Source organism: Phocoena phocoena, chromosome 6 (assembly GCF_963924675.1).
Source record: "Phocoena phocoena chromosome 6, mPhoPho1.1, whole genome shotgun sequence".
Lineage (NCBI taxonomy): Eukaryota > Metazoa > Chordata > Mammalia > Artiodactyla > Phocoenidae > Phocoena > Phocoena phocoena.
The window spans coordinates 15,499,559-15,609,719 of NC_089224.1; the positions used below are offsets into that span (position 1 = coordinate 15,499,559).

General features: G+C 44.3%; 3 protein-coding genes across 3 annotated transcripts in view; 1 reads left to right on the forward strand and 2 right to left on the reverse strand.

Moving 5' to 3' along the window:
* Window positions 1-12,505: 12,505 nt before the first annotated feature.
* Window positions 12,506-55,114, reverse strand: LOC136124995 (putative serine protease 47). Its single transcript, XM_065879855.1, is given in 5 exon segments — window positions 12,506-12,660; window positions 12,663-12,796; window positions 14,436-14,619; window positions 15,616-15,912; window positions 55,030-55,114. Coding segments are annotated over 5 exon segments (855 nt in total).
* Window positions 55,115-72,799: 17,685 nt separating this feature from the next.
* On the forward strand, window positions 72,800-82,668 carry LOC136124996 (NUT family member 2G-like). Its single transcript, XM_065879856.1, has 8 exons — window positions 72,800-72,950; window positions 77,082-77,790; window positions 78,750-78,878; window positions 79,922-80,094; window positions 80,546-80,841; window positions 81,240-81,356; window positions 81,877-82,023; window positions 82,180-82,668. The coding sequence occupies exons 1-8, from the start codon at window positions 72,800-72,802 to the stop codon at window positions 82,666-82,668; spliced, it is 2,211 nt and encodes a 736-aa protein (XP_065735928.1).
* Window positions 82,669-98,034: 15,366 nt separating this feature from the next.
* RHOBTB2 (Rho related BTB domain containing 2) overlaps window positions 98,035-110,161 on the reverse strand; it is a 12,776-nt gene continuing 649 nt past the window's right edge. Inside the window, exons 2-9 of the mRNA XM_065878782.1 lie at window positions 109,868-109,971; window positions 109,155-109,340; window positions 107,474-108,492; window positions 107,065-107,183; window positions 104,514-104,664; window positions 100,819-100,907; window positions 100,382-100,487; window positions 98,035-99,170 (exon numbers count right to left, since the gene is read on the reverse strand). Coding sequence (XP_065734854.1) covers window positions 98,953-99,170; window positions 100,382-100,487; window positions 100,819-100,907; window positions 104,514-104,664; window positions 107,065-107,183; window positions 107,474-108,492; window positions 109,155-109,340; window positions 109,868-109,971 — 1,992 coding nt within the window. The 3' untranslated portion in view covers window positions 98,035-98,952. The remainder of the gene's footprint in view (window positions 99,171-100,381; window positions 100,488-100,818; window positions 100,908-104,513; window positions 104,665-107,064; window positions 107,184-107,473; window positions 108,493-109,154; window positions 109,341-109,867; window positions 109,972-110,161) is intronic.

The window sequence follows — 110,161 nt, forward strand, 5'->3', positions numbered from 1 at the left end:
TTTATATTGTGAGATCCACCCATGTTATGTGTGTACTTAATTATGTCTAATGATGACTTAATATTTTATGATAAGCATCTTTCCATTTTAATATTTTTGTATAGATTTATATGAACATGGGAAACCTTTTGGAAAGGTTACTTACTAGGTTGACTACGTGGGTTCCCTGGCTGGGAGCAGGCAACCATAAAATCAGTAAAAATACAGAGCAGGGAGGACGAAGCCCACTGCAGTGGGAGGCACTGGTGGGATCAATTCTCCCTCATATGGGAGTTTGACTTTGTCTAGGATTAGATGACGAGCAACTTTTAAAGTGTACATCATTTCCAACTGACAATTTTATAGGTGTGGGATTATTTATATTATTTATTGGTAGATGTTTACAAATGAGGAGAGAGTGAGGAGAAGTAGCACCCACGTGCAGCCCTGTGTCTGGTATCCATGAACTGGGCTGTCATGCGTGGGCCTCCTCCTGTTCATCTATGGACCTGAGTGGGAAGGGTGGGACATGGGTGGGACACGTGAGTGTCAAATAGCTTCTATGTCATGTGCCACGTCTGGTTTTGTTAGTGAACCTTCAGTTCTATCTGGGCTCCAGGGAGAGAGGACAGGGATCTGCTCCTAATGTCTGCCATGGTCTCTGGGAGGAAGAGTGGACGGTGCTCATGGATTGTGTTCAATGTTGGCTGACTCAGCACTAGATGAGCCCTCTCACTTACGGTGGTCTGAGTCCCAGAACAGCCTTTTTAGGGTACAGATTCCAAATATGAGGAGCTTAGTGCCTCTGAAAGCATCCCACTTCTGCATGAAAGGGAACACATAAACACAAATTCTTATTTTCTTTTTACCATTAGAATGTATACTTTATTTTTTTTTAATTTTCCATTTTTAAAAATTGAACTATAGTTGGTTTACAACTAAGCCTTCACGCCACAACTAATAAGCTCGTGTGCCTCAACAAGAGAGCCCACGTGCCACAACTACAGAGCCCACACACTCCGGATCCCCGCATGCCGCAACTAGAGAGAGAAAACCCGCACGCGACCACTAGAGAGAAGCCTGAGATCCACAACTAGAGAGAAACTGGAGCAGACTACACACCATAACGAAAGATCCCGCATGCCTCAACAAAGGTCCCTTGTGGTGCAACTAAGACACGACACAGCCAAAAAAAATAAAGAAAATACATAAAGAAAATACATAAATATTAGACTCTCATCCACTGCTGGAATGAGTGGAAAGTGTGCAACCTCTTTGGAGATGCCTGGAAATACCTGCCAAAGCTGAATATACACATACCTTTTAATCCAACAATTCTACTCAAGGGCTTCTGTGAAATACAAGAGAAGACATTTGGAAGTGAAATGAAATGAAAAACTGGGAAACCTCTAAAATACCCATCAAGAGTAGAACTGATCATAGAATTCAATTCACACAATAGAGTCCTCTAGAGCAAGCAGACTGAACAAACTATAACTACATGTAACAGTATTGATGAATCTCACAAATACAATGTTAAGACATGAAAGATTGACAACTGGAAATGAATTCTACTTACGGAACATGCAGAATCTAAGGTGTCAAAAGTGAAGGTGGTGGTTTCTGTTGGGTGCTGATGATAGGAAGGTGTGAGTGGGGCCTCTGGGGTATTGGTCACGTGTTGCGTCACTATGTGAAAATTCATCCAACTTATGAAAAGAGCACGAATATATTCTTTTGTATGTATGTTATACTTCAATAAAAACTTTAAAGTGTGCCTCATAAAAAGATGCTGTTTGAGGGTGCTGCCAGGAGATGCCCTTATGTGCAAGGGGCTTAGGAAGGGGCTATCCTGGGGGACTCTGCCAAGGAATGGAGGCCAGGAAGACATGTAGAGGGAGGAAATGGGAAGTCCCAGGGGTCTCCACAAAGACAGTAGAGGCAACACAGCCCCTCCCCCAGAGAAACTGAAGCCCTGACAACAGGCATGGGAAGAATGGAAATGGCCTTACTCACTTGGCAGATGGCCTTCCCTCTCGAGAAGTCCCCAGCACACAGCATGTCCTCGTGCACAGAGAAGTTCTTGCCTTTTCTAGGTCCATATAATATATTACAGAAGTTGTAATTCATCTACTCACCCCTCCATCCATTTGCCCATGCACCCATCTTTTGATCCGTCTCCACTCACTCCATCTATCTCTGTCTACCATCTTTGCATCCACCCACCCATCTTCCCTTCCAGCCACTCATCCTCCCACCTACCCTTTGCCCATCCATCCTCTCATCTAACCACACGTTTATTCCTCTGTCCTTGTGTTCAGTATCTTTTAGACACTAATGATACACGAGAACATTTTTACTTGGGGGAGCCAGTGACACCGAGCAGGGCCCTGTGGGGCTCCGGGGCACAAAGCCTTTCTGTGTCCCCCATTTCTTTGATCACAGGAAATAGACTTCATTCAGCCTCCATGACCTTCTCTGAGTTCCACCCGGCAGATTCAAGCAGTTGTTAATTAGGGAAGGGAGGGGATGCCAGACCAGTGAGAAACAGTCAAGAGAAACAACAGTGCAGCCTTGGGGCAAGGTCCTGGCTCCCCATCAACGGATACACAAAACAATATCTTTGAGCTGTTTTCTGATACTGAAACCCCCTCCAGGTGGGAGAAGTTAATGACTAACAATGGTATGCTGCCCACAAGCATGTAGACCTCAGACCAGTTGAAACCTGAAGGACGATGATGCTGACTCCTACTTACTTCACAACCACCTCATCAGAAGAATGTCTAAGAGCTGATCATGCCCTCTTTGAACCATTACTTTAAAACTTCTCACTATCCTCTCCAAGGAGACACACAGTTTTTTGAGGCAGGAGCCTGCTGTGTCCCCCTTTGCCTGGCAAAGTAAGAAAGCTATCCTTTTCTACTTCACCCAAAACTCTGTCTCCGAGATTTGATTTAGCACCGGTGTACAGAGAAGCTGAGCTTTTGGCATCAACAGGGTAAATGAAGTAAATAAGACAAATTGTTTTAGATCTAAGAAGTGGTGTAAAGGAAGTAAAACAGGGAGATGTGCTATTACGGGTTGCCTGTTGTAGCTCATATGATCAAGTAAAACTCCTCAGAGGAGCAGCTGAGTTGTACATGTAAAGAAATGAGTCATGCCAAGGTTAGCAGGGAGAGCAAGCGAGGCCACAGAGGCAGCCAAGGTGAAGGCCCTGAGGTGGCGATGGCCTTGGCATATTCAAGCAGGAAGGAGGCCTGCTGGCTGGGATGGTGTGGGTGAGGGATGTAGCAGGAGATGAGCAGAGAGGAATGGGGGCCAACATTATGCGTGGCCTGAGAGCCAAGGTAAGGAGTTTCGACTTTTCTCTAGGCATAAATGAGAAGGCACTGAGGGTAATGAGCGGGGAACTGGCATGAATCCTGCTTTAAAGCAAACACTCAGACAGCTACGTGGAGACTAAAGTATAGCACACAGGGTGGGATCTCGGAGACCAGTCTGGTGGTCCAGGCAAGAAATGAGGGTCTATAGGACCAGGGTGGCAGCACCTGGGGTACCTCCTAGGTGCCAGGCCCTGCCTGGGGCAGAAGCTGGGATATTAAAACAAGAAATACAGGGCTCCTGTCCTCAGGGAGGAACAGTCTGTGTGTGTGCACGCGCACGTATGTGTGGTATGTATGTGTTGTGTGTGTGGTGTGAGAATGCTGGGAACGTGGTTGTTTGTCCTATGATTAGGGAGTGTTCATGACATACTAGTAGTCAAGGGCCAGGGATGCTGGCACATCCCACCCAAAGAGGACAGGGTCTGTTCCAAATGCCTGTAACACCTCTGTTGAGAAAAACGGTACCAAATTATGACCCTACAAATAATTAACATATATATTCTTTTTCCTCCTAATATGGAACCATACGCATATCCTCAAACCATAAACACTCCTTTCCTTAATAAAGACTCTGGCTCATAAGTCTTTGCCTACGTTTCTCCTCTTTCAATCTTAAAAACCATATTTTTTTTCCTGTGTTACTCAGTGCACCTAACAAGCTTACAAAGTAGATAGCTGAGCTGGGTTGGGAGAAGGTAAAGTGAGGTTCAGAGAGTGAAACACTCTTAAATCATAATCATTCTAACTTCATCAGGCAGGCTCAGAGGGGAGAAGTCATACATGTGTTTTCCTTCCACTTTTCCCAAGCTCCTCTTATAGCAATGGGAAATCAGCGTATTTGTCAGTGGCCTGCAATGGGCCAGAGCCCAAGCATGACCTTTGAGTTGAAGCAAGTCCTCTCAGATCCATGGTTGATTAAAACCTTGGAATCCAGAAACAGAAAGACTTCAAGAACCCAGTCTTGATTCAAAAAGTCAAAGATTCCCACACTTTCAGTGCAAAGATTTGCACTAGGGAACACTGAAGCTTTATTTATTTATTTTTATCTTATATTTTTGTAACATCTTTATTGGAGTATAATTGCCTTACCATGGTGTGTTAGTTTCTGCTTTATAACAAAGTGAATCAGCTATACATACACATACATCCCCATATCTCTTTCCTCTGGCACCTCCCTCCCTCCCACACTCCCTATCCCACCCCTCTAGGTAGTCACAAAGCACCGAGCTGATCTCCCTGTGCTATGCGGCTGCTTCCCACCAGCTATCAGCTTTATATTTGGCAGTGTATATATGTACATGCCACTCTCTCACTTTGTCCCAGCTTACCCTTCCCCCTCCCCGTGTCCTAAAGTCCATTCTCTAGTAGGTCTGCGTCTTTATTCCAATCCTGCCCTTAGGTTCTTCATGATCGTTTTTTGTTTTAGATTCCATACATATGTGTTAGCAAACAGTATTTGTTTTTCTCTTTTGGACTTACATCACTCTGTATGACAGAGTCTAGGTCCATCCACCTCACTACAAATAACTCAGTTTCGTTTCCTTATATGGCTGAGTAATATTCCATTGTACATATGTGCCATATCTTCTTTTTTTATATCTTTATTGGAGTATAATTGGTTTACAATGGTGTGTTAGTTTCTGCTTTATAACAAAGTGAATCAGTTATACATAAACATATGTTCCCATATCTCTTCCCTCTTGCGACTCCCTTCCTCTCACCCTCCCTAGCCCACCCCTCTAAGTGGTCACAAAGCACCGAGCTGATCTCCCTGTGCTATGCGGCTGCTTCCCACTAGCTATCTATTTTACGTTTGGTAGTATATATATGTCCATGCCACTCTCTCACTTTGTCACAGCTTACCGTTCCCCCTCCCCATATCCTCAAGTCCATTCTCTAGTAGGTCTGTGTCTTTATTCCCATCTTACTCCTAGGTTCTTCATGACATTTTTTTTCTTAGATTCCATATATATGTGTTAGCATATGGTATTTGTTATTCTCTTTCTGACTTACTTCACTCTGTATGACAGGCTCTAGGTCTATCCACCTCACTACAAATAACTCAATTTTGTTTCTCTTTACGGCTGAGTAATATTCCATTGTATATATGTGCCACATCTTCTTTATCCATTCGTCCGATGATGGACACTTAGGTTGCTTCCATCTCCTGGCTATTGTAAATAGAGCTGCAATGAACATTTTGGTACATGACTCTTTATGAATTATGGTTTTCTCAGGGTATATGCCCAGTAGTGGGATTGCTGGGTCATATGGTAGTTCTATTTTTAGTTTTTTAAGGAACCTCCATTCTGTTCTCCATAGTGGCTGTATCAATTTACATTTCCACCAACAGTGCAAGAGAGTTCCCTTTTCTCCACACCCTCTCCAGCATATATTGTTTGTACATGTTTTGATGATGGCCATTCTGACTGGTGTGAGATGATATCTCATTGTACTTTTGATTTGCATTTTCTAATGATTAATGATGTTGAGCATTGTTTCATGTGTTTGTTGGCAATCTGTATATCTTCTTTGGAGAAATGTCTCTCTTTTTTTTTTTTTTTTTTGCGGCATGCGGGCCTCTCACTGTTGTGGCCTCTCCCGTTGCAGAGCACAGGCTCAGTGGCCATGGCTCACGGGCCCAGCCGCTCTGCGGCATGTGGGATCTTCCCAGACCGGGGCATGAACCGGTGTCCCCTGCATCAGCAGGCGGACTCTCAACCACTGTGCCACCACGGAAGCCCTGGAGAAATGTCTCTTTAGGTCTTCTGCCTATTTTTGGATTCGGTTGTTTGTCTTTTTGATGTTGAGCTGCATGAGATGACTGTGAATTTTGGAGATTAATCCTTTGTCAGTTGCTTCTTTTGCAAATATTTTCTCCCATTCTGAGGGGTGTCTTTTCATCTTGTTGATGGTTTCCTTTGCTGTGCAAAAGCTTTTAAGTTTCATTAGGTCCCATTTGTTTATTTTTGTTTTTATTTCCATTTCTCTAGGAGGTGGGTCAAAAAGGATCTTGCTGTGATTTATGCCATAGAGTGTTCTGCGTATGTTTTCCTCTAAGAGTTTTATAATGTCTGGCCTTATGTTTAGGGCTTTAATCCATTTTGAGTTTATTATTGTGTATGGTGTTAGGGAGTGTTCTAATTCCATTCTTTTACACATAGCTGTCCAGTTTTCCCACCACCACTTATCGAAGAGGCTGTCTTTTCTCCACTGTATAATCTTGCCTCGTTTATCAAAACTAAGGTGACCATATATGCGTGGGCTTATCTCTGGGCTTTCTATCCTGTTCCATTGATCTATATTTCTGTTTTTGTGCCAGAACCATACTGTCATGATTACTGTAGCTTTGTAGTATAGTCTGAAGCCAGGAAGCCTGATTCCGCCAGCTCCGTTTTCCTTTCTCAAGATTGCTTTGGCTATTCAGGGTCTTTTGTGTTTCCACAGAAATTGTGAAATATTTTGTTCTAGTTCTGCGAAAAATGCCAGTGCTAGTTTGATAGGGATTGCAGTGAATCTGTAGATTGCTTTGGGTAGTATTGTTGTTTTCATAATGTTGATTCTTCCAATCCAAGAACATGGTATATCTCTCCACCTATTTGTATCATCTTTAATTTCTTTCATCAGTGTCTTATAGTTTTCTGCATACAGGTCTTTTGTCTCCTTAGGTAGGTTTATTCCTAGGTATTTTATTCTTTTCTTTTCAATGGTAATGGGGAGTGTTTCCTTAATTTCACTTTCAGATTCTTCATCATTAGTGTTTAGGAATGCAAGAGATTTCTGTACATTAATTTTGTATACTGCTACTTTACCCAATTCATTGATTAGGTCTAGTAGTTTTCTGGTAGCATCTTTAGGAGTCTCTATGTATAGTATCATGTCATCTGCAAACAGTGATAGCTTTACTTCTTTTCTGATTTGGATGCCTCTTATTTCTTTTCCTTCTCTGATTGCTGTAGCTAAAACTTCCAAAACTGTGTTGAATAATAATGGTGAGAGTGGGCAACCTTGTCTTTTTCCTGATCTTAGTGGAAATGGTTTCAATTTTTCACCATTGACGACGATGTTGACTGTGGGTTTGTCATATATGGCCTTTATTACATTGAGGTAAGTTCCCTTTATGCCTACTTTCTGGAGGGTTTTTATCATAGTGTTGAATTTTGTTCAAAAGCTTTTTCTGCATCTATTTAGATGATCATATGCGTTTTATTCTTCAGTTTGTTAATATGGGGTATCACATTGATTGACTTCCATATATTGAAGAATCCTTGCATTCCTGGGATAAACCCCACTTGATCATGGTGTGTGATCCTTTAAATGTGCTGTTGGATTCTGTTTGCTAGTATTTTGTTAAGGATTTTTGCATCTATGTTCATCAGTGATATTGGCCTGTAGGTTTCTTTGTGACATCTTTGTCTGGTTTTGGTAACAGGGTGATGGTGGCCTCGTAGAATGAGTTTCAGAGTGTTCCTCCCTCTGCTATATGTTGCAAAAGTTTGAGAAGGATAGGTGTTAGCTCTTCTCTAAATGTTTGATAGAATTCACCTGTGAAGCCATCTGGTCCTGGGCTTTTGTTTGTTGGAAGGTGTTTAATCACAGTTTCAGTTTCAGTGCTTGTGATTCGTCTGTTTATATTTTCTATTTCTTCCTGGTTCAGTCTCAGAAGGTTGTGCTTTTCTAAGGATTTGTCCATTTATCCAGGTTGTCCATTTTATTGGCATATACTTGCTTGTAGCAATCTCTCATGATCCTTTGTATTTCTGCAATGTCAGTTGTTACTTCTCCTTTTTCATTTCTAATTCTATTGATTTGAGTCTTCTCCATTTTTTTCTTGATGAGTCTGGCTAATGGTTTATCAATTTTATCTTCTCAGAGAACCAGCTTTTACTTTTATTGATCTTTGCTATTGTTTCCTTCATTTCTTTTTCATTTGTTTCTGATCTGATCATTATGATTTCTTTCCTTCTGCAAACTTTGGGTTTTTCTTATTCTTCTTTCTCTAATTGCTTTAGGTGTAAGGTTAGGTTGTTTTGAGATGTTTCTTGCTTCTTAAGGTAGGATTGTATTGCTATAAACTTCCCTCTTAGAACTGCTTTTGCTGAATCCCATAGGTTTTGGGTCATCGTGTTTTCATTGTCATTCGTTTCTAGGTATTTTATGATTTCCTCTTTCAGTTCCTCAGTGATCTCTTGGTTATTAAGTAGTGTACTGTGTAGCCTCCATGTGTTTGTATTTTTTATAATTTTTTCCCCGTAATTGATATCTAGTCTTATAGCGCTGTGGTTGAAAAGATACTTGATACGATTTCCATTTCCTTAAATTTACCAAGGCTTGATTTGTGACCCAAGATATGATCTATCCTGGACAATGTTCCATGAACACTTGAGAACAAAGTGTATTCTCTTGTTTTTGGATGGAATGTCCTATAAATATCGACTAAGTCCATCTTGTTTAATGTAGCATTTAAAGCTTGTGTTTCCTTAATTATTTTCATTTTGGATGATCTGTCCATTGGTGAAAGTGGGGTGTTAAAGTCCCCTTCTATGATTGTGTTACTGTTGATTTCCCCTTTTATGGCAGTTAGCATTTGCCTTATGTATTGAAGTGCTCCTATGTTCGGTGCATAGATACTTACAATGGTTATATCTTCTTCTTGGATTGATCCCTTGATCATTACGTAGTATCCTTCTTTGTCTCTTGTAATAGTCTTCATTTTAAAGTCTGTTTTGTCTGATATGAGAATTGCTACTCCAGCTTTCTTTTGATTTCCATTTGCATGGAATATCTTTTTCCATGTCCTCACTTTCAGACTGTATGTGTCCCTAGGTCTGAAGTGGGTCTCTTGTAGACAGCATATATATGGGTCTTGTTTTTGTATCCATTCAGCCAGTCTATGTCTTTTGCTTGGAGCATTTAATCTGTTCACATTTAAGGTAATTATCAATATGTATGTTTCTATTACCATTTTCTTAATTCTTTGGGGTTTGTTATTGTAGGTCTTTTCCTACTCTTGCGTTTCCTGCCTAGAGACTTTACTTTAACATCTGTAAAGCTGGTTTGGTAGTGCTGAATTCTCTTAGCTTTTGCTTGTATGTAAAGGTTTTAATTACCCTGTCGAATCTGAATGAGATCCTTGCTGGGTAGAGTAGTCTTGTTTGTAGGTTTTTCCCTTTCATCACTTTAAATATGTCCTGCCACTCCCTTCTGGCTTGCAGAGATTCTGCTGAATGATCAGCTGTTAACCTTATGGGGGTTCCCTTGTATGGCACTTGTTGGTTTTTCCTTGCTGCTTGTTTTTCTTTGTATTTAATTTTTGATAGTTTGATTAATATGTGTCTTGCCCTGTTTCTCCTTGGATTTATCTTATATGGGACTCTCTGTGCTTCCTGGACTTCATGAACTCTTTCCTTTCCCATATTAGGGAAGTTTTCAACTATTATCTCTTCATATATTTTCTCAGTGCCTTTCTTTTTCTCTTCTTCTGGGACCCCTATAATTCGAATGTTGGTGCATTTAATGTTGTCCCAGAGGTCTCTGAGTCTGTCCTCAATTCTTTTCATTCTTTTTTCTTTATTCTCCTCTGCAGTAGTTATTTCCACTATTTTATCTTCCAGGTCAGTTATCTGTTCTTCTGCTTCTGTTATTCTGCTGTTGATTCCTTCTATAGAATTTTAAATTTCATTTATTGTGTTGTTCATGATTGTTTGCTCTTCACTTCTTCTAGGTCCTTGTTAAATGTTTCTTGTGTTTTCTCCATTCTATTTCCAAGATTTTGGATCATCTTTACTATCATTATTCTGAATGCTTTTTCTGGTAGACTGCCTATTTCCTCTTCATTTCTTTGGTCTGCTGGGTTTTTACCTTGCTCCTTCATCTGCTGTGTGTTTCTCTGTCTTCTCTCTTTACTTAACTTACTGTTTGGGGTCTCTTTTTGCAGGCTGCTGGTTCGTAATACCCGTTGTATTTGGTGTCTGCCCCCAGTGGCTAATGTTGGTTAAGTGGGTTGTGTAGGCTTCCCGGTGGAGGGGACTGTGCCTGTGTTCTGGTGGATGAGGCTGGATCTTGTCTTTCTGGTGGGCAGGTCTGCATCTGGTGGTGTGTTTAGGGGTGTCTGTGACCTTATTATGATTTTACGAAGCCTCTGTGCTAATGGGTGGTTTTATGCTCCTGTCCTGCTAGTTGTTTGGCATAGGGTGTCCAGCACTGTAGCTTGCTGGTTGTTGAGTGGAGCTGGGTCTTGGCGTTGAGATGGAGGTCTCTGGGAGATTTTGGCAGTTGATATTACATGAAGCTGGGAGGTCTCTGGTCGACCAGTGTCCTGAACTCCGCTCTCCCACCTCAGAGGCACAGGCCTGACACCCGGCTGGAGCACCAAGACCCTGTCATCAACACGGCTCACAATAGAAGGGAGAAAAACAGAACAAAAGAAAGAAACAAATAAATTAAAATAAAATAAAGTTATTAAAATAAAAAGATAATTATTAAAAATCTAAAAAATGTTTTAAAATAGTTTAAAAAAAGGAAAGAAAGAAAGAAGAGAGCAACCAGACCAGAAAACAAATCCACCAATGATAACAAGTGGTAAAAACTGTACTAAAAACAAACAAACAAAAAAAACGGACAGAGAGAACCCTAGGACAAATGGTAAAAGCAAATCTATACAGACAAAATCACATAGAAGCATACACATAGACACAAAAAGAGAAAAAGGGGAAAAAAAAATCATTGCACCCCATGTCCACCGCCTGAATTTGGGATGATTCGTTGTCTATTCAGGTATTCCACAGATGCAGGGTACATCAGGTTGACTGTGGAGATTTAATCCACCACTCCTGAGACTACTGGGAGAGATTTCCCTTTCTCTTCTTTGTTCTCACAGCTTCTGTGGTTCAGCTTTGGATTTGGGCCCGCCTCTGTGTTTAGGTTGCCTGAGGGCATCTGTTCTTCACTCAGACAGGACGGGGTTAAAGGAGCAGCTGATTAGGGAGCTCTTGTTCACTCAGGCCCAGGGGAGTGAGAGGTATAGAATGTGGGGTGAGCCTGTGGCGGCAGAAGCTAACATGACGTCGCATCAGCCTGAGGTGCGCCATGTGTTCTTCTGGGAAAACTGTCCCTGGATCATGGTACCCTGGCAGTGGTGGGTTGCACAGGCTCCTGGGGCGGGAGGTGTGGATAGTGACCTGAGCTTGCACATAGGCTTCTTTGTGGCTGCAGCAGCAGACTTAGCATTTCATGCCCGTCTCTGGGGATCACGCTGATAGCCGCAGCTTGTGCCCATCTCTGGAGCTCATTTAGGCAGCACTCTTAATCCTCTCTCCTCGCGCACCACGAAACAAAGTGGCAAGAAAAAGTGTCTTGCCTCTTTGGCAGCTCCAAACCTTTTCCCAGACTCCCTCCTGGCTAGCTGTGGCGCACTAGCCCCATTCAGGCTGTGTCCACGCAGTCAACCCCAGTCCTATAGGTGGGTCTGACCGAAGCTGGAGCCTCAGCTGCCAGCTCCCACCCACCCCAGTGGGTAATCAGACATGCCTCTCAGGCTGGTGAGTGCTGGGTGGCACCGATGCTCCATGCAGGAATCTCTGTTCTTTGCTCTCCACACCCCTGTTGCTGCGCTCTCCTCCGCGGCTCTGAAGCTTCCCCCCTCCGCCACCCACAGTGCCCCATGAAGGGCCTTCCCAGTGTGTGGAACTCCTTCTTCCTTCACAGCTCCCTCCCACTGGTGCAGGTCCCATCCCTATTCTTTTGTCTCTGTTTTCTTCTTTTTTCTTTTGCCCTACACCCAGGTACGTGGGGAGTTTCTTGCCTTTTGGGAGGTCTGAGTTCTTCTGCCAGCATTCAGTAGGTATTCTGTAGGGGTTGTTCCACATGTAGATGTATTTCTGATGTATTTGTGAGGAGGAAGGTGATCTCCATGTCTTACTCTTCCGCCACCTTGAAGCTCCTGGGGAACACTGAAGCTTTAGAATCACACACTTTCAGAACTAGAACTAGAATGGTCCAGTCCTCTAGAAATGAGGCATAGTGGGCCAAGGTCCAGTGTCTCATTGCTTGGGGACCCCTCAGGTGGAGCCACACCTCCTTTCTTCCCTCCTCTGTCCTCCCCTTCCTCCTCCCCATCCTCATCTGCCCCCAACCCAACTCTCCTACACCCCCTCACTTTCCTTGTTGAGCATCCCCCAGTCAGTTATCCAGCAGGACGAGATACTGCATAGCTGCATGCCTGGGACTGGGAGGCAGGCGAGGATGATGTAGGAAGTGAAATTCACAGGAAAGAGGAGCTGCAATGTGGCTATGTCACTCCAGAGGGATGTAACTTCTCAAAGTCTGGGTGCATGATAATCTGGCTCAGGGTTATCTCTTGGGTGTGCTGGGTGTGCAGGGGCACCTGGGTGCTTCCTAAAAGAACCTCGTAGTTCTCTGGGGCATGCAATTTTCTTTAGGAAGAAGGGAATATTGTCACCCTCATCTCTGCGTGTGGACTAGCTCTTTCCCTGCATCCTCATCTAACTGCCCACAGGCCTCTACCCCACATGATGCTAGACAGCTTTTATCTCCCCATTTCGAGTGTTCAGGAGTCCTTCCTTCTTGAGGCTAATTGCTATTCTACTTAAAACCTCAGACACACGGCTTCTCCATCACACACTAGAATCAGAGGAGCATTGAATCCTTGTGCTGGAAAGATCCTTGGTGGCATACCAAATGAAGGTCTTTTGATTGTACACAGGAGGAGTTCTGGTTCAATCTCAGCTCTAACTTTACCCTTCCCAAGACTTCCTACAATCCACCTTCTGGCCCCACACTCTTCCTGACCCCTCCTTTCTTTTTTTTTTTTTTTTTGTGTGGTACGCAGGCCTCTCACTGTTGTGGCCTCTCCCGTTGCAGAGCACAGGCTCCGGACGCACAGGCTCAGTGGCCATGGCTCATGGGCCTGCCGCTCTGTGGCATGTGGGATCTTCCCGGACCGGGGCAAGAATCCGTGTCCCCTGCATCAGCAGGTGGACTCTCAACCACTGAGCCACCAGGGAAGCCCACCCCTCCTTTCTTTAAACACCTTCCTGCCCAAGGGCTGCTTCTCCACTTAGTTATAAGGACTCACAAAAGATTTGTTAAATAACTGAGCAAATGAGTGCAGGAAACACACTGAACACAGGTGCTGAAACTTCCCACCTCCCTGACTGTTTGCAAGGCTCATCCACATGGAGACCCTCTCGTGCTCCCCTTTCCCAAACCCTTCCCCTCCAGGAAACCCCTCCCTCTCCATAGCTCTTCTCTGGAACCCCCAGTCCATGCGTCTGCCCTTCTCACCCATGTTGGGCCTTCTCTTGTGACAGGATGGAGACAGGGTGAGGTGGGGACTTGCCACACCTGATGTCACAAAGGGGCTTGCATGGATCATGGTATAGACTAGGCACCAATAGGACTCTAAGCTCTGAAAGCTCCAGCTCCCAGACCTGGGCTGTGATGCCCCAACTCCCTGGGGACCCCTCCTCATCTGTTCAGACCTAGGCACTGAGCCAGGCCCAGGACGGCCAGGGGAGTTAGACTCCTGAGCAGCCATGTCACTCTCCCAGAGAGCCCCAATTCCCACCTATGCAGCCTGGCACCATGGCTACGCACACCAGAGGCCATGACTACTCCTGGGCATACAGTTGTGTAGGAGTAATAAGAATTGCCCAGATGCTGGCCATACATGCGGTCCCAGGTCCCTGCCTAGAGTCTGACACCTGGAAATGTGGAGACATTAAGAAGAAGCTGTGATCAGAGATTGTTCCACACTGCTTGGCAGTTAGGAAGGACACTGCCATTCTCCTGAGGCACATCTGTGTTGAAGGATAGACACAGGGGCTGAAGGCAGAGCATGAGGTGCATCTGAGCAGGTGAGCAGGGAGGACAGTCCAGGTGGAAGGTACACAGGCCAAAGGTATGAATGACATGCATCTGAAGGCCACAGACTGCCCCAGAGAAAAGCCCAGAGGAGCTGACATGGGATGCCCATCACCCCTTTTCTCCTCTTCCTCAGCATACCCCTCCCCTGCCAGTGCCTGTGCTGGCAACCTAGGAAGGAGGACTTACTTGAGAAAGCAGTGGGCAGTGGAAAGGACCCAGTGGGAGTTAATGAGGACAGCTCCACAGATACGTGAGCCCTGGTACTGCAGGCTGGCCTCTCATGGCCACTGGCCAGCCACCATGTCCTGGCCACTGTAGATCTTCCCCATCACCTTGGGTTGCCCGCATACTGTGGAGACTCTCCTGCCACCTACGATAGAGGCACTAGTAGTACCCCAAATGCCACTACCAGGAAGGCCTTCTCCACTTCATAGGTGGGAAAACCAAGGCCAAGTGTCCAGTGGCCTACCTCAAATGACAGTGCTACCAGGACTCTGCCTTCACTGGCTGCCCCTGAGAATTGGACAGAGCAAGCCCTGTGAGGATGAGGACCCAGAGGTCTGGTGGGATGGGGCAAGAGGGGACCAAAGGTAGCCACAGCAGCTCACAGCAGCATCTCCAGGGAGAAGGACATCCCTGAGTGAGGCTGCCAAGGGATGGGCACGTCACAGACCTTATTTCCCTCAACTAGCACACCTCAGTGCCTACTCTTATAGATCAAAGAACTAAAGGTCTCAGAAGTTGCCAACATTACTTGCTCAACATCATGGCTTCTAAGGGCCTGTGCCTCCTCCACGTCACCCCGGTGTCTTAGGGAGGGAGATTTGCAGGCAGAAGCCTGTGGTGCTGTGTCAGCCGGGCAAAGTCATTCCCCCTCTCTGACTCAGGATTCTACATTTCTGAAAGAAGAGGGAGTGGGCTAATGAAGACAGCCCTGGCTCTAGGACTCACACCTCGGAGGGCAGGGGGTGTGCCCAGGCCCCCTGAGAGTGGGTATCTTGGTCTAGGGCCTGCGCTGCCAGGGCCTCACGGAGGAGAATGAGACCCGCGGCCCTGGACTCAGGGCCACTCATTCATCAGTCCTGGTGCTTTCCTCCACCCAGCCACCCAGCCTCAGGGTCAGACCCTGCTCTGTCCCCACTTCCACAGTCCCACAGAGGTCCTGGGGCGCTTCCCACCCAGAGGCCACACAGTGGGGAGTCGATGCCCCACCTGTGTCGAGGGGGTCTCTGGGCTGCCTGGCTGTTGGCCAGGGCAGAGAAAAGATGAAATTCAGTGACTCAGGGCACCCGGGCCCTGGTCATAGCCAGCCCCTCAGGCCCTGCGGGTTAGGCCGTCTCAGTCTTCAACAGAGGCCCCAACGCACCCGTAGCTCCCGGGGCCAACTGCTGTGTTTCTGGAGTCGGAGCGCTGCCCTCCAGCACTTCCCCCGCACCTGGAGCCCAGCCGGGGGCGGCCGTGGCCATGTCCGGGGACCCTCACAGCTCCAGGGTGGCCACGGGCGGCAGCAGCAGCCAGAGAAGGGCCACAGGCTGGCTTCGGCCTTGGGCGATCCACACCTCCACGCCCATTGCCAGGGTTGCTGACTCCGGCCGGACCCTACCCTGGCCCTGCCTGACCGTGCCCTGACCCCGCCGCAGCCCAGCCCTGATACCACCCTGACCTTCTTAATAACCTTTGAAACAACTCTACTAACATATAATTTATATACCATGAAGTTCACTTACTATTATACAAGGGACAATTCAATGATTTTCTGTACATTATTAAAAATTTATGTATTTTTTTATATTTAAATAAACTTTTTTAGAGTTATGAAAAAGTTGCAAAGTCAGTACAGAGTTCCAATATCCCCTTCACCCACTCTCCACTAATGTTAGGATCTTATATTACTATGGCATATTTATCACAACTAGTGAGCCAATATTGAGACATTAATATTAACTGAAGTCCATTCTTTCTTGTTTTAAATTTTTTTAAGCTTAAGGTGTAGAGCATAATGATTTGACTTCCATGCATCATGAAAGGGTCATCAGAATAAATTTAGTGAACATCCATCATCCCACATAGATACAAAATGAAAGAAATAGGAAAAAAATGTTTTCCTGTGAGGAGAACTCTTGGGCTTTACTCTATCGACTGTCATGTATAACATACAGCAGTGTTAATTATATTTATCATGTTGTCCATTACACCCCTAGTAATTATTTATCTTATCACTGGGAATTTGTACCTTTGACTGCAGCTAACCAATTCCCCCTCCCCCGATCTCCCGCCTCTGGTAACCACAAATCTGATCTCTTCTCCCATGAATTTGTTTGTTTGTATTTATTTGAAATATAATTGACCTACAATGCTATGTTAGTTCCTGTTATATAACATAGTGATCGGTTATTTCTATACATTTCAAAATGATAAATACAGTTATGATATGTCACCATACAAAGATATTACAGAATTATTGACTGTTTTCCCCACACTGTACATTTCATACTCATTTATTTTGCAACTGAAACTTTGTACCTCTTAATCTACCTCACCTGTTGCTTTCTTCCCCCCAACACTCTCCCTCTGGCAAGCACCTGTTTGTTCTCTGTATCTATAACTCTGTCTCTGTTTTGTTGTTTGTCCATTTGTTTTCTTTTTTAGATTGCACATACAAGTGTAATCATACAGTACTTGCCTTTGTCTGACCTACTTCACTGAACATAATACCCTCTAGGTCCATCCATGTCGTCGCAAAGGGCAAGATTTCCTTCTTTATCAGATATGTGATTTGCAAGACTTTCTCCAAGTCTGTAGCTTCTTTCTGTTTATGTACATCTTTAATTTCTCTCAGCAATACTGTGCAGTTTTCAGTGGACAGATCTTGCACCACTTTATTAAATTTATTTCTAAGTAGTTTATTCTTTTCCATGCTACTGTGAATGAAATTTTGTTAATTTCCGTTTTGTATTTTTATACCTAGAAATGCAATTTATTTATATAAGAAATGTTGCTTCCTCTGACCTTCCTAAACTTCTTTATTCATTCTAGTCTGTTTTATTTTGTTTTGGTGATTTCATTGGGGTTTTCCAACACATAGCGTCATGTCCTCTGCAATAAAAGTTCTAATTCTACCATTTAAAGTTGGATGCCTTTAATTTCTTCTCTCCTACCTTCTTTCTTTTTCCCTTCCTTTCTTCCTTCTTTCCTTCCTCCCTTCCTTCCTTCCATCTTCCCTTCCTTCCTTGCTTCCTTCCTTTCTTTCCTCCACTTCTTAGAGACTACATTTATAAGGACCGTGCTTTTTAAATATGGTCTATCAATCTTTGTCTTTAACGTTGTTTCATCTATTCACATTTAATGTGATTATTGATATGGCTGGAACTACATTTGCCACTTTGCTATTTGTTTTCTGTATGTCTCTTATCTTTCCCCACACTTTTGAGAGAGGCTGGGACCTGGGACCCTTTGCTGCAGTGCTACAGCAGATTTCTGTAAACTGGTGTATGCATGGGTGACAGTCCCACCTGTGGGTTAGATTTCTACAGATGACATACAACTGTCTGGTTTCCAGGCTTGATCACCCCGGTGGGCAGTTTACAGGGTGCAACCTCCTTCAGTGGCCCTTTCTGAAAGCTTGCAGGTTGGTGCCTGAAGAGACAACTGCAGGGGGCAGGTTGAAACAGCAATCTCTCTCTTTCTCTTTTTCAGTCTTTTCTGTCCCTCCTCCCTTTACCTCTCCCTTGGTCCTTATACCTGCACTCCCATCCCCTTTATCCTGAAAACTTCTTGTCTTTGTCTAAGTTTTTGTCATTGGTATCTTTGTTTTATGAGTTTTGTCTGTCCAACCGCTCCTACAAGTCTCTGCCAACATTGTGGGCATGGTGGAGCACTTAAGCCTTGAAATACAAATGCATCCCACATTGTCTGAGACTCGACTCCAGCCTTGGGTTACTTAGTGGGATTTTAAAGAACAAAAAAAGAAGAGAGGGGCTTGCACCTCTCTCCTCTGCCTTTGCAATGTAACTATTCTGCCTGGACTCTCAGGGACTCCCTGATCCATCTGTAGTCCCCCAGACTGAGGGAAAAAAAGAGCCCTTTTTAAATTCAAGCAGGAAAACTGAGATCTCTGATTTTGTAAAAATTACCTTGTCTGGCTTAAGCTCGTGGGTTTAATTAATACAGACCTCTGCGTATTATCAACATTAAGTATAATACTTCTATTGTACCTAGGCTTACTGGAAGTCAATAAGTGCGTATTGTTTCTGTGATAAAATCTACTATCAAGGAAAATAACCTGATAGGATTCAACTTTTAAGTAAATATAACTGGATAAGAGCTTTTTAGTAAACTCTATGGGAATAATCATGTTTTCAAAATGCCCATTTAGAATAGTCCCGCCAGATTTTGGTAACTTGAAACTAAATTAAGTTAAATGATAGGAATCCATCGAGTATCCACGCCATTTCAAATAAGATGAAATATTGGAACCGTATTTGCTAAACAGGCCTAAATTTACCTACTTTTGTCTCCTTGTGAGAGGGAAACTAAGGATGTTTGGATTTATTAGACACATATCTTGCATCACATTAAGGAAAGAAATTGTGCTTTGGGAAGATACACGGGATCTTCCCATGGGATCTTCCCAACAGGTTATGGGATATTCCAATCAGGGAATGCTAATGTCAAAGACAGTTCATGGTGGCTTAAGGAAAGTAGGATGTGTGCTTTCAGAAAAGAAGGTATGAGGAATGGAAATGTATTTTGTTAGAAGGAAAAATGTGATTTTGTCCTACAGCTGGTTATTTCTGAACGGAAAAAAGAAGGGACAAAATATGGCTACAGAAAGTTGCAGAAGATTTGTGGAAACGGAATGTTGAGAAAAGAATTTTGTGTGTGGTCGGGATTTTCTAAGGTTGGATTAACTTTAATTAGGTAACTGGACCTTATCAAGAGTAGGCTGATATAAGACTGGATTTGGTTTCTTTCTCTCATAAGAAAACAACATTTTCTGGGAATGCTCCTTTTGATAACAGATTGTGTGAGTTTCTGTGCCTTTAAGTGAGCTGTATTTACTTTTGAAATGTTTTTTTTTTTCCACCTTTGCTCAAGGAATAACTGTATCACAGCAGCCTATGATTCTATTTGACTGGGTGTTTTAAAAGTTCTGGAAATGTTTGACAGATTTCCCAAATATCAAATTCTAATTGAAATTCTTTTGACTTCAGTTAATTTTGGGATGCTTCATGGGGCCTCTGGAGCCTCCAAACAGAGTTCCTGAACTAACTGTGTTCACTTGGTATGTTAAATTACATGGGAAACATTGTCCAAACTCATTGTTGCCTGTGTCAGATGGAATCATCAGGCTCTCCCCAGTTTTCTCACAGCTGCCAAACAGATAGGGGAAAAGGTTTGGCATTGTTCTGCTGTCTAGTCTCTCACCTTATTCTATGTCCAAAAAAAAAATCCCCTGTGGGAATACTCCCAATGTAGGCCCATAGGTCCTGACCTCTGTAGCATTTCCCATTGCACCCAACTCCAATTCCTCCAGGACTTCCTGTTTTGCACCTCTAGGACCCCTTTCACTCAAGGCCTTGGCAGCCCATACCATTTGTTACAGACTACCTATTGGACGGCCACTTCCAAGCAGCCCACATCCTAGGCTTTAGAGATGCTCAAACTCCAGGAATACCCCCAGCATAGGAAAATAATATAGGACAAAAGCCTCCTGGTAGATGTCTCTGGGACACTGGACTTCATTTCTAGGAGCGCTTTTTCACGGTTTCATGTTATTCAACATGGGATGATCCTCGTCTAAGCCAGAAGAAACACCTCTGGAGCGTATTCTTAGAAATTGGAAATTTTCAAAACAGACGGTCTGAAAAGGGAAAAACTTAAACTCTATTGTAACATTGCCTGGCCATTGCATAAGTTGGGGAATGGGGAAAAATGGCCTGAAAATGGGTCTCTGTAATATTGTCTTGCAATTGGATCTCTACTGTTGCCCGACAGGGAAATGGACTGAAGCTCCCGATATTCTAGCCTTCATGGTCCTGGGAATTCCCTGGCGGTCCAGGGGTTCGGACTCTGAGCTGTCACTGCTGAGGGCCTGCCTTTGATCCCGGGTCAGGGAACTAAAATCCCACAAATCATGTGGGGCTGCCCAGAAAAAAAAAACAACCTTTCACATGGCAAAAAAATACCATAAGTAACATCAAAAGACAAATGATTGGAAGAAAAGTATATCACCATATAAATCAATATCTTTCACAGTTGAAGGGTTAATATCCCCACTTTATAACAACTTTTAAAAATCAAGAAGAAAATACCAGATGTCCTATAGAAAAATGGACACAAGACATGATCAGACAGTTTACCAAAAGAGGTATTAAGAAATGAAAAGATGTTCAACTTCACTCATGATAAGAGAAATGCAAATTATAACTACACTGAGATACCATTTCTCACTCATCAGCTTGACAAAAATTCAAAAGCTTGACAGTACTCTGTATTAGTGACACTGTTAGGAAATAGACATTTTAATATATTGTTGGTGGGAATGCAGAATGGTAGAAGCCTTTTAGAGGGGAACTGGCCAGTATTTAAACTGTATATACATACATACCTATTGACACAGCAGGCACACTTCTAAGAATCTAAAGAGTCACTTGCAATTTTATGAATAGACACATGCACATGGTTCTTTTTCACAGCATTATTTACAGTTGCAAAATATTGAAAATGGCTTGAATGTTTAAGTATAGGAGGCTCTATCAACTGCAGCATATACACAATGGAGTAAAACGCATGTGAGAAAAAGTCTGAGAAAGAAGATATTAATGAAATATTATGGAGGAAATGTTATTAAGTGAAAAGAGCAAAGGGAAAAAAGCATATATAGTTTGTTACCTCTTGTGTCAGAAAGAAGGAAAAATAATGAACATAGTATTTGACTATATATCCTCAGTCTTGGGCAGTTTATCTTTATATGTGTGTTAGAATTACAAAGAAATCTTAAACTCTATAGTAGGTTTGGTTCTTATAGCAGTACGGTGAAGCAGTTTTGAAACTACTTTGGATGCATTATAGGATTCAGCAAATGAGTACATATGTCTATGTTGTTGGGAGCCAGGGTTCTCACTGTGGAAGAGAAGTCATACAAATATGGAATGGGACAAAGCAGGGAAGAATCCCATGAGGATGAGCGGGAGTTGGAAGTACTGGTGTGAACTTAAGATTTGGTAAGATCTGTATACGTGTGTCTGTACATGCTTACGTGCCCATGCATATTTGTATGCGTATATATTTGTATATGTGTGTATACACCCATGTATTTTCTATGTCTGTCCACTGAAAAGGCCAAGAAGAATGCTCCAGTAGCAGTGAGCACATCTAGCATCCAGATCTTAGTCTCTTTCCAGATCACATCTTTGCTTTGCTTTTTCCCCCTGCCCTATCCTGTCTTCCCCACTCCCCTGTTGATGAGACAATTCTCTCAATCATTGTCCCATGTGTCCCCGTTGAAGTTTTGCTTCTGGTGAGCCTGATCCAATGCAGTTGGTACTGGCAGTAGTCCTAAGAAGCAGATGAGAGTGTAGAGATGAATCACCTTTTAGCTAGAGGCAAGGATGACCCCACGTGTAGTGTTAGATGGAGTATTCCTAATCCCTGGTATGCTTCAGCAGTGACTGCTGATGAGGAAGTGGAGGCACTGGACAGTGCAACCTCTAGCATTGCACAAGTCCTGAAAAAATAGTAACCAAGAACAATGGCATTAGCGCCACTGCTGCTGTAGAGGAGATGATGAACCCCAATCTCCCTTACAGGAGAATTCAGAGTGTGTGGTCTCTGTAGGGGCATGGGGTAAACTTTTCTCCCTCCCAAGGCTCTCAGCATCCTCACATCAAGCCAGATGTGACCTGAGTTAAACTCATGTTGCAGATCCCGGTTGTATTTCTGGTGCATCCCACATGGAACAGTCATCAACTGTTTTTTTCGTAACATTTTTAAGCCTGTTAAGATTTTGCATTTATCAGCTGGCCTCTATGATTTATCCCCTCTTCCCTTAACTGAATTGCCTTGAGGTAATTATGAACAGTCCCACGTGTTCACTTAAGAATGGCTGGGCATTCTCTTCTTATACCCTGTAAATACGGGTAGTAGCCACTGTTATATTTTCAGTTTGCCGAAGAGAAGTGCTATAGTGTAGGTTTAGAGATCATGGAATTTGCAGCCAAATAACCAGAGTTCAAGTCATAGTTTATATGTGTGACCTTAGGGGCAAGTTAGTTAACCTCTCTGGGCCTCCATTTAGAAATCTGTCAATACGGGAAGGATGTTGCAGATAATGGCACCCATCACAGGCCTGTTGTGAGGATTAAATATGTTAATAAATGTAAAGTGCTTACAACAGTGTTTAGCATGTAGGGAGTATCATATAAATGTTAGCTGTTATTATTTCAACTCACAGAAATCCAAATCATGACTCTTTGACTCAATATACATTACAGCCTGCAGTTAGAGAATGTTCCCTTAGCAAAGCTATATTTCATTCTTCCATGTTTTGAGCAGAATGGTTGGCTGAAGTCTGAAATCATCCCTGCCTTTGAGAACTGAACAGAAAGTAGCAAAATATAACACACCCAAGTTAAATTCTTGATTTTTTTTCTTTTATCATTTCTCCTTACCCTATATTTTGTGTCCCAGGATAAGAACGTACCTGTTTGAGCACACATTTTCATCACCATGTAATAAAGATGTCTAATTTTCTTGCCTGGAATAAAAGAATATTCTCTTCTACCCCCATTCAGCCAATTTTAAATATTGAGGTCTGCACCTCGAAATGCCATTTCCAGGTGGGTCATTCTTTACCAAGAATACAGGAAATTATATGGCAGTGGCTTAAATATATTGCGGTTTATCCTTCTCACCTAATAAGAAATCCAGGGCTGGAGAGATAGCTCAATGATGTGATGAAGGACCCAGGTAAGTTTTATCACCCTGCCACAGCATCTTTGGAAAGTGTTATTTTGCTTTCAAGTGTGCATGATTGACCTATAAAGGACAACAGAAGTTGGAAGGAGCCATGCTGGATCAGGAAAACAAGTAAGTTCTCAGAATCTCTCAGGTGGTATTTCATTGGCAAGTATTGTGTCAAACTGTAACTATTTTGTGACCAGTGTTCAGAACAGAAACAAAGCGGGGGGGCGGTGTCACACTCTAAGTAATTAAAGGGAAACACCTGTTCTTCTTCTGTTTCTTTGCATTGTAGCTTAAAGAGAAAGAAGAGACAAGTGCACCCCAATGTTCACAGCAGCCCTATTCACAATAGCCAGGACACAGAAACAACCTAAATGTCCATCAGCAGAGGAATGGATAAAGAAGATATGGTACATATATACAGTGGAATATTACCCATAAAAAGCAACAAAACTGGGTCATTTGTAGGCATGTGGATGGACCTAGAGACTGTCATACATAGTGAAGTAAGTCAGAAAGAGAAAAACGAATATCGTATATTAATGCATATATTTAGAATCTGAAAAAATTGGTATAGACGATCTTATTTACAAAGCAGAAATATAGGCACAGATGTAGAGAAAAAAAGCATGGATACCAAGGGGGAAAGCGGGTGTGGGATGAATTGGGAGACTGGGATTGGCATATATACACTATTGATACTATATATAAAATAGATAACTAATGAGAGCCTACTGTATAGCACAGGGAACTCTACTCGGGGCTCTGTGGTGACCTAAATGGGAAGGAAATCCAATAAAGGGGGGATATATGTATATGTTTAGCTGATTCACTTTGCTGTACAACAGAAACTAACACAACACTGTAAAGCAAATATACTCCGATTAAAAAAAAAAAAAAAAGACTCCACATTACCAATTCAGGGGGACTGGATTTGAACCCTGATCAGGGAACTAGATCCCACATGCGGCAACGAAGATCCCGCATGCCACAGCTGAGACTTGGAGCAGCCAAATAAATAAATATTAAAAAAAAATAGAACAGAAACAAAAGCAGGGACTGTCATTCTGTTTCTTTGCATTGTAGCTTAAAGAAAAAGAATGCCTGCAGGAAATACTATTTTTAGCTTCACTGTGGGCCAGCATGGAGTCAATGAGAAATCCCTGATACGAATTTTTGAAGTGTCACAGGACATTTTCAATAATGGATAGAACATACAGACCTAAAGTCAATAAAGGAACAGTTAACTTTCAACAACATTATAAACCAAATGGACCTAAGAGCCATATATAGAAAATTCGAACCAACAGTTAGATATTATTCTCAACTCTACATGGAAGTTTCTCCTAGATCACATATTAGGTCACAAAACAAGTCTTAATAAAATTAGCAAGACTGAATTATACTAACTATTTTTTCTGTCCACCATGGAATGTAAATAAAAAGCAACATAAAAAAAGCTGGAAAATTCACAATGTGTGGAAATTAAATAATATAATCTTGAGAAAGATTATTTTGTTTTCAAAAATGAAAACAAAAGAGAAATTAGAAAATATCTTGAAAAAAATTAAAATGAAAACAGTATACCAAAACATATGGGATACATCAAAAGCAGTTCTACAAGGTAAGTTTATAGTCATAAATCCCTAGATTAAGATGAAAGAAAAATCTCAAATAAACAACTTAACATCATCCCTGAAGAAACAAAAAAAACAAAGTAAGCCCAAATTTAGCAGAGGGGAGGAAATAAAGAGCAGAGCAGAAATAAATGAAATACAGACTAGAGAAACAATAGAAAAGATTAATGAAACTAAGAGCCAAGTTTTTTAAAAAGAAAAACAAAAATTGACAAATCCTTAGCTAGTCTAACAAAGAGAGAGAGAGAGAGAGAAGATCCCAATAAAATCAAACAGGTATGAAAGGAAACATAAAATGGATTCCACAGAGATAGAAAGGATTATAAGGGACTGTTATGATTAATTGTATGCCATGAAATTGGATAACCTAGAAGAAATGGATAATTCCTAGAAATACACAACCTGCAAAGATTAAGTAAAAAAGAAATAGAAAACCAAAAGAGATCTAAAACTAGTAAGGAGATTGAATCAGTAATCAAAAATATCTCAGCAGAGAAAAGCCCAAGATCAGATGTCTTCACAGATGAACTCTGTCACCATTTGAAGAAGATTAATGCCAATCTTTCTGAAACTCTTGCTTACTCCATTTGGGATACTCTAACAAAATACCACTGACTGAGTAGCTTATAAATTATAGCTCACTATTCTGGAGGCCTGAAGTCTGACTTTATGGCATCATCACACTTGGATGAGACTATTCTTTCTGACTCATAGTTGGTACCTTCTCTCTGTGTTCTCACATCATGGAAGGGGCTAGAGGTATCTTTGGAGCCTTTTATTAAAAAAAAAAAAATAAGGGCACTAATCCCATTTATGAGTGCTCTGCCCTCATGACCTAAGCAACTCCCAAAGGCCCCACCTACTCTATCACATTAGGCATTAGGTTTTTAACATATGAAATTTGGAAGGACATATTCAAACCATAGCAAACTCTTGCTAAATACTGAAAAACTGTGAACTCTTCCAAACTAATTTTAAAAGGCCAGCATTACCCTGATATCAAAACCAGACAAAGACACTACAAGAAAAGATAAAATATCCCTGATGGCACACAGATGTTAAAAACCTCATCAAAATACTAACAAACCAAATTAATCAGCACATTAAATGGATTATACATATGACCAAGTGGATTATACATATGACGCTGGGATTCAAGGATGGTTCAACATCCATATATCAATCAATGTCATGATACATGACATTACCAGAATGAAAAAAAGAAAACAAAACAAACCCCCACCATGATCATCTCAACAGATACAGAAAAAGGATTTGGAAAAAACTCAACATTCTTTCAGATAAAAATCCTCCATAAACTAGGAATAGAAGGAAATGAACATAAAGAAGGTCAAATATGAAAAGGACACAGCTAATATCAAACTCAATAGTGAAAAAGTGACAGCTTTTCCTTTATCAACATGAAGGCAAGGATGTCCAATCTTGCCATTTTTATTCAGCATAGTTCTGGAAATCCTAGACAGATAAATTAAGTAAGGAGAAGAAATAAAAGACATTCACATCAGAAAGGAAGAAATAACATTATCTTTGTAGATGACACAATTTTTTTGGTAGCAAGTCTTACCAACTCCACAGAAAATGAATTCACTAAAGTGGAAATACATAAAAATCAACATACAGAAGTCAATTCCATTTCTACTCACTAACAGTGAAAAATCTGAAAAGTAAATTAAGAAAAGAATCCCATTATCAACTTCAACGCAAAGAATAAAATACTTAGAAATAAACATAACCAGAGGTGAAACACCTGTACACTCAAAAGTATAAAAAAAATGATGAGGAAAATTAAAGACACTGATAATACAGAAAGACCTCCCATGTTCATGATTACTATTTTCAGAATGTACATACTACCATAGTGGTCCACAGATTCAATGACGTCCCTATTAAAATCCCAATGGTGTTCAATACAGAAATAGAGAAAGCAATCCAAAAATTCATAGGGCACCACAAAACACCCCAAATAGCCAAAATAATCTTTTGAAGAATAAACCTCAAGGGATCACACTTCCTGCTTTCAAAACATATTACCGGGCTTCCCTGGTGGCGCAGTGGTTGAGAGTCCACCTGCCAATGCAGGGGACACGGTTTCGTGCCCCAGTCCGGGAAGATCCCACATGCCACAGAGCAGCTGGGCCTGAGAGCCATGGCTGCTGAGCCTGCGCGTCTGGAGCCTGTGCTCCACAGCGGGAGAGGCCACAACAGTGAGAGGCCTACGTACCACAAAAAAAAAAAATAAACAAAGAAACAGATTACCAAGCTACAGTAATGAAAACAGAATAGTACTGGGTTAAATACAAACATATAGACCAATGGAACAAACTAGAGAGCCCAGAAAGAGACCCATGTATATACAATAAACAAAATAAGACCACTGAATACTCTCAATCAAATACTTATGAAAAGTCCTAAATAAACTTTTGTCAAATGTTTGAATCTTAAACGTTAGTAGCATGGAACATAAAAATATATCCAATAAACCAACACCATTTTATATTAATTTAAAATAAAGTCACAAAAAATGGTATGGGCTTCTCATATCATAAAGCTTCCTTCCAACCTGTAACAACCATTACATCTTCCCAAATGCAAGCTGTATTTCAACAAACAGGAGCAACACCACCACCAACAACAACACCAGCAACAACAGCTGTAACAGAAAATCCTGATGGGAAGGGAGAATCTGATTTCCAGAATTTCTACTTTATATTATTTAACATATAAATTTTCAACAAAGAGTTATGAGGTATGAAAACAAACAACAAAGTATGATCCATGAATGAGGAAAAAAATGTGTATATATATATATATATATATATATATATACGTGCACGTGTGTGTATATATGTGTATATATATATATATATATATATATATAAATATATATATATACACACTGTCCACACAATGTGGACATACACATATACACATTGTCCAGGCATTAAAAAGACTTTAAATCATTCTCTTAAATATTCCCATAGAACTAAAGGAAATCAGGAAAATGGTGTCTCACCAAGTGATGAATACTAACAAAGAGAAAGAAATTACAAAAAGGAATCAAATATATATTCTAGAGTTGAAAAGTGCCACAACTGAAATAAGAAAGTCATTAGGGGGATTCATTAGCAGACTTAAGCAGGCAGAATAAAGAATTGGCACATTTGAAGAAGAACTGATTGAGACTATCCACTCTGAGGGGTGGAAAGAGGAAAGAGTGAAGAATAACGAGCAGAACGTAAAAGACCTACAAGACATCATCAAGTATGACAACATATCCATAATAGGAATCCTGCATGGAGAGAAAGGGATAGAAAGTCAGGGAAAATATTTGAAGAGATAATTGTTCCAAACTCCTCAAATATGATAAAATACATGAAAGTACATATCCAAGAAACTCAGTGAACTCCAACAGGAGATCTACACAAAAACACTATATTAAAATTGCAAAAACTAACAACAAAGAGAATTTTGAAAGCGTCAAGGGAGAAGGCTGGTGAATTTCATATTCACGTGTTGAAAGAAAAACACTGGTAACCAAGAATTCTATATCTGGTAAAACCATCTTCCAAAAATGAAGGACAGCAGTGATATAGGTAAGATGGCAGAATAGGAAGCTCCAGGTGTGTAACCCCATGAAAACACTGAACTAAACTATAGAATACAAATAGCTTTGTGGGAGCTCTAGAAACCAGTCAGTAATCTGAAGCAACAAAGTGAATGCCCAGTCAAGAAAGAGTCACTCTCAAAATGATAGCAAATTTCATGACATTTTTGCTCACTCTTATCCTAACCCATTCCTGACTCAATATGGTGCAGGAGAGTGAAAGCTGCCCAATTACTGGTCCTCCATTGGGAGAAAAGTAAAAGAGTGCAACTTGATTGCAATGTGTGGCATGCCAGGCAATGTCTGAGAGTCTGATTTCTGTCTCACATGACTCACAGCTGAGATAGGAATAGAGGAATATTTTTTATATCAGATTGGTAGCTGTGAAAGCAATGATGGATTCAATGACCCATGAAAACTTCATGGCAACTGTAGACCTGCACACACCTGGAGGGCAGAGATTACTGACAGAGGAATACAACAGAACATTTCAGGGCCAAGAAGACAGGGGTGAGGCTCTTGGGGAAATGAAATATTTAAAAGCAGCTCTGTGTGTGGCAGAATTAGGGGGCTGTGGCTGGACTTCAGACACAGGCCCAGTGAAGGCACATTCTCAGAAAAGATCTGAGAAGACCTTAAGTCATTACACCAGGCTGAGTAGTGAAGGCCTTCCTCTGCAAGTATCCAGTCTACAAGGCTCGGAGAGGTGGCTGTTTTTTTCAATATGCAATTTTTGACAAAAGCTCACAAAACACAGAAAAAAACAGGGAAATGTGGCCCATTCAAAGGAATATAATAAATCTCTAGAAAGTGACACTAAAGAAACACAGGCTTCACAGTTGCTAGATGAACTCTTGAAAGCAACTGCCTAGGAAATCAGGAAGATGATATATCAACAAAGTGAGAGTATCAACAAAGAGACAGAATTTATTTTAAAAAAGCAAATGTGGAGTTAAAAGTGTAACTAAATTGAAAATTTCACAAGAGGGGTTCAAAAGCAGACTGAAACAGGCAGAGGAAGGCATCAGCAAACTTGAAGACAAATCATTTGAAATTATTAGTTCTCAGAGCCAAAAGGAAAATCAATGAAGAAATGTGAACAGACCCTACTGGAATTATGGGAATCCAAAAAAGAAGACATTATGGGAATCCAGGAAGAAAAAAGAGTGAGAAAACAGCAGAAACCTCGTCTGAAGGAATAATGGACAAAAACTTCCCAAACTGTGAAATACTTGGATAAAAAAATACAAGTTAAATGGACTGTAGGGTAAAATCAAATAGACCCACACTAAACCACATTATAATCAAACTGACAAAAGTAAAAAACAAAGGATCTTGAAAGAATCAATAGACAACTGAGTCATCATGTATTAATGATGCCAAATAAAATTTTTAGCAGATTTTTCAGCAGAAACCTTGCAGTCCAGAAGGCACTGGGATGATGTATTTTAAGTACTGAAGGGAAAAAAAAAATTAAAATCCTATATCGGCAAAACTGTACTTCAAAATAAAGGAGAAATTAAGGCATTCCAAGATAAACAAAACTTGGAGGGAATTACTATCATTAGAACTTCCCTACCAGAAATACTAAAGGGAGTCCTTCAAGCTGAAATGATAAAATGCTAGACAAGTAGCTCAAAGCTAGAAGAAAATATATAGCTCTCTGGTTAAGGTAAATAAGTGGTGAAATATAAAAAACATGAGTATTACAACGTGGGTTGGTAATCACACTTTTAATATACTATAGGATTAAAAGTAAGAAAATTAAAAATTGACATAATTTCTACGTTAATGGATACACAATATATAAGGATGTATTTTTTAACATCAATAACAGACTGGAGGAGTGGTGCTGTGAAGGAGTAGAATTTTTGTATATTACTGAAGTTAAGTTGTTGACAGTTTAAAACAGATTGTTATGACTTTAGGATATTGTATATAATCCCTGTGATAACCAAAAAGAAAATATTTACAAAATATACAGAAAAGGAAGTGAGAAGGGAATCAAAATGTGTCACTCCAAAAACAATAAACACAAAAGAAGGCAATAAAGAAGGGACAAAAATTTAATGAAGCATACAGAAAACAAATGTCACAAATGGCAAAAAAAATTCCTTCTCTATCAGTAATTACTTTAAGTATAATGGATTAAACTCACCAGTTAAGATGCATAAGCTGGCAGAATGGATAAAAAACAGAATCCAACTATAAGCTGTCTATGCTGTCTAGAAGGGATTCAGTTTAAATTTATGGACATCTACAGGTTGAAAGTGAAGAATGGAAAACTATCCCATGCAAATAGTAAGCAAAAGGGAACAAGGTGCCTATACTAATATCAGACAAACTAGACTTTAAGTCAAACCTTTTACAAGGACCAAAAAAGGAATTTATCTAATGAGAAAAGGATCAATTCTCTAAGAAAAAATAAAAATTATAAACATTTGTACCAGAGCTCCTTAACAGATGAAGCAAACGTTGACAGTAGGGAGAAACAGTAAGAGTTGGAGACTTTGATAGCCTTCATTCAGAAATGGGAGAGAACAACCACACAGAAGATCAGTTAGGAAACAGAAGACTTAAACAACAGTATAAACCAAATGGACCTAACAGACACATATATACACAGCTCTCTACCCAAAGATAGTAAATTACAGATTTTTCTCAAGTGTACGTGAAACATTTCCCGAATAGGCCATATGTGAGGCCACAAAACAATTCTTAATAAAAATTAAAACTACTGAAATCACACAATGAACCTTTTTCCATCACAATGGGATAAAAGTGGAAATCAGTAACAGAAGGGAAACGAAAATTCACAAATATGTGGAAATTAAACAGCACGCTTTTAAACAACCAATGGGTCGAGGAAGAAATTATAAGAGAAACTACAAAATACCTTGAGACCAAAGAAAAAAAATACATAATAGCAAACCTTATGGGATGGAGCACAAGCAGTGATGAGAGGGAAATTTATAGCTGTAAAGGCTTACATTAAAAAAGAATAAAGATCTCATATCCACAATCTAACATTTTCCTTAAAGAAGTAGAAAACACTTAACCCAAGGCCAGCAGATAGGAAAAATAATAAATGTTACAGCATACATAAACAAAACAGAAAAACAATATAGAAAGTCAATGAAACCAGGAGTCGGTTATTAGAAAAGATCAACACGTACCTTAAGATGGACACAGAAGACTCCTGAATTTCCCTCCTTCCATGGATGCACTGAATATACAGCCACACAGAGATCAATTCCCTCTGAAAGATATCAAAAAACTAACTTTAGTGACTCCTACACATTGGGAAACTGAGAAAATACCCACTCAGAAATGTGTAGGAAAGGATGAGACACACTCTTACTATAAACCGCACCCAAGAACAGCGCCTTATAATCTTTCTGAAAACACCAACTCCTAGCCTCTTCCCAATTAGCGTGGTGTTTGCACCACATTTCTAATGTCCCAAATTTTAAGGCTGCCGCCTGAGGGATGGATCCCCAAATCATCTAGCTCTGAGAGCCAAAAGGGCTTCCCTTTCTTTAGAAGTCCCATGGTATTAGAGCAAACAAATAAGCAGTTTTTACAAGGTGCTTGAGCACTCCCTCTGGCTATCTCCACAAGCTCAGAGCAGAGGGAACACACACAAATGCTTATCTCCCAATTTCTTCCTGGAGGGTGTGGGACTACATACTTTCCCAGCTACTGTCTGAGGGTCCAGCTTCTAATCAGCTTGCATTTCAGCTGACTGGAATCCTGCCCAAAGCCCAAAAGAGCCAGTGGGTACTTAATCTGCCCTCTCCCCCCAGCTTCCTTCAACAATAAAACCAAATCTCCTGCATGTCCCTGGAGGGAGCTTGTCTACACATTTAGAACCCTGACTTTTAAAACTGCCACCTGAGGGATGGACCCCAAAATAACCTACCTCTGAAAGTCAATTGGGCTTGCATTCCTGAGCACCACAGTACTATGGCAAACAAAAAAGCAGTTTTTAAATGGATGCATAAGGATTCCCCGTAGCTATACACCCAGACCCAGCATGGAGGGAGACGACAAAAAAATGCCCATCTCCCAGCAAGAATGTTTCTCCCTGGAAGGAAGTTGTATATTTTCCTAGTTGCTGCCTGTGGTTCTGGCTTCCAGTTAGTCTGCATGTGGAAGCTCACGGGGATCTGTTTGGGAGCCTGGTAAAGCTGGTGGCCATGTCCCCTGCTATCTCCTCCAGCTCCAAGTAAGACCAAATTTTTATCTTCTCTCCTGGAAGGAGCTTGTCCACACACCAGTTTTCAACTGCCACCTAAGGGACTAGCCCCCAATTCACCTAGCTCTGGGAGCTGAAAGGGCTCAGCCTTCATGAGTCCCTGGGACCACTAAAAACAAAGGCTCTTTTACTTGGACACAGAAGCATTCAGAGCAATTATTTCCCTTGGCTCAGCACAGAGTGAGGAAGAAGAAACTCTTCCAGCTCTGGATTCTTCTTCATAGGGGCTAGACTAGTATTTTGACTTTTCCAGCTCCTGCCTGATAATTGGGCTTCCAATTAACCTGCATCAGGGAGTTAAAGCAGCAGGCAACTGGCAGTTGTCCAGAAGCCTAAATAGGCATATGAGCATTAACCACATCGTTGAGGACACTGATGGGTCTTGGAACACCCTCAACTGCTGGAAGTCACTAAGAACAAAGACAATGATTTCAACAGCCAGGCCAGGCTGATTAAGGCCAATCTGTCAAAACTGGGAAAAGGGGTTGTTTTATACAAAAACCGACAAAGAGAGTCAAGGAAAGTAAAGAAACAGGGATGTTTCAAACAAATAGAGAGATCTCTAGGCGCTGACCTTAATGAAGTGGATATAAGTAATTAGCCAACAGAGTTCAAAATAATGGTAATAAAGATGCTTACTGACATCAGGAGAATAAAGCATGAGCAAAGTGTGAGTTTCAACAAAGAGACGGAAAATTTTAAGAAGTACCAAACAGAAATCATAGATTTCAAGAATAAATGAACTGAAAAATTCAATACAGGGCTTCACAAGCAGATTAGACCAAATGGAAGAAAGAATCAGACAAGGCATGGAAGTCATCTAATCAGAAGAGCAAAAAGAAAGAAGAATAGAAAAAAGTGAAGATCACATAAGGGACACAAGTAAGTGGATCAATATATGCGTTACAGGTCTTCAAGAAAGAGAAGGAAAGAAAGGGCAGAGAGCATATTCAAAGAAATAATGCCTTAAAACTTCCCTAATGTGCGGAAAGAAAGAGATATCCAGATCAAGGAAGCCCAAAAACTTCCAAAGAAGATTAATCCAAAGAGATCTACACATAGACACACTATAATGAAATTATCAGAAATTAAAGACAGAATCGTAAAAGCAAGAAGAGAAAAGCCACTTCTTTATACATGGGAATCTCCATAAGATTAACAGACTTTTCAGCAAAAATATTGCGGCTCATAAAGGATAGGAACGATATATTCAAAGTGTGCAAAGAAAAAAAAAAACTGCCAAGAATGCTCTATCCAGCAAACTTGTCCTTTAGAACTGGAGAGACAGAGTTTTTAAACAAAGAAAAGCTGAAGGAGTCTATACAAAAGTTGTTAAAAGGAATTCTTCAATCTGAAATGAAAGCGTTAATTAATTAAGAACATGAAAACACATGAAAGTATAAAACTCATAGGCCAAAAGATAGTTCAGAATACTCTAATATTGTGATGATGATGGGTAAATCTCTTATAACTTTAGTATAAAAGTTAAAGACAAGAACAACTATAACTGCAATAATTTTTTAATGGATTCACAGTATAAAATGATATGAATTGTGACATCAAAGCATAAAATGAGAGTGTAAAATTGTAGTGCTTTTGTATGTATTCAAAATTAAGTTGTTATCACCTTAGAATAGTCTGTCATAACTCTAAGAGGTTGTATGAAAGGCTCACGATAACAAAGAATCAAAACCCTTAGTAGATAGCCAAAAAACAGAGACAAGGATCAATGCATACCACAACAAAATTATCAATTCACAAAGAATGACAGCAAGAAAAGAAGAAAGGAGTAAAAGAATGACAAAAAAGCCAGGAAACAATTAATATGATGGAATTAGTAAGTCCTTCCCTGTCAATGATTCCTCTATATGCAAATGAATTAAATTCTCCCATTAAAAGACACAGAGTGGTTTTATGAATTTAAAAAGAAGACCCAACTGTCTGCTGATAACAAGAGTCTCATTTCAGCTTTAATGACACACTTACACTGAATGTAAAGGGATAGAAAAAGATATTCTATTCAAATGGAAACCAAAAGAGAGCAGTGGTAGCTATACTTATATGAACCTGAAGTCAAATACTGTAACAAGAGACAAAGAAGGTTATTATATAAAGATAAGGAGTAAATTTACTTATAAGAGGACATACAATTATACATTTTTATTCCTGCACTATCAGAGCACCCTAAATATATAAAGCAAATAGTAACTAACCCGAAGGAGGAAATAGGCATCAAATCAGTATTTCGGGACTTCAATACCCCATTTTCATCAATGGATAGATCATCATCCATAAAGAAAATCAATAAGGAGACACTGGACTTAAACTACACATAATACCAGATGGACCTAACAGACATATGCAGAACAGAAGAATACACATTCATCCCAAGCATACATGGAATACTCTCCACGATAGATCACCTGTTAGGACATAATGTAACTGAAATCACTGTATCATTTCCGACTACAATGGTATGACACTAAAATACATTATAGGAGGAAAACCAGAATATCACAAATGTGTGGAGGTTAAACAACAGGCTCCTAAACAAAAGGGTTGAAGAAGAAATCAAAGGGCAATTGACAAGGTATTTTGAGAGAAATGAAAATGAAATACAATGTACTAAAACTTATGAGCTGCAGCAAAAGCAGTTCTAAGAGGGAAGTTTATAATGATAAAAGTCTACATTAAGAAAAAAGAAAGATCTAAAATAAACAATTAAAAAAACTCAAGGAACTAAACAACATACTAAGCCTAATGTTATCAGAAGTAAATAAAAGATAGGGCAGATATAAATGAAACAGGGACTAGAAATACAAGAGACAACCACTGAAACTAAGAGCTGGTTTTTTAAAGGTTGGAAAAAAAAAAGATGTGCAAGCCTTTAGCTAGACTAACTAGGCAAAAAAGAGAAGACTCAATATTATCAGAAGTGAAAGGGGATATATTACCACGCGTAACAACAAAGGTAAAGGATCAGAAGAAATTACTATGAGCAATTTTATGCCAACAAATTAGATAACCTAGAAAAATGGGTAAATTCCTAGAAACATTTAACCTATGAAGAATGAATCATAAGGAAATAGAAAATATGAACAAATTACAAGTAAGGAGATTGAATCAGTAAATAATAAACCTCTCAACCAAAAGTAGTTCCAAGACCAGATAGCTTCACTGGTAAATTCTATCAACACTTTAAAGAAATTAACCATTCTATCTCAAACTCTTCCAAAGAACTGAAGAGGAGGGAAAACTTCCAAACTCACTTTACAAGGCCAATATTACCCTGTTACCAAAGCCAAGGAAGCAAACTACAAGAAAATAAAATTAATGCTTAACATGAGTGATGAGCACAGATGCCAAAATCCTCAACAAAATATTACCAGACAAACTTCAACAGCACATTACAAGAATCATACACCATGACCAAGCAGGTTTATTCCTGGGATGCAAAGATGGTTCATCACATGTAAATGAATAAATGTGATATAGCACATTAATAAAATGAGGGATAAAATCATATGATGATCTCAATGGATGCAGCAAAAGCTTTTGACAAAAGTGAACATTATTTCATGATAAAAACGTGGCAAACTGAACGGATACAAAAACAAGACCCATATATATGCTGTCTACAAGAGACCCACTTCAGACCTAGGGACACATACAGACTGAAAGTGAGGGGATGGAAAAAGATATTCCATGCAAATGGAAATCAAAGGAAAGCTGGAGTAGCTATACTCATATCAGATAAAACAGACTTTAAAATACAGAATGTTACAAGAGACAAGGAAGGACACTACATAATGATCAAGGGATCAATCCAAGAAGAAAATATAACAATTGTAATATATATGCACCCAACATAGGAGCACCTCAATACATAAGGCAACTGCTAACAGCTCTAAAAGAGGAAATCGACCGTAACACAATAATAGTGGGGGACTTTAACACCTCACTTACACCAATGGACAGATAACCCAAACAGAAAATTAAGGAAACACAAGCTTTAAATGACACAATAGAGCAGATAGAGTTAATTGATATTTATATGGCATGCCATCAAAAACCGCAGATTCAACTTTCTTTTCAAGCGCATGGAACATTCCCCAGGATAGATCACATCTTGGGTCTCAAATCAAGCCTCAGTAAATTTAAGAAAATTGAAATCATATCAAGCATCTTTCCTGACCACAACGCTATAAGACAGGGAAAAAAACGTAAAAAGCACTAACACATGGAGGCTAAACAATACGTTACCAAATAGCCAAGAGATCACTGAAGAAATCAAAGAGGAAACCAAAAAATACCTAGAGACAAATGACAATGAAAACACGACGATCCAAAACCTATGGGATGCAGCAAAAGCAGTTCTAAGAGGGAAGTTTATAGCTATACAAGCCTACCTCAAGAAATAAGAAAAATCTGAAATAAACAATCCAACGTTACATCTAAAGGAACTAGAGAAAGAAGAGCAAACAAAACCGAAAGTTACCAGGAGGAAAGAAATCATAAAGAACAGAGCAGAAATAAATGAAATAGAAACAAAGAAAACAACAACAAAGATCAATAAAACTGAAAGCAGGTTCTTTAAGAAGCTAAACAAAATTAATGAACAATTAGCCAGACTCATCAAGAAAAAGAGGGAGAGGACTAAAATCAATAAAATTAGAAATGAAAAAGGAGAAGTTACAACAGACACTGCAGAAATACAGAGGATTATAAGAGATTACTACAAACAACTATATGCCAATGAAATAGACAACCTGGAAGAACCGGACAAATTGTTAGAAAGGTATAACCTTCCAAGAGTAAACCAGGAAGAAATAGGAAATATGAAGAGACCAATCACAAGTAATGAAATTGAAACTGTGATTAAAAATTTTGCAACAAACAAAAGTCCAGGACCAGATGGCTTCACAGGTGAATTCTATGATACATTTACACAAGAGCTAACAGCCATCCTTCTCAAACTCTTCCAAAAAATTGCAGAGGAAAAAAAACTCCCAAACTCATTCTATGAGGCCACCATCACCCTGATACCAAAACCAGACAAAGATACCACAAAAAAAGAAAATTACAGACCAATATCACTGATGAATATAGATGCAAAAATGCTCAGCAAAATACTAGCAAAGAGAATCGAACAATACACTAAAGGATCATACACCATGAGCAAGTGGGATTTATCCCAGGGATGCAAGAATTCTTCAATATATGCAAACCAATCAATGTGATACGCCATATTAACAAATTGAAGAGTAAAAACCATATGATCATCTCAATAGATGCAGAAAAAGCTTTTGACAAAATTCAACACCAATTTATGATAAAAACTCTCCAGAAAGTGGGTATAGAGGGAAACTACCTCAACATAATAAAGGCCATATAAGACAAACCAACAGCAAACATCCTTCTCAATGGTGAAAAACTGAAAGCATTTCCTCCAAGATCAGGAACGAGACAAGGATGTCCACACTCACCACTATTATTCAACATAGTTCTGGAAGTCCTAGCCATGGCAATCAGAGAAGAAAAGAAATAAAAGGAATACAAATTGGAAAAGAAGAAGTAAAACTGTCACTGTTTGCAGATCTCTATACACAGAGAATCCTAAAAATGCCACCAGAAAACTACTAGATCTAATCAATGAATTTGGTAAAGTTGCATGATACAAGATAAATGCACAGAAATCTCTTTCATTCCTATACACTCATGATGAAAAATCTGAAAGAGAAATTATGGCAACACTCCCATTTACCATTACAAGAAAAAGAATAAAATACCTAGGAATAAATCTACCTATGGAAACAAAAGACCTGTATGCAGAAAACTATAAGACACTGAAGAAAGTAATTAAAGATGATACCAAAAGATGGAGAGATATACCATGTTCTTGGATTGGAAGAAGCAATATTGTGAAAATGACTATACTACCCAAAGCAATCTACAGATTCAAGGCAATCCCCATCAAATTACCAATGGCATTTTTTACGGAACTAGAACAAATCATCTTAAAATGTGTATGGAGTCACAAAAGACCCCAAATAGCCAAAGCACTCTTGAGGGAAAAAAACGGAACTGGAGGAATGACACTCCCTGACTTCACACAAAGCTACAGTAATCAAGACAATATGGTACTGGCACAAAAAAGAAACATAGATCAATGGGACAAGATAGAAAGCCCAGAGATAAACCCACGCACCTATGGTCAACTAATCTATGAAAAAGGAGGCAAAGATATACAATGGAGAAAACACAGTCTCTTCAATAAGTTGTGCTGGGAACACTGGAGAGCTACATGTAAAAGAATGAAATTAGAACACTCCCTAACACCATACACAAAAAGAAACTCAAAATGGTTTCGAGACCTAAATGTAAGACCAGACACTATAAAACTGTTAGAAGAAAAGATAGGAAGAACACTCTTTGACATAAATCACAGCAAGATCTTTTTTGATCTACCTCCTAGAGTAATGGAAATAAAAACAAAAATAAACAAATGGGACCTAATGAAACTTCAAAGCTTTTGCACAGCAAAGGAAACCATAAAAAAGACAACCCTCAGAATGGGAGAAAATATTTTTAAACGAATCAATGGACAAAGGATTAATCTCCAAAATATATAAACAGCTCATGCAGCTCAATATTAAAAAAACAAACAACCCAGTCCAAAAATGGGCAGATGACTTAAATAGACATTTCTCCAAACAAGACATACAGATGGGCAAGAAGCACATGAAAAGCTGCACAACATCACTAATTATTAGAGAAATGCAAATCAACACTACAATGAGGTATCACCTCACACCAGTTAGAATGGGCATCATCAGCAAATCTACAAACAACAAATGCTGGAGAGGGTGAGGCGAAAAGGGAACCCTCTTGCACAGTTGGTGGGAATGTAAATTGATACAGCCACTATGGAGAACAGTATGGAGGTTCCTTACAAAACTAAAAATAGAATTACCATATGACCCAGCAATCCCACTACTGGGCATATACCCAGAGAAAACCATAAGTCAAAAAGACACATGCAGCCCAATGTTCGTTGCAGCACTGTTTACATTAGCCAGGTAATGGAAACAACCTAAATGCCCACCTACAGACAAATGGATAAAGAACATGTGGTACATATATACAATGGAATAGTACTCAGCCATAAAGAGGAATGATATTGGGTCATTTGTTGAGACATGGATGGATCTAGAGACTGTCATACAGGGTAAGTAAGTGAAAAAGAGAAAAATATCATATATTAATGCATATATGTGGAACCTAGAAAAATGGTACAGATGAACTGGTTTGCAGGGCAGAAATAGAGAAACAGATGTAGAGAAGAAATGTATGGACACCAAGGGGGGTAAACCGTGGTGGGCTGGTGATGGTAGGGTGCTGAATTGGGCGATTGGGATTGACATGTATACACTGATGTGTATAAAATTGATGACTAATAAGAACCTGCAGTATAAAAAAACAAACAAAAAAACAACTAATACTAAACTTTCTTTGGGTTATTTGTATGGAAATATGTTAATATAAATGTTTCAGACATTATATGAAGTTTCTAAAAATCTTATAGGTTCTGGTATAATGTCAGCAATAACTAAATTTCCTTTCAATTGCATTATTATGAACTTTCATCAAATCTTTAACCGTGGTCATTTTTAAGTCTTTTGTCATTTACAGACAGTTCTGGGTGTACTCTGATGCTTTCGCAAAAATGTTCCTATAAAAGGGTTTCATATTCAAGGCATTCATGGAAAAGACTCTGACAAGTACAGGTTTCTGGTAACTGACTATACTGCTGAACTGAATGAATAAGCATTTTCAGAACTCTAATGTAAAACTCATGAATTCATAAAAGATGAAACAAAATTAATTACATGGGACTGAGTGAACTGATGAGGATGATTATAATTTTTGTGACTTTCTGTTTGAATAAAAAAAATCCCACAAGGACTCAGAGGCAAGAAATATACAAATCAATTTTCACTGCAAAGTAAAGGAGCTGTTACAGTGGAGGTTTACTGGACTGCATGTCATTATTATGACATAGTATGAGTGTATTTCGTGTTTGGTAATTGCAATCATTGTTTATTTTGTTGTGGTCATCCATTTACAATGCTCAGTGTCAGTTTATCTCTTGTAAAAATAAAATACAGTGTGTGTGTGTGTGTGTGTGTGTGAGTGTGTGTGTGTGAAAAAACAACTCAGCAAATTATGTATAGATGTAATGTATGTTATCATAATAACGGCCATATATGATAAGACTACAGCTAACATCACATGCAATAGTGAGAAGCTGAAACAAGGAACAGCATCCTCTAAGATCAGGAACAAGACAAGGATGCAACTCTCAGCACCCTCATTCACCATATGACTGTAAGTCCTAGCCAGAGCAATTAAGCAAGAAAAACGAATAAAAGGCATCCACGTTGTAAAGTTATAAGTAAAATAAGTCTGTTTGCAGATGACATGATATTATATGTGGAAAACCCTAAACACACTGCAAAAAAAATAAAAACCTGTTAGAATAACTGAATTCTGTAAAGTTTCAGGATCAATATAAAAAATCAGCTGCATTTGTATATCAATGAATATCAACTAACAATGAATTATCAGAGGAAAAATTAAGAAAATAATCTCATTTACAATAGTATGAAAAAAAGTAAAATACTTAGGAACAAATTTATCTAACGGGGTGAAAGATCTACACACTAAAAACCATAAAACACTGATGTAAGAAATTGAAGAAGACACAAACAAATGGATAGATATTCTGTGTTCATGGATTGGAAGGGTTAATATTGTGAAAGTGCCCATACCATCCAAAGTGACCTACAAATTCAATGCAATCTCTATCAAAATTCCAAAGCATTTTGTAAAGAAATAGAAAAAAAAATCCTAAAACTCATATGAAACCACCAAAGACTCCAAAGAGCCAAAGCAATCTTGAGAAAGAACAAAAGTACAGACATCACACTTGCTGATTTCAAACTATAATACCAAGCTATAGTAATCAAATAAGTACTGTATTGGCATAAAACAGAAACACAGATCAACAAAAACGAATCGAGAGTTCAAAAGTAAAACCATGCATATATAGTCAATTAGTTTTCAGCAAGGAAGTCAAGAATAAACAATGGGAAAAGGAGAGTCTCTCCAATAAGCGGTTTTGGGGAAACTGCATTGCCACATGGAAAAGTCACATTACGCCAGATATAAAAATAAACTCAAAATTAATTAAAGACATGAACATAGGACCTGATCCTTAAAATTTTTAGTAGAAAATATAGGGGGTAAGCTCTTTGACATTAATCTCATCAATGTTCTTTTGGATTTGACACCAAAAGCAAAGGCAACAAAAGCAAAAATGTACAAGTGGGACTACATCAAATGAAAAAGGTTCCGAACGGCAAAGATAACCATTAACAAAATGAAAAAGCAACCTATGGAGTGTGAGAAAATATCTGCAAATCATGTATCTAAAAAGAAGTTAATATCCAAAGTATACAAGGAGCTCATACAACTCAGTAGCAAAAACACCATATAACACAATTTAAAAATTGGCAAAGGACCTAAAAAGACATTTTCCCAAAGATGACAAACATTTGGAGAACAGGTATATGAAAAGGTGATTCGCATCACCAATCATCAGGGAAATGAAAATCAAAACCACAATGAGATATCACCTCACACCTGTTAGTATGTATATTATGAAAAAGATGAGATAAATGTCGGTGAGGATGTGGATAAAAGGGAATCTGTGTGTACTGTTGTTGGGAATGTAAATTGGTTCAACCAGTACTGAAAACAGTATGGAGATTCCTCAAGAAAATAAAATTAGAATACCATGTGATCCAGCAATTTCACTTCTGGTCATATAGCAAGAGAAATAATATTTTTTAGGAATTCCCTGGCTGTCCAGTGGTTAGGACTTTGCGCTCTCACTGGTGAGAGGAGGGCCCGGGTTTAACCCATGGTTGGGGAGCTAAGATCCCACAAGCCACGTGGTACGGGAAAAAAATAAAAACAAAAAAAACTTTGAAACGTTATTCACAGTAATGGTATGGAAAGAACTTGCCTGTCTCTCATAGATGAATGGATAAACAAATTCAGATACACACACACACACACACACACACACAAATATACATACATAACATACACAATGGGATATTATTCAGCCTTAAAGTAAATCCTGACACTTGCAAGAACATGAATGAGCCTGGAGAACATTATGCTAAGTGAAATAAGCCTGCTAGAGAAAAGACAAATGCCACATGGTATCACTTATGTGTGGAATCTAAAAAAAAGTTGGAATCATAGAAACACAGAGCAGAAATTGTTGCCTGCGGTTGGGCATGGGGGGAAATGGGAACATGTTGGTAAATGGATGCAAATTTTCAGTTATAACATGAGGGATAAAATGAAGGAATAAGGTCTGAGGCGCTAATGTATAACATGGTGACTAACTGATGATGCTGTATTATGTAACTGAAAATTTCTGAGAGAGTAGAATTTGTGTCCTCACACACAAAAAGTAAATATATGACAGGTGATGGGTATGTTAATTAACTTGATTGTGAGAATCCTTTTACAATATATACGTATATCAAAGAATCATGTTATACATTTTAGATATATTACAGTCTTGTCAGTTATGCCTCAAAATAGCTGTAAAAAGAGGAAAACGATCAACAAAATTGACAAAACTAGTTAGACTGACTATTAAAAAAAGAGATAAGAACAAAATATGTAAAATCAGAAATGAAGAAAGGGACATTACTACCAATTTTGTAGAGATAAAAAGGCTTAAAATAGAGTACTATTAACAGTTGTATACCAACTAATTTGATAACTTAGATGAAATGAACACACTCCTAGAAACACACATCTTCCCAAAAAATACAAAATCTGAACAGATCTAGAAGTTAAGATATGGAATCACTTATCAAACATCTTCCAACAACTGAACGCCCAGCACCAGGTATCTTCATGGTGAATTCTACCAACTATTTAAAGAAGAATTAACACCAATCCTTCTCAAGCTCTTCCAAACAATTTAAGAGGAGAGAATGTATTTTCACTGATTCTATGAGGTTAACATTACATCAATTACAAACCTAAAGACACTACAAGAAAAGTACACTACAGACCAATATCCCTTATGAATATTGATGCAAAAATCCTTTAAAAAATAGTAAGAGACAGAACAGCCCATTATAAGGATTATACATCATGACCAAATGGGATTTACTCTTGCAAGGCAAGGTTGGTTCAACATATGAAAATCCATCAATGTAGCATAGCATGTAAACAGACTGAAGGGACTAAACTCCATGTGATCATCTTCATTGATGCAGAAAAAACATTTGACAAAATTCAATGCCATTTTATGATTTAAAAACTCAACAAACCAGGAATACAAGTTGATGACTTCAACATAATAAAGGTCAGAGATAGAAAACCAACAGCTATTATATTCAGTGGTGAAATCTTCCTCCCTAAGGTCAGGAACAAAGGAAGGATGCCTGTTGTCACCACTTCTATTCAGCAAAGTACTGGAATTCCTAGCAAATAAATAAGGCAAGATAAAAAATAAAAGGCATCTAAATCAGAAAGGAAGAAATAAAATTATATTTGTTCAGAGACAACAAACATGCACTGAAAAAATACCTGTTAGAATTATTAAATGAGCTTAGAAAAGCTGCCAGATACAAAATCAACACTCAAAAGTCAGTTGTGTCTGTATACACTAACAATGAAAAGTGTGAAAAGGAAAGCAAAAAAAAATAGTATTTAAATTATCATGAAATATAGTAAAAGACGAGGAATAACTTAACCAGGGGGACAAAAGACATGTACATTGAGAACTAGAAAATGTTGCTGAAGGAAATTAATGAAGACACCAATAAATGTAAAGGCATCTTGTGTTCACAGTTTGGAAGACTTAATGTTGTTAATATGTCAACATGACTTAAAGGGATGTACAGATTAAATGCAATCTCTTTAAACATCGCAGTGAGGTTTTTTAAGTAGAAAAATTCATCCTGAAGTTCACATGGAATTTAAAGGGCCTGAATAGTTAAAATATGTGTAAAAAGAACAAAATTTGAAGTTTCAAATTTCTTGATTTCAAAACCTACTACAAAACCACAGTAATCAAAATAGTACCTGCATAAACACACAAATAGGATGGAGAATAGGCCAGTGGGATAAAATAGAAACCCAAAAGTAACCTGTATATACATCACCAAGTGATTTTCAACAGGAGTGCCAAGACCACCCAATGGGGAAAGGATAGCGATTTCAACAAATGGTACTGGAAAAAAAATGTCCACATTCAAAAGAATGACGGTAGACCCTTACCTTACACCACATACAGAAATTAACTCAGTGAATCAAAGACCTAAATGTGAGACCTCAAACTATAAAACTCTTAGAAGACAGTGTTGGGAAGAAAACCATGACACGAAATTTGGCAAAGAGTTCTTGAATATGACACCAAAAGTGGAGGTAAAAATAGAAATACAAAAACTAGGTATTCAAAATTTAAAACTACTTCTTTCATCAAAAAATAAAACAAACCTGCTGAATGGGAGAAAATATTTGCAAATCCTATAGCTGATAAGGTTAATATCCAGTATGTATACACTTGTACACTGTTGGTGGGTATGTAAAATGGTGCACACAGAAAGGAAAACAGTATGGTTGTTCCTCAAAACATTAAAAATAGAATTACCATATGATCCCATAATTCGAGTTCCTATTAAATACTCAAAAAGAATTGAAATTATGAAGTCGAAGAGTTATGTGTTCACCCATGTTCATAGCAGAATTATTCACTATAGGCAAAAGCTGAAAAAACTCATGGGTCCACTGAGGGATGAAGGGATATATAAAATGTGGTCTATACAAACAATAAATCAATATTCAGTCTTAAAAAGGAAGGGAATTCTGACACATGCTACAACATGGATCAACCTTCAGGCATTACGCTAAGTAAAATAAGCCAGTCACAAGAGGACAAATACTGTATGATCACACTTATATGAAGTACATAGAGTAATCAAATTCACAGAGACAGAAAGTACAATGGCGGTTTCCAGGGGTGAGGGGGCAAGGGAAACTGAGAGTTGTTTCATGAGTACAGACTATTATCGTTTTGCAAGATGAAAAGTTCTGTGGATGGATGATGGTAATGATAGCACAGCAGTGTAAATATATTTCATGCCTCTGGCCTGCACTCTTAAATTGTTAAGATGATAAATTTTGTGTTACGTATATTTTACCAGAATTTTTTTAAATAAAGGAAAATTAAGACATTCATATAAAGAAGGACTGAAGAAATTCATTACCAGTAGATCTGCTCAATAAGAACTGTTAAAGGAATCCTTCAGGCTGAAATGAAACATAACTTGAAACCATATGAAGAATTAAAGAACAATGGTAAAGGTAACTACACTAAGTTTAAAAGGCCAACGCATTTGTGTTTAGGGTTCGTAACGCCTCTTTTCAAAATGTGATTTAAAAGACAAATATATAAAATAGTTATTATAAGGCTATTAATGGGCACACAATACATAAGGATGTAATTTGTGACAAGTGCAGTGTAAATGAGGATGTGGGATATAAATAAGCAGAATTTTTGTTATTATTAAATGAAAATGTTATTAATTCAAATTTCTTTTTTTGTAAAATTAAGATGCTTCCTTTAACCCCTAGTATAAGCACTAAGAAAAATACCTCAAAAATATACAGAAAAGAAATAAGAAGAGAATCAAAATGGTAAACTAGGAAAAATATCAATCACAAAAGAATGTAATAATGAAGGATGTGAAGGATGTGAACAACAAAGAATATAAGATATCCAGAAAATAAATAGTGTAGCAGTAGAAGTAAGTCCAATGCGCTCAATATAGGATCAACACAAAGAAGACTACACCCAATCACGTTATAATCAACTTCTTAAATGTGAAGTACAAAGACAGAATATTGAAAGGAACAAGAGAAAAGTGACTTGGCACATATGAGGGAACTCCCAGAAAACAATTTGTGAATATCTCAGCAGAAACCTTACAGGCCAGGAGAGAGTTGGATGATATATTCAAAGTACTGAAAAAAAAAAAAACAACCTGTGAGCAAAAATGACCATACCTAGCAAAATTATGCTTTAAACATAAAGGAGAGATAAAGTCAACAAAATCTAAGTAAGTTCATCAGTACTAGACCTCCCTTATAAGAAACACTTAAGAGAGAGCACTTTGAAATGAAAACATGTTAACAAAAATGCAAAAGCAAACAAAAGCATAAATTTCAATGTTAAACTCATACACACACACACAAATATAGCATAATAACACTGTAATGGTGCTGTATAAAGTACTTTAACCCTGATATAAAAGTTAAAATTTGTTAACAATATAAAAAGAAGGAAACTGAGTATAAGGACACTAAGTTTGGGTGGGAGTAAAAGAACAGATGTTTAGAACTACAAGATTTCTATGTAGCCTTCAGCTAACCACAAAGAAAAGGCCTATTATAAATAAACAAAAGATAAAGAGAAAAGGATCAAAGTAAATCACTACAAAAAAATAATCAAACAACAATGAAATAAAGCTACAGAGAAAGAGGACAAAACAGCTGCAAAACAGACATAAGACAATTAACAAAATAGCAATAGTAAGTCCTTACTGATTGATAATTAGTTTAATATAAATGGATTAATCTTCCCAATCAAAAGGCATAGACTGGCTGAATGGATAAAAAACCAATATCCAACCCTATGCTGTCTACAAGAGACTCATTTTAGATGAAAAGACACATATAGGCTCAAAGTTAAGGGATGGAAAAAGACACTCCATGCAAATGGCAACCAAAACAAAGTGAGAGTTCCTACATGCATGACAGACAAAATAGACATTAAGTCAAAAATTGTCTGTATAGACAAAGAAGGTTTCTATATGATAATAAAAGAGTCAACTCAACAGGAGGATATAACAATTATATATGCATCCAGCATCAGAGCACATAAAACTCTAAAGGAAATATCGAAATTAAATGGAGAAATTGATTGCAGGACACAAATAGTAAGGGACTTCAATAACCCAGTTACAATAATGGATAGAACACCCAGATGGAACATCAATCAACAAACGTGACTTGAACAACACTATGGACCATATGGTCCTTACAGACATATACAAAACAGTTCATCCAACAGCAGCACACACACGTTCATTTCAAGAACACACACAACATTCTCCAGAATAGATAATATGTTAGGCCACAATCAAGTCTTAACAAATTTTAGAAGTCTGAAATAATTTCAAGTATCTTATCTGATCACAATGGTATGAAACTAGAAATCCTATAGTAGTAACAAAACAGGAATATTAGGATATCCCTGGTGGCACAGTGCTTAAGAATCCGCCTGCCAATACAGGGGACATGGGTTCAATCCCTGACAAGCAAAGATCTCACATGATGCAGAGCAACTAAGCCCGTGCACCACAACTACTGAGCCTGTGCTCTAGGGCCCACGTGCCGCAACTACTGAACCCAAGTGCTGCAACTAATGAAGCCTGCACGCCTAAAGCCTGTGCTCCGCAACAAGAAAAGCCACTGCAATCAGAAGCCTGTGCACCACAACAAAGAGTAGCCCCCGCTCACTGCAACTAGAGAAAGCCTGCATGCAGCAATGAAGACCCAACGTAGCAAAAAAATTAAATAAAAAAATATTTTTAATAAAGAAAAGAAAATAAGAAAATCTACCAATATGTGGAAACTAAACAATATATTCTTTTCCCCCGTTCCACTTTTATTGAGATATAACTGCCACAGAGCACTGCGTAAGTTTTAAGTGTACAGCATAAAGATTTGACTTATGTACATCAAGAAATGATTACCACAGTAAGTTTAGTGAACATCATCTCATATGGCCACAAAATAAAAGGAAAAGAAAAAATTGTTTTCCTTGTGATGAGAACTCTTAGGATTTACTCTCTTAACCTTCATATATAACACACACCTATGTTAATTATATTTATCATGTTGAATAATACAGTCTTGAGCAACCATTGGGTCAAAGAGAAAATCAAAGGGGAATTTAAAAAGAATCTTGACCCAAACTAAAATGAAACACAACACACCAAGATTTATGGGATGCAGCAAAAGCAGTACTACAGGAGAAGTTTATAGTGATAAATGCATACATTAAAGGAGAAGTAAAACCACAAGTAAACAATCTCACTTTATGCCTCAAGGAACTAGAAAAAGAAGAAAAAAGTAATCTCAAATTTAGCAGAAGGAAGGAAATAGGAAAGATTAGAACAGAAATAAATCAAATAGAGAATAGGAAAACAATAGAAATAGAAACAAAACTAAGTGGTGTTTTTTGGAAAGATAAATTTGAGACTCCTGGCTACACGAATTAAGAAAAAAATACAAAAGACAACTCAATAAAATCAGAAATGAAAGAGGAGACAATACAAGTGATGCCTCAGAAATAAAGGAATCATAAGGGTCCATTATCAATTATGCCAACAAATGGGATAATCTAGAAGAAATGGATAAATTCCTACAAACATACAACCTACCAACACTGAATCAAGATGACATAGAAAGTCTGAACAGTCCAATAACAAATAAGGAGATTTAATCAATAATTTTTTTAAAAAAAATAGAAAATCCAGGACGAGATGGCTTCCCTGGTGAATTTTGCCAAATATTTGAAGACGAATTAGTACCAATCCTTTTCAAACTCATCCAAAAAATTGGATAGGAGGGAACACTTCCAAACTAATTTTACAAGGCTAGCATTACCCTGATACCAAAGCCAGACACAGACACTACAAGAAAAGAAAATTACAGCCAATATCTTTGATAGACCTAGATGCAAAAATCCTCGACAAAATATTAGCAAACCAATTTCAACAATAAATTAAAATTATCATACCCCATGCTCAAGTCAGATTTATTCCTGGGATGCAAGGATGGTTCAACATACACAAATCAACCAATGTGATACACCACATTAACAAAATGAACGAAAAATCATATGATCATCTCAAAAGAGGCAGAAAAGGATTTGACCAAATTCAACATCCTTTCATTATAAAAACTCTAAACAAATTAGGTGTAGAAGGAACCTCAACACAATAAAGGCATATGAAAAAGAAAAGACCACAGCAAACATCTTACTCAACAGTGAAAAACTAAAAGCTGTCCCTGTAATATCAGGAAGAATGCAAGAATGTCCACACTTACCACTTCTATTCAACACAGCACTTGAAGATGGAGGAATTAGGCACGAAAAAGAAATAAAATGCATCCAAATCAGAAAGGAAGAAGTAAAATTACCTCTGTTTACAGATGACATGATCATACATGTAGAAAATCCTAAAGATTCAACAAGAACAGCAGTAAAAACTGTTAGAACACATAAGTGAGTTTAGTAAAGTTGCAGGATGTAAAATCAGCATATAGAAGTCATTATACAAGAGGAATGACCTACCCAAAAAAGGAAAGTAAAAAAACAACCCCATTCTGAATTTCATGACAAAGAATAAAATACTTAGGAATAAATTTAGCCAAAGAGGTGAAAGATCTGTACATTGAAAAGTATAAAAAATTGATGAGGCTAATTACTCGGTGCTTTGTGACAGCCTGGAGGGGTGGGATGGGGAGAGTGGGAGGGAGGGAGACGCAAGAGGGAAGACATATGGGAACATATGTATATGTATAGCTGATTCACTTTGTTATAAAGCAGAAACAAACACACCATTGTAAAGCAATTATACCCCAATAAAGATGTTTTAAAAAAAATTGATGAGGCTAATTAAAGATGACACTGATAGTATGGAAAGACATCCCATGTTTATGAACTGGAGGATTTACTATCATGAAAATATCCATACTACCCAAAGTGACCCACAGATTCAATGCAATCCCTATTAAAATCCCAATGGGGGACTCCCCTGGTGGTGCAGTGGTTAAGAATCCACCTGCCAATGCAGGGGACACAGGTTTGAGCGCTGGTCCGGGAAGATCCCACATGCCGTGAAGCAACTAAGCCCACACGCCACGACTACTGAGCCTACACTCTAGAGCCTGCGAGCCACGACTCCTGAAGCCCACGCACCTAGAGACCGTGCTCTGCAATGAGAGAAGCCACTGCAATGAGAAGCCCGGGCTCCACAACAGAGTAGCCCCCACTCACCTCAACTAGAGAAAGCCCACGCTCAGCAACAAAGACCCAATGCAGCCAAAAATAAATAAATAGATAAACAAAATAAATTTACTTTTAAAAATGGGCAAAGGACTTGAATAAACATTTCTCCAAAGGAGGCATATAAATGCCCAACAGATGTATGAAAAGGTGCTCAACATCACTGACAGAGAAATGCAAGTCAAACCACAATGAGATATCACCTCACACCTGTTACAATGGCGATTATCAAAAACACAAAAAATAACAAGTGTTGATGAGGATGTGGAGAAAAGGGAACCCTCGTGCACTTCTGTTGGGTATGTAACTTGATACAGCCACTAAGGAAAACAGTATTGAAGTTCCTCAAAAAATTACAACTATCTTAGGATTCAGCAATCCCACTTCTAGGTATACAGCAAAAGGAAATGAAGTCGGTATCGTGAAGAGACACATGCACTTCCATGTTTACTTTTCACAGTAGCCAAGATATTGGATCAACCTAAGTGTCTGTAGATTCATGAACGGATAAATAGAGTGTGGTATATAAACAGGCATATCTCGTTTAATTGTGCTTTGCAGATACTACGTTGCCTACAGATTGAAGGTTTGTGGCAATCCTGTATTGAGTAAGTCTATCGGTGCCATTTTCCCAATTAGCATTACTTTAAAATTAAGGTATGTACATGGGTTTTTTAGACATGCTATCACACATTAACACACTATACTATAGTATACACATAACTTTTATATGCACTGGTAAACCAAAAATTTCATGTGGCTTGTTTTGTTGCAATATTTGCTTTATTTTGGTGGTTTGGAACCAAACCTGCAATATCTCCAAGGTATGCCTGTATACAATGGAATATTATTCAGCCTTTAAAATGAAGGAAATGCTGCTATTTGTGACAACGTGGATGAACCTGAAAGAGATTATGCTAAGTGAAATAAGCCAGATACAGAAAGACAGCTACAAACACTTCATGATACTACCTTTATGTGGAATCCAAAATAGTCATAGGTGTGGGTGCAGAACAGTGGTTGACAGGAGATGAGCGGATGGGAAAACTGGCAGGTATTGATCACGAGGAACAAAGTTTCAGTTATGCAAGGTGAATAATTTGTGGAAATCTAGTGTACAACAATGTGCATATAGTTAACAATGCTGTATTGTGTACTTGTAATTTGCTAAGAGGGTAGATCTGAAGTGTTCTCACCACAAAGAAAGAAAAAAGAAAATGGTAATTATATGAGGTGATGGATATGTTAATTGGCTTGATTGTAGCAATTATTTCAAAAATGTATATGTATATCAAAACATCAAGCTGTATATCCTAAATATATATATATATATATATATTTTGTTGTTGTTGTTTGTTTGTTTCTTTGTTTGTTTTTGCAGTACACGGGCCTCTCACTGTTGTGGCCTCTCCCGTTTCGGAGCACAGGCTCCGGACGTGCAGGCTCAGCGGCCATGGCTCACGGGCCCAGCTGCTCTGCAGCATGTGGGATCTTCCCGGACCGGGGCACGAACCCGTGCCCCCCACATTGACAGGCGGACTCTCAACCACTGCACCACCAGGGAAGCCCTAAATATATATTTTTATTTCTCTATTATACCTCATTAATGATGGGAGAAGAAATGAGGTAATGCTACATACTACAATATCGGTGAACCTTGAAAATTATGCTATGTGAAAGAAGCCAGACATAAATGGTCACAAACTGGACAATTTACACTTATATGAAATATCCAAATAGATATATCTATAGAGACAGAAAGCACATTGGTGATTGCCCAGGGCTTAGGTAGGAAAAAGCATGGGTAGGGCTTCCCTTTAAAGCGATAAAAATATTTTTGAACCACATAGAAGTAAGGGTTGCACAACATCGTGAATGTACTAAATGCTATTGAATTGTGCGAGTTAAAACGGTTAATTTTATCTCAGTAAAAAATAAAACTTCTATGTATAATTGATTCACTTTGTTATATAGCAGAAACTAACACACCATTGTAAAGCAATTATACTCCAATAAAGATGTAAACAAAATAAAATAAAATAAAATAAATAAAACTTCTCCCCAAGTTACTTTTAGTTAATTTACTGTGTCCTGACAAGTTTTAATATGAATCATATCATTAAGAAAAAACAGCCTCAATTCACACCAACAAACATTCAGTTTAGCAAGGTATCTGTTTTCTAATGGTTTTTCTAACGTCCTAACTTTAGCATACCACCCCATCCTACTGTTGTGGTACAGCAAATGGCATGAACCAGAGGTGGAAACCTAAATCAGACCTTAGAACTCTAACTGAATTTTTCAGACAATGCAACTGGGCGGTTTATCTGTTTTTGCTTCAACATGTTTGTATCTGCAATTTCTTATCTTGTTCTACCTGACTTTTTAAAATCTTTAATTCATTTACCTTAAAATATGTAAATGGTTTTAAAAAGCAAGTAAATATCTATGTATTGCTAGAAAAGAGATAATTTAATGATGAGCTTTCTTTATTAGTCATATTTTATACTGTTAGAAGAATGAGGCTATCAACTGAATTCTGTCCCCCCAAAATTCATATATTCAAGCTCTAACAAAGTGATGGTATTTGGAGATGGGGCCTTTGGCAGGTAATTAGATTAAATGATGTCATGAGGATTAGGCTCTATTAGTGCCCCTATAAGAAGAAACCAGAGAAGTTTTTCTGTCTCTCTCCACCATGTGAGGACACAGTGAAAAGACAGTTGTCTGCAAGCCAGGAAGACAGCCCTCACCAGTCACTGAATTGGCCAGCACCGTGATCTTAGACTTCCAGGCCTCCAGAACTGTGACTTATTAAAGTCACCAAGCCTATAGTATTATGTTATGGCAGCTTGAGCTATAAGAGTACTAAATGGAAGAGACATGGAAGAACCCTAAACGCATATTGCTAAATGAAAGATGCCAAACTGAAATGGATACATACTGTATGATTTCAGCTATATGACATCCTGGAAAAGGTAGGGCACTTAAACGATTCTGTATGATACTGTAATGGTCAATGCTTGTCATACATTCGTCAAAACCCATAGGATACACAACAGAGTAAACTATAAGGTAAACTATGCATATTAGTTAATAATAATGTATGAACATTGGCTCATCAATTGTAAAAAATGCCCCACACTAATGCAAGACGTTAATAATAGGGGAAACTTTGGTTTGGGGAATAGATGTGAGGGGGGTGTATGGGAACTCTATACTCTGCTCAAATTCTCTTTAAACTTAAAACTACTCTAAATATAGTCTACCAATTTATTTAAACAAAATACATCTAAGTTGCCTCATCATATTGTGAGGTTATTAACCATCTTACAGTTTTTCTATTTGACCTACTTCTTTAATGTTCATTTCTATCTTCTTTTATCCTTGTAAAAAATATATCAAATGTTTTGTATTATTTCACCTCCCAGCCTATTATCTTTTTAGTTATATGTCTTTCACAAACCTTCATTGGAAACTACATTAGATATCCTTGACTTATTACACTCTATGCCCATTACTATTTTCACCACCTCCCTCGTAATGCTTGAACCTTGGCTATGACCCATTGTCACCTCTGGACAAATAGTTTCTGCTCTGTTTTCTGTCTTCTGTCCTTCTGGGCCACATCTATCTACCATCATTACCCAAAGAACTGACTTTACAGATTCTATGTGCCAGTATGTAAGACGTGCAGTGTTTTAAGTAGTATCCCAACCTCATGATGATGATTTGGGGTCATTACTAAAGCACTCGGGATCATATGTATTATTTTAAGGTAGTTTTACAGGACAACGCACATTGGTATTTTTCTCCTATTAACAGAGTAGGAAATTGTGGGTTGATGTGCAGTTATGTCGATTAAGAAAGCAGGATATGAACACTGCTCCTTTGCTGGGGTACTTGGCACTGCTCCTTCTCGTGCGGGGACATATTTTGCGCCTTTACAGCCTGGCATCTAGGCGTACTGATCAGACTAATGCTTGGCTTTATTGGATTCATTGACCAGTCTGATTGATATTCTGGTACATACAGGGTACTCCGTCATGGTTGCTCACCTCTGAACCTCAGCTTCATCACCTGCAAAGTGCAACTAACAGCATATCCGCTTTGTGGGGTTTTTATGGACTTGGCAAGCGTCATAGTGCCTGGCACATGCTAGAGACTCAGGTGATGCAGTAATTACTCAAATTTGCATTTTCAGTGGATCCTTCCCACCTGGACAGGGTGACTCACAGCCTTCAGGGAGGAAGAGCAGGACAAACAGCAAGGGCAGCGTGGGCCAAGGGAAGGAGGTGAGAACTGACATGCAGGGGAACCTCTTGCTGGTATCACCAGAGGGCCGACAGTGAGCCAGGATGTGGAGAGAGACTGGCGGCTCAGTAAAAGCAGGCCAAGAAAGGCCATGTGAGGGGGCTTAGCTTTTACCTTGTGGTAGAGGCCATCCAAAGGAGAAAGTGGAAGATGGGTAGGTATAGACTTCTCCCTTAGGAATTGTCCTCGGGGTCTGTTTATCTCCTGGCATGGTCCGATCAATGAGTTGGCCCCTCCAGCACATTCTAGAGAGGACTGGCCATGTCTGACCTTCTGGAGATACAGCCCTGACGTCCTGGCCACCTCACTGAGGAGAGGGCTCATGGGGAAATCAGCCTCACTCTGCATCTATCCACCAGTCCTGCACCCTGGACCCAGGACCACTCACTTGCAAGAGGCACATCCAGCTGCCAGAGGAAGTGGCATTTCCTGACTCATCTGACTAAGAAAGGGCAGAGCATCGCTGACCATTCCAGGGGAGTAGCTGCCACAGAAGATCAGGATGCGTACGAGCCATAGATGATCAGAAGGAACAAAGGTCAGTCCACGTGGGAGTTCACATGGGTGCCTCACAGTCCCCAACATGCCCTCGAGTTTCCCTTCCAGCCCAACACACACTCCACCTGCCCACAGTCACCTGTGCCACCATCACACAGCCCCACAGAGCTCCAAACATCCTCAAACACACAAACTCCCTACCTATAAGCAGATGCCTGACTGTGTGCCCAGAACCCTCCTGCTCCAATATACATGCACTACAAACCCCAATAAAATCACAGCCACAGTCTTGAATACAAAAACACACCCCCAACGGCCCCTGATAATCAAACACCTAAATCCTCATATCCCACAAAAATCCACCCAACCCCATATAACCCCTCAATGCAAACACACAAACCCTTCAACAATAGCCAAATACATTCAAACCAAACTCACATACTTCTTCATATAAGACACAACCCCCCAAATCCAAATATAACACATACAGTCCCCCCACAGCTCTCAACATCCACGTATGTACAATGCCTCAGAAGCTCAGACAAACACAAAATACCATCAGAGAGACACAATGTTTCCAACCTTTTCCTAAATACTCCCCGTAGAACACATGATGACCTCACACCCCCAATACAAACATACACCCATCTCCCTCTTGAGATACTATAAACAGCCTGTGTCACATCCCCTGATTATACACACACAGCTAGCAACCCCAATCTACACTGACAACCCCAATCTCTACAAATTCCTCCACACTAAAAATACACTCCCTGAACTCTTACCCTACTCGATGAGCATGTGTATAACCCCTGCACTCTGAATACACACAGATCCAACACACAAAGCATTAAGATGCATACCCCTACCTCTTCTCAAATGCCTGCACACATAGCCTCAAAACACCCAGAAGCAGCCCGCCACCCAGCCACACCATGCTACACCAACCGTACACCCACAAAGGCACTCATGCCCCTCGTCTCTCCCCAGATCACACATACACAGTCTCTACACAGCTTTACTATTACCCCAAACCATCCTATACCCTAAACATACATCCAAGAGGTCCCCACACAGCCCTAACCCATGATAGAGGCAGCTCTACCAGGGGCATCATGGCACCCCGAACGGGCAAATGCCGCTGAGGTAAGTGCCTCCTGTGTTGCTGCATTTCTTGCTGCTGTTGCAAATCATCCCTCGAGCCCACCGAGGCTGACTGGGACACCCTAAACAGGAAGTGGCAGCATATGAGTCAGGGAAGAGGAAAACTCCATTCCAGGTGTTCCCTGTCACCATCCATTGCACCAAAACATCGGATGACCAGCATGAACAAGAAACAGAGGCGTGTAACTATACCATGATCGAAATGCAAATGTTGCTAGAAAAAATTTGTCCAAGGGAAGGGGGAGAAGGGTGTTCCCCCTAATTATAAAGCCATGCTGTTACAATTCAAAGAAACATCAGATACAGTACAACAGGCATGGGACTGCATCCGTGTTGTAGCTAGATATGAAAAAGATAATTTTTCTGAAGCCCCAAATCTCGCTTGCCAGTAAAGGCACATGGGCCCCGCTGCCCCACTGGCCAGGAACCCAAGAGAGGACCTTAAGGGATATAGGGACTTCTGGGACCCTTACTGGTCTCCACCAAGGGGTGGTGCCATCACACAGCTCCATCCTTCATGAGATGACTAACAGACCTCCCTGTATTGGCAGCTCTGGAGATCGGGGGTCCCTGATGATGTAACCTTGGGAAAGCCCAAGCACAGGTTAGAAATTTTTGGTCAGGCGCTACAGACTCTTCAGGAGACCGGAGTGATGGGCAGCTGTCACCTCTCCGAATCCTGTACCCTGACCTCTGCCAAGGCCTCTGCCTTAGGGACCTGGCAGATCCCTGGAGCGTGGCCCTCCTCTGGGACACTTGCCCATGTACTTCTCTAATTATCCTTGGGACACACATAAACAACTTTTCTTATGGCTCTCATTGACAACTGGCGCTCCAGTTACAGTGCCTCCTGGGAACCCCTCCAGTTATAAGCAAGGGCCACACTTTAGATTACAAGGCATAATAGTCAGGGGAGTAGAAAGCATTCAACTTCCATTGACTGTCACTATTGAAACAATCTTTATTAAAAACCTTTTAGTGGTGGTAGCCCCTTTGGCCCTACCCTTTCCCGTTACAGCTATGGATGCCTTATGTACTGCAACGCCATCTGGAACAAACCCAAATTCCTAGCCTTCCTGGTGGAAGCTGAATATTGGGAGTCCATAAGACTGCCACCTAAGACAGTAAATATCCCCCAATAACATGTATGACAGGGGGCTGTGGGATTGCAGCCCATAATTCAGAATTTATGAAAAGAAGAAGTCATTAAACACACCATTTCTCCTTTTCAATTCCCCCATTTGGCTGCTATTAAAGCCTGCTAGTAATGAGTGGCCCCTTATAATCAACTACTGAAATATAAATGCTGATCCCCACTATTAAGGCTCCCATTCCCATTATTAAGGCTCCCATTTCCAACATTGTCCAGTTCATTAAGGATATCCAAAGGGCTCCAGGGAATTACTTTGCTGTGACAATCTAGCTATTATGTTCTATTCAGTACCAGTTATTAAGGAGTCCCAGCTGCAGTCTACTTTTACTTCAGAAGGCACCCAGTATGTTTTAACCTGTCTGCCTACTGGCTATCTTAACAGCCCAGCTATTGCCCACAGTCTTTGCTGGCAAGACCTGGTGTCCCCTTGCACCGTCTGGCACTACACTGATGTTCTAATCCAGAGCCCCTCAGGAGATTGGTGCACAAGATAGATGGTTGGTGACCCATCTATAACATACAGGTGGGCTACTTAATGCCCCACATAAAATTCAAGGGCTGTCCACAACTATTAAATTTCTGGGCATTAACTGATCCTCTAAAAGCCAGGAAATTCCTCTTGCAGCTAAACCTCAGCCGTTAACTATTCAGCTCCCCAACGCACTATAGCAAGCCCAACACGTCTTACTTAGGTCTCTTCACACTTTGGAGGCAACAAATACTGCACTTGTCCATCATTCTTAGACCCATTTATGCGGCCACATACAAACCCTCCATAGTTTACTGGCGAAGAGCTAAACAATAAGCTTTATAGCAGGCACAAAGGTCAATTAGCCAAGCCCTCCCACTGGTTCCCCCTGGCTGCTCCTTCTGGGCTGAGAATGGACTATGTGTCCCGGAGCCTTTGGACTAACACAGCTCCTCCTAGCTGCCTGTGGGCTTCTGCACCAGACGGCTGCTCTCTACACCACTACACACCCTCAGTACCGATTTGGGAACTGGTTCCTTGATTTTGATCTTGCTTTTGTGTGCACTGATGCCAGAATTTGTTTGCGACTTTTGCGTTTTGGTGTACAAAATGGGAAATACTCCATCTACCCTGAAGGAGAGCCCTTTGGGGCCTATATTAGATAAATGGGTGTAACACAGCCCTGAGCCTATGACTAAGAAAGACATGGTATACTACTGTAATAGGGTGCGGACCCAAAATATAGGATCAGAAGGGCGGTAGCCCCTAAAGGGCTCACTCAGTTTTTATAGGATCTCGCAGTTAGAAGTGTTTTGCAAAACAGCAAGCTGCACCGGCAGTTGTTCCAACTGCCCACCCTCCCCCATGCCGCCATCATATTCACCACCTCCTGTTTCCCCTACCCACAGGGATCAAATAGAAGTTTCTGTGTTAACCCCCAGAGCACAGGAGCCCGACTTAGTATCACCATCTAAGACTCCCCAGGCCACCCAATTTGGACCGGGAAACACTTCCACAGCAGGGCAATTTCCCTCGTGCTGACATCCTATAGAGGCCAAGGGACTCCCTTGACTTGAGGCGTCCGAATCTAATTTCCCCACAGGAGCCCCAGGGAACTTTGACAGTGGGGAACGAGTTGATTGACTCTCCAATAGATACCACTCCCCCAACCCTCCCTGTTTATCTCAAGAGGCTTGTAAATATTAAACAAAGGGGAAACAAAGTCATCCTAGGAAAAACTTGCCTGTATCTTTGAGATGCAAATGTCCTTTCTGGTTTTCTCAGGAACCCTCATCTCTGCCAACTTTTTAAAATGCATCTTTTTGAAGGAGGGTAAAGGAATTTAGAAATTGACTTATCAAGGATAAATAAAAAACCTAAGTGTCTTTTCTGTAAAAATTCAGCCATCTAGACAAGTGAGTTTGATTTGTTCCATCTGCCAGAAACCTAATTTGAATCCAACCTCTTTTTATAAACTGATGGGCTTCACATGGCTGTACCTGACTCAGTGCTGAAATTCTGAAATGACAACGATGACGTCTCTGTATGTTTGTGTCCTTGTATGTGTCTCTGTCTTTGGATAACATTGCTGAGGTTGATTTGTGGATGAGCTCTATTTAACTGGCTTAAAGAAAAGTAAGCACTTACAAACCAAACTGTTCTAAATACAAGAGAAACTGAGCTAAATGAGCTTCAGGATCACGTGAACTGGGAAATATTCAGTATTAATTAAGACCTGGTATTAACGTTCGTTTGTTGATCTAAATAATATAGACATGCTGTCAGAGTCATCAACATTAAGTATAATACTTTTATTGTGCCTAGGTTTAATATAAGCTAAATAAAATCTTGTTATATCTGTTGCAAATTTCTCAGCAAGGAAATAACTTGATGTGAAGAAACTTTTTTTTTTTGCAGTACGCGGGCCTCTCACTGTTGTGGCCTCTCCCGTTGCGGAGCACAGGCTCCAGACGCGCAGACTCAGCGGCCATGGCTCACGGGCCCAGCTGCTCCACGGCATGTGGGATCTTCCTGGACCGGGGCACGAACCCGTGTCCCCTGCATCGGCAGGCGGACTCTCAACCACTGAGCCACCAAGGAAGCCCGTGAAGAAACTTTTAAGGAAAGAAAATGCAAATGAGATAAGAGCTTTGGGTGAACTTTTTAAAATACTTATCTTTTAGGAAGGTCTATCTAAAATTAACCTCTCCAGATAACTGACCACTTGAAAGTCAGAATTGTGCTAAAATAAGTGACAGAAGGTTTATGGAAAGTGGACCCTGAAAAACGGAGTTCTGTACGTGGTCAGGACTAAGTTTAAAATAAGTTTAATTGAGTAAATAAATTTTAAAAGTAAGCTGGTGGACAATGTGAATTTCACTTTTCTCTCTGTTAAGAAGACAAGGTTTCTTAAGATTTTGGACTGCCTTTGATACCGGATTTTAAGTTTTTCTACCTTTTAAGAGATCTGTTCTGTACTGGCCTTTGAAATCTTTTATTGTTACTTTGGCTAAATGAATAACTATTGTTTCACAGTGACATGTGATCCTATCTAACTGTTTTAAACCCTTTTCTTATTTTTTTGACAAAACTTCCCAAATCAAATTATAATGAAGTTCCTTTGACCTCTAGCTAACTTTGGGGTGCTTCAAAGGGCCCCTGAAACACCCCAAAGAGAGATATTAACTAATTAGGTTGACTTGGCATGTTGAATTACACGGGAAGTCTTGTCAAATAAGCAATAAATCTTCTTAGGTTATATTGTATGCCGAATGATACAGGTATTCTACAGATTAGATGGAGCTCCTAAAATCTGGTATGGCCTGGTAAAATGTTACCAGTCAGAATTCTCTTTATTATCTGAAAGTGTGCATGTCACCGCAGTAACGGCGTTGCTTTGTCAATTGTACTGTAATCAGATTTGAACATGCCTTAAGGCTTCCGCCATTGTACACAGTTATGGTTCCACTCTGATGCCTTTGCAAAAATGCTTCCTCTTCAAGAAGATTTATAGAAGGGACCTTTGCATAAATACAAGTTGCTGGTTTTCAAACCATAAAGGTGCACCGGGTAAGAACTTGAAGAATTCTAATGGGAAACTTGATGGCTTCATAAAGCTGTTAACAAAAATGATTAGTTGCACATGACTGGGTAAACTGGTGACTATGGTTATAATTTTTATGGTTTCTATCTGAAAAATGACTGTTTTAAATCTGTGTTTTCCACGTGTAAGCAAATCCCTCCCCTTAAACTAATTATGACTTACAGTAATTTCTTAAATTATACCCTTGTAAGCAGAATTGAAACATTTATCTTTTTCTCTCTACCTGGTTGATCCTGCCAGTAGCATGTACTTGTCTCAAAGATTAAGCCATGCATGTCTAAGTACGCACTGCTGGTACACTGAAACAGCTGATGGCTCACTAAATCAGTTATGGTACCTCTGGTCGCTCGCTATTGCAATTGGATTACAAGTAGTTATACTGATCATTGTTCTTTGTTTCCAGATTGTTTGCTCTTTGTGTCTCCCTGCTGCACTGTGTCTTTGTTAACGTTACTAGCTGCATTACTTATATCCTGTCTATTTTATAGGATTGGTGTCTCTTACAGTACCCAGTATGTAACCAGGCCTCCAACAGTACTTCTATGGCTAAACATCTTGAGGAAATAGACCACATTTATAACATGAAATAACTGTAATAGTGTGATTCTAGGTATGGGAGGAAGCAACAAGGGAAAATGTCTCCTGGATCATAATTAGATAGAGGATCCAGAGGCTCTTTAATTATCAATAGGGCCTAATTCAAAAACTAGCACCTGGAGTGGCATATCAAGAATTCTCCCCTGACCTGGGATGAGCCTCCCAGCACTGTGGGACAAAATTTGATCCTGAAATGTCTCCCAAATGTTGGTCAAAATCCTGACCAAGAGGAGAGGATCTGAGAAATAGAATATTTCCTGACACATCAGTCATCAGCGACTGCAGCGCTCCAACGTGAGCCGGTGAGCCCTGACGAAACTCAGGATATGAGAACATAGGATACAGGCCCCGGATAGCTGAGGTACATATCAAATGAATGATTTCACTGAGCCCAGACTCTTGCATCTTCCCATACATAGAAAAGTGCTAAATTCCTTAACTTGAGATGCTGCCTCCCATGCTTGAAGCCCTCAAAATTCCCATCAAATAGATCATAACTCTCAACTTTTAGGCTGAGAATATTTTTTTAAGGCTACAGGTGTAAAGGAGACACTTCCCAGAGAGGAACAACAACAACAAAAAAACGTTTGGAACACTGGCACCCATGGTGGACACTCCCGGAAAGGTCCATCTGACGAAGCAATTAGAAGGGCCGTCACCCCTTTTTCCACAAGACTGTGGAATGGACATTGACAGTAGGGAATTGTAACAGGGAAGAGCCAAATCTGACTACGCGTTGGATCTGTTTCTTTTACTTTAACCTTTGCCTTCAGCTGCTTTTGTTCACTAAAAGGATACTGTCTGTGCATAATGGCCTGCCTCGGGGAACCCTGTCCCTCCGTCTGAATGTTAAACCAAAGTGCCTTTGTTCAGGGAAACATATGGACTCTGTACACCTGTGGATGGCTACAATTAAGAAGAAATTAACACATCTCCTCCCTGAGGCTGGCCATTCCAGAGGCTATTTGCAAAACTTATGGCCTTCTTATTTTACCTCCTTATCTCCTCCCCATCTCTGTGCTATAAAAGAAACGGGCATCCAAACCCCGATAAGATGGTTATTTTGAGACTTTACTCCACCATCTTCTCGGTCTGCTGGCTTTCCGAATAAAGTCATATTCCTTGTCTCAACACCTCATCTCCGATTTATGGCCTATCGTGCGGCAAGCCGAGCAAGCTTGGACTTGGGAACATCTTTACTCAGGACACGGTGTCACAAAATGGGACATTGTTTTCTGTTTGTTTTGTTTTTGTTTTGGGCCGTGCCATGTGGCTTGTGGGATCTTAGTTCCTCGACCAGAGATCGAACCCGCGCTCCCTGCAGTGGAAGCTAGGAGTCCTAACCAATGTACTACCAGGGAATTCCCATGGGACACTTTTACCTTGCAGTCATGGCCCTCACCTTTGTGAGACAGAGGTAGTAGTGTAGCAGGATTGAGTACGTTGTAAAGTTTAAGATAAAGATTAGGTGGTGAAAGCAGGATTTCACAGGAAGTTAATCTAGTGATACTTGCAGTGAAATGTCAATTCAGTGTTAAGAAGACTGTGGACAATGTGTGGAGTTTGCAAATAAACGTCATTTTCTAGAGTCAAATCTGCCAAGGCTTCCACTAAATTTGCAGTTGTGGCTATAACCTGAAGACAACTGAGATAGGCAAAAGCAACTGAATCAAGTTGCATGCTATAACAGGCAACAGGCCTATGTTTACTACCATGCTCGCACAGTTCTGCCCGGCCTGATTATGCCTTTCATGCACAAATAAAGTAAAAGGTTTTGAATAACCTAAAGTTAATCTATTAGGTAGAGATCTCTTTTCTAACTTAAAAGGGCTAATATATTTTGCCTCCAGTGGAGATCTCACCTTAAAGTTTCCGGATCAACCTGACCCTGATCATTTGGGTAACCCTAAGGCAGGCAGCTCTTGCAGTGCTTATTTTAGCCTTATAAAAGCCTGCTTATGTTTATCTTCCCAAGCAAAGGATTCAGGAACTACATCTTTAATAAGTTCACAGAGTGGAAGAGGTAACAGAAAAATTTGGAACCCAGAGCTTGCAATAACCAGCTAAACCTAGAAATCCACAATGCTAGCACTTAGTTGTGAGTCTAGGAAGTTCCTGTATCAGCCTAATTCTCTCTGGAGATAGCTGAATTCCTTCAGTACTTAGATTACATCCTAGGTAATGAACAGTGTCTAGAGATCATTGTAGTTTTTCCTTTGTGTTCTTTCTCAGCTAACTGTTGCAGCAAATAAATGGAATATTTTATAAATGCCTTATGGAATCTTTACAGTAGCGGAGTACAGCAGGAGGTTATCTCCATATGGTAAAATGGTTGATTTCTCAGGGAACTAGAGGGTACTTAAATCTTGGTGAAGTACTTGGGAGAAAAAAGAAGGGGTCCCAGTGAACCCTTGAGGCATAAAAGTGCAGGTATACTGTTGACTGTTCCAAGTAAAGGCATATACATATTGGCTGTAGGGTCTCCGGGATGCTGAAGAAAGGTGAACAAAGGTCTCCAACAGTAAACCATTTCAAGTCAGTTGAAGCTTGTGACAGAAGGGTGGCTAGGTTTGGAACAACAGGAAAACAGGGAAAAACTATTTTTATTAACAGCTCCAAAGTCCTGGACAAATCGCCATCCTGCCAGGTTTCCAACCAGGCAAGATTGGCATGCTGCAGGGACGAGTACAGGAATGATTACCTCCCGGGCAATTAAGTCTTCTACAATAGGTATGAGACCTTGTATGACTGCAGGCTTTAATAGTTGCTGAGGAAACCTAGGGAGAGGTTTAGCTACATCTATCTGAATCTTTACAGGTTTGCATTTTTTAATTCTTCTGATGTTAACACTGTCAGAAGTAGCGCCCAAATTTGCAGGCATCTCCGTCCAATTAGGGAACTTTTGTTGAACTTCCTCTTTTATGTCCAGGACAGATTTTAAGGAACATAAATGATCAGGTTCAGGTTGATCAGGAAATTTTAAGGTGAGATCTCCACTGGAGGCAAAATGCACTGGCCCTTTTAAGTTAGAAAAGAGATCTCTACCGAATAGATTAACTGGGGCTATATTGCATAGCGAAAAGGAATCTTGGTGGAGATAAAAATTCTCTCTGAACTGTATTAGGTACTCCCACTATGGAAACATCCTCTGTACTCAGAGGGACCTGTTGTTCTTTGAGGGTGGGATTTAGAGTAGAAAGCACAGCTCTGGTTAGGGCTAGGGCTAGGGTGTTAAAGGTTAGGTGATTCTGTTTACAGTTAGGGTTAGGGTTTAATGTAGATTTCAAAGTGAAATATGAGAGTGGGGTTAAAAGTAGAAAGCACAGCTCCAGTATCAACTAAAAGTTGGCAGTTTTTCATTATATTTTCCTCTGGGCTGTTTAAGGTTATTGCTGGTAATAGTTTACCAGAGAACCCCTGGAGTTCTGCCAACTATGGGAGAGGGTCATGGGGGGCCCTCCCTTTGAGACAGATATGACAGCATTTGTGAAGAGTTTGCATAGGACCTTTGAGGACACCTTTTTTTCCAGTGTCCTCACTGATTACAAATGAAACATCAACTTTGGGTCATCAAATTGATCATGGACCCCTAGGAGGTTGTAATGGGGGAGGCCCAGGTGTTATTTTGTGTCTCTTGCCTTAGAGCTGTTGTAACTGTAAGGCTATGAGCTTGGTGGATTTCTGTTTGTGATCTTGCTCCAGGGTCCTTTCAAAATGCTCAGCTACAGTCACCAGTTCAATCAGGCCTACAGCCTCCCACCCTCTTTTCTGCCCTTTTATCAATCCACTAATCTCAGAAGATAATCCATTTACAAAGAGGGCAGTTAAAGCAGGCTGAGTGGCCTTTTTATTCCTTGGAACACCAACTGCTCTAAAAAGAGAGCTTCCAAACTGGCTCTAAAGTCTTCCACAGTTTCACCCCTCTTTTGTTTGTATAAGTGAATAATAGACCAATCACTATTAGGCCAATTACTAACAAACCAAGTGTGAGCAGGGAAGATTTTAGGAATAGCTTATAAAAGGTCACCTGTTATTCTGCAAGCCTTTTCAGGTTGAGGATCTTGAAGATCATCCTAGGGATTATGTCATTTTGCTTCCCGCATCCATTCTGGGGCTTCCCCCAGTCCTACCAACACGTGTACAAGTGGATAAAGATCTAGCAGTTTGGGGACATGCGCCCTGACAGTGACTCTAAATTCTTCAATAACTGTTGGGGGTTCCTCCCTAGGTTTAGAGAATTCTTGGACTATAGCTCTCAGCTCAGTCTTTGACCAAGGGGTAAAGGACACCTGAGGGGGCTCACCTGCAACCTCAGGTAGTTTTACTTTAAACGGCAATTGTTAAATATTCTCTTTGGAATAGAAAAGTATTTCAGACAGAAAATGAGTAAAACAAGAGTACTCAGGTGAAAAAGGAAAGGGGGGAACAGGAGGAGTTAAACCTGCAGTCACATCCGTCCTATGGTCTTTTGTTTCAGGTACCTTTTGTCTCTTTAATTTTTCATTAGCTTTTTGTTCTAAGTCTCTAAACGAAGCTATTTTGGAATCTTGAAACCTTCTGTAAACTTTTACATACCAATTAAAGCAGGCATCTCATTCTCCCTGTCCAATTTGTGAACCCTTGCTCTCTGGTGTTTTCCTTAAATGAACAATCTTGTCTAACTGGAACATGCCCCACAATGACCACTGTAATTCCAGATCAATATTAGTATAATTTTGCCATCTTTCTAAATATCTACAACCTCCAGGACCATAGTTCTTAAATATAAAATAAGCAGGTGTGCCAGAAGCTGGCATTCTCAACTCTTTGGCGATAAAGGATCTCATCTCCTTAGCTAGCCTTTGTCAACCCAAAAGAACACACAAAAAAACTGCGCCTTAGTATATCAGCAGTAACAAAGAGATGTTACTATGTCCTGGACAAAAGAAGGCCTGGTATGCACCACCACCAATTACCAGGGATCCTTGGACTGAGGAAAAAGATCCAACCAGCAAATCCCAAGGAATGGGGACTGCAAACTGATTCCAAACAAAATGGAGAACTATAGCCGCCACCAACAGTTCCAAGCATGGAAACTGGGGGCTGATTCCAAACAGATGGGCAAGTGCAGACTACACTGTCAGCAGTGCCCAATGTGGAATCCAGGGAACAAAATTAGGGGCTAGGGTTTACCACTCAAAAATATACTGGCAATAACCAAGAGATGTTACTGTGTCCTGGGAATTTCCATCTGAAAGGCTAGGGCTTTGGCCTCAGGGAGAATCCTCTACCAGCCCAAACTGTCCTGCCCTATAAAGGAAAGCCAATTAGATTGGGAGCACAAACGCAAAGAGAATGGAGCTCAAACCAAGAGGAGCTTACCAACAACCTTCAAGAAGGGCAAGAAACACAGGGAACTCAAAGGAGTTGTGGGCACCACACCTGTTTCTCCTTGTCCCAAATGTTATCAGAAATTCGCTTCAGATCCCATCACTGCCACCAATATATTTATCTTTTTCTTTTTAAAAAGATAAGCATTTCATCATAAAATCATCCTGTTAGCAGTAGCAATCATAAGAGTGGATTTTAGAAAAGTGCACATACATAGTTTTATACAGAACATTTCTGGAGGGATACATATTAAACTCTTAGTGGCCACCTCTGCATGCCATCAATGTATTAAAAAACAAAATTTAACTGAGTAAATTTGAAGATTTACTTTGAATTTTGAATAAATTGGCTTTATTAAATGATTCACGAATCAGGCAGCATCTCATCTGATAGAAAGGGAGATACTCCAACGGGTTACACAATATGGAAGGCTTTTTTTTTGGCCATGCCACATGGCATGTGGAAATCTTAGTTCCCCGACCAGGGATCGAACCCATGCCCCGTGCACTGGAAGCGCGGAGTCTTAGCTGCTGGACCACCAGGGAAGTCCCAGAAGGCTTTTATAGTAAGGAGGGTGGGACAAGGAAAGAAAGTCATCATCAAGGGAAAAAAACGAAAGTTCACTGGAGGAAAGGAAAACTTCAGGTGACAATGGCGTCTCATTGGCTAAACTGCGGAATTTTCTATTAGCTATTTCTATTTTCTATTTCTTGTTGCTGGCCAGGAAGGAAGTCTTCCCTCCTCCAGCTGGGGTAGTAAGGTGGTTGCCCTTCCTCTTTGGGGTCAGTAAATGACCTCTTCCTGTTGGGGTAATTGATGATGAGTGACACGGCATGAGAGCTGCCTCTACGGTGGGGGGGGCCTTCCAGACTCCAATTCTAGTTGAGGTTTCCTTTTGTTAACATTCACAGCATGTTTTACTGGCAGGAGGATTCACAATGAGGGAGAAAAGGCCACAAGACTCACCAGAAAGAAGGCTCAGAAATTCTTGGGTGGGTCCAAGGGAGGCACAAGGTGGCTGTGGGGTCAGCTGGTGGCTACAATGATCACATGGTTCCCTCTGATGGGTTTGCAGCTCAACCTGGAATAGTGAATAAAAGGGTCAATTCATCCTATCAGAGAAACATGAAACTGAGATAAGCTTCCCACTGCTAGAAGCATCTTGAGCCTTCAGAAAAGAACAGAGAACATGTCTAAAGGGTTTGGCAACACCAGAGCCATATCTCCTCAGAGTGGGACTCCCCAGGCTCTCCAGGTCTCAGTCCCCGACTCTCCCTCAGTGACAAAGCCTCCCCACCTCTGTCCTTGTCAGCTCAGTGATCCCTAGAGGTCCTGCCTATCCCTGAGGACTTAGGTTTCCATGGAGACAGGTTGGTTGAGACCTAGTGATACAGTTGACCAGCCTGAAACGCAACAGTTCCCACCACCCTGGGGCGGTTGGGCTCAGGGACACATGGCTCTGGACCCCACGTGGAGGGTGTCCTTGCACGTCAGCTGTGCCACAGAAGAGCCAGTAACGCCTGTAGCTGTCCAACAGATTCTCAGGGGGTTTTCCTGGGAGAGCCCTTGGTCATCTGACCTCCTATCCAGGAAGCCCCATGACTTTCTGACTGCTGCCTGTCACGCCAACAACACATCTGTGAAGGTTCTGCTCTGCATGGCCATCTGTCCACCAGGCCCCCCCTTCTAGGGACCCAGATGCTAGGACCACACAAATGCTGAAGGAGTGTCCACCTGCCTAAGGTACAGACACCCCTGTATCCATCTGCATGATTTCTACTGGGAATCAACAACATTTATGGGGATTCTCTGGCCCTAAAGAACAGGATAGGAGCAATGCAATGATTCACAATTACCAGGGTCAATGCACATATACAAGGGCCCAGAGCCCCAGATGCCCCACTCACAATTCACATGAGTGTCCCATACGTACCCACCGATGCCCAAATATTCTTCCTTCATACATACATACATCCAAACATGCACATCAGTGGTACGCTGGTAAGTGCTTGATAAGAAGCTCTCCGAGAAAGGTGGGAAAGACTTCACTTATGGTATCTACATGGTATAACTATTCCCAGCATGACCAATTTCAAGCTACCCACCTGACATCACTAAACACAGAGCTGGGAAGAGATATGCACCACTGACTATCCCAAGATAGTATGAACCAGTTCCAGCACATCCCATACCTTTTCCTATGAATAAGTGCACAGAATCCACTTACACCCCAAGTAGAACCCTCAACTCCCACCACAGATATATAACCAAAAGGATACCACATATACATATGTGCTTGTACACACACACACACACACACACATATATATATATCCTGCACACACATGTACATTTCTACCCACACCCTGAATAAATACACAAACAGACCACCTCTTACTACCTACATTTTTACAGACAAAACCTTACTCACCCTGAATATTCACATTCCACTCTCACAACTATATATACACACACAACATGGTCCTGAAAGCAAACATGTGCAACCGATATGCCATCCAGATGTACACACTGAGTACCTAAACACACAGGCTCACCAAGTACACAACTGTCTCATGTGCAATCCCAAAAAAGACCCAGATGCAATCCCACAGCCCTAGAATACATATACTCCAGGATTCCTGCACACACACGTAACCTACACAGTCTACTGGTTTCCAAACACACAAACTAAACTCTCACATCCCGCAGAATACATACCCCAAAAGCCCCAGGAACTCAAAAACACACACAGACACAAATAAACCTATACTTATCAAATACAGCTGACCCTTGAACAACATGGGGGTTAGGGCCAACCCTCCATGCAGTGGCTCTGTGTCCATGGATCCTGTAGTAGTCCTGTAGTATTTACTGAAAAAGAAATCCACTATAAGTAGACCCGTGTGGTTCAAACCCATGTTGTTCAAGGATCAACTGTACATATAAGTCCACCTCACTAATACTGACAACACATATACAAGCAACACCATTAAATTCTTCAGGCATTTACATTTCAAAATAGACACATAGAGGACTCTAAGCCTCCGGATATACGCACAAATCACAAATACACACACCCACAAACTCCTCATGAGTATACACCCCAAATGCTCAGACACACTCAAAACAGAAAAACACCGACAACTTCTGCAGTCTTACTAATACACATACACAATTCTCACACACCTATGGACACACACATGCAAATATTCCTAACCCCTGAACATATGGATCCCCTCCCAAACACTATACATTATGCTACCTCTCCAGAATACAAGCTCCCCACCACTACCCCAACATATAAACTGTATATGTGTGTGTGTGTGTGTGTATATATATATATATTTCTACCCTCACCCTGAATATATAGACAGACCACCTCTTACGTCTATCAAACACACGTATAAACACCCTAGCATTCTGCAAAGAAATACACTTTGAATACTCCTAACAACTCCATACCTTATGAACAAGCTTTGATAATGCATGCGCCTGATGATGGACACACACACGGATTAGAACACACAAGTAAGATACATGGAAATATCTCCAGCAAACCATTTATGAAACAACTTCCATATATCAAATTATCCCTAGCTATCAGCCAGCTCACACATATACAAGTACTAACAAATACCGGTATCACGTATTTCTAATACATATAAATGCAATTGTCCATCTTCCCTGTAGAAACATAGAACCCCACCTCTCTATCAGATACACATATACTCACTTCCCAAAATACATAAGCCTAAGAGGCTCCTACTGAAAATTACAAATGCACAGCCTCAGCAAATATTCCTCCAAGTGGCCATGCCCCTTGAATACACACACACACTCATTTAACACACAACTCTCCACAAGTCCCAAAGAGCACCACAATTACCCAGTACACTACAAATATGCAATAATATCACCCTATACGCCCTTTCTTCCAAATACACATACAGTACCACACTACTGGCGTATACATAACCCCACATTCCCAACCTCTCACACAGAATTAACTCTGCCATCCTGCAGGATACAGAATCATACAAACACAACATACCTACATATACAACACCCACCAGTCCCATAAAATAGTCACAGACTTGCCCTCTGCACATCCAAATATACATAGACAGCTCCTGAAAATGCACACACACAAACACCCCATAACCATACAACATGCCCTGAATACACAAATGATCAGCCTACATTCCCCAAATATACAAAACAAACAGACTGGACACCCAAAGTAATATACACCACTACTTTTCCTGACATTGCCCTTATGCATATGCAGATAATCCTTCCAAATCCACCATTAGACACACACAAATCCCCAAATTCGTAGGAGAAAAGAACACATGTAAACATATTCCCCAAACACCAAATTACAAACACCTAACCACCAACTCCTTGAGTATGCCTGCGTCACATCCCAACACCCTCCAAATACAACACTCACTCTTACACACTCACAAAAACACAGGCATGACCTCCCTTCAAAGTCAAATATGCACAGACAAAACCAACCCGCATATTTGACTACACATCAGATTCCCACCAACCAATTAAATATGTACAGACCCCATCTATGCTTGCAAATCAGTCATGATTTGACATCAGACAACAAATACATGTTTATTACCACATTCAGCAAAGCTGCTCCCATCGCTGACAAAAGAATGCAGTTTGAACATAAGTGTTGATTGATGTTTTTATGATAAGAAGGAAGGCACTAGTGAAACTCTTGAGTGTGTTCCTTCGATCTTCACTCATTTTCCAATCACCTGAGCTACACCTTTGGAACCAGATGAGGGTTTTCAACTCGCAAGAACTTCCCTCTAGCTTTTGTACTCTTCAGAACGCGCAGACTAGCACGGCACCTGTTTAATAGCTCGCACACACTATTTACCCCCCACTGCAGGCCCCGCAGTCACGGAACCCTTCATGCAGCCGGCTCCCCAGCGGTGCCAATAACCCTGGGGTAAACACCTCAAGGGAATTGAGCTCTATGGGGGCGTGAATCCACATATTGGCGAGTCTCCTTACACCGACAAGGGCACAAATAACCCACAGGGTGAACAACAGCGCAGAGCGGTGACACCTGAGGGGTGAAAAGTCCCCGTACCCCTTACCTCAGAATTCCTACAACTGACTCTAGAGGCCGCCATGACAGGCCCCTCCGCCGCCGGACGGATAGCCGTTGGGGCCCCACCGTCGGCGCTCGCGCATGCGCTCCTGTCTTCCGGAGCAAACTGCCCCAACAGACGCTGGGGGCCGTTGGAGGTCGGCGGTCCGCGTGCCCGAGAGCCCCGCCCCAGTGGGCGTGCGCAGGCGTGCGCAGGCGTCTAGGCGCGGGGCGCGCGGGCATCTGCTCCAGGCAGTCTCTGCAGGAGAGGAGAGAAATGGAGGGTCGGGAACGCTGCGCAACTTGACTGGCGACGCTCCTGGCCGAGAACTTTTGTGACGGTCTCTTCTTAAAACCAGCTCTTGTGAGACGTGCACTCGTGATTTTTATATTGAACACGTGAAACCCATGCACTTATCTACAAAGAGTTCTGCAGAGCTCTGCTGTAAGCACAGTAGCCTCGAATTGGGGCAAGTGCTTTCATGCCCTTTGGACTGCAGTTCCTTGGTTCTTGTTTATGCCTTTCAAAAAGCAGTAGGTCCTTTTTCCTAGCAAGTCTGAAGTTTCCGTTAAAGAACAATTCTAGCAAAGAATTTCAGACCTGGGAAACACTCTTAAGATACTGTCTCCTAACTCCGTTCCTAGAGTTTTTCCAACGCATATACTCTACTAGAATATTTTTTCCCAGTGTATTTAAGACATGGAGGTTGTTCAATAAATGTTGATTTACAGGTGTTTCCTTTGTACGGGCTTGGGTTTTTTAAAATAATTTTGAGAAAGAGTTGACAATCTGGGCCAATTTCAACACAGCAGGTAGTATGGGAACAATTTTACTTTCCCTCCCTCCTTTTTAAATAATATCTTGCAGAATTTCGGTTGGCAATAAAAACAACAACAACAAAAATAGTAGCGGGATCAACTTACTGACCTGACTTTGTAATACTTCCCAAAGAAACTTCAATCATCAGATCCGCTTTCTGGTCAGTTGCAAGATTAGAGCATTTCCTTCATTATAAAAGCTCCAGTACTGAGCGATATTCACAAATTGTTCATTTTTTTCAGTCCCCAGCAGGAGTTTCTTTAGATATAAAGTTCACCATGATGTTGCTTGAAATATTCTCACCTTATCTTCTCATCTTCTTCTGAGTCAGTTTTTCCTGACAAGGGGCAAGGAACTTCTTAAGCACCAACAGGAGTCTTTTTCACACTGTGGAACAGCCCTTCTAAACCTCTGTTTCCTTCCCCAACACCCCACAATCAGTAGGAGTTCTGCTGCTATAGCAGTCAGTGAATCTCGTCTCCCAAGAGACTTGGTTGCCATCTTCTGAGGTTTTCAGCTTTCATCTCCCTTGACAAGTTTCCTAACAGTCCACTCCTCTATGAAAATAGATTGCCTTCATTTTTAGTTGCATGACGTATCTCTGGGAAGATTTTAATGAAAGAGATAACACTAGTTTCCTCCGGGAAAAAGGATTGGGTTGACAGGGGAAAGAGGTGGGAGGAGGACTCGCCACTGCATATTCCATTTTGCACAATTTAATTTTGAACCATGAGAAGGTGTTACTCGCTTAAAATATTATACTAAAATCATTTAAAAGGTAAAAAACTAAATCTTTAACAACCACGGAATACTATGAGAAAGACATTTAGTGAATTCTGGTCTTGGACATGGGGGCTGCATGACAGTTTTTTGATGGACGGGGGCTTTCCAGCACAAAGGATCATTAGTAAGGCTGCTCCTGCTGGATGCTGGTTGGAGCACAAGGACCACTTCCTTAGGAGTGATGTACATACAGCAGTCAAGGACACTGGATCTGCTGAGACAATCCTAATTTCAAATACTCACTTCCATGTGGCCATAAATCTCCAAGTGTTTATCAGACTAACACTTGGGTATTTTGTTCAGAAAGTCTAGTCTCTGTTGAAGTAAGTCAAGAGCCAGGTAGGAAGCAGTGTGTGTTGAGGGACACAAAACTAGGTTGATGGATAAAGACGTGAAAGGAAGGGACCGTCATGTCCAACATCGGTGCCGTGAATCAAAAAACCAGTTTATAAACTGCCTAAAGAGGCACACGCCAATTGTGTTGCCACTGTGTGAGGTGGAAGGAACTTCCGGTTCTTGCCTACCTCCCAGAGCCCTCGTGGAATGTCCCCCCACCCCACGTCACCGGGACCCATGTACCCTCTGCCCCTCCCCCACTGCAGAACGTTTCAGCCCACATGCTACTGTTTACATTTAAACGTGGCTCTCCTTGGATCCTGAGCAACTGCTGAAGCAGGTCGCTCTCTGGGTCCTGGTCTTGACGTTTCTCATTGAGGCTACCAGGCAGCAGTAGTCCGTGCCCAAGCCTGCAGGATGGCTTCAGTAGGAGGTAAGCCTATAGGCTGGGGGTGTGTTCTCAGAGACCCTGCCATCTCTCACATCCTTCGGGTTCATACGTGACACTTCACTGTGGGCACATAGTTGGACTGAAGTAGAGGGAGAAGAGAGCACTGGACACACAACGACATTTCACCTGGGGAGACTGGGGAGCCTGAAGAAACCTGAGACTGCATTGGGGAGGAGGGGTCGTTGGAGGTGGATCAAGAGGAATTGCCCTGGCTATGGAGAAAGGATGGCAGCAGACAGGTTGATTGTTTCTAGAAGGGAGACAAGCCACTTTGAAACGTGTGTGTAAGGATGTGTGTGATGTCCTTGTGGTGACACAGGGAGGGTCATGAGGAAAGCCTAGACCTGTATTGTGTTCCTGAGGTACCTGAAGCTTGCCTCACCATATCTTTCAAAGGGATTTGAACAGGAGCCTACTGTATCTCAGGGGGCCCTGGGGAGAGATGGTCTCGGTGAGAAAACTATTCAATGGGGTTGTTTGTGGCCACACCTGCAGTGAAGTGTCCTCTCTGAGAGCTAGGCAGGAGGTTACTCTAACTGCCGCAGCCCACAGCCCACCGCAGTCCACTCCTCCCAGCCCAGAGCTCACTTCTCAGTTCAGGTAACTGTTGCCTTGGATTCAACAGGGGATGGGCAACCGTGTAACTTCAGCCAAGAGAGGGCTCGGGTTCCTGAGTTGCTCTGAATTGTTCTTCCTTTTGTGGAATCGCAGTACTTCAGACCTACTTCATCTTGTCCAGTATCTCATGGTGGACCCTCAGGCTGCCTTGAGAGGAAGAGTTTGTTCATATTTCATGTCACTCCTTCATGGACAGGGAACAGATGTGGAGTGGGCTTGTTTCAGGTGGAATGTCTAGGAAGGCTGCTTCCTCTTTTAAAGGGGGAAGGAGTGTAGCCCAGGGTCAGGAAGACGATCTTCTGTGTTACTATTAAACGTCCTATGACACCTATTCTGGTTAATTAGGTGCACCGTGGCGTGTACCTTGCTCTCCTGAACAGGGATGTGTTTCAGACAACTTGGTCGCCATGGCACCTGGCTTATGCTTGCTTCTCAGATTGTCTCTCCGTTATTGGGAGCTGGAAGCGGAAGGACCACCGGCGGTCTATACTCCCACGACCAATGTAACATGACAATTCCCTGGCCCTTGTTTAATCCCCTGCAGCCATCACAGGCTGTGAAATGACAGAATCTAAGGGACACGCGCCTACTTCTCAGACCCCCCGCCCCCACCTCCTAGGAAGAGAACTCCTGAGTGATGACAGTGACTCTGGGCACTGGGGAGGGGGTGGCAGGACCTGGCCCATGTTACGTACCTGCTGTGGGTTGTTCTGAGATGCAGGTGCATTCTGGGCCAGTGTTATGGGTTTGTATCAGGATTCCATTAGATGGATATTTTCCAGCATTTTGTTTTGTTTTGTGAGGCTAGGAAAGAAAGAGGGGATTTATACTGAGCGTCAGGAAAAGGAGGACTGAGCAGGAGGTGGGGCCCTAATGTTTTACACAGTGCCTGTCCACAAAGGGCCTTTGGGTGCCTAGAACCTACCTTGCAGAAGGTCCCTACCTGCTAGTACGCCGGCTGAGGGGCATTTCTCACAGAGCGGATGTGCACACAGTTCCAGGTCTTGGGAGACAGCCTGTGAGGCTTAGCTGCCAGGGGCTGCCTTAGGGAGGCTCTCCAAGTGAGTGCTTGCTGACACAATTTCTCCTCGGCAGGCAGGGGTCAGGGGCCTTGGTGGATGGGCGCGGGGTCACCGGTGGAATAATTCTCAACTGGAGGTCAGGGCATGAAAAGCACTTGAAGACATTCGCACGCTGCAGTTTCCCTTGTCCAGGTGTCTCTCACCTGTGGAGATTACACTCTGAGGCCGCAGAAAGCCTCTGTCCCACTGGCCCATTCTGCTCCCCCATTCACTCCTTTCCTTTGCCTCAACAGCATCTCCAGTGCTGGGAACGGATGTCATCATGAACCCTGGTGCCTCCTTGTCTGATTCCATGGCAGTGCTCTATCCTCCACCCATTCCTGGCCCCCAGCACCGGCCACCCTGGGGGCAGCCCCTGCCACCTCCCATCACCCCAGCATTCCCTCCTGGCAGCCTGCTGCCAGCTTTCCCCACGATGCCTTTGGTGGCTAATGGTGGCCGTGGACCCGGTGCCCCTGGGGCCTGCAACCTCACTGTCCAAGTCAGGTCACAAGGGAGGCCAGTGGAGGCCCCCCAGACTCAGACCTTTATCATCACTCAGGGCCCCCTCACCTGGAGCGCTCCAGGGGCCCTCAGCGGGACTGCTGCATGTCCTGCACCCGTGTTCTTAGCACCCCCTGCGATGGAGACCATTGTGACTGCTCCAGCTGTTGGAGTTACTCAGGCTGGCAAGGGAGGCTGGACCCCAGGCTTTCCTCCTCAAGCTCTACCACCAGCTGCCCAGCTGGCCCCTATCATTCGCCCAGTGAACTCTGGGCCTTGGCCACATGGCACTTCCAGGGAGGGCAGCCTGGCCACCAACCAGCCCTACGCCTCGCAGGGTGACTGCTCTAACCCCCAGAGCGTGTACAGTAACTTCCGACGTTGGCAGTGCCTCAAGCCACTGGCGCGGAGACACCTTCCCCAGAGTCCTGATGCAGAAGCTCTTTCCTGCTTTCTCATGTGAGTGAACGCTCAGGGGGTCGTGAGCTTATCGGAGCTTTTAGATAAAGAGGACCTGGGGATGGACTCGCAGGTTAGGTTTCTAGGGATACTGGAAGCAAGGTCTGAGGGCGATGTCCATGCTATGAGAAGGCACATTGTCGGTCACTGGAAGGCACAAGCCTGCCAGTCCATGACATCATGACTGAAATGTGCCTTATCTCAACTGACCCCACCACCCTGAGAGTCTAGCCAACTTGCTCTTCCATGATTCTCATGGTAATATGGACTGAAGACTTGCAGTCAGAGAGGGTCGTGCTGTAAGGTGAGGAGCCAAGGAGTGGATGCCACAGTCTCCTGTGGTGCCGTCTCCTTTCATACAGGACTTGATGTACGTGGCCGGGGGAGGTCACTTCGGAGGAGGGGGAGGAGCGCGGGGCCCAGGAGAGCGCTTAATGCACGCCTCGACTTCTTTGTTGTGGAGAATTCCACTAGGAACAGGGTGACGGTAGAGCTCTCCTAAGGGCGTGGGCTCTCTCCCACTAGAGCTGTGAGCCTGGCAGGCATTTCCATCCTAAACCTCCGGTCCCTCGTAAAAACGGGACAGTCACACTTCACTCAGAGGACCGGGCAGAAGACTCCTTGGGCTAATCTATGAAGTGTTAGCAGGTGGCCTGGCACATGCCACGCCTCATTGATGATAGTGATATTTCTTATGAAAAGGTAGCCTTGAAGAGGAAAAGAGCTCCCCAAGGCACAGTGTCCCAGCTGTAGCCTGGGAGTGGATGGTCATCCTCAGTGAGTGTGAGGCGGTGACTGCAGTGGCCGGGAAGCCTTGTCTTTGCCCTCCCAGACACCTGCCTCCCACCCTCCTGTTGCTCAGTCATGCTGTGTTGAGTGATGTGTGGTCCACATTGGCCGGTGGGGTCAGGCAGGTGGCGGCTGGGCTGGGCACGGAGACTGACCCCAAGGTCTTACAGCCCAGTGCTTCGATCCGTGGCCCGCCTGAAGCCCACCATGACGCTGGAGTGGGGACTGTGCAGGGCCGTGCAGGAATGGCAGCGCATAGGCAACGTTGACCGGATGATCTACTACAAGATAGCGGAAAAGTGAGTCAGCGTCCTGGGCCCAGGGGCTGCGTGGAGGCTGAGGCGAGTGGGTGAGGGCAGGGTCTGGCCGTGGGGGTTCTCATCAGAGAGGACAAAGGAGAAGGGCTGTCACTCAGAACACGGGCCCCGCAGCCCAGAGGCCCTACTGTCCTCCAGAAACCCCTCCCTCACCTTGAGAGTTTGGGTCTTCTGTCCTTCCTCCACCAGGAGCTCTGCCCTCCCCTGATTTTGACCTACCCTTGCCTTGACATGAAGGTCTCAGGATGGGGCAGGGTGACGCTGTGAGTCCAGTTGGGGTCCAACTCCGGCCATATGGGCTGAGCCGGGGAAAGAGCTCCACCCGCCAGCCTGCTGCTTCCTTAGTGGTGGGTGGCTGGCAGCCACTGACATAGATTTGGGACCCCCTCTCCTCATGAAAAGTGGCCTGAGTGGGTACCCTGGCATCCCTGAAGAGGCTGGGGAAGCCAGCTGTCGTCAGCCCGAGGGTCTCTGGCCCTTCCGTTGTTTGCTCCATGGTAATCCCCTTGGTTTAAGAAAGAAAAGCAAACCAACGAGCGCCTCTCAGAGGAAAGGAAGGCCTCTCCTCTAAGCTCAGCACCCATGTCGTCCAGCCTCTCCTCGGCCCTGTCTCCGGGTCTCTGTTCCAGGACTCTCAGTCCCAGCCCAGGGTCCTGGATTCGGGCAAGGACCCCTGTGGGGAACACATGCCTGTTCCAGCCTCTGGCTGTCAGCCCTTCATGTGGTTCTGGATGGGGACGGGGGGCATGAGGAGGGTGCCCCCTGGGTCAGCCACGTGTCCCGTTGACCTGGTTCGATTCAGCGACCTGGGTCTATGCTGTTGAAAGGCCTCCAGTGCTGGTGAGGCAGGAAGGGTCGCAGATCTTGTATCAGTTCCAGGAGCAGCTCTCTGCTGTGGACAGCACCTCACAGGGCCTTGACAGCCCCAAGGCACATCTCCCAATCCCTCATCCTTGGCTGCCTTTGTTGGGCTCCAGAACCCAGGCCTTTTTCTCAGGGTGGCCTGTGCCTCTGTCACCCCCCAGGTTCATGGAATTTGAGGCCGAGGAGGAGATGCAGATTCAGAAGGGGCAGTGGATGCAGTGCGCGCAGGACCTGCCTCCTCCAGCCCCACCGAAGCTGGATCCTTGGGGGCCCCCAGACCCGAAAGTGGGCCTTCAGCCAGGCACCCAGGTTCCCACTGGAGTTGAAGGCACAGGTAACAGGGGCCTAGGGTTGGCCACTGTCCCCACGTGGATCCTTTTCCTTCAAGACAGAGGCATTGGTCTTTCAACCAAAACAGCCACCGAGGTGGGGGCGGGGGTGTGGGGTCTCAGCTGCCCTTTGTCACTGCGGGGTGTTGACTTGGTCAGTTTTGCAACTCCTCTCACACCTCCCTGTCAAAGGACCCCACACAAAGTCTGCCTAGGAAGTGGGTTTGATGGCGAGACCCCTAGAAAATTGGAGGTTCCCCACTTCCTTACTTGTGACTCTCTTAGATGCCCCCCTTACCTCCCCTCTCCAACAGTGCATGAGGCCTCAGGTGGTCCTGACCCCCCCACACCCACATCAATGTTCCCCAAACAATGCCCTCACCAACGTGTGCTCGGTGGTCAGGAGGTGGACCGGGAGTCCCTCACCTTCCTTCCCTTCCTCCCGCTCTGCCTCAGCCTGTGCTCCCAGGATGTCCGGCCCCAGGGCCCAGCCCTCCCGCCCAAAGCCACACAGGTCCCAGCGGCCCCCGGAGCCCGAGGCACCCGAGGAGATTCCCCCCGAGGCTGTGAGGGAGTATATGGACATCATGGATGCGCTGGTGGGGCCCGTCCACTCAGCCACAGGAGAGTTAGATGCAGAAGGTGGAGAGGACGGAAATGAGCTGAAGCAGGAAGAGGACGGCATCTACTCGGACCCGGGCCTCTTGAGCTACATTGACAAGCTGTGTTCCCAGGAGGACTTTGTCACCAAGGTAGGCTAGGCCTGGAGCCTGGGGTCTACAAGATGCCAGGGCATGGAACACTCAGCACCCAAGATCTGGGTTCTGCTCAGGCCGTTGGGACTTAAGCTCAGCTCCTTGTTCCTGAGCCTGGTGTTAGGGGAGGTTTACGCAGATGTATGTGTGTACGTGTTTGTGTCTGTCTGTGTGTATGCCTTTGTGTGTCTGTGCCTCTGTATATGTGCTCTTTTGTGTGTGACTGTGTATGTGCGTGTGTGTGTGTGCGTGCGTGTGTGTGTGTGTGTGCTGAGCATCCCCGCCTTGTGGAGGAGAGTGGGGTGGGTCTCTGCTTTTCACTTTCCCTCCGGGTCTTCTTGTCTCACAGGCCACTCCTGGCCAAGGATGCTCACAGCCTCTTCTTTCTGTCCCAGGTGGAGGCAGTCATTCACCCTCGATTCCTGGCGGAATTGCTTTCCCCAGATGCACAGCTGGATCTCTTGGCCCTAGTGGAGGAGCTGGAGAAGGAGGAAGGGCTCACCCCAGAAGAAGTGAGCCACGGGAGGGAGAGGGACACTCAGGGAGCCAGGGGACCCCACGGGAGGGGAACTCCAGGTGATCCAGGGGACAGGGGAACCCAGATGACCCAGGGGAGCCAGAGGAGGGAGGGATCCCCGGTAGAACACGGGAGACAAGGGACACCCAGGAAGACCAGGGCACGGAGGGACCCCAGTGAACAGGGGAGAGGTAGGGCCCCAGTACTGGATGGCCACCTGGCGCTGTCCATCCCTCCCCTGCCTGGGAGGCCTGGCATGGGGAAGGGCCCGTTTTGGGGTGGGTGCAGTGCTGGGTGAAAGGAAGGAGAGGATGGGGAGCCGGGAGGGGAGGGAAGGGCACAAAGCTGGGAATGAGGTGCAGGAGGATGGCAGGAATGCCACAGTGTCTGTATTTGGATTCGAGTCCTGGGGTCCCCCGTCCCCTCCTTCCCCCAAGGGCCACTGTCCCACTGCCCAGGGCTCCTCCTCTCACACGTGTGTGTGGAGCTAACACTGTCCTCCTCCCTCCTACCAGCTGGTGCAGAAACGACTTCTGGCCTTGAAAGAGGACGAGGGTGTGCGGGCAGCCCCGAGTCACAGTGCACCCGGAATGCGCTCAAGTCCTTCTGTGTCCGACGGCGGCCAAGGTGCCCAGAGGCATGACCAAGACCCCCATCTAGGGGTCAGTGATGAAGCCTGCCCACCAGAGATTGATTCTGAGGCTCCTCATAGGCTCATCCAAACAGACACTGGCCTGTGCAGGCCCAAAGTCTTTGTTCTCTCTCGAGGACGTCAGGAGGTCTCTCCATTCCGGGCCGGACGGCCCTCCCCTCCCCAGGGTCAAAGGCGCGCTGGCCCTCTACGGGGACCCAGGGATGCGTCTGTTCTCAGAGAGGCCTCTCCTGTTCGGGAGGCCCGAGGGCCCAGGGACGGCTCCAGTGACGACGACGAGGAGCTCCCCAGCCTGGCCTTCCTCTTCGGCTCTCTGCAGAGCCTGCTGCCTGGCTGGGTGTCCCAGAGTCCTGCCCATGCCTCAGGCCTGGCCTCCCCTGGAGGTTGGGGGGCCCGGAGTGCTCCCCACGCCCCCTCCCCTCACAGAAGAGGCCTCAGCCCAGCTCCACCAGCCGCTCCCAAGTCGAGGAAGCGGGCTCTGTGTGGACACCCAGCCGCTGCTGAGAAGCTGCCCATCGCCGGGGCTGGCCTCGGGGTGTCTGGGAGGCCAGGCTTGGCTCTGGGGCCTGCTCACCCCTCACAGCCGAGAAAAAGAAAGTGTGACCCGTGTGTCACAGAGAAGAGTAAGAAGTGGAAGAAGCACTGCAGCCAGTAGGGAACAGCTGGGCCGGCCCTCCAGGGCGGCCCCCAGGGGAGCCTAGGGGCTCCTCCTCATCCCAGTGCTGACCCTGGATGATGTGGGGGGAAGGGAGGGAGGGCAGGACCACCAGGGCGGGGAGGGGGAGCGGGATTGTGGGGGGTTAGGGAGGTGGGGGAGGTGGGTGTGGCCAGGTGTGGGTGGGAACAGGGCTTTTGGAGTGATGTATATCAATTGTGAATAAAGATAGTCTTGGTGGGAAATGCTCTCAGGCCACTGTCATCTTGTTCGTGTTGCGCTGCTCCACAGAGAGCGATCCAGAGAGGAAGGAAGGATGAGGGAGGTCACAGGAGCTCTGGATCTACAGGTGGCCAAACCTTTCCTCCACATAGACAAGGACTCCTCAGGCTGGCCCTGGGAACGCACAGCTCTCACTTTCCCCAGGGACCCCCTCATCATCCCCTTCTCTAAAGCCTGCTTGGCTAGGGGCCTTCTGGGGCCTCTGTACCATCTTCTGCATCCCAGAACCTTCTGGGGAGGCAGAGCTGCTTTTGTGCCTTTCAGCCCTCTGGACACTCACCAGTTTCTAGGATGGAGCCTGGAGACAGCCCTTGTCATTACAGAGCTTCTCTCTGCTTCCCTGAAGTGGCCAGGCGACGGCGCTGGGATGACCCTCCGCTCATCCAGGGTTTCCTGTGTGGGTGGAGTGACCAGAGAGGAAAAGTCTTGGCTATGGGGACAGGACTGTCTGCCTCGTCGTAGTGGGAGCATCCTCTAGTCCCACCGGGATTATTGCAATGTGGAGAGTGGTGGACGCAGCTACCTCTTAATCCCAATGAGGGTGCAACAAGGGGAATGGGTGCGGGGAAATTCATGGGGCACCCGAGAAAGGTGTGTATAAGGGTAATGACAGTTGGGCCCCTTTGTGGAATTTGTGGGATTTCTGTGCAGCAGCATCTCGTTCAACTGAGGGAGGAGCACCCATCTGGCTGTGGCTGTGGGGACTGGCCTTAGGGGCCTATGGGTGTGCAGAGACACCCCAGAACTACTGTCCCTTCCCTTTCCACCCGTGGCTGGACATCTGTGTGTACTGGTATCAACACTGATTTGTATTCCCTTATAAAGTAGTTCCTCCTAACAAACTCTGACCGCATTTCACAAGAACAGCTTGCTCACAGGGGCAGCAGGGTTGGGGGAGAGGTGTCTGTGGCCCCAGATCTGGGTGGGAGCTGGGATCCATGCTGAGGAGTGTGGAGGCCTCAGTCACCGTCCTGTGGGTGCCGGCAGAGACTTCGAATCATCAGAGCAGGGGAAATGACCCGCTCATAAGGGTGAGACGAACAAACAATGAGGGCCAGGGCGCAGACCCCTGCTGTCTCCCCGAACTGCCCCCGCTTGCATCCTGCTTAGCCCCCGTCATGGTAAGTGCTGGCCCACCTCTGAAGCCCCTTCCTCCTAACGCACTCAGATGCTCTGATCCTTTGTGAACCCACCCTGGGCCTCACCCCCCCTTCCCTGATGGCCAAAGCCTCTTCTCCTGCTTCTGAGTTCTGATTCCTTCCCCAGGACCCAGGCGGGGGTTGGGACAGCAGAGACTCCCTAATTCTCCCTCCTCCTCCCTGAGATCTTGACAATCACCTTTGTATGTTTCTACGATTTTAACTACTCTAGATACTTCATGTGAGTGGCTATGACATGTCCTTTTATGAGTGGCTTATTTCACTTAGCATAATGTCTTAGAGGTTTATCCATGTTGTAGCATGAGACATGGTTTCCTTTTATTTCAAGGAAGGACATATTTCACTGTATTTATAGACCCCATTATCCGTTCATCTGTTGACGGACATTTGGGTTTCTTCACATCTTGGGTATTTTGGATAAAGTTACGATGAATGTGGGTGTGCAGGTATCTGTTTGAGATACTGCTTTGAATTCTTTTGGATACAAACCCAGAAGTGGGACTGCTGGATCACATGGTAGTTATATTTTTAATTTTAAAAAAATTTATTATTTATTTATTTTTGGCTGTGTTGGGTCTTCGTTTCTGTGCGAGGGCTTCCTCTAGTTGCGGCGAGCGGGGGCCACTCTCTTCATCGCGGTGTGCGGGCCCTTTCATTGTCGTGGCCTCTCGTTGCGGAGCACAGGCTCCAGGCGCGCAGGCTCAGTAGTTGTCGCTCACGCGCCTAGTTGCTCTTCCCAGACCAGGGCTCGAACCCGTGTCCCCTGCATTGGCAGGCAGATTCTCAACCACTATACCGCCAGGGAAGCCTCTATTTTTAATTTTTTGAGGAAACCTCATATTGTTTTCTGTAAGGGTTGTCCCATTTTGCAGTCTCACCAACAATGAGAAAGAGAGTCACCGTCAAGAACTTGGTAAATATCCATCTTATAAAAATGTTTATGCTTTTAGCACAGCTCTAGATAATCACAATTATGTATAATAATAATATTTGGGGTTATATATGGTGTCATGTAAATCATATTGCCTTTGGCTTCTTCTTTCAACATTCTTACTTTAAGAAAAATGGATATATCAGATGCTCTTTAATTTTTTAAGTATTTATAATTTTGCATTGTATGAATACATTAAAAATGATTTATCAGTTCCCTTGTTGGTGAACTTTTATAAATTATAATGTGACAGGGTAATCAGTTCCAGAGGAAAAGTTTTTCCTTTCAGAACTTTGAGTATTTATTCCATCGAATATGGCTTTTTTTTTTTTACTGTTTTTTCAGATTATGCCATCAGTACACCCTTTCATGGTGGGCGATCAGTTTCCTTGCTAATTGTTTTTTTTTAAGATCTCTTTTGTCTTTTGTGTTCTCCAGTTTCTTGACGTGTGATTAGTTTCAGGTTAAAAAAATTTATCCTCCATGTGATCCATTTTGCTTCATTAACTGATAACACATTCTTCATCTCATCTAGAACATAATATTATCTTTTTCAAATGTTACTTCTACTCATCCTCTCCTGCCTCTACTTCTAGAACCCTGGATATATGTATATTAGACCATCTTACATATTCTCTATGTCTTCATAAGCTTGGACGGCTATAACAAAATGCCATAGACCTGGTGGCTTGAAAAACAGACGGTAATTTCTTAACAGTTCTGAAGGTTGGAAGGCCAAGATCAAGGTGCCATATTCAGTTCCTGGTGAGAGCTCTCTTCCTACTTTTCAGATGGTTGTCTTGCTGTGTCCTCACGTGGCAGAGGGAAAGACGGATCTCTCTTGTGTCTTTTCTTCTAAGGGCACTAAACCCATTATGAAAGCTCCATTCCCATGACCTAATTACCTCCCAAAGGCCCTATCCCCAAATACATTGAAGGTTAGGGCTTCAACATAAGAATTGGTGGGGGGGATACACGTCCATAGCATTCTGCCCCTGGTACCCAAAATTCGTGTCTTTATTGTATGCAAAACACATTCATTCTATCCAAACAGCCTCAAAAGCCTTAACTCATCCCAACATCAACTGTAAAATCTAAAGTCCAAAGTCTGATCTAAACACCATCTAAATCACATATGGGGGAGACTGGAGGTATTATTCATCCAGAGGCAAAATTTCTCTGTAGTTGTAAATCTGTGACCCAAACAAGTTAAGTGTTTCCAAATACGATGGTGGGACTGGCATATAATAGACATCCCTACTCCGAAAGGAAGAAATAGGAAAGAGGGAAGTCGTGACAGTTTCCAAGCAAGTCCAAAGCCTAGCAAGGCCGATCCCATTAGATCTTAAGGTACGAGAAAAATCCTCTTTGGTTTGAGGCTTTGCTCTCCAGGCCCACTGGGGTGGCAACATCATCCCCACAGCTCGGTGGGGCAGCCCCACTCCTTCAGCTTGTTGGGGTGCCACCACACTGCAGCTCTCTGTAGGGCCTCCGCCTACACCATGACTCTCTGTGAGGGTGACAATCTCACACTTTGAAACTGAGGCCCCCTGGGCCTGTGGTGGGATTGACAGACCCGATGACCTCGGAATCACCTTTGGGGTCCTTCCTCCCTTTTCTTCAAGAGGAGTACACAGGGCTTCCCTGGTGGCGCAGTGGTTGAGAGTCCGCCTGCCGATGCAGGGGACACAGGTTCGTGCCCCGGTCCGGGAAGATCCCACATGCCGCGGAGCGGTTGGGCCGGTGAGCCATGGCCGCTGAGCCTGCGCGTCCAGAGCCTGTGCTCCGCAACGGGAGAGGCCACAACAGTGCGAGGCCCGCGTACCGCCAGAAAAATAAAATGAGGAGTACACATTCACAGCCGAATTGCTCTAGTCTCCCATTCTGTAGAATCCAAGAATTCTGACAGCCTTCCCTCATTCTGCCTGGCTGTCTCTGTCCCCTTTAGTTCAAACTGGCAGTGTCCCTGCTGGTTTAATCCTTCTCTATTCCTGGCCTCTTCTGAGAGGACAAATTCAATTAATAGCACACCTGCTACACCCTTCGAATTTTCTTCAGAACAACTTTCTCACTTTCAAATATGGATAGGCTGAGAAGTTTCCAAATCTCTAAGTTCTGATTTCAACATACGTTAGTATGTTGAATTTCATCATGCACTATAAAATATTCAATTTCAATGGTCAAGATTTACTAACATAAATCATTTTTACTGTTGAAGACAGAACATTCTTAACTGGAACTGGCACTGGTAATACAAGTGTATGATAGTGAATACAAGCCTAAGTAGTACAGTTTGGTGCCACTCCTTGATTTGGGTTAAGGTGCCAGCACTTCTGCCACCTTTGCTTTTGCACCATCAGTACCTATGTCAACACAATTGTTCCAGAGTAAATCATGAGATTAAAAAAGTTTCACCAACAGTTTGAACATTACAGCATCATGTTTGTGATCAAGCATGAAGATGGTCAACATTATCTAGTGCTAGTACTAGACAAATTCAAGGAAAACAGCAAACCCAGTCATTTTTTGTTTCCTTTCCCATTTGAAAAGCTGCAAGCAACATTTTTTGGCCCTTTAAAGGACTCCTATGTCTCTGTTTAAAATATTCCATTCCTCTCTCTCTTTTTAAAAATTCATTCATTTATTTATTTGTTTTTAGGTGCGTTGGGTCTTCGTTGCTGTGTGCAGGCTTTCTCTAGTTGCGGTGAGCAGGCTTCTCATTGCGGTGGCTTCTCTTGTTGCAGAGCACGGGCTCTAGGCACGCGGGCGTCAGTAGTCGTGGCACACGGGCTCAGTAGTCGTAGTTCATGGGCTCTAGAGTGCAGGCTCAGTAATTGTGGAGCACGGGCTTAGTTGCTCGGTGGCATGTGGAATCTTCCCAGACCAGAGATCAAACCCATGTCCCCTGCATTGGCAGGCGGATTCCCAACCACTGTGCCACCAGGGAAGTCCCAATTCCTCTCTCTTTAAACGTAAAGTGATTGGACTTAAAGCAGTGCTTAAAGTTTACTGGTACTATAATCCTTGTTCAAAATTGCTATGTGGCACAAGCCATAATGCAGTGAATTGTTGACACCTCCAAATCCCAGGGAGGCCCCTGAGTGCTCTCTCAGGAGGAAATTGAGGTCAGGTGTATCTGATGGCCTGTGTGCTCTCTGTGCTCCTGGTGATGTGTGGGGGCTCTCAGGTGAGTGCAGTGGGTAGACTCATGGGCTCTTAGTCTTGGCTGGGAGAGACAGCACTGTCGGGTTTATTTTTCCACACTTGCCTCCTTTTGTGTTGCCTTTCTCCCAGTTGCATTTAGCCTGATTAGAGGGAAGGAGGAGATGTCGGTAGCTGGGCAGGTGGTTCTCCAGGAGCAAATGTCAGGGAACGCTGTGTGGGCAAGATCCCTAGGCCCTGTCCTGGCAATCTTGCTGTGCACTGAGCAGTCCAGATGAATCGGGTCCTTGACCAGAAGTCCATGGAACTTTTGGCAATCTGTGCAAAATTTGGGATCTGAGGATGGGCTCAGAAATTTCAGCAAGAATTTGGCGGTATCTTACCCTCGGGCTTTTAATAGCCCCTGGTTTTGAATGGCATGAAGCACCAGAGAGCCTTTGATCACATTCTATACAGCTATCCTGTGTATGGCCTTCCAGCAGCAAACCTCCTCTGCTGTGACCTCAGGGCAGGCCCCATCCCCCTGCCACACCAGAGGCTCCTGCCCTGTGAAACATGAGGGTGTAATGCAGGCTGATTGTCAGTGCTTGGCTCCTGGCTTGCCTAACTCAAAGTATGGAGCATCTGTTCACCTTGTGCTGGTACCCTTCCCAGAATCAATGGGCTCACAGCTCAGACATTTATGCTGAGTCTAGGGGCAGCTGTGCCCTGAGAAGCCATGGCTTGTCACTTGGCCCAGGGAGCACCTCCTCAACGGACCACACTTTTCATATGGGCCTCCTGCTCTCGTGCCCTCTTGTTTTGCTCTGAGGCAGGTGGTTGTGATGGCCAGTACTGTGGGGTCTTGTGACCTCAGAGCAGACACTGGAGCTGACTGACCCCACAGAAGTGGACAAGGATGTGGCCTTGGGCGATGGGTCCCTTCTTGGGGTTCTGCCTCTCCTCCCTGACACCTGACCCTTGCTCTCAAAAGCTCACCTTGCTGTTGTAGTTGCCTCACCAGGGGGCAGTGACGGGCTTTGCCCTGCTAACCTATACCCTCGGGGTAGGTGGCCACACACCAGGTAGCCTGGCTTGTCACACACTGGGGAAATCCTACACTGGGGAAGTCAGGATTGTGCCTTGCTGGGCTTGGAACCCAGGTAGAAAGGTAGATGGTGTGGGTCTGAGGGACTGATGCCCCAGCCCCAGGACAGGTGACTTCTCCTGGGAGAGATTGCCCACGGCCCCCTTTGGCCCCTCACCCCTGCAGAGGTGCTGATAGACGCCCCCTGCAGGCCACAGCCTCTGTGCATAGGATCTGCCCAGTATCACATGAGAAGCCGGGCCCAGGAGCCTCGCTCTCTCTGAGAGCAGCTGGTCATCCCACACTGAGGGGCGTCTTCTCGGACAGAGGGCACATAGCTGACCTGCAACTGACCTATGGACTCTTCCCTGGGCTTTACCCCTGAATTTACCTCCATTCTTGTCTCCTGTCTCACGGCCCCTGCCTTTTCCCCCAGACACCGGAGATCTCCAGGCTTGGGTGGAGTATGGCATGTTGTCAAGCTCATTGGTGTCCACGTCACCAGCCCACTGGAATCACGCCCAGGAAGCCTCCGAGAGAGGAAGACCAAGGACTTTAAGAAGACTAGGGTTAACGTTAAGGAGCATAGATTGTAAGATGAGGAATTTCACTAGTGTTTTTCAATCCGTAAGAAGAATGAAATAGAAATTGCAGAATTGAAACTTGTTCAGACATCAAGAAATAATAGTTTACAGCCCTCAAGAAATAATAGTTTAACAAGTGACACATTCACAGCATCAGAGAAAGGACCACGATCCACAGGGTGTGCAAAGGAGATGCCTGATCCCAGGAGCAGCAGCGAGGTAGGTGCTGGGCAACCTTTTGTACGTAATATTCACCAAAGGGAACCTTGGCCAGTGATACCAGGGAAAGGCTGTCATGGTGAAGGTGCACTCATCTCCAACGCCCTCACTTGAAATCAAAGTATTGGCTGAAGAAACAGACTTGACAGAGACTTTGGCCACCTGGCCTGGGTTCTCCCTCCAAAATGTCATGTTTCTCCAAGAACAGGGCACAATTTTCCAAAAGGAAAATTGAAAGGAGTCACAGTTTTCCGAATCATAGACTGCATATCTTAACGGTACAGCTATTACAAATTTGCACCTTTCTTTCAAGGGGATTGTTAAGTGGTGGGTAGGGAGAGATGTGTTCCCGGGCCCTCTGGCTTGCAGGTGACCCTCTTATCAGACAGGGCAATTCTGCCAATAATTCATCACTGCCCTTCATTCCTCAGGTGGTAGGGATACAAAGGGATTAAAAGGGGTGCGGGCAGAGGACAGCCCTCACTGACAGCACAGAGACATCACCTACTGTCTCAACTCCTCGGCCCATAGAGCCACCAAGGATGCCAGCTTTTTCTTTCACAGCAGCTGTTGATAGCACACCATCATCCAAGGTGTTCTTGAGCACCAACTTTGCACTACTCAGTATCATTATGGAGAAATCAAGGATGGTCCATGGAAATACCTAAGGGTCTTCTTTTAGGGCAAACGAGCTTATTCTGCAATATGTGCTTCTTAGTTAATAGGGGTTCGAATGTCCTTCCTTTTATGAAACGATGTTGATAATGTTTGAAAAATAAAAGGTTGGCAACCCCATGAGAAACTCTGCTTTTACCTGAGTGGGGTTGGGGAGCAAGAGGGAGTAATGAAAATTATGGTTGTTGAAGTAGTGAGAGGACAGGGCTAACTTGTTCAAGACTGCCTCCCTGCAGGAGGAAGGCCAGCCTTCCTCAAGACTTCATGGACACATAAAGCACCAGAGCCCAAAGTTTGGGTCCCTCTCCTGGACCCTGGATCCCTACTGGATCCCTGTGTGCTGGCCCAGAAAAGAGTGTGCAGTGGGGACCCACAAACGCCCCACTATTCCTGTGTCTGTGAACTTCCCCTGATAAACATGGCTCCAGCAGCCAGGGTTACATATTTTTTGGGAATTCACTTATGGTTACAGGTGCAAAAGTCTGAGAACTACTATGTAAAATTAATACTTCAAAACTTCACTTCAGTGATATTTGGAGGACCTCTATAAAGTAACTAAACAAACATAATGGCATTTTATTCCACTGTGTCCAAAGTCGAAGCTTTAAATTGTATAAAAAGGAGAGTGAGACGTACAGAGCCTCCAAACGTCTGGAAATTAAGATGCACACTTCTAAATAATCCCTGTTTTCACAAACAACAAATGCTGGAGAGCGTGTGGAGAAAGGGAACCCTCTTGCACTGTTGGTGGGAATGTGAATTGGTACAGCCACTATGGAGAACAGTATGGAGGTTCCTTAAAAAACTAAACATAGAATTACCGTACGACCCAGAAATCCCACTCCCGGGCACCAATATGTCTGCCATAATCGAGTTGTCTTCTGATGCTTGCTCTGTCCTTCAAACTGCTTTTTTATGTGTGTGTCTTTTTTTATGGCTTGCAGCTTTACGTCGAAAGCTGGACGTGGTGGACCGAGTGAAAGAAACTGAAGTAAATAGGCCTTGAGTGTGAGATTTTATATTTATCTGGCTGGCAGTTACTCTTCTTACTATTTGGCATAGCTATAGGTGTCAGAGGATAAAAGTTTTTCTCATACCCTCGTTTTTGTCCCCCCTATTGTCTTTGGACTTCCCTAGAGACTTCTTAAATAAGGTCTAAGGTATGCGTTTCCTTTAGTTGTAATCCCCTCTTATATAGGAGCTCTATTAGAGGTGGTGGTGAGGTTTGTGGTGGGTAGGATATATTCTGTAGTCTATAATTAGGTCTCTGTGAGCCTGTGTCCATGGACCCCAGACCTTCACAAATGATTCTCTGTACCACTCCCTCCATGAGTTGAGACAGGAACGGTTGAGGGCGATGGAGTTGGGGATTACCCTTTTTCCACAGTCACTTAGGCTATTAAAAACAACGCTATAGATTACGTTCTGTTTAAATCGTTTCTCTTGAGGGCAGGCTTTTGTTAAGTAGAATAGAATGCTCAGAGCATATTTCAAAATGGTTACATTCACCCTCCCCCCACCCCTTCCCCCGACTAGAAGCAGGAAGGGATTTTCTCTGATCTGTGCTTTGAGAACCTAATAAGGCTGCTGAAGGAAAAATCATGAAAGTGTGGGGCCTCCCTGCAACTGGACTCCCCTGGAGTTTTAACTCTCAAGCTCATTTACGTCAAGCCTCCAGCACTTCATCAATGAAAATGTAAGTTCTCCTGCACCACTACTGGCTCTGGCATCTAGCTTCCACTCCTGGGCTTCACTCAAGTAAGCTGTGACTCTGTGTGTCTGCCTGTTTCACTAATTTTCAAGGCAGTGGTTTGCCCTGTGACCTCAATTCCCTGAGGAGTCTAAGAAAAGTTGTTGACTTTTCAGTGTGTTCAAGTTTCCTTGTTTTGAGGATGGGAGTGATGACTTCCAAGCTCCTTATATCCCAGACCAGAAACTGGAACCCTCTAGTTGATTTTTGTTAGTTTCTTCTCACCTCTGTAGCTTGTCAGTGCTTGACTTTGGCAGTGAGTACCAGTAGCCCATGCCAGTGCACCATTTGGGAGGTCGGGAGTCCCTGATGACAGACCTTTCAAGTCCCTCTCTCTGCCAGTGACTTCAGTGATCCTCCAGGCCCTACTCCCAGGCTCCCTGGCTCCTCCTGTCCTCTGCTCAGCCCTTTCCCTCCACCTCTGCCTTAGTCTCCCTATTCAGAAGTGGGTCTCTGGGGCTTGCTCTGGGGGCAGGTCGGAGTAAGCCTTTCCCACGTATCTGAGGAGAGGTCAGAGAGAGTAACAGGCAAAAGGGCACACAGCCTGCAGGAGTAGGAAGAACAAAGATGTTCAAGTTCTCTCAAGAGAGATCAAGGTTTGAATTCCTGTTCCTACTACTTCCCACCTCTGTCATCTCTGAAAAGCTACTCAACCCTACTAGGTTTCAGTTTATCTTTGAAAAGCAGCTAAACCAGGATAATACTGAGAACTAGGTTGGTTTCAGTTCATGGGGAAACTGGCTAGGCTGGAGCTGAAATTAGGTCCATCTGTTGTGTGGATGGGCCCATCTGTGTTGGGATCCCTTGGTTAGAGGTGTGAGAACATCCAGGAGGGGCAGAGAATCACCTAACTCCAGCAATACGGTGTATGAAGGCGAGGACCCCAGGGCCCAGCCAGCCTGAGGTTGCTGTGCTTGGGAGGAAAATAGGAGCTTAGGACCAGTGGAGTGGCTACCAGTCCAGCTGAACTGCCTGAGCTCCCCTGATCCTGTGGAGAGTCACTGACAGCCAGGGGCCTGAGCAACCTTGCCCGAGACCCCATAGCCGAGTTTGCCACCAAGGGAGGGAATATTTGTCTTCCCCCGTCCAGAGAACGCTGGGCTTTTAAGGGCTGATGCTGGTGGACACAGAGCTAGGTGTGGTGGTACCTCAGTGGCAGAGCTCCAGCCAGAGGGATGGCCAGAGGCAGGGAGTGAGGCAATGCCTAGACAGGTGTGGATGCTGGGAAGACACTTTCTTGAGGCCTCCCAAGATCATCTTGGGAAGGGAGTTCCTGTGCAGGGTCCTGGCTCCAGCCAGTGGCATCCCAGTGTTTATGTGCCTACGAGTCCCTCTGTGCTCACCTGCAGTGAGGGTTCAGGATATTTGGGCAATGCCAGGTTTGGAAAGAACTTGCACTGAACCCTTTGAGTGGCATCTAGTCCATATTGGATATGTGCTAAATGGGAAATTTACCACATTATCATGGGTTCTGCAGGCTGGGGCGGGTGCATTGTGAGGCCTCCTGGGATCCCGCTGGCTGCACAAGGACTCTGTGTCAGGCATATTCATAGGAAGGATGACTAGAGCATTGCTTCAAGGCTTATTGCCAGGCCACTAAGTCCTCAGTCAGGTGGCTGAAGCCAGGTCCTGGGGTTAGTGCCAGACTACTGGCATGCAGAGCTCTGTCCTGGGGTCTGCTGCAGGGCCCAGGAATTCCAGAGCTGGTGTCATATCGCTGGTGCAGGGGAGCTAGCTCCTGACACAGTTGGGTATGGGGTCTGGGGTGTCCTGAAGCTTGTGTTGGCCTGCTAGTGGGCAGGACTGGGTCCCAGCTGTTCCCAGGACAGACAGGGTCTTGCCTGCTGTGTACCGTCTGCAGGATTGTGGTTTTCTTGCATTTGGTGTCTGTCCCCTGGCGGGTGAGGCTATCCAGAGGCTAGTGAAGGCTTCCTGGAGGGCAGGGCCCCTGCCTGCCCACTGGTGGGTGGAGCTGGGTCTTGGCCCTCTGGTGGGCAGTGTCATGTCTGGAGGCACGCCTACAGGTGTCTGTGGGCTCAGGAAGTCTTTAGGCAGCTTGTCTGCTGATGGCTGGGGCTGTGTCCCAGCTCAGTTAGCTGTTTGGCCTGAAGGATCCCAGCACTGGTGCCTACAGGCTGTTGGGTGGGGCTGGCCACCCCCACCCAACTCATTAGCTCTTGGGGCTCATGAGCTAGAGGGAGGATCCCACAATGATGCCTATCAGCACCAGTGTCCAGCAGTAGGAGGAGCTTCTAAGTACAGCTGCTACCAGCGTCCATGTCCCCAGGGTGAGCCGCACCCATGCCCTGCCTCTCTGGGACGTGCTCTAAGACAAGCAAGTAGGTCTGGCCCAGGCTCCTATCAAATTACTACTTTTGCCCTAGGTCGCAGTGCATTTTATGAGATTTTATGTGTGCCCTTAAAGAGTGAAGTCTCTATTTCCCCCAGTCCTTTGGGACACCCAAAATTAATGGCCCTGCATGCCTTGAAAGCCAAATGCTCTGGGTGCTCATCTTGCTGGTGCAGGTCCCCTGGGCTGAAGAGCCAGATGTGGGGCTCAGAACTCTCCTGGGGAAGAACCTCTGCAACAGAATTCTCCAGTTTGTGGGTTGCCCACCCAGGAGTATGGGACATGATTACACTGTGAGTCTGCCCCCTCCAACCCATCTCATTGTGGTTCCTTCTTTTTGTCTTTAGTTGCAGAAGATCTATTCTGGTAGGTTCCGATCTTTTTCATCAACGGTTGTTTTGCAAATAGTTGTCATTTTGGGTGCCTGTGAGAGAACACGAGCTCAGGGTCTTTCTTCTCTGCTATCTTGGTCAATCTCTATATTGCAATCTTGTTTTGAGAATAAAGGCTTGCAAGCTGGCTTCCCTTTGTGATTCTTCCTCTCCTCCATTTGCCCCTCCCAGCGCTTGGTGGGAGGTTTCCTCACTTGACTGCTCTGTCTAAATAAGGAAGATGCATGGCAGCACCCTCAGCGGAGGGATGGTAGACCACTTTCTCTTACTTTTAAAAATATTTTGTAACCACTTCAGCCCTCCTTCCGACCCACCTATCTCTGTAGTATTCCAGTCGTGGCAAGATAATGTTATGGAAGTAGTAATTCTCAAGTTTTTGGTCTTTTCCATCTCAGAACTTTGTGTATCCAAGAGTGGTATGGCTGGGCCCAAACTAGAATTGGCTGAGTATTTAGACATGTTCAGGGCATGGTGTTCTAGTGGAGTTTGGTAGGGGTCCTACCTCGGTGGCCTTGGTGCTGCAGCCCTTTCCCTGTTCCTTCTAGAGCTCACACTTTGCTGCCCCTCCCTTCCCTGGAAGTCAGGCGTTTCCTGCCTTTGCTGTTCCATCTGTGGACACTCTGCATTCATCTTCAGAGGAGAAATAAATGAATTGTTGCCAATCACGTTTCACCTCACTTGTTCCTTTCTTGGAGGACTTCCTTAAGTGCCCATCTAAAGTATTAGCCTTGTCAGTGTTTGTCATGTTTATTTATTTAAGGTAAGCTGAATGAGAGCATGAAGTTGTCTTTTTTGTTTTATATCCAGTCCAAATAGCACCTGACCCACGATAGGCACTTAATAAGTGTTTCATTAGTGGTTGGGTATCTTTTCATGCTCCTCTCCATTGGAAGTTCCCACCTTAGAAGAGTTTGTTGGAAATATCAAACAATACAAGAAAGGCCATTAGGTACAAAATATTCATGTGTTTATGAATTCATGACCAAATTAAATATGCAATTTTATATAAAAAGAGGCGTGTGTGTGTTTTCTCCCCCATCCTACTGTTCTCTGGAGCAGTGCTGAGTGACCTGGGTGCAGGGGTGTGTGTTCTTGCTGTGTGACCCGCTCCATCTTTCTCCCTTTTATGCCTCGGGCTCAAGCTCGCCCTGCATGGGTGTGTCTCCTGCTCTGACTCTGGATTTCCGGGCTCCAGGTTCCTGGGGGACTGGAATCCAGCCCCTCCTCCCTGCCCTTCCCCTGCGGGAGGGACCCCAGCCTGGCCCGGCTTCCCCACAGCCTCCGCAGGTGATGTCTCTGGGCCACACCTGGGCCTGTTGGGCTCCCTTGAGGTGCAGACCGGCTCTGACAGAGCTGGTGGGAAGGGGGGGTGGGGCCCTGCTTGCTGGGGTCATTCTGTGACCCCTCACCTGGGGCCTCCTGCAGCTCCTGGGCCACCTTCCCTTTCTGTCCCCTCTGGCCTTTCTGCATCCTCATCAGTGGGCCCCGTGGCTCAGCCCTGCAACCTCATGGAGCCCCAATTCCCTTGCCATTGGACTTCAGGCCCTGGCTCTCCCACCCACCTAGAGTTCCCGGGAGGCCCCCCGGCCCCTCCTCTGTCCCCCCCGCACAGTGAAGGTGCTGGGGCAGAGCTGCACCCCCCACCTTGGAGGCTCCCCTTCTGCCCCGCCCACTGCTCCTCAGGCTCGCCCCGAGCTCAGCGGCAAGGAGCTAACCGGCCACTAGAGGGCAGCACACGTCTGCTTTCCCAGCCCGCCACCTGGAGAAGGACTTGGAGGGGAGGCAGCCATGGCCTCCAAGTCTGGGGCTCCGACAACACGGGGCACAGTCACTCTAGACCCCCTTGACCTGCCACCTCCTGCTCCTTCTCTTGACGAGGACTTAATTTCAAATCCCTAGGTCTTGGCACCAAAAAATTGATGCAGAGTTTCCATTGTTTCTGGGTTTGCTCTATCCCAGACCTAAAGCCAGCCTCTTGGTGGTGGAGCCCACCCAGGGCCCTGGGACCGAAAACCAGTTCCTCTTCCTAAAGCATCTTTCTTAGACGAGGTGACTCCTGAGCTCTGAGGCCAGGAGCTCAGTCTCTCTGGCTCCACCTTCATCAGAGGGGCTCCACCTTCATCAGAGGGGCTCCGTCTTCTAAATCTACAAAGGGTGTGGGGAGTGAAATACGAATCAGGATTAGAAAATGTGGAGAGGGTCAGTTGCGACCCAGCTTTTCCCCAAAGCTACTGTCTTAATCCTCCAGTCTCCTCCCTCCTCTTCTCTGGACTGACCTTGGTTTCGCTCCTGTTCAATTCCCCCATTTTTTCTCCTTCCCTTTTATCACCAGCCAGCACTGAGTGAGGCCATGTGCTATGATCCTTCATTACAGGGTCTCCTATTCTCCATGTCAGTGCCTTTCTCCTGACCTTTGACCCCTACCACACCCCATCCCTCCACCACATTCATATGTTATGGAGTTACCTGATGAAGGTGAGGATAGCCCGATTCTCATGATGGGCGAACGCACGGCTCCAACGCCACAGAGATTCCTGGGCCCACCCTCCCCACCCCCGAAACCTCATCCCCAGCATGCTGAGGGCATGCAACGCGCTGCCCAGGGTCAACCAGCAGGGCCGGAGCGTCCTTGGTCACAGCCGGCGACACTGCTTTCCTGAAAAGCACTGGAGTCAATTCTACCGTCTCAACCATTGCCTCATCCACATGGGGAACCCTGTTTGGCTTTATAGAAATGTAAGCCATACAGGGACTTTTTCTGTCTTTCTTCCTTTGAGGGGATAGAGGCGACAATGTTTTTGTTGGTGGTGATTCTGTTCATTGTTGTTTGGGGTTTTTTGCTAAATTTACCCCACGAGAAGCCGTGCTAACCAGAGGCAGGGGGAGGAGCCCAAAGGAGCATGGGATTGCTGTACCCAGGCCCCCATCACTCCCTTCCTTCTCTCCCCCTGTTCCAGCTGTTTCCTTTCGTTTCCATCTCCAAATCTGAGCGGTGAAGGAGGGGGGAGAAAGAAGTTTCTCATTGCACCAAGAGGCGCTGCTTCTAGGCCTGCAGCTCTGAGCAACCTCTGCCACCCTTCTCAGGCCTGGATGCCCACAGCCCTGGAGGGATGCTGGCAGAGGGCCAGCCTTCCACTTGCGGCCTCTGGCAGCCGCACCCCAGGGGTGGAAACCTTGAGTTGGGTTCTGAAGGCTTAATTTCTACCCTGACTTCTCCAGTGAGGATTTGAGTAGGTTCCACGTGCAAATGCCCACAAAACATTTGCAACCCTCTAAGTCCACTGATGCAAACAGCCGATCAACAGAGGTAGGACCCTGCCTGCTCACGGCCTCTCACAAGGAGGAGGCTGCCTCCGCAGACCAAGACACACGGCCTCACGGCTGGGAGAGTTTCCCTTTGATTCTAGGGCTCTCCAACCCAGAGACCAGAGGCCACAGCCCTCAGCCCTTTCCCCGCTCCCCACCTCCCAGGAGCCGTCTCCTGCCCTGCTGAGGAATCGGGACCTCTCCCCGGGCGCCTGTTCCGACCCACGAGGCCTGGCTCCCTCCTCTCTCTGCTGAGCTATGCTGGCTGGTGAGAGCAGCTCCTCCCCGTAGGGTCCCGGTTATGTGAGTCCTTTGTCCCTGGAAGGTGGAGGGGGCGATGCAGAAGAGCAGAGGGGCAAGAACAAGTGGGGGCAACAGCAGCGGGGTCAGAAGAGGGTGGCAGCATCTCAGACCACAGCCGAGGAGGAAGATGGGGAGGACGAGGAGGTGGCTGAAGAGGCCGGCGAGGAAGGGCTGTTCCAGAACAGCCAGCGCCGCTTGGGCTGCCGTCTCAGGTGGAGATAGTCCTCCTTCTGACGCTCCTTCCGGGCCCGCTGGTAGTGGTCTTCCTCCTTCAGGTACCAGACAGGCGGCCACCGGTGCTTCTCAAAATACTCCTGGTTTTCTGGAGCAGAACGCAGTAGGGCTTGACGAGGAGGATGTCAGGAGAAGGGGTAAGAGGGACTCCCACCCCTGCCCTGCTGCCATGGGACCCACAGATGGCCTTCGGTCCTGCAAGGACCACATCCCTTCACAGAGCCCCCCTAAAGAGAGTCAGGTGCCCAGGGAGTGGGGCTGACGGTACGTGCCGGGGAAAGGCATTCCCACTTGTGTTATTCTTCAAAGACAGAGGGAAGATCTACGCAGGGCTTTAGTGTGTGCTGAGAATAAAGCAGGCTGAGGCAAAGGATGAGGGAGAAAGGGCAAGCAAAGCCGTCGGCAAGAAGATGCTCGGCTTGGCTGGGGCGACAGCAGAGGTGGCTGGCAGGGCTGAGGTTTCCAAGGCAAGTGGGGATGCGGGTGTTGCAGGAGGTCAGACGGGAGGGCAGGCTGGACTGAGGGGTTTGGACCTATTCTGGAAGGCCAGGGGAGCACCACGGGAGTTTGGAACCGGGGCAGTGATGCGATTGGAGCTGTGCTTTAGAAAGAAAATGCTAGAAGGGTGAAGAGGAGAGAATGGGGGTGGGAGAACTGGCAGCGTAGAGCGAGAGGCTGCCAGCGGGGAGGGGGTCACAGCAGAGCGGAGGGCGCCCAGCGAAGACCTCAAGGCGGAACGGCAGGAACTCGGGGAGGCCGGCGACACCTCTCCCTGGAGCCCATGTGTTTCCTGTGGGCCCCAGGACCTGAGACGTCAATTAAGCAGAGGCCAAGCTGCAGGGATCCCAGAGGATACCCAGACCTGTGCTGCCCAGGCTGTGACTTGTGCCCATTCCTAGGTTATGAAATTAATGTCATGGGTCATGAGTAGCATTAAAAACAACTGAGATATTTTTCTGTATGTGTCCTGGGTCACAAGGTAAAATGTACTGCTTACTGTGGAGTCTGATCCAAAAAGGTCTGAAAAATACCAACTCTAGTCTGACTGTACTTAGGAGGAACAGAAGCCCAGAGGGGCAAAGTGAGTTGCCCAAGGTCCCCGAGGGAGCCCTGCCCTCCACGCCGGCACTTTTCCCGGGCCCCCCTCTGCCCGGCTGGATGCACCTCTGCAGGCTGCTCCCCACCCACAAGGTCAAGTTAGGCCCAAGGGTCTTTGGCAGTCTCCGGGTGCCCTGGGGTCAGGTCAGAGATTTGGACCCAAGCAGACGGACGAGCACAGGTGCAGCCGGGGGTGCTCACCTGGGGACATGGCCTTCATGTCTCGTGGGAACTTGCGACACACGTTGTTGTAGTTGGTGCAGATGTGGTGGAGACACCAGTCAGCCAACTGATACGCGCAGTGGAACTGGGAACAGACGGGAGCGCATCTGTGCTGGGACCCCAGGGGCGGGGTCTGCACACAGACATCTACAGTTGCCTTCAGAGCCAAAGCTTTGGCACAGGTGGGCAAAGGCCCTGAAGTCATAAAGACTCGAGAGGCACCTCGAGAGGCAAGGCCACACAAGACCATAAGGGAATGACGCTGGATTTGCTCCTCGGCACTGTCACGACCACCACCTCACCTCCAACCTGTCCTCCTACCCACCACCTCCCAGCCCCTCCCCATTCGCTGCCAAATGGGCAGGCAGAGCCCAAAGCTGAGAATGTTGGAGAGATTCCTTCCCCTGCCACCCTACCTGAGCCAGTTCCAGGAACACAAGGACGTCCCCATCGATGTCTACCATCATCTGAGTTGCTTCCATCAGCCCGGTCACTGTGTATTGCTCTGTGACACACACACAGCCAGGAATGGGCTGAAGAACCACAGGAGTGGACAGGCACTTGTTTATTCCCCCTGGCAGGGGCCCATTGCAGGGCAAAGGGGTGAATCCCAACAGGCCAGGAAAGGCCACAGGAGATATAAGTCCGCTGCTACCAGTGAGGAAACTGGGATTAGTGCAAGACTTTCCAGGTGGAGTGGAGGTGGGAAGAGAAGGAGATCAGAATCACCTAAAAGGATTTTTCAAGCTACGTATGTTGCACCAAGTAGTTACATAGGTGGGGTGAAAGCCCCCGCCCCCAGAGCAGCCACTGAAACTGATGGGAGAGGGTATTAAACCTCAGGTTTGCTGAGAACAATGAATCAGAACTAAGGATTAAACCAAGTTGTTCGTATTGATTTAAATTTTGTAACAAATTGTGTACTGACCTTGTATTTCATGTTAAAACGTTTCTATGGAAGAAGTAAACACTCTTAGTCCTGAATTTTAACTGTATCACTATAAACTCATAAAGTATTTTATCTTTAAAAATATATTTCCCAGCTCAGTCCATGGAAAAGTCCTAGAAACAAGAGCCATCCCAATAGCAAAAGCATCTCTAATGTACAGATTGCAGCCTTGAAATCCCATTTCCAGCTACAAGAAACCAGGACTTCTTAGAGAAATGGCTGATTCCAGGTCTGGGGCAGGAAATGTACAAGAGGAACCTGGAACATCTTGTCATTCCTGATAATCAGAAAGCTCAGAGACTCTGCAGCCAACTTGAAGAGACTCCTACAGGCTAAGGGAGCAGTAGGGTATTTGAGCTTCCATAAAGCTAACTGCAGTTATTTGAAACCAACTGAGTATGTTCAAATCTGAGAGTTCATAAGCATACTTAATAATAAGAAACTAATTGTCACTCTCAAAGGATGATAGGGAAACAAATGTATCTTGAAAACTGGTAAATAAAAGAATCAAGCATTCACCTGCCTGCTTTACATGAACTATACCACTGGGTAAATGAACAGTAGGTGAGGGCAAGTTTCTCTCTTTTTAGAAGTATTCCAACAGATAAAGAAAAAAATGACCGAACTGGAATATTACCATTTCACAACACCTAATAAATTAATGGATCCAGGCAATGACATTCAATGGTTGCTAACGTCACGAAAAGAGAGAAAAGCAGACAATCTATGCTTCTTGATGAAAAAGAGAAACAATGTATGAAGTAGTCTTACCAAAAGAAAACTGAACGTGAATCCGATCTAGCCTCTAGATCCAATGGCCAGTTTACAGGAAAGATGGTGTACTATAGAAACGCAATCAGTAAAAAAAATCTAGATTTCCTAGATCAGTGGGGTTTTTCCAACAAATTGCAAGGGAAAGTTTTTTTCATGGACAAGGTACTTATAGATTAAAAAAGAAAAAACTTAAAGGATATATAAAAAATAAAATAATGCTATAGTGTTGAAGGATATGCACATTTGGATGATAAAACTATGAGGAAGTGTAAGGAAGTGAGGCCATAAAAAAGAATAATAGGCAGAGTGGTTCCTCCTGGGGACGGGGGAAGGGCCCGTGGTTGGGAAGGACAGGTGAAGGGCTTCTGGTATGGCCGGCAAGGGTCCCTTTGCTTTGTAATACTTCATTAAGCTGACCATATATTATGTGTATTTGTGTTATATTTAACATTAAAAAAAATTTAAGCTTGGGACTTCCCTGGTGGTGCAGTGGTTAAGACTCCACGCTCCCAATGCAGGGGGCCCGGGTTCGATCCCTGGTCAGGAAACTAGATCCCACATGCATGCTGCAGCTAAGAATTCACATGCCACTGCTAAGCCACAACTAAGGAGCCGGCAAGCCGCAACTAAGGTGCCCACGTGCCATGACTAAGGAGCCCACCTGTCACAACTAAGACCCAGTGCAACCAAATAAATAAATAAATGTTAAAAAAAATTTTAAGCTTGAATTAATAACTTCATAGGAAGCATATATCACTAAACACAAAGCACCACTTATTACACCATACTTGGCATTTTCCACTGATCCTTGACAAGGTACATACACAACACATTTTTTAAATGTGTTTCTCGGCACGTATGGAGCATTTCACTGGAAAAGTCATTCAGTGTTATTTTCTATAAGCCTTTCCACGCAGCAGTGATTAACATTTTTCATCGCTACCTTGTGAAAATTACCCATGTGTGCTTAACCAATGGTGTCTATTTGACTTGTATCTGATCGCCTGCCATGATGAAACAAACTTAAACACCTTTAGACGTTTTTTTTCAAGTGGGTCATTTCTTTGTAGGTAGCCTTTCAAATGTTGAATCCCTCGGTCTAAGAGTTTGGACAGTTTTCTGTGCTCTGGGAAGGCCACAGCACTTTTTCATGGATGACCATGGATGACATATTGTTGCAGCTCTGACCTTTATTATTTATTTATGCATTTATTTATTTACAGACCACACTGTGTGGCATGCAGGATCTTAGTTCCCCAACCAGGGATCGAACCCGTGCCCCCCTGCAGTGGAAGTGCAGAGTCCTAACCAACCACTGGTCCGCCAGGGAATTCTGCAGTTGTAAGCTTTAGAAGCCTCTCTCTCGCTCCCTGCCCTGAAGCCCTTGGTGTCCCCTGGACTCCCTCTGCAGAGGGAGTTGAGCTCCTGAATGTTAAGGCTCAGCTCTTCACATTTGGTTCTGATCAATGATTTCTCCCTTCTTCCTGGGACCAAGTCCCACCTTCCAACTCATTTCTCATCATGGGATCACTGTTTCCCTCATAGCTCAGTCCCAGCCTTGATCATCTGCCCAGGGCCCCAGCAGCTCTGACACCGGGTCCTTCCCTGAACCTCAACTCAGTATCTGAGGCCCTGCTCTCTGCCCCCTAACCCGCCCAGGAATACTAACCTCGACATCAACACCAGTACAGGTAGCAACGCCGACACCAACGCAATGCAAATGTCGACTCCAACATCAGCAGACCCCAGACACCCCTCACCGGGATGGCGCCATCTCTCCTCCAGCCCTTGGACCCCGAGCTCCTGCACCTTGGTCTCCCTCCTGCCTCAGTCCCTGCTCCAACCCATCTCTGAGGTTGGTCCATCCTGAAAGCTGAGCTCGAGCTCTCAGGATCTACAAGGAATCAAGGAATTAGGAGGGGCAGGTCAATGTTTGCTGTCTTATTTCTAGAAGAAGAAAGGGAAAGTGAAGGTGGAAGAGAAGAAGGAGGAAGAGGGAAAGGAGAAGAAGGAGAAGGAAAAAGAAAGGAAGGAGGAAGGGGAGAGATGAGGAACGTGTTCTTTTCTTTTTGACTTCTTAAGCTTGCATGAGTGCGGCCAAGCTAATAAGAACACCAGGCCCTGGCGTCTGCTGGAGCCCACTTTGCTGGGCCAAGATGCCCTCTGGAGAGAGCCTATAAGGTGATCCCACCGAGCGCCCCTCTCACATGTTTCTTTACATCCATGTCCTCACCCAAACCCCAGTACGCACCGACGTATTTCACTTTATGTAAACGTATTCCCTGGGTGCTCGTGGCCTGTCCCCTAGGAGGAGACAGGTGAGAGAAGAAATCATGACTCCTGGGGGTCCCCGACTCCTCCTCCCGGGAGGCCCCGGAGCTTAGTTACCTGTGAGGGCGACCAAGTGTGGCAGGCAGAGGCGGTTGGCCAGGATGATGAGCTTCATGTCGTCCAGGTCCGGGCTGGAGGTGAACATGCCGGTGTACAGGTATTCCAGCACGGCCCTCATGCAGCTCTTGCTCGTGTAAGGAAACACCACCTGCGGGTGGGAAGGAATAGAGCAGGCTGCGGTGAGTCCAGCTTTAGGGAAAGAGTAACTCAGTTCCGAGGAACTCAGAAGACTCTGGCCCAGCTAACTGGGCTACTCCAAACAGGCAGCCACCCCTTCGTGGCCCCTGGACCTGCTCAGAAACCCCCTTCCCCAAAGGCTGGTCTCCCACAGCAACAGCCTGTGCTGAGCCCAGCTGATGAGCACCTATGAGCAGGGCTCCAACAGCTTTTTTTTTTTTTTTTTTTTTTTTTGCGGTACGCGGGCCTCTGACTGCTGTGGCCTCTCCCGTTGCGGAGCACAGGCTCCGGACGCGCAGGCTCAGAGCCCATGGCTCACGGGCCCAGCCGCTCCGCGGCACGTGGGATCTTCCAGGACCAGAGCACGAACCCGTGTCCCCTGCGTCGGCAGGCGGACTCTCAACCACTGCGCCACCAGGGAAGCCCTCCAACAGCTTTTAAAAGGACCTGGACTCTTGCTAGCTTGGAGGGTGTGTGAAGGAGGCTTGGAGGGTGTGTGAAGGAGTCCTTCTGGTCCCCTGCACCAGCCCCTCCCAGCCCTTCAGGGAGCGGTGCAAGTGGGATGCGAATTAGCAAAGCAGACATCAGCTGGTGTCTCCGGGCTGCTTGGAGCCGCTGCTCTGGGCCTCTGGGATCTCTTCAGAGCAGAACCAACACAAAAACTGCTTTCTCATCAGACGCCAGCCTGTCCAGGCTACGCTGGGGATCCGCTGGAGCTTTACAGCTGCTCCTGTGGTAGTGGTGGGCCCCGCGGCTTTGGAGGGTCCCCAGCCTCCCACTTTTGCACATCCCAACCCAACTCACGCTTCAAGGAGCACAGACGACTCAAATCTGAACCCGTCCACTTCGCCTACCGGAAGGACGTCCTTCCCAGAAATTTTAGGAAATCCCTACTCTGTATCATAGGACGCTCTGCTGCGCTGTTCTTCGTCTAGCTTTTCATTCAAGTGTTTGCTGAGTACTGACTAAGGGACCAGCGCTGACGAGGGTACTCAGCAGAAGTAAAAGACCTAGTCCCTACGCTCAAGAGAAACCACAAACCAGCTGGGGGAACGGGGTGTGGACCCTCAGAACTTGAAGCCACTGCACAAAGAAGGGCCTTGTTAATTGCAAGGCTGAGTGATGGACAGTCAGTGTTGCAGGACTTCAGAGAAGATGGAGAACGGGGCCATGGCCCGGGCTGCTCGGCTTGGCTGGGAGAATGGAAAGGCGAGAACAGACTCGAGACAACAGACTTAAGAGGCTATTTCTAAGGACACACTGATAGGCCCCTTCCAACTCTGTGTTTCCAGTCTAGGTGCCCAAGAAAGCAGCGGTATCAGTGAGAACAGGGGGTTGGAGTGGCCCTGATTAAGGGACGGGTGATGGCATGAAGTGTTTCTTTCTAGTTTCTGTATTCTGACGCTTTGCAGTTTGGGGCCTTGCTGACCCTAGAGGGACTTCCCAGAGATAATGAAGGCCTCACCTGAGATCATGCCTTTCACATGCAAACCAAACAATCCAGAGCCCACACCCCCAGTTGTCGCCTTCATCTGCTCTCACACTCCAGGCCACTCTCCCCCTGCCCTAAGTACCCCAGGGCCAGGTACCAGATGACTCAGGACAGCCCCTATGCCCCAGAGCCTGATGAAATTATTCAAACTAGCCAACCCTAAGCCTGTTTACCGGGCTTCACCTCTTCCTTCCCAGGGAAGAGACAATAAAGGCTCCTGCCCACAGTCCCCCTTACTCCCTCTGCCACATGACCCAACCTGGTGCTTCCCTGCATGTCCCCAGATGCTGTGTGTGCCCCTCCCGTTGAGATCTGTGAGTATAACAATCTATCTTTTTAATGGCAGTTTTTTCCTGATCTGTTGGCTTCACCATACCTCAATTATAATAAAACCTACATTTAAAAGCAGTGATGGATTCAGTTTGGGACAGACTGAATATTTTTCTAGTTACTTCACGTGCGTCCGGGAAAAAGCAAGGTACAATGTATACAGCCAAGGAATCAGAAGTCTTGAGTTCAAGTCCTACCCTCTCCTTTCTACTTACAGAGCTTTGCATGAGTTCGCTTAACTTCCCAGGTCCTCACTTTCCTTACACGTAAAGTGGAAGGCTACGCTATAAGAGTCTCGTGTGAGACGATATAAGACAACGAATCGAAAGTGTCTTCTCAACTGTAGACTTAAGATGTTACCGTATTTCCCTAGCCTGGTATACTGGAAAGTCCTTGGCTGTGGGAACCATCTCATAAACTTCTCTCGGGCCCATCACTCAGTGACGTGCACACAGTCAAGGCTGAGGAAAGTACCATTAAGTGACAGATGCCTCAGATGGGAAGGGAGTAAGTCCCTCTCTTTCCCAACCATTCCCATCCTAGCCTTACCTCCCTGGTGGAACTCTCCACAAACGGCCCCCCAAACATGGCAGCCATCCAGTCACAGCTGGAGATCAACAGGGGCTTGTGGGCGCTGATGGTGCCATCATCCAGGATGAAGGTCACATCTGTCCGGGTGGAGAAGAGGCATCACGTGAGCACGTGGGGAAAGAACGTGGGACAACCAACCCCAAGGGTCAACAGTGCGCCCAGACAACCTGCTTCCTTCCGAGCCACAGGCTGTGAAGCACAACGTGACCACGCTCTCAGGCCGGGGACGCTGGGCTTCAGGGGCAGAGCCACTGTATCTCCAGGACATCAGCAGCTGAGATGACTTAGAAAGCTACTTGGACCTCAGAAGGCTCCTGGAGGGAACTCCCCCGCCTTCTGGACATCAGCTCCTAAGCACGTCCCATACCTGAGAAGGTGCCTTTTGCCAAGCACTCCTTAACCCGGTTGGTCCGGCGGACGTGGAAGGCCTTGGTGATCTCCTGGTTCATGAAGGCCTCATTGTTGAGGATGTTGGCCACCATCATGCGCAGATCGAAGACCTCAAGCAGCTCAGCAATGTGGGCGATGTGCATAAGGTCCCGCTCATTCTCGTCCAGCTCCCCTGTGTACAGGTACTTGAGAACAGCCCGGAAGGGCCCCGGCTGGATGGAGCTGTCCATTTTCACCACCACCATCAGCCGGGATTTATAAGTCAGTGGATCCTCTGCCATCTCCTCCTGGATGCTCACAAAAGCTCGGCTCCAGGAAGATAGCACTCGACCCCTCCCAGGCAGGTACCCTGTCCCATTGCCCCGTAAGATCCCATCGCTAGTTGAAGCCCGGAGCCCAGCGGGCCCGGAGCCCCCACTCTCCTCCACGCTCTCGCACACGTCAAAGCTGGCTGCCCGAAGCAGGAAGTCCCGGCCGTGGTGGTGGTGGTGATGGTGGTGGTGTTGATCAGGGTGACCCCGGTGGTCCTCCGGGCAGGGGCCCCCTGACCCTGAGGGGCCCCCCAGATCCCCCTCACTCAGGTCCATGAGGAACAGGTCGTAGAACTTGGAGGAGGAAGTGGAGAGGTAGATCTTGTGGGCAAAGATGCGCACACGCTCCTGCAGCACCAGGATGACGTCCGCGCACAGCGGGTCCTCCAGGAGGTGGGCGGGGCACTCCTCGCTGCTGGAGGGGGGGTCGGGCACCACAATGATGGGGGGAGGCGGCTTGGGGGGCAGGAAGGGCGCCTGCAGCAGAGGCCGCTGCACATTGCGGAGGTGGGACTTCCAGAACTGCAGGTGCCGGCGGGAGATGAGCGCTGCACGGATGGCGTTGTCAAAGACGTCCTTGATGCCGAACTGGGCCACCACGCTGGTCTCGTAGTAGGGGATGCCCAGCTCCTTGGCCACCTCCCGACCCTTCTCCGGGGGAAGGATCTCATTGGGCTTGATGGGCCTGGCAGGTTCAAGAAGGGAAGCCAAATTCATGTTGGTGGTAGAGAGTGGGGGGCGGGGAGAGGTAGCTCTCCAGAGCCTGTCTGTTCTTCACCAGGCTGGAGGGTCTCTGCTCAGGATCTGTGTCCTAAGACCCATTCCTGCCCTGCTCATTTCCACTCCCCTTCTCCTCTGTCTCGCTAAATCCTACTAGACCTTCAAGGCTCACTTCCGATCACCTCTTCTTCCAGGAAGCCCTCCATATCTATGCCAGGCCCTGGTGATCTCCCCAGCTCAAAACAGTGGTAGCGATAACCACCTGTCTGGCAATTAATATGCAACATTCCACGTTGGTTTTTAACATGTTCACCTATCAAGTTCACCTCCCAGCAAGATTATAAGCTCCTTTCACGCAAAGACTCCCTCTCCTTCTCTCTTCACGATGCGTGGCCCAGTATGGCCCACTCAGTGTAACAGATGGATAGCTGGATGGATAGATGGATGGATGGATGGATGGATGAATGAAAGAATGAGAACTCTTGTTGTCTCCCTACATGAGCTCGCTTCAGATGGAGGGAGAGATGTGAGGCTTAGTGGATTCCCTCAGGACTGAGCAGGAAGCCTGGAGACACGCCCCGCACCCCATCTGCCGCCTTCCCCTCCCTAGGCACCAGCACCCCCTACCTAGCCAAGGGTCTCCTGGCCCTATTGACAGCCTCCAGGTCGGCGTAGCGCAGGTCCAGCTGGCAGCCCACCAAGATGACAGGTGCTCGGGGGCAGAAGTGTTTGATTTCTGGGTACCACATGGTCTTGACATGGTGGAGGGAGTTGGGGTTGGCAATGGAGAAGCACAGAACCACCACATCGGATCTGGCGGTGGGAGAGTGAGGTTACAGGCAAAGAAAGCTAGTGGTAGGTTACCTGCCCCTGGAACGAGGGAGAACACACATACCCACCTGCACCCCACTACACTACAGTCCCACGTCTGTCATATGGATCTGCTCACACGATCTTACCCAAAACGTATAATAACAGAACCTCTAGTTTATGCACCCCTAACTTAGCATTTTAGAGCTTCCAAAGACTCTCGTTTTGACCTCATAGCTCTCTTGTGAGTTAGGAATGACCACTTTTTACCATCTCATCTGCGAAAACTCATCTCAGAACAGCTCTCCTAATTGCTCAGAGTCCCAGAGCCACTGCTTAACAGGGTAGGACTCAAACCAGGCGTCCTGGTGGCAAGCCACCCAGGCTGCCGCCCCCTCACGGGTCTGCCCGCGCTGCTTTCTCCACTCCTTCCTGCCAGGCTCAGTGTCACAGAGGCGCTTCGTACCTCGGGGAAAGCAGGGAAAAGCCATCCACTTGGCTCCCCGCAGGCAGCCGGGGGCCTTCCCTACCTCCCATAAGCAAAGCGACGGTCTTTGTGGTGATCTCCAAAGGTGTCCCAGAGGCGGAGGGACACGCTGACATCGTCCACCACGTCTCGGGAACGTTCCAGCACCTGTGGGGGCAGGGAGGGGGGCAGGAATCTAGGGCAACGGTTCTTGGAGGCCCTGCATGCCTGCTCACTCCTGAGGGTCCTGCAACGTGGGGGCTGGAGGGACAGCCAGTGCCTCCCAACGTGTGCCTTAAAACACCTTCAACCAGGTGCCATCTCTGCAGACTCACTAACAAGAGCTGGCCAGGAGGTG

Excerpts from the sequence above, each read along its gene's own strand:
- LOC136124996 (XM_065879856.1), top strand. The coding sequence starts at position 72,800 with ATGACAGGCCCCTCCGCCGCCGGACGGATAGCCGTTGGGGCCCCACCG. Across the intron at positions 81,357-81,876 it reads AAGGGCTCACCCCAGAAGAA|CTGGTGCAGAAACGACTTCT; the intron begins GTGAGCCACGGG and ends CCCTCCTACCAG. Across the intron at positions 82,024-82,179 it reads ACCAAGACCCCCATCTAGGG|GGTCAAAGGCGCGCTGGCCC; the intron begins GTCAGTGATGAA and ends TCCCCTCCCCAG.